This window comes from Aphelocoma coerulescens, chromosome 17, assembly GCF_041296385.1.
Source record: "Aphelocoma coerulescens isolate FSJ_1873_10779 chromosome 17, UR_Acoe_1.0, whole genome shotgun sequence".
Taxonomy (NCBI): Eukaryota; Metazoa; Chordata; class Aves; order Passeriformes; family Corvidae; genus Aphelocoma; species Aphelocoma coerulescens.
Window position 1 is genome coordinate 10,184,664 of NC_091030.1, and position 138,777 is coordinate 10,323,440.

The 138,777-nt window shown below is 47.8% G+C and overlaps 8 protein-coding genes across 25 annotated transcripts in view; 3 read left to right on the plus strand and 5 right to left on the minus strand.

Moving 5' to 3' along the window:
• Positions 1–3,307: 3,307 nt before the first annotated feature.
• On the minus strand, positions 3,308–5,187 carry RPL35 (ribosomal protein L35). Its single transcript, XM_069031728.1, has 4 exons — positions 5,092–5,187; positions 4,592–4,728; positions 4,188–4,269; positions 3,308–3,525 (listed from the first exon to the last, which is right to left on the minus strand). The coding sequence occupies exons 1-4, from the start codon at positions 5,092–5,094 to the stop codon at positions 3,376–3,378; spliced, it is 372 nt and encodes a 123-aa protein (XP_068887829.1). The 5' UTR covers positions 5,095–5,187; the 3' UTR covers positions 3,308–3,375.
• A 154-nt stretch (positions 5,188–5,341) lies between these two features.
• On the plus strand, positions 5,342–61,676 carry GOLGA1 (golgin A1). 11 transcript variants are annotated; one of them, XM_069031722.1, is made up of 23 exons: positions 38,456–44,089; positions 44,826–45,133; positions 46,757–46,847; positions 48,153–48,227; positions 48,716–48,813; positions 49,320–49,352; positions 49,883–50,011; positions 50,280–50,449; positions 50,814–50,925; positions 51,049–51,144; positions 51,364–51,489; positions 52,338–52,433; positions 52,876–52,971; positions 53,224–53,376; positions 53,593–53,688; positions 54,412–54,501; positions 55,307–55,409; positions 55,678–55,835; positions 56,007–56,168; positions 56,655–56,714; positions 57,264–57,428; positions 58,305–58,391; positions 59,233–61,676. In XM_069031722.1, the coding sequence occupies exons 2-23, from the start codon at positions 44,999–45,001 to the stop codon at positions 59,311–59,313; spliced, it is 2,412 nt and encodes an 803-aa protein (XP_068887823.1). In that variant the 5' UTR covers positions 38,456–44,089; positions 44,826–44,998; the 3' UTR covers positions 59,314–61,676. The 11 variants fall into 11 exon arrangements, 5 of the variants coding, with proteins under 5 accessions (XP_068887823.1, XP_068887822.1, XP_068887824.1 ...); XM_069031721.1 differs by lacking the exon at positions 38,456–44,089 and adding an exon at positions 44,346–44,441; XM_069031723.1 differs by lacking the exon at positions 38,456–44,089 and adding an exon at positions 44,346–44,441 and having other exon boundaries at positions 50,292–50,449.
• A 530-nt stretch (positions 61,677–62,206) lies between these two features.
• ARPC5L (actin related protein 2/3 complex subunit 5 like) lies at positions 62,207–65,439 on the minus strand. Its single transcript, XM_069031726.1, is given in 4 exon segments — positions 62,207–62,774; positions 64,499–64,675; positions 64,969–65,228; positions 65,231–65,439. Coding segments are annotated over 4 exon segments (645 nt in total). The 5' UTR covers positions 65,376–65,439; the 3' UTR covers positions 62,207–62,711.
• Positions 65,440–66,028: 589 nt separating this feature from the next.
• On the minus strand, positions 66,029–69,461 carry PPP6C (protein phosphatase 6 catalytic subunit). 2 transcript variants are annotated; one of them, XM_069031933.1, is made up of 7 exons: positions 69,361–69,461; positions 69,115–69,210; positions 68,949–69,014; positions 68,370–68,511; positions 67,880–67,959; positions 67,540–67,749; positions 66,029–66,839 (listed from the first exon to the last, which is right to left on the minus strand). In XM_069031933.1, exons 1-7 carry the CDS (start codon positions 69,433–69,435, stop codon positions 66,591–66,593), a joined length of 918 nt encoding a protein of 305 aa, XP_068888034.1. In that variant the 5' UTR covers positions 69,436–69,461; the 3' UTR covers positions 66,029–66,590. The 2 variants fall into 2 exon arrangements, with proteins under 2 accessions (XP_068888034.1, XP_068888033.1); XM_069031932.1 differs by having other exon boundaries at positions 69,115–69,461.
• Positions 69,462–69,537: 76 nt separating this feature from the next.
• Positions 69,538–71,846, plus strand: RABEPK (Rab9 effector protein with kelch motifs). Its single transcript, XM_069031534.1, has 7 exons — positions 69,538–69,625; positions 69,699–69,835; positions 69,919–70,071; positions 70,181–70,342; positions 70,619–70,768; positions 70,951–71,100; positions 71,293–71,846. The coding sequence occupies exons 1-7, from the start codon at positions 69,567–69,569 to the stop codon at positions 71,577–71,579; spliced, it is 1,098 nt and encodes a 365-aa protein (XP_068887635.1). The 5' UTR covers positions 69,538–69,566; the 3' UTR covers positions 71,580–71,846.
• A 500-nt stretch (positions 71,847–72,346) lies between these two features.
• HSPA5 (heat shock protein family A (Hsp70) member 5) lies at positions 72,347–76,374 on the minus strand. The gene is made up of 9 exons (XM_069031533.1): positions 76,274–76,374; positions 75,928–76,066; positions 75,384–75,615; positions 75,131–75,268; positions 74,749–74,861; positions 74,280–74,670; positions 73,772–74,009; positions 73,403–73,570; positions 72,347–73,221 (listed from the first exon to the last, which is right to left on the minus strand). Exons 2-9 carry the CDS (start codon positions 76,041–76,043, stop codon positions 72,662–72,664), a joined length of 1,956 nt encoding a protein of 651 aa, XP_068887634.1. The 5' UTR covers positions 76,044–76,066; positions 76,274–76,374; the 3' UTR covers positions 72,347–72,661.
• An 877-nt stretch (positions 76,375–77,251) lies between these two features.
• GAPVD1 (GTPase activating protein and VPS9 domains 1) lies at positions 77,252–106,396 on the plus strand. 5 transcript variants are annotated; one of them, XM_069031541.1, is made up of 27 exons: positions 77,252–77,330; positions 83,375–83,589; positions 83,934–84,777; positions 85,957–86,043; positions 87,162–87,296; positions 87,417–87,606; positions 88,504–88,584; positions 89,410–89,570; positions 90,355–90,484; positions 91,232–91,357; positions 92,143–92,316; positions 92,611–92,751; positions 93,359–93,493; positions 94,063–94,182; positions 94,637–94,714; positions 94,840–95,213; positions 95,722–95,809; positions 96,186–96,266; positions 96,922–97,044; positions 97,538–97,667; positions 98,054–98,163; positions 98,785–98,944; positions 99,244–99,431; positions 100,109–100,322; positions 100,870–100,942; positions 101,786–101,983; positions 102,687–106,396. In XM_069031541.1, the coding sequence occupies exons 2-27, from the start codon at positions 83,405–83,407 to the stop codon at positions 102,825–102,827; spliced, it is 4,467 nt and encodes a 1,488-aa protein (XP_068887642.1). In that variant the 5' UTR covers positions 77,252–77,330; positions 83,375–83,404; the 3' UTR covers positions 102,828–106,396. The 5 variants fall into 5 exon arrangements, with proteins under 5 accessions (XP_068887642.1, XP_068887644.1, XP_068887645.1 ...); XM_069031543.1 differs by having other exon boundaries at positions 90,355–90,421; XM_069031542.1 differs by lacking the exon at positions 77,252–77,330 and adding an exon at positions 79,690–79,707.
• A 14,575-nt stretch (positions 106,397–120,971) lies between these two features.
• Positions 120,972–138,777, minus strand: part of MAPKAP1 (MAPK associated protein 1) — an 82,622-nt gene continuing 64,816 nt past the window's right edge. For all 3 annotated transcript variants that reach the window (XM_069031772.1, XM_069031770.1, XM_069031771.1), the window contains 4 exons: positions 137,280–137,420; positions 132,702–132,839; positions 123,343–123,440; positions 120,972–121,571 (listed from right to left, as the gene is read on the minus strand). In XM_069031772.1, the coding sequence (XP_068887873.1) occupies positions 121,446–121,571; positions 123,343–123,440; positions 132,702–132,839; positions 137,280–137,420 (503 nt within the window). In that variant the 3' untranslated portion in view covers positions 120,972–121,445. The remainder of the gene's footprint in view (positions 121,572–123,342; positions 123,441–132,701; positions 132,840–137,279; positions 137,421–138,777) is intronic.

The window sequence follows — 138,777 nt, forward strand, 5'->3', positions numbered from 1 at the left end:
CAAAACGGGCATTCAGGGCTGGGAGCAGGCGGCTGCCCTGAGCAGACCTGGGGTGTCCATGAGGCCGGCGGGACGCGGCATTTCCCTGCCAGGCCTCACAGTGTGGGGCTTGTGGTCACCAGATGCACCCGACACGCTGCTCACACGCAGCCACACAGGGCCAGCTCTTCCCAGCATGCATGTGCTAGGCATGGCATGGCCAAGGGCACTGGGACTGGGGGTCACTCCCAAGCTCCCTGACCCGCAAAGCACTTGGCATGTCCCTCCATGTCCTGCTGCCCACACATCCCACTGCGTGCAGACACCAGGGTCAACCCTGTGGTAGCACTCAGGGCAGCAGCCAAGGACCACCCTGAAGGAGGAAGGTGACAGGAACAATGTCAGGAGTGTTAGGAGACCTGGGGTTTGTGTCCATCGCAGCAAACACCAGCCAAGGGAGGTGGGTCCTAGGCTTTCCTTGGCAATATTTGGTTTTCAGTCAGACTCAATCTTGAGGGTCTTTTCCATCCTAAAAGACTCTGTGATTATACAGCTCACATCTGCCTTGCCCCCTCTGCAGCCCCTCCTCCCCAGCCCCCTCAGGCCCCAGATGCAGAATCGGGTCCAGGAGTGGGTGCTGCCAGCTCCCACAGTCACCCTCCGCTCCAGGCCGGTCCCGCTGTGCTGGGCAGAAACATCTGGTCCCGTTGGATGCCTTCCAGGGCGTGGGGCCAGGGCTCCCTCCGCAGCAGCACCAGCCCAGGCTGTGCCCCGCAGCCCGTCAGCAGCTGCTCCTCTGTCCTCATCCCCGCCCGCGAAATTATTTATTTGTTGAAGAACGTCTTTTCCTGGGAAGTCTCTCCAGTGCTGAGGGACATCTTCATCTACAAGGAGCAAATAAACAGTCTGAGCCTCCGAGGTTCTGCCGCTCTGCAAACACTGGTGCTAAACCCAGGGCCGGTGTTGGCAGCTGCGCGGGGTCAGCGCTGGAGCGCAGCAGGGTCCCAGGCAACTGACCCCACGGCCAGGCAGTGCCGTGCCTGGGGGGGACAGGGACCACACGGCCTGCAGTGGCACAGGGGACATGCTGTGGGGTCCCCACAGAGGCAGCACAACACGGGGATGCTTTGCTGGGGATTACTGCCACCGGCCCTCCCTCCCTCTGGGGACCAGCAAGGCTGGAGAGTGTTCACTCAGCCCCAGCAGCAGCGGCTTCTGCCATGGGCACCCTCTGGGGCTGGCTGATAAAGTGGGAACCAGCACAGACCACTGGAGACCCCAGCCAGAACAGGCTTTGCCTTGCTCTCACAGCAGGAACAAGTGTCTTCACCTGTGCGCTGGAGGAAGCTCATTGCTTCACCTCTGTGTGCTCAATCAGTCTGTTGTTCCTGGTCACTTAAAGGGCTGCTTGTCTGCAGGATGTCTCCTGTAACAGGACAGGGCAGTTCTGATGGAAGGGCCGGACTGGTTGGTTCTGTCTGTTGGTGGGTGGATGGAGTAATTCAGCCCCAGGATTTAGCGCAGTGCCAGAAACACGTTCACCTCCTCAAATGACTGCTGTGGGCTGTGCACAAACCAAAGCCTGAGCTGTTCTCCAGTACTGCCTCCTACTTCAGCATGGGGATGACTCCTGGATGTTCAGTGCCTGCTTAGTCAGGGTTTTTCCCCATTTTTGTGTTTCTCCCACTCTTGTTATTGATTGGCATGCCAGGGATCTGTACTGATCGGATCCTTGAGACAGCAGATCCTCTCTCAGCAGCACAGCTGCTCCTGTGGCTGGGCTGGAAGGTGACACCTGGAGCACGCCCTGACACTGTCACCAGTCTCTGCAGTGCAGAGTTCACGCTGTGTTTGCTTGCCGTGTTGTCAGCAATGCTGGCAGAGCCGTCAGGCTCCCCTCAGCTGCGCTGCTGCAGCAGCACAGGGCACACACCTCTCCAAAGAGAAGCCCAAATGCAGCCAGGCACGATCTGGCAGCAGCCACCTGCCTCAGCCTGCCCCATGCCCAGCGCAGGGGACCAGCCCCTCTCCTGTCTCCTTCAGGCATCAGGCTCCTGGGATGGGAGGGTGCTCCTGCTCCTGGGGCCTGTGTGTGCTGGGCAAGAAGCTCATGCTCCCCCCAGAGAAGCTCTGCCAGCCACGGGAGGACACTCAGGCATGGAAACACAGCCATCTGTAACCCTGCCGGCCTGCCTGGGAATACGAATGTGAGCCAAGGAGCCGGTTCCCACACACAGCCCGCCGGCCCACGGCACGCTCTGGCAGCCTGGCCCAGCGCTGTGCCAGGCAGGGCCCTCTCGCTGCCAGACACGTCCCATCCACCCTGGGCTCCAAACAAAGCCACGGCACAGCCCGGGTGACATCACAGCGCAGCCACCCCTCGCAATGCCACCATGTAGGGGAAATTCCCTGCACCACACGTGATTAGGCCTCTCTGGATAAAACTAGCTTGAGGCTCAAAAATCCTTAATTGAGTGAGCAGAATTAAGATCTTTTTCCTAAACAGAATCTGGATCCAATCTAGGAACTCCCTAATGGATAGGGAATTTGTCATATTCTAATGTATGGGCTGCACTAACACAAACCATGAGTGCTGCGGCCCTCACGCTCCACAGCAGCACTGTGGAACTCTTCCTCAAAAATCAGGACCAAAAAAGGCTTTTGGAATCACAACTCCATCTCCAAGTCCCAAAGAACTCCATGGGAGGCAAAGACAAACCATTTAACCCGTGCTGTGCTTTGCAGGTGGGTGTGGAACTGTGAGGCCACAGATGCCCTGGGAGTTCAGCGGTGCTGCCCTAGGAGCTCAGACCTTTTTCACACCCTGAGCTCCTGTGCCATCATCAGCATCCACACCCACACAGAGAACAAACACCTGGTCTGAAACTGTCCCCCCCTCAGGGGGTTCTTGGAAGCTATGAGCTGCCCAGAGATCTGAACCAAATGCCAACAAAATCCTTCAGTTTCCACGAAGTCCCGTAAAACTCCTCAGCTAATTAATTTATTTGTTAATACTTAAACATCTGGCCCAAGACAAAACTTTAAACTGAAGAGATAAATATCGACTGACTGCCAGTATTTGTGAAGAGCTTCCATTTTACACCAATCTCAGGTTAAATACTTCTTACATATCGGCTGAACCAGCCTCACAGATCTGTACCCATTCACTGCCTGCTCCTCAGAGGAAAATAAAACTGCCAGGTCTGTATTTTTCATTATCAGTCACAGTTTAAACACTTTCTGTGAATTCTCTCATTTCCCTCCATTAAGCTGATGACTCCTTTATGGCCTCTTTACCCACCACTACCAAAGAAACCACCAGTGACACTTCCAAACCAAACTCCATTTAATGAGCCATCCTCAGCCGCCCAGCCCGGAGCTGCAGCTCGCCCAGCGCTATGCCTTGATGGCGAATTTCCGGGCCGGGTACAAACGCTCCTTTCGCTGCTGCTTCTTGGTCTTCAGGTTCTCCTCGTGCTTGTTCAGCCTGCGCCGCATGGCCCGAGTCTTCTTGGGCCGCAGATCCAGGGGTTTGTACTTCTTGCCCTGTTGGCAAAGACACACAGCGGTGGAGTTCAGACCCTGCTCCGAGCTGAGCTCCTGCCACAGCACAAGCATCCCTGTTCAAGCCCCTTTCCCTTGGGACTACCTTTACAGCCTGCAAGTGTAGGAGACTCCTCTCCGCTGGGAAACACGAGTGGAGTGTAACTTTTGCAGCAGCTTTGACTCAGGTTTAAGTAATGCCTAATCTTACAAGCCCCAGTTATCCAACACCTCTTGAAAAGTTTTTTTCCCCCCCCAAATATGACCTAATTCAAACTCCAGGAAGTAATACTCTATAAAAATCACAGAACCTTATTGAATTAAAGAATTTCTTGGTCACATACAAGATGATTAAATTTAAAATAAAAGGGTATCTGCATTTCTGCAAACTGCACCTTCCAGCAAGTTCACCCCAGCCCACAGAAGGGATGCTGCCAGAAGACTCTCTTGCAGAAAGCAGACTCACATCAAGCTTACTGAATTCTTGCAGTAATAATTAGAAAGGAACCATGGCCAGAGAACTTTAAAACTGAACGTAAATGAGTGTTTTTCATTGAGTTTTAAGCTTTTAAGTAGCAATCGACAAATTCAGTTCCTTCCCACAAACTCTGTAATAGTGAACAGCAAGAGCTGCAAGGCCACTTATGGAAGATGTCTGTCCTTACCTTGTAGAACTTCCTCAAGTTCTCCTTCTGGGTCTGGTTGATGACAGTCAACACTCTGGCGATGGATTTGCGCACCACACGGCTGCAGGTGGGAAAGAGAGGGATCTCAGGACACAGCAGGACCAGCTCCATGGATCAAACCCGGGGTACCGTGTGTGCTCCGGACCACCCACACTGTGCCACATTACAGCGAACACCGACAGGGCCTGGCTTATCTCTGCTCCACACCTCTGAGCAGAGGCACAGAGCGACCCCCAGCCCTAACGAGATGTGTTCCCCTTCCACGCGGGTTTTTAAGGTTTTTTTTACAGCACACAACGACCACAACCTGTGAGAGCAGCTCTCAGCCACGGAGCAGCCGGGGACTCCGCGGCCCCTGCCCAGCTCCCCTCGTCCCCACTCACATCTTGGACAGCTTGGAGGCGGCCCCGCCGGTCACTTTGGCCACGCGCAGCTGCGACAGCTCCACCTTCAGATCGTCCAACTGCTTCAGCAGCTCCTCCTTCTTCTTCCCGCGCAGGTCTCGGGCCTTGATCTTGGCCTGCGGGCGGCGGACAGGCCGTCAGCACCCCCGCCCGACCCCTGGGCCCGCATCCCGCCCACCCTCAGCCCCGCAGCGCGAATATGCGGGCTCGGGGCCCGGTGGGATGAGGGCGGATTGCCGGGATTCCCGGCCCCGGTGGGATTGGGGGGCATTCCCGGACTGCCGGTCCCGGTGCCCGTTGGGATGGCGGTGGAACCCCGGGTGGCCGTTCCCGCGGGATGGCGGTGGATCCCCGGCGGCCGTTCCCGCGGGATGGCGGTGGATCCCCGGGTGGCCGTTCCCGCGGGATGGCGGTGGATCCCCGGTGGCCGTTCCCGCGGGATGCCGGTGGATTCCCGACCAGCGGCCCGGCTCTCTCACCATGGCGGGCGGCGCGCGGCGCGGGGCGGAAGGACGGAAGCCGCGCAGAGACAGGGGCGGTGCCGCGGCCGGACCCTACCAACGCGCGCTGAACGGGGGGAGGAGCCTGCGCGCCGCGCGCCCCCCGCGGGCTGCACGGTGGTCCCGGCCGGGGCGCTGACAGGGAAGGCGGGAGGCGCGGGAGGAACGGCCGGCCCCGGGCTCTGGGGCTGCAGCCCCGCGGGAGCCGCTCGCTGCTGCGGCTGCCGCCCCCTCCCTCTCTTGGCCGCCGGAGCCCAGTCAGAGCGCAGCCGGTGTTCCCGCGCTGGCCGAGGTGCGGCACTCTTACACCGGCAGTGATGGGGACGTGATGGCGGGCGGGGCGGGAGCGACCGCCGCGGTGGAACGGAGTAGGGGCAGGGGCAGGGCCTTGCGCGCAGGCGGCCGCGCGGGACGGACGGAAGGACGGACAGACGGGCCGGCCTCGCTCCCCGCGGTGCTGCCGCCGCCGTATCCAAGCAGCCGCCGCGCCTCACCGGCCGCGCGCGGGAGGGCGGAGCCTCTCGATTGACGGCCGGCGCAGCCAATCACAACGCGTTCTCGCCGTTAGCCTGGGCGCTCGGCCAATAGGAGCTCAAGAGGGCGGGGCTGGCCGGCGCGGACCGGCGCGAGGCGGTAGCCGCGCTCCCCGAACCTCGGCGGCGGCGGCGCTGCGGCCGCGCCCGGACCGGGACCGGCGGGTGCGGACGGTGAGCGGGGCCGCCCGGCAGCGCCTGCCCCGCTCCGGCCCGGCCTCCAGGTGCGGGGGGCGGAGCGGCGGCGCGGGCGGGGGCGGGCGGGGCGGCGGCGAGGGCGGGCGGGAGCGGCGGCGGCTGCGGGCGCCTCGGGGCAGGCCCGGCGGCGGCGCGCCCCTCACCGCGGTGTCGCCCCCGCAGAGCTCCGGGCCCGGCAGAAGAACCCCGCCGCGAGTGGGAGCCCAGGTAAGGCGGCAGGTGCGGGTGGGGGCTGTGCGGAACATCCCCCGGCGGCGCGGCGGGTCCGTGCCCGGTGCCGCGGCCAGGGGCGGCGGGGGCGGGAGCTGCCGAGGCCCGGCGGCTGCACGGGGCCGTGCTCGCCGCTGTCTCTGCTGCTAACGGAGAGGAGGAACGCGATGTGACACGTCTAACGCTTAGGCCTGGGTTGGCAGCGTAGCTGAAATAATTGCCCAGACGACCCCCTCTTTATTAACTTCTCCGTTCCTCGCGCTCCCTTCCCGCTTGCGGCGGGCGAGGCTGTGCGTGTTGAGCACGCCGGTGACAGAAAGCGGCATCCGGCATGGGCAAACGAACCCGTCGGGGTGGAATGTTGCAGGATTTTATGGGAGCAGTCTGTGCAGTGCTGGATATCCAAACTGCGGGTTTGATGGAATCATCACGGATTTGTTCTGATTTTCAACTTCTATCGCAGCAGTTCCCTTGTCACCGAATTTTATTTCTTTTGTACAGAGAAGTGGCTTGGACAATAGGTGACATGAGATGCCCTTGGGGACAGTAGCTGGATGGTTGTTGTGTTGTGTCATCCCCTCAAATTTCTTGCCCTATAAAAATGTCCATCACCTGGTAAAACATCCAGGATCAAGACTGCAGGTTTTCAGCTCTAGATCTCATTTCCCACCACAGAATAAGACCTGTTTTCATCAAGGTCTGAGTTGCATGTCTGTCATTTAATAACCAGACTCCAAGGTTCCATGCTTTAGCCGTGTCTGGGCCAAGCACTTCTAGTCCTCCAGCCTGCAAAATGGACCCCTTAATATAAAAAATACCTAGATTTTGCCTGAGCTGTCCAAATGCACCCTGCAATTCAGGGCATCTTGTCCAAGCTAATGCAAAGCAGCTCTGTGGGACCATATGAAGACTAAAATGTGAGTGAGTCTCCCAGCATGCATGTGCTTCCCACTGCTCCCGCGGGCAGCAGGACTGCTGTGGTGGTACCAGTCTTTGCAAATCGTGGAAAATCATCCTGGTATGGGTCTTGCTGTGGGATTTGCTGCCTGGGGTCTCCTCATGCCACCTGAACCTGTGGTGTGGTGGGTGTGCTGTCCCTGGCACAGTGGAGGGAGCACTTTGGTAGCCTGGTGTCCTGCTGGGGATCGTGTGTGTAGGAAAAAGAGGCTTCATTTTCAAATCAGATTAATACAGTCTCTTTTAAGATCTTTGGATAAATTGGACCACGATTTCTGTTAAGTGAAAGAAAGAGTGAGTCGCTTCACTAGGAGCAGAGAGCATTATTCTCCAGTCATTCTGGGCTGCCAAAGCAATACAGACGGTCACAAATGTGATGGCCAGGTCCTTTACTGCAGGAAATAGAAAAACCATTCACAGAAACTATATGGAGAGAGGAAGTGTTTCGTTGTGCTACAAAGGAGAATGTGATCATTGTTTTGTCTTGAAATGTAGCTACAATACAGTATCAAAATTCAATTGGCAATCCATCTCCCTTACAAACATGGGAAGATTTTATCACAACGATGCCTAGCTGGGCTTTGCTCTATGTGTAAGAATGATACTGTGTTCTGTGCTCATTGTGCTCTTTTGAGAAACTCGATCTACAAGTGATAAAGATGCTGAAAGTGCATTCCAGCGGGAGGAGCATGAAGCTCATTGTTAATCATTTCTGTGTCCCTGTTTTATTTTGTGGAGGCAAGTAATAAAAATGGAGTGTAACGATTCAAAACATCGAGAAGCTTCTAACCCTAGTCAGTTCTGCACTGAAATCAGGTGGTGGTGTCCGTGGCCTTGCACAGAGGGCACAGATTTGGGGAGGTGGGGGCCGGGGGCTGCAGCTCTCCCGCGGCTGCTGCTGTCACATGATGCTCTGCACAGTCCCCTGCTCGCACTGCAGCTGCCTCGCTTCCGTGTGCCACTCACATCTCCCCTCTTCTTGCATCACTTTTATTCTGGTTTAGCTCTGTTGGCGTTAAGTGGAGTTGATGATCTGCTGCAGCACAGATGGATAATGGGAATTCATTGGATCATCTGGATGTGTTACTTTGTTGGTTTGTCTCTTATTCTGCTTGGTGTGCTTTGGGTAAGGAAGGAGGATCTCTGGTGTGAAGGTCTGTTCTGAGGTGGTCTAACTGCCTAAAGAGCTGAAATGGAACTGATACTAAACAAAAACCCCCAATGCCCCCACTAGCCCCCTAAAGCACAGTACAGCTATTGGATTCTGGCCATAAAAACCTGGATGTTGATGTCTTTTCACACATAACTTTACACAGCTCTCATTTTTTTCTTAAAAATGATTGCTTTCTTTGGAGCAGTCTTTGTAGAAGGACAACCAGGACTTGTACATGCAGATTTTGTAATAGTTTTGTTTGGTATTCTTGCATAAGAGCATTCTGCAGGTTTGGCTTTTGTGGCTAAGTTGCACTGTTGAAGCACAAAAGCTCTGTTCAAGATGTGTAGTTTTTGAACAGGCTGGAAAACAGAGGTGTGGTATGGAGTATGTGTTGCAGCAGGAGGAGACAGTTCAAAGGAGTGGACCAAGTTGTGTGTGGGAGCTGCACTGAGGGTCAAATGGAGGTCTGGTTCTGTAAAGTATGTAAGGAAGTTGCCAATACAAATATTACCTTGCAGCTTACATGTGCTGAGAGAACGCAGCACAGCCCTGCAGCAGGGATGGAACGGAGTAACCATCAATCTGGTTCCCTGAGGATGTCAGTCAGGAAAAGAAGTGTGCAATGCCAGTGCAGGTTTAGAGGACTTGTTGTTTGAAGTATTTTTAATTATTGCTATTAATATAATGGAACACAGCCTAGTAGCTGAGTTTAAAAAATATAATTAAAGCAGAAGTCAGCAGAGGAATTTCTCTGCTGTGAGGCAGAGGCACAGTTCAGGAGCAGTACCTGCTCAGGAAGGTGAATGCCCAGAGTCATGATCCATGCAATTCCCAAGCTTGCTGGCAGCTCCCACCAAACACCAGTTTGGAGGGAAGAAGTGAACCAAAGGGATCAGAAAGCTTTCCTAAGCTTGTCCTGCATTCCCTTTTGTCAGAGTACAGTTCCAGTTGGAAGGCAGCCATTGGCACCTTGGCCGAGGATGGGAGCAGGCTGCAGAGTGTGACGACAGCTGCCCTCCAGATCGGGCACTGGCCTCAGCTGCCATTTGGGCCAGCCAGTAAATCATTTGGCTTGCTGGAAAGAAGCCTCTCCATCCCATTGCTCTACAATGCAGCTTGATGTTAGCTGTTCCATTTCAAATTAATGAGTGTACATAAAAGAGTTAAATGTCAGTTGTTGTCAGAGGAAAGAAAGAAAAATCGTTCTTGTAACTGGGATGCTTTTCAGGAACTTGGCTGCTGGGAAGGCAAGAGGCATGTGCTTTTCCACCCTGCTTTAGGTGATGGCTTAGTTCAAGGGGGCCCAGATTTGGCTCAGTCAACAGTTGTGTTGGCGTCTTGCCATCAAATGTGCATAAAATGGAGCTGACTGCAATTCCCTCCTCACTCTAACATGGAGGGGCAGCCGGAGGGACCCGAGGCCGCTGTGCCGGTGCCGTAGCTTGGCTTGGCTGTTACCCTGGGATGTGCCATCCCTGCAGCACAAGCTGTTGCATTGTGACTGGGTCGTTGCTTTCGAGTCCCTGGGTTGTATTTTGGTGTCTTGTCATAACTAATGCATTTCAGTCCTTGTTGTGCCTGTGCTCCCGAAATCTCTCTCCTTTCTCACAGTGGCTTACGTGCTTTTCCAGATGCAGTAGGTTCATCTCTCATTTGCAGACTCTTCCTATGATTCTGTGGCTTATGCACATTGCCACAATATCGGGATAAAACACAACTGGCATTTTAGCTGCTCCAAGAACATTGTGTGTAAATAAACCACTAAATAGTTCAGCCTGTGAAATGTAAATACACGCAGCTCACTGCCACAGCTGATGGTGTTTTTCTGTCTCCCTTCTACCCTCCCACCCCTGCCAAGAGTGGGCCAGCCTGATGTTCTTTTTTCTCTTGCTCTTTCATACAAAGCAAATGACTGCTAAGTACCATGTAGGTGGTATGCAAGCACCACAACAGATTCATGATTTGAATTTGGATGAAAAGAAACACTTGTGTCCTCTTCCACATTGCTTCTGCACCATCTTCTGGAGATTCCTGGACTCTGATGACCCAGAAATTCTTCTTTGGTCTGACTTTGAGCTTGAGCCTATTTCTAATAGCAAACTAGTGAAGTCAGTAGAAGAGCAGAGGCCCAACTGTGATGACATTTTTAGCCTGTGCCCTTTGTTCATTCTATACACAAAAGGTCGTGAACTGCAGTGAAAGAGGGATCATGGAGGGCGCAGAACAGACAAAGGTGGAACAAATTGTCAGTGGCAGAAACATAAAGAAGAGAAGCGAAAGTTTTGTGTGCTGAAGGCGATTGAAGGCCACGTGCATCCCATGGTGAGATCATGTCTCTTGTGTTCAAAGTGAGTCCGCCCAGAGGGAATTCAGAGGAGTCTGCTGGTGAGGTGTGGCTTCCATGATCTCAGTGTAGGAGGCAGGAAGGGACTACACGGTTTCCATGGCATGATGTTAATGAGCACCTCCGCATTTTTCTGAGAGAAAAGATGCCAAAGCTGCAGTTCTGGATACAGACAGGTGTGCTTTTAAGCAATAAAAGGATTTTTAAAGACGTCTGAAACATATGAAAAGCTTGATTCTACAGACGAAGCACTTACTTGAAGTTAAAATAACGGGATTGACACTGCATGTTGTATTTTTCAACTCATTTGACTCAGAATGGAGTTGAATTTGTGGTGTTGCCACAGGAAATCATGAGAGTGTTCTGCTGAGATGTCACAGGTAATGCAGAGGTGGCAGCTCCCCTTAGCTCTGAGGTCTTATTGCAAGGCTGTTTGCAGATCTTCTCATCTTCTGATGCGCTGAGGAACGGATTATGCATTCATGTGAGAGTAGTAAACTTTCAGTTTGCAGTACTAAAATCTGTGCAACTTGTATAACAGTTCTTGTGTAACTGTGAGTGCCTGCTCTCTGCCACTTCCACTGGCCACAGCAGTGTGCAGCTGGGAAATGTGCGTGCGTGGGTTTGTCTTGTTTTCTTATTTATCCCCTGCCTCTCCTTTCCCTTTTTTAGGAATGCAATTGCATGTTCAGGCTTCCTCTTTTTTCTTCTTCTCCTAGCAGCTTCTAAATTCCTTGTCTGATGTAACTGTTGTTGCTCTAGGGAGAGAGGTCCTGAAGATTATCTAGTGTGTGATTTTCACAAAATTCAGAGGAAGCTGAAGTAGAGTGATGTTCAGTGCATCTGTTAAAGGGAAGGACAGACAGAAGGAAGTTGTTACGTTGTAGGAAGCATCTGGCCAGCCCCTCCGAATGTGTGGAGCCCTAGGAAGCTTTCCCTGTGCTGTGGAGAGCTGTGTTTATTGGGATGTGAAGGGAAGGATCAATCTGGGCTGATGTGGGACCAGGCTCCCTGTCCCTGTAGGAGTGACTGCTGGCCCTGACTGCTTGTGCACAGGAGTGTGGGTGTGTTCGTGCACAGGCTCACTGGGTTTGTATGTTTTTATTATTTTAAAAAGTGACTTCCCTCTTGCTTAATCTTTAGAGGTAGCAGTATTTTTGCAAGTTAGCTGTACAAATGGTGTACTTCAGTAGGAAAACCAGTTTCTTGGAGAATTCCCAATAGGAAGTAGTTGCTAGAACTAGTTACATTTGCGGGTGATTTTGTCAGCCACACTGTAATTTGTATATGAAATCAGGCTTTCACCCTCGTAATTCATTTCTCCTTAGTGGCCTTTGAAGTAAGCAAACATCCAGGCAGAGAGAACATGATTTGACCAGTGCTATCAGTTAAATAAAACAGCTTGTTTCTGTTTCTTAAGTTAAAGTTGCTTATCACTGTGGTGTTCAGACAAAAGTGTCCCCAAAGCCCAGGCTGTGTCCTTTTCCTTGTGGCAGTCCATGTGCACGTCCATAGGGCACTGAGCAGAGCTGGGATACAAACGCTCCGGTTGCTCTCTGAGCTCGCCCTGGGCATTGCTGTCCCCCAGGACTGAGCCTTGCCAGGAGCTCAGGTGTGGGCTCAGCCTGCTCCCAGATGCCTCCTGCAGCATCCATCGAGCTGCTGGAAAAGGAGCTGGATATATCTGGAAGAGCTGCAGCCACTGCAGTGCAGACGTGCCCTGAGGTGAACAGTGGTTGGGGTGAGGAATGTCTGTGATTGGTTCCAAATTTTACTAAAAGCTTTGGAATAATAAAGAAATCCTTTCCCCCCCGCCTACATTTTATAAAAAAATGGTTTGATGTATAACTGCTCATTGCCATTCCCTCTGAATTCCTGACTCCAGCAGGCTGTGAGGTTTTCAGTGCCTGTCTGGGGGAATTGCTATTTATTTATATCAGTGTTTCTTGGGCAGAACCGAGTGGTGCCTTGGGAACTTCAGGGCAGTGGCTCTTGATGGAGAGTTAGGAATTCTGGCGAGAGGAACGAATTTGGGTTCTACTGCATTTTGTGTTGTCTGAGGCTCTGTCAGGACTAGCACTCTGAGCAGATCACATGGAAACACACAGATGGTTTTCCCAAAACGTGCAGTATAGCGTTGAAAGAAAACATGAGACATGAGTGTGCCAGTCTGCAGAAGAAAAGGAGAGGCAAACGAAGAGCCAAGGTAGGCATCCTGCTTGATGGAGGTAAGATTGGCTGGTTTTTGGTAGCGATTTGAGACATGATGGTTCCAGGCATTGTGTATCAATGATCAGGAGCTTAGTTTTATCTGTGTTGTTAATTTGCAGATAAGGAACAGATACCAGCTGGGCATCTGGCTTTGTGTCACATCCCCTTTTGGCAGTGATGCTGTGGGAGATGTGTCAGGATGGAAAGCGGAAAGAGAGCTGGTCTCTGAGTCAAGGTTTGACAGCTTTAAAATCCTGATAGACTGGAATGTGTTTTCCACCATCGGTTTCTGTAGAAAGCGGTTCTAGGAACATTTTAGTTTGGGGAAAATCCTGTATCAACAAGATGGAAGAACAAAGTGTGTTTGCTTTTGGTTTTTGGTTACCACTTGCGCCTCTAAGTGGGGAGTTGGAAGTGTTTGAAAACCGGTCAAGATTCCATAACTGAGAGGAAGTGGTGGCTTAAAAAAAGGGAGATGGGTTGTACAAGTGCTGTGTCAGGAGGTCAAGGTGCCAGCTGACCAGTTGTCAATGTCCAGCCTACTCTGCTGTGCAGCTCCAGGAAACTGCTCCTGATTCTACCTGTCCTCACTGATACATGAGCTTATAGACCCTTGACATCGTCCTGTCCACTGTGCCCTCCGGTTACACCATTGCTGCCTCTTTGGTGTGTGAGGTTTTATTTGCTTGTGCACGTCGGGCGTGAAGTTAGGGCCCCCCTTCCCCCTTTCAGCAGGCAGCTGAATGGCAGCTTATAGTGATCCTGGCTATGTAGCAAATCTAAGAGGATGTAATGCACTTATTGAACATACCCATGCTGGACTTGCATTGTCAGCTTGATTTCCCTGACCCAGAGCGTTCCCTTGCCACTCACAAAGCCTGCCTTGCTTTGCAGGCCTGAGTTCCAGGGTAGGGCCAGTGGGGAGTGCATACCATTAACTTCAGCACTCTTTTTCCCTTCCAGCTAAGCCTGGTAAACCTTAGCCAAAAGACAGCAAACCACAGGGAAGTGGAGACGTGTGTGATGTAAGTGACATCTGACTTTTAAAATACTGGCCAGCACCATGAAACCTCCATCCCTGTCCCATATCCCTCCTCCTGCTGCCCTTCAGCTCCATCTTTAACTGCCATCCTCTGGGATGTCTGTAAAGCTCTGCTACCCTGGGTGCTGCAATGGAATGAATTTGTAAAATCCATTAATGTATTACACTAAGCAAACCTGGAATTCTGTGTTATGAGAGCGTGTAGGGAAGAAACTGGCACACCAAGTGTGGGGCTTGGCTAGCACGGGTTTTCTGCCTTGTATGGCCTGAGGAGCTGGCAAAATCTTTGAGAGAATAATAAGTTCTGCTGGAAGCCACCATTTTCTGACTTATTCTAACAGTCTTTCAAACCAGTGTTTCAGTGTCTCCTTTTGCAGACTCTGGAGAGCGTTTTTTTAACATGTGTTACTTAAGAAAAATTGTCGTGCAAAACAGCCCAACAGTTTCTTTTGCATGAAAGAAAGCAAAAAGCATGAAACACAGAACAGAAAATTAAGTAGGTGATATTCGTGGCATAGCTGGCTGTCAAAACTGGGGGAACTGTCTGTCTGCAGATGAGCACAGATCCATGTGATAACTTCTAGTATCAAAGGGAAAGAGAGGTCCCTGTTGTGGATGTGCTCCTGGCTGCATTTCATTTATATTGTTAATTTGGAGCTGAGCAGTCCCTTAGGAAAGGGCGATGTCAGGATCTGTATTCCTCCCTTTACTGTGCCCACTTGCTGTTCTAATAATAATTCTCCCTCCTGTCTGTACTGCTGCTGCATTACAACACAGTCCTTAGTGCAGGAGCACCTCCTCCTCTCCCGAGCTGCTCCTGATAGTAGCTCTTCCTTTGTACAGCACCAAATACCATCCCCTCCAGAGCATGATAAGCCAAAACCAGTGCATGAGATAATGTAATTTTATTTTCCTTCTCTGTCACCTGGGAAAGCCAGCTTCACGTATTTTTCCTGCCTTCCAATACCTTTCACACTGGCAGGCTATGGATTTTCTAGTGTATCTTTTATTGATTGCATAAATGGTCTCTTCACAGTGGGTCTGATGAACTTCTTCCACGTGAGAACTATTTGGTTTTAAAAAAATGATGCAAAGCCTAGTTGGTTTTACTTGCCTGTGCCAGGGCTAACACAGGTTATGTTGGCAGCGGTTGGGGTTGTTGGGTAGTATAACTTAAGGATAGTGTAAAATAAAATTCACTGCCATGAAATTAAAAGACTGATATCTAGACTGTATGAAACATACTTTGCAATTTAAGCAAGCTCCTCAGTTTTTTGCAAATGTGTCTGAAGCTGCTCTGGAGTGCCTGGACTACCACGGTGGAGCGCAGAACCCACGGCCTCGCTGCAGGATTTAGGTCACCCTTGCTGCGGAGCACACAGGACCTGGGGTATCGTCCCTCTTCCTGGAATTCCTGAATCACTCCTCCTGGCTACTTCTGACATCTGTCTTTTAGGTCTTGCTGTTCACTTCAATCTCATATGTCGGTGCTTTAAATACTTGGTATTTGTTGTTTGTTCTGTGGTGTGTAAATGTGAATGTTCGGAGGCCTCAGACACAGCCTGGTGCTTCACAATGTTCACGTCCTCATGCCAAAGCTTGTGACATCTGGCATTTGGACTCTGGCACCCATATTGCAGTTCTCTGACAATACAGAAACACTTTTTACCTTTTTCTGGAGCTCTTCAACAAGTGGTTTGTGCAATGCCCCCACAGCCTTGCACTGGTGCTCCGGTGTGCTTTCACGTGGGTGTGTAAAAGCAAATCTATGTGGGCTGCATCTTCTCTAAACTGGGAAATCATGAGACTGCTTGGTTGGCAGGATGGCCCTCTAACTTACCCCAAAAGCTGGGTGGAAGCTGCCAATTTCTCCTGCATTTGTTAGGCATGAAGTATTTGTTCAGGGAAGCATTTCTGAAGCCTCTTTAGTTATTGCGAGGGATTTTTTGGGACAGTTGCTGAAAGATACTTCCGGGTGCTTCCTGATGGCTGGAAAGAGTTAGCTTTGCCATTTCCTGCCTTGGATTGGGACATGTAGGTAATTATTTGTGCAAATAGCATCCAAACAGAGCTGCTGCACAAATGGAAACTTGTTGCTTAACAGAAACACTTCAACCAAAACTGGTAGAGAAGCTGCTGGAAGTAAAAGTTCTGCATTTGCCCAGTTAGAAGTGTGTTTATCTTGCACAAAAATCCTGAGCGTGGCAGAGCTGAAGACCTAGCAGCCATTTCCAGAGGAGATGTTTGGCTGTTGCTGCTGCTGCAAAATCTGTAGCTCATGTTTGTATGTTCAAAAGGATAATTTGATGTCTGTGTATCTTTGGAGTAATATTTTTAAAAGCTACTCTGCCTCTGTAAGCTTCTGTATTGCCTTACTTACTCAATACTACAGTTATCTACGTTATATCTTAGTTTTTTATTCAGGTGATTATTGTACAATATAACATTTTACCCATACGAAGAATAAACATGGATCTGCAGGTATGATTGTGGGCAATGCAAGCCATGGAATTAAACAGTCATGAGGATGCAGAGAGGAGGGATGGTAGGGTACTTTTTAGCATTCTAGCTAAATTTGCCTTGTTTCAGCAGTAGGAACTATTGAGCAACAGCTTTCAGCACCTGCAGAAGAAAATGAAATGTAAAGAGAACTGAGGCTGATCTCTCTAAATACAGCTGCAGGATAAGCACCTCTGCAGAAGGCAAATTTGGAGAGGATTTCTTTGTCCAAGTGTGAAACCCAAGTGCTGTTTGTGCTACAGTTCTTTCATTGGCAGTTTTGTGTTTGTGAAGACAGTCCTCAGAGTTATTTTATTTTGTGACTATTGTACCACTGTTACTTTTAATTTTGCTCTGTTAACTAGTGCATTGTGCAACAGTTAGTCCCATGCCTTGCTTCTCAGCTGGTTTTTTTAATGAGTCTTGAGAAGAGTAACCTGTGGAGAACTGCATGCTCTGTGTTACATCCCCATGGAACTGAACATGCATCTCAGTCTGGATGACTTCATAGCAGCCCTTGATTTTTGAGTAATATGGCTATTTTCTTCTTCATAGGACTGAGCTTGCCCTAAAAGAAATCATGTCATCAGGGGGAGCCGAAGATGATATTCCTCAAGCAGAGAGAAAAACGGTGACAGACTTTTGCTACTTATTGGATAAATCTAAGCAGCTCTTCAATGGCTTAAGGTTAGTGGATTTTTGACAGTATTCCTTCAGAAAAGCCTTGGAATACACACTGCAGTATGCAATGCTGAAGTCAGTGGTACAGTGAACACTTCAAACCCAGTAAGTTTGTTTAGGAGAGAACAGTGCACCTCTGTATGGGTACTTCTGGACCATGTATGTAAGAATGTCTGTAGGAGCAGAGGTTCCAGTTAATAGTAAACTAGAAGTTGGAAATTCCATTAAATTGATGTGATTATTGCTGAAATGGTGTGTTTGAAGGGCACAATTAAGGATTAGGTGTGACTGTGTACAGTCAACAGCATGCAAATCCAAAACACCACAGTCTCTGTGGAAAAAGAAAGGAATGAGAAGGACTGGTCTAGGTGGGAGGGAAGGAGGAGAGGGAATATTTTTGGGGAAGAAATTTAGGAAGCCATAAACAGAAACATCCAAACCATACCCTGTATGTGTCTGGGAAACAAATGCTTAATCTGAACTGTGGAAAAAAGTAAAATTGCATTTATCTACAAAGCAGCTGCAACAACAGCTAGAAGGTCTGGCTGGTTTGTCTGCAGGAGCATCCACGTTTGGACAGTGATATGGATATCCTGTTTATGTCAATATATGCTGAGTTAAACAGCATGTATCCAAAGCTGCTTTATTTCTAAGCTTTGCTGTAGAGTCTCTTAAGTAACAGGGGTTTGAGCTCATATCTGGTTGGCAGTTCAGCCTCTTACTGGTCTCTGAGTAATGCTGTATGTTTGGGCCCTTATAGCTTGCTGTTAGTCAAACACAGATGGTTAGCAAAGATGCTTTTAATTCCTCCGCCCCCCGCTATTGATAATCCTTTCATGTGCTTTAGAAGTTGATTACCAAATCCAAAACAAACAGTTTGTGCTCCAAAATCTGAATGGCAAATGGGCAGTAGAGACAAGGAGTTCTTGGAGATGGCATTTGACCCCCCATGAAAGACAGTCTAAAACAAAAGGACTGAGATCTTGCGACCAGGATTTCCAGGACTGTATATGACACTGCACTGGCTTTTGGACAGATTTTGTTTGAAATTTTGGCCTGAGTCGCTGAAGAGTACGAATGAACACAGTTGATGTGTGGCTGCATGCTGCTCCAGTTCAGATCAGAGAGGTGGCAGAGAACCTCCAGCCATTCTGTCCCTCCTTTGGCCATGGAGGGAGGTAGTGCTTGTATCAGATTTTGAGATGAGGGATGGAGTTTCTCAGTATATGCATGGTACTTTTCCAGAAAGAAACCTTCTTGTCCAGCTAAATGAAAAGAAAATGGAAAATACCTTGGGATGAAGTATGGCAAATAAAAATAGAGAGATGGGCTTAAGCAGCCAGTTCTGCTGTGTGAATATAGGAACATTCCAGAACATTCCAGAACCTGCCTCTGTCCTTATTGTAACCTGGCACAGTTACTTCTTACACTTGACCACCATTTCACCTCTAAGACCTGTGATTTCCATGGGCATAATGACAAGATAAAGCAACATTATAATTCTCAGGTATCTCCTCTGTTAGTGCTTGTTCTCTGGGGAGTTCACCTGGAAATGTCTTGGCAAGCATCCCAATTCTTAGTCCAGTTGCTTGCTTTTCCCTCCAGCATAATAAATGCATTTGATGCATGCCTGACACCTTCTGTTTTGAAGATGATGGTGGCCTTCAGTGCTGTGTTTTATGCCATTCTCTTGCCCTTACCACGTTTCATGGAAAAGAAGTGATGGGGGAGGGAGAGGAGAGCAATGATTTCCTTCCCAAAACCTCCTCTGGGCACTTCAGCTACAGGGAGCTGAGCCTATAGCTGTGTTGGCAGCTGCTTAGCTGTTGCTGCTGCCAAAAATTGCGAGGGCTCAGCCTGCCACGTCTTTGTTTCAGTAGCATTTCCTTCCTCTCTTCCTAATACAGATGCCAAATACAGCATTTGAGGAAAACATATGATGGTCTGCCAAGGTTGCTGCTCGAAAGTGTACTTTGTGCTCGTGCTCCCAGTGATAGCATCTCCTGTGGCCATGCCTGCTAGGATAACACAGAGGGGGTTGTCTTTCTAGTGTCTGTGCCCTGGGCCATAAGTTAGAATAAACTGTTAATGAAGTATGTTCCAATGGCTCTTTTCTCCCCTTTCCCCACTCCCACTTGCTTTTTTTTTTGAAAAAGGCTGAGAAGAGGGAGGGTGAAAGGAAGCAGTTTGTCATGGTGTACTGTCACTGGTACTATTTTCTTTTAAATGTTAAAAAGTGCTTAAGTGGGTTCAGTATCACAAAGAAGCCTGAAACTTCAAGGAATTAAGACTTCCCACAACTGTATTTTAGAGAAGTGATTGTCCCTTTGTACTGGGCACTAGTGAGGCGCCTCATCCTGTTCTGGGCCCCTCATGGCAAGAGAGACACTGAGGGGCTGGAGTGTATCCAGAGATGAGAACAAAGCTGGGGAAAGGTCTCCAACACCAGGAGCAGCAGAGGGAGCTGGGGGGGCTCAGCCTGGACAAGAGGAGGCTCGGGGGGGACCTTCTGGCTGTGCAGCACAGCACTGTTATCCCACTGCTGCTCAGGTTGTGGGAACAGGAGCCTGTAACTGCTACAAGCCCATGAACATAAAAGGAAATGGTCTCTTTTTATCACCTGTCAAAACTGTGAATGTGTTTAAAGCTTTGAATATTAAACTTACAGTTATTGTAGCCTTCCTCTTTGAAGCGTACTGCTGAGTCTCTAGGACTCTCTCAACGTCTTTAATGTCCCTGTGTGACAACTTCCATGTGGCACTGGCCAAGCACACCTCAGCACCTTTAACTGGGTTTCAGCCAGTATTATCTGGCAGCATGGCAGAAATGAAGTCCTGACAGAGAATTGATTATGAGCACGTAAGTAGTGCTGGTCTTTGTGGAGTCAAAGAGTACAGCAAGAGTTGGATAAAGTTCTGGACTGTCTGTGAAATTTATCCACCAGCCGCTCTACTGCAGCAAAAGAACCAGTCTTCTGCACCCAGTGTGAGAAACTCATCGTTCTAGAACATCAGAATTTGTGTCTTCATGTCCTGTTTGGAATGTTTTAAAAGCCAAGAAATTGGAAATGGTTTCCACTTGTTGTTGCAGGCTATTGTGCTGTCCTAAATGAAATCTCCAGTCCCTCCCCTGCATTTGGATTCATTTGGTTGCCCCTTTATCCCTCGTGTAGTGGTGTCCAGTCAGAGCAGGTACCTCCCTGCCACCGGTTCTGGGCTGGGCACACCCCACAGGAAAACCTGCTGCCTTTGTCTCTCCTCACTGCCCTGGTGTCCTTCTGTAGATCTGGAAGTAGCAAAATGTCTTGCTATAACATAGGTCTTTAGTCCTCAATTTGGGTGTAGAATTGCCTCTGGATAATGTATTCCCTGTCTCCTTTGGTGGGAGGAGCTGTGTTAAAAGCCCACTCTGCAGTCAGCCGAGGCTTTGGGATTCTTCTGGGCTGTTTCTCGCCAAATAATGCATATCCCCATGTCCTATTAAAAAAACTGCACTTAATGTCCTCTTTTGGTTGTGCATCCATTTTCTCATGGCAAAATTTCTTGGTACATGGGAGCAACATGCATGATGTTCAGCACAAAGCAGTAAAGGGATGACAGCAAGGGCAGCTCTTGTCTGTGAAAAGCTGTAGTGAAACCTCAGTAATGTATTGTCATAAATGAAGTTTTATTACAGCCATGTCAGAATACTATCAAAAGAACAAGTGCTACTGTCTGTTTCCATGGAGATCTTTCCCGTTCCCTGGGGAGCCGAGGAATCCATGGTATTGTGCAGCTATGCCAGCTGCAATTAGGCGAGCACGCTGCTTGAGGAATATCCGTGTGGACACCCAGCAGCGGCTGCGGACAGCAGCGGCCAAACGCACGGGCACTGTGCTAACAGAGGCTTCCTAAAACGCCACTGATTTTCAGATACCCAGATCTCATGCAGTGCAGTGAGTTGAGCTGGGCTTTATGTTTAGGTTATGTTAGAATGTTTAGGCTTGTGCAGAGGAAGGTGTGGAATGGGGAGGTGACAGGTGAGGTTTAGAGAGCGTATTAATTAGCTCACTGATGAGGGATACATGCATGAGCATGATCAGCCCATAGTTACCTGCTTATTTCTTAGTTTGTGCACATACCTGCTTCTCGGTGTTTGAGAGAAGGGTGTTTTCTTTTTCCTATATGTTAGACCTTTGCTCAAATGTCCTGAGCAACTTGGCCTAGAAAGCCATTTTACTGTGGGTAGGGCTCTTCAAGTCAGCTTGTTAATCCAGTCATTCTATGAGTTAGTGCCAGGGAACTTTGATTTGTATCATTTTTTTTAAATTATCCAGTTTAGTATTGTTTTGTATTTGTATTCACTTATTTTTTAATATAATTAAACATTGAATCTTGTGGATGTGCTAATTAAATTAAAGCTACCTCTTGCTATATTGAAGTCTGTGCTGTATCTTGGGTGTGTGTTTGGACAGTGCCTTAGCTTCTTTTGTTTAGCTAAAATATTTACATCTATTACAACAAGAGAAGGTGGTGAATCGCTCCTTGCAGAAAATGCTTTAAACTTGCATATGTTTGTATCAAGCTGTATTTGAATGAAGATGTTGGTACCCTGAAGCACGTATTTATATTCCTGTTTACCCCTTGCTACACTGACATATGTTGCAAGATTTTGAGCAGCCAATTGCAAGTTTGAAGGGATCTTTTTGTTTTTTAATTTGGTAAAATCCTGCCCAGATTCCTTGGCGTCTTCATGGAATATCTGCACCAAGTACTGGAATGCTTTTCCAGGCTGGTAAGAGCTGTAGCTGGTAAGGGATTCATTTTACTTGTAGTAGCTGAGCTAGGTCCCTTCAAGCTGTGTGGGAAGTACAGTTGGCTGACAAGCAGAGGAATATTAATTTCCTTTCCTACCTCGGGTGCTGTTAAAGCAATTACAGTGAGCAGAAAGAGGCTAGAATGCTGCTCTGAAATGGTGTGTACTGCTCTGCTTCTCTGACTCTTTTCAGAGGACATGGCAAGGTTTCCTAAAGGGGGTGCTTCCCTTGGTCTCTACCCTCCAGGCTTGGCAGTGGAATGTGATGCTCTTCTGTCTGCTGAGGGTGGTACATGAACCAGCACAGTGATTTGAGAGAGCATTCCCTGTGGAAATCAATCTTGAGTCAAATGAAAGAGGATACTGTCTTGGAAAAGCTGTTCTACTTCCACTTGTGTAGCTGTGCACCTTCTTTGAATGAGCCTTGGTGTAGATGTGTAGGGAACATGTGCTCAGTGGGACTCAGGGGTTTTGTCTCCTCTGTTGCATTTGTTTCAAGATTCAGGTCACTCCCCGGAGATGGGAGGAGTGAGGGTTGAGAGCACAAACCTTTAATGCCCAAATCCTTAGGAATACATCATAGTTGTGGGGTGGAAATATACCACAGCATGGAAATCAAGGGGAGATAGGAGAGCAGAACTGAACTGGGTTGACTGACTCACCTTGTAGCACTGGAAACTGACAGGAAAAAACAGAAGTTCTCAGGTTGTGTCACGTCACTAACTGTGAGATAGAGGGTGACAAATGTGGTAATGGTGTAACAGAATCCAGTGAATGTTAACTGTGAGCATCCATATGCTGGCCTGACTTGGTGACACTGGGGCAGCAGTTTTGTTTGTGATGTCACAGGCTCTGTTTCTGAAACAGCCTTATCTGTTTGAAAAAGATTATTTCCTTAATGAGTAACAATAAATATTATCAGTCCAAATTAACTGATTTCCACTGGATTATTCTGCTTGCTCTTGGGTAGGGTTTTTCTTTATTATGATATTTCAAGAGTCCGGTTTGTCTTTCTGTGGATATAACCATAAAATTACTTCTCTTTTAGCAAGATTGTAAGATGTTTTCAAACACCTGTTGCATGTAGGAACATGGTCATTTCCTATTTGCAGAGATCCAATAACAACAGGTTTTGAGAAACTCTGGGAATCATGGTTCTTGTAGTTCTGGGTGCAGGCAGAATTCTAAAGTATGCCAGGTGAATCCTGAACAAAGCTGTTCTGACTTTGACGCAGACATGCTCCTGCCATGTTGGGCTGACTGGATTCTGCTTCCTAATTCTGCTTTTGTCACTGTCTCTTGCAGGGATTTACCTCAGTATGGGCAGAAGCAGTGGCAATCCTATTTTGGGCGAACATTTGATGTTTACACCAAGCTCTGGAAATTCCAACAGCAGCACCGGTAAGGGAATGTTGTAGGCAGATGCGTTGTGTGGGTTTAAGTGCAGCTTTAATCTCTGGTATGCCCAGGGCCCCAGCTAAGATTGAGATTTCACTGTGTTGTTCAAGCATGAAGGGAGGGAACAGCAGCTTCCTGCAGTGCTCACAGTCTATTGAATTAAAATGTTGCGGAGTTTTCAGTGTGACTTTTTTAACAAACCCTTTTGCTTTACCTGAGTGTGAGGTGCTTTAATTTCTTACCAAGGAGGTGATGGATTCTGCAGAGCAGAATCTGGAATGGTGTGAAGTCTCTTGCTGCTGCGTGGGCTCTGATCCTTCACACCTTCCTCTGGCTGCATAGTCTGAGTGTTCTCCTGGGAAGCTGTGACCTTTTGTTGTGTGTATTTTGTGCAACACACTTATGTCTGGTTCTTGCAAGTTTATGCAAGATAAATGGCCCTTGTTGTGGGGTGTGTGTGCTGTTGGCTCTGTGAGGGGCTGCTGCTGGCAATGCTGCACCAGTAATGAAAGCTGAACTTGGCCCTGCAATGGCTCTTTGTCTTGTCTGGTGGGATGTTCTGGGAAATTTGGGAATCCTTTTAATCTTTCTTTTCTCTCTTGCGACATAGACAAATATTGGACAATCGGTATGGGTTGAAGAGGTGGCAAATTGGGGAAATTGCTTCCAAGATTGGGCAGCTCTATTACCATTATTAGTAAGTAAGCACAGAAGAGGATGCAGTGGGCAATGCAGGGTTAGTGGCAGCTGCATGCCGAATGTCTGGATGCTCAGTCAGGAGGAATCAGTGATTGGGCTGAGTCACAATGCCAGTTGCTGAATGAGGGCCCTGGGGACGGCATGGGGTGCTGCAGGGAAAGGCCCCTGTGAGGCTGGTGCCACATTGCTGGTCACAATGGTGCTGCCCAAGGACTTCGCTCCTGCCTCCAAAGTGTCTTCCATGTGTGCTGCATTGGAATGTTGTGTGAAGGTGTGATTTACAAGTTTGAGAGCTTAATGTCCCTTTAGACTGTTCAGTGAACCCATCACCTGTATGTGTGGGTGCAAGATGGGCAGCTTTGATTGTTACCTGAAATGGGATCCAAGCTCTGACATCTGCCTTCCCAGACTGAGTCTGGCTTTCATACGATGGTACTTGAGGAGGGAGTTTTGCCATGGATGCACAGGATGGCTGAGGGGGCAGGAAGGGAGGGTTTGGCATGGCTTTCCCTCTGAGGCAGTGGGCTGATCCCCTTGTTCCCCTGCAGCTTGCGCACCTCTGAAACCAGCTATCTCAATGAGGCTTTCTCCTTCTACTCAGCAATCAGGCAGAGGTCGTACTACTCCCAAGTCAACAAAGAAGACAGGTATGTCTGAATGGAGGCCTTTGTTTTTTCGAGACTAGGAAGGTGTATGGAGGCAGCAAAGAGCTGTAAACTGTAGGAGCATAACTGGGATAAAACCTGTGTTGTTGACAGGAGTTTCTTTTAATCCTTCTGCTATGATTGAAAAATTCAGGATAAATAAGAGGTTAGCTGTATTAGTGGAAGAATATTCTTTTACCTGGTCCTGGATAGAAAGCCATTAGCCCCACAGTTTTGTCAGTTTGAATCCTGTGCAGTATCAGTGCCGGGACTCAGAATGCTGTGAGTGGAAGATGGGTCAGTTGGGCTGAAGCAGAGGAATCTGTTTGATTCTGATCAGGCCTTTCAGGGGAACATCAGCTCATGCTGCAGTACAGCAAGGTTTGAAGAGCCAGCCGTGGTACTTGACTCCCATGCCCCTGACATGTAAGGAGGCTGTGGCTTTCTTAAATTATTTTTTATGTCTCTGTACTCAGTTTTAACTAAACCTCCAAGCAGCCAGGTAGCTATTATCACCACATGAGTTCAGTCAGAACTCTCAATCTGCAGGTGTTCAGTCCTGCTCTGGTCTTAAACTCCTCCTGTTCCTTACCCCTGCTACCTATGTCTGTTCTATTCTAATCTCAAATTTGGCTGTGGTGTTCTTGTTGTGTCTAGGCCCGAATTAGTGGTTAAGAAGCTGCGTTACTATGCAAGGTTTATCGTGGTTTGTCTCCTGCTCAACAAAATGGATGTTGTGAAGGACCTTGTAAAGGTATGTTAAAATCAGGATAAAGGTGCTGAGGGGTAGGAGATTGCTGATCCTTGCTTTTCTAGTCTATCTGACATCCAGCACAGGGAATACCTTCTGTGATTCAGACATTTAATAATAACACTTTGAGACCAAGTGATTTGGTAGCATTGTTTGAACGGCAAGTAAAAATATTCCAATCGCTGCAGCCCAGACAGGGAGGTGCCCTGGAAGTGCAGCAAAGGAACAGCAAGCTGCTCCCCACAGCATATGCTTCCCAGCCCCTCTGACAACCTCGCTTCAAGCAGCTCCCGGGCTTGACAGCTTTGTGTAGGTTGCATTGCTGTCTGTGTCACAGCTTCTTTGAACTGCAGGCTTAGCTTAGCACAGCTAAACCAGCCACACCATCCCCTTTCTCAATGTATTTAAAGTTACTTGCAAGCTGAAATTTGAGTCCTTGGTATCCATAGCTTATGGTAATAACCAGTGACATAGCTGTGAGTGGGATAATTATACTTAACTCCAGATATTCTTTGCATTTGGACCTATGTAAAAGACAATTTGCATTGCCAGAACTCGGTGTAACATTGGCATTCTGTCTGCTGAAAGAGCGCGTTTTGGCTGGCATGTTAGTCAGGAGTGTGCTGCATATGTTCTCAAGGAATTTATTTATTTATTATTCTTAAAGGCCAGCACAGCTAACCAAATGTAAGATTACTGACTGCCTGTTAAAGTCTGGTTTTAGGAGTGACTGTGTCTGTCTCTGAACTGTTTACATCAGGAGCTGTCAGATGAAATTGAAGACTACACTCATCGTTTCAATACTGAAGATCAGGTGGAGTGGAACCTGGTTCTTCAAGAAGTGGCAGCATTTATTGAGGTGAGAATACCATTCCCTGTAGTTGTTTCAGAGTTTTCTGTCTTGTTGATGGAAGTGTTCCTGTATCACCACGTTTGTGAGGGAAGCAGGTGTGCCAGTGCGGGGACAGTATGCCTGTCCCATTAATCACTGACTCATGTTCACAGGACTATTTAAATATTGCCAGAATGGGTGGCAGCATTATCATTCACTCGCCTCCTTTGCTATTCATTTCTACAAAGGGAAGGCAAGCTAAAATGGGCAAACTAGAATTATTATGAAAGTAGGAATATTTAGTTTATTCAGCATGAATTTGTAAGGTTGTTGATGATATTTGACTCCTGAGGTATAGAGAAGCTGAAGCAGAGTCCATGTCATTGGAGGCAGTATGCTTTTCTCTTTGCTGTACCTTCATGTGCTTGTACCATGTATTTCTTGCAGTCCCTAAGTACTTTGCTTTTCCAGGTGGGAAGGCATTGCCCTGTAGCCTGCATACAAATATATTAATACATGTATGGCAAAGTAATTTTAAAAATCTGCCTCAGTTGTGAAATGTTTATTGTAAGTGCTGAGACTGGTGGACTTCTCTCTGACTGCAAATCTGTATGCTTTCCTGAATTCTTGATTTATTCTGGTTGCTTTTTTTAGGCAGACCCTGTCATGGTTTTAAATGATGACAACACCATTGTAATCACCTCTAACAGGCTTTCTGAGACGGGAGCTCCGTTGCTGGAGCAGGGGATGATAGTGGGACAGCTTGCTCTTGCAGATGCGCTCATTATTGGGAACTGCAACAACCAGGTAAAGGAAATTCTGGGCACCTGGGTTTGCATCTTTGGATTCCCCCCCATGACATCCCTTCTGATTATACAACAGAGATTCCAACAAAGGAGAACACTGAAATATTTTTATTGTGATGGTTGCAGTTGCAGCAAGAGGAAGAGGGTTCTCAGAAGTAAGAGCTAAAATGAAAAATGTTAGATATTAGACCTGTGGTACTGACCTCTTATTGCTTATATTCAACATGTCAGTTAAGTAGATACAATTGGTTTTCATATACTGGATTGTTTGTGACAACATTCAAGCATGCGAGGTTTCTAAGATATGTCTAGTAAAAGCTTGACTTAAGCTTTCATATGACTCACTCCAGCTTGTTGCAACTTCAGTGGCAACAGGAAGTCTTTTCAAAAGACATTCTGGGTCCTGTTTTTTAGATGATAATGGTAGTGAAGTTGTACAAATTTCATTACTTCTCTCTGAGCTCTCTTCAGGTAAGCAAGGGAGTTGTATTTAAACTACACTTAGTGTGTCTTTGTCAGATTTTGTCTGAATTCATGGTACGTAGCCCTTTCAGCACCTGATTTGTACACGTGCCAGAGAAGCCTGTAATTTGGATGCAGGGGTCTGCAGTGCAGTGACTTGGCCTGGTAGATCAGTAACAAATAGATTTTGTCCTCGGTGAGCTCTACTAGAAGTCATTCACAGCTCTTTAGAGATTCAAAGATGACACTGACAGATCCCTGAGAGAGAATGGTCTCTCAGGTGTGCAGTGGAGTCTCTTAGCTGGATAATTCCAGAGAAATTCTGTTTAATGTGTATCTGGCGGAATAAACTGTTTGACTCTCTTGCAGGTCAAGTTCAGTGAATTAACAATCGACATGTTCCGAATGCTGCAAGCCCTGGAGAGGGAACCGATGAACCTGGCGTCACAAATGAACAAACCTGGAATGCAGGTGAGTTCCACTTCAGTAACAAACCTGGCAACACATCTTAACTGGCTTTTTGTTTGATTGATTGGTTTTAAGTAGTGTTCAGTATTGTCACTATGCAGAGCAGGTTAGTAAAGGTGGTGTAACTTTTACTAGATACCAGTGAAGAGTAGCTCAAAGCCATGGACTCATCAGATTACTAATTCATCTGAAAGTTAATGTCCCCTTCAGAGAAAGCATAAAGTGTTTTATCTGGAGCCAAAAGAAAATACGAAGATTTAAAATTTATTTGATTGAGATGAAGTGTGAATTTTGTCACTCAGTTCCTGGGTGATACTTTAAAGAGAAAGGAAGATTTAGTTAGCAAGTTTCAGTGAGGGATAATGTAAAGTTCTGGTTTGAATACTGTGCATCTTGCTTTACTGTGTAGTAGGAAATGTAGAATGGGCAGACCCATTTGTGTGGGAAGTGTGCTGGAAATGAACATTCTAATAAACAGAAATTTAGAGGGTTATGAAACTGCTTTGATAATATCTGGTTGTTGGGGTTTTTTGAGTAGTATTTTGTTTCTTTCTTTTAACAGGAGTCAACAGAGAAACCAGCCAGGCGGGAAAACCCCCATAAATACCTACTTTATAAACCAACTTTCAGCCAGCTATATACATTTTTAGCAGCATCATTTAAGGTTTGTGAAATCGGTGAATTTATTTGTAATAAAAAAAAAATCCAGGACTGTATGTGAGACTGAATGAAGTGTGGATCTGCACTGATCTGGAGAATAGAAAAATCCAAAACCAGGGAAGTACATCAGGAAATTGTTGCTCTCGAGCACTGTGTAGCTGCTGAATCTCCAGCCCTCCATCCCATTTGAACTGTAAACAAAGCTTCCTTTGCGAATTGTTTGGGAGTTGGGGTCTGCGTGGATCTTGGCAGCTTTTGGGTTCTGTATCTTGGAAAGCTTCAGATCTGGATAGATGGTAGAAGAGTCTGTGTGTAAGTAGATGCTTTCTCAGTGCTGCTTGGAGCTCTGATATCAGCCTGGAGGTTTGTGTGGAGAAAAGTTACAGACATTTCATCAGGTGACGCTTTTGATCTGTTGGAAGGGTTGTGTGTGGTGGGGCAGGGCAAATCCAGGTACCAAGAGCAGAGTTGAGGGGAACCAGAAGCAGGAGTAGTAGCACAATTATAATGACAATGTATGTATGAAGGTGATGATTCCGTATTAAAATAAACTTTTACCTTTCTTCCCTTGCCACTCGTGCCCTTGTTTGCGTTCCAGGAGCTGCCTGCAAACAGTGTGCTGCTGATTTACCTGTCTGCCACGGGCGTGTTCCCATCAGGTCGTTCGGATAGTGAAGGTACAATAAAGGAATGCTCCCTGTCATGAACAGGGCTTGAATTCTCTTTATGTTCCAGGACAAGTGACCAAGAAAGATGTCACAAAGCTCCTTTTAAAAGACAAGTCAATTCGATTCTCCTGTCTACTTCGTAAGATAGCCTTTATTTTCCACAAACAGTAATTAAATCTTTGTGTTTTAATTAGTGTGCATTAACCTGAGAACTTTTCAAAGGACACACCCAGTTTTTGATGCATCTGGAGTATTAAAAGCCTCCCAATTTTGAAGACCACGTGGCTCAGTTGATGCATCAGCACAAAGTTCATAAAATGGCTCAGTGGCACTCTGTGATTCTTTCCAATCCCCGGCACCAGGAGATCGTGTGGCCAGGAGATGGGTGGTGAAAGGACTCGAGCAGCTGCAGGGACTGGTCTATTTGCACGCTCATTAACCTGACAATTCAAGCCCTTCTCATGATTTTTGACAATTCCCCTCACCTCACCCTCCTGTTCTTTGCAATCTAGCAGAATATTTGGATGCAGCTGCATTGTAAAAGCTGAAAACTTGTTGGCTGAAGTAAACACAGTCCAAAGATCTGTTTATGTAATTCAAGAAAAAAATCAAAATAACTTTTTAACATCCTAAATATTGTAAAAACCTCATCTGTTTGAGACTTGCATTCCTTTATAAGATGCATGCTTTGTCCTCCCCAGTGCATGATTTATAGAGCTCTCAAAATGTTAAAAGAAAAAGAATCCCTGTCAGCTTTGGATGGTGGCAGTGATTTTTTTTAAATGCTTTTAACATTTTACTTCTTGCTGCAGCTTGGTGATAGGTCCTAACTGAAGTGTGTTCTCTAAAGCCTGTGGTATGTCCCCCTCTCTGCATGTGTTGTTTCAGCTTAAGTCCTTGTGGCAGAGGCATCCAGGCTTGGTCACCTGAAGAGCTGCACAGCCAGAGTGCAGCTTTCACTCAATGAATCCATCACAACTGCATTCTTTTAATAAGGTGGTGTGGTCTGCACACAGTTCTGCCTTATTAAAAGGGAGAGCAGCTGCAAGTTGCACTGTGCATCGCCTGCAAGCCGTGTGTTTGGCAGACCACGTGAGGTGTTTGTAACAGTGCTAAATTAATGTTTGTTCTGTTCCTGATTTTGTATCCCCAAAGCTTCCCTTAAATGGAAAGGCGTCTTGTATCCAAACCTGAAAAAATTGCATTTGGTGGCCAAATATGGGTCAGCCAAGTCTGCAAATGTATGACAGAATGAGGAAACCCTAATACTTTATTATTTTACTAACGTTAGTGGCATTTCATACCCATACCAATGGCAGAAATATTTCTTGGTATCTTGTAGGATTTGATATATTTTATAGCTATTGCTTTCAACTTTGCTCTCCATCAGACATTCAGGGGGTAGCTCAGTTTTGCAAATTTAGCAGAATATTCAGCTTATGTGTGGGAGCACATGTCCAGGGCGTATGCATGTGAAAGTTGTGAATTCTGCCTTTGAAATCTTGAAATACAAACCTTTGCTACAGATTTTAAATCTGGTTAAAGCTGTTTTGTCCTTTTGTCATTCTCTCAGTTCTCTCTTCTCCCCTTTGCAGTGTTAGAACTGCAAATGACAGTAGTATTTCTAGTCTTTTTGATTCATTTAGCCTTATTTTTTTACCAAATTCTGAATCTGGAATATGCAAACTCATACCGTAATTTTACAAAGGTATTGATTTTCCTGTGTCAGATGTGTAATGGGTTTTAATCTTTGTTCTCTATAGTGTAACAAGAGCCAGTATTTGGATCTTTTGCATTATGTTTGTGGATAAATACTGAATAATTAAATTAAAAGTTATGAAGTTGCATTCCTTGCTTCTATTTGATAGATACTGAAATTGCTAAAAAAGCATAAAAAGGAATATATAGTTAGTGAGGTCTCCACATTCCTCTCTCCCCTCCTTACAACTGCAGTAGTTCAGGTTCCCTTAGTTTTCTGGGGCTTGTTGTTGCATCCTCCCTTCCATGTAATCATTCAATGTCTAGCAGAGGTGAGTTCCCCCTGCTGATTTTAGCTTCCTTTTTCCACGTGAAGGTCCGTACGATTTTGGGGGTGTGCTGACCAACAGTAACCGGGACATCATCAACGGGGACGCGATCCACAAGCGCAACCAGTCCTACAAGGAGATGCACTGGTGAGTGTCGTGGTGCACACCTGCAAATTCACAGGAGTTTGTCTTTAACAGAGAAAAATGCATCAATGCCTCTGGAATTCAACCTCCTCAGTGCAGGACATCATAATGGAGATTGGCTTGAACACTTAGAAATGAGTGTGCAACTTATGCAACTTTAAATGATTGTTTAAACACTTCAACTTTACTTATGTGACATAAGTTCTTAATTACTGGCAAACTTCAGATCAGTGATGGATGACTTCTCAAGAAGTTAAACGTCTCCTGAACTAAGAAGTCCCACAACCTGTATTTAGACAATAGTTGTGCTGTTGCACTCTGAGAAGGAATCAGGGGACTGGGGCATGGAGAACCTGTCTGCTTTTTACCTGGCTGTGGGCAGCTGTGTGTCTGAGATGCTTGCAGTGTCAGAGCTGTGCAGCAGTTGTGGTGCTCTGAGCTGTGCCTTTCTCTTTGCAGCCTTCACCCTGGAGATCTCTACCCTTTCACCAGAAAGCCCCTGTTCATCATCGTGGACTCTTCCAACAGCGTTGCCTACAAGGTAAGGCCCCTGGAGGCAGCTCCTTGTATGGTAGGATACAGTGCCAACCCCTAGCTAGCTTACTCTTTTAACAGGCTATTTTTTTTAAACAGTTTGTATTCAGTCTTTCTTTTCTTTTGAGGTTGTGCATGCTAGTCAGGATCTGACCCTATGAATAGGAACAAGAAGGAGAAGCACATGAACAGCCGCTCATTGGAAAGTAATAAATCCTCCTGGAGGGAAAAAAGGTTCAAGATTTCCAAGGTCTCTGGTGGGAGGTTTATTTTTGTTTTATACCAAAGACAAATCTCGGTGTGTGTGCATGGGGGAGGGAGATAACTAATGTGCTTTTCTTTCTTCCAGTCATCCAACATTCAGTTGCTTTTAAGCAACAGAAGGGAGTCAAAGCATTGAGCCTGATCTTAAAAAACACGGGGTGTCTGTGTCTGAAAAGTGTCTGAACCAAGGAAGTAACAAGCCTCAAATTAGCATGCAGTGTTACTGTAGAGTGGTGTTTGCTTGAACACTGAGCCTCCTTCCTAGGGTGCTCTGGACTTCCAGTAGAATTGCTCCATGCCAAATCACCTCTGGGAATCTGCAGTTTGGGTAATGCAGAAGCAGGCATTGCACTCGTGGTGGCCAGTTGAATCTGGAGAGCATTACACATTTATTTCATTCATGAATGGGATAATAAGAATGTGCTATATCTGGGGAAAGTGCCACTTCTTCTGTGTTCCTTTTTATAGCTCCATTATGTGCAGTGAGGGAAAGGAACTGTGTTTTGGAGGAGGAACAGGGACGTCTAGTGGCCAGAGGAGCTTGTGCCTTGTTCAGTGTCCACAGGTTGTGCTGTTTGTTTTGAAGGCATGTGTTGGCCAAGGAGAGGCAGTAAATCAGTGGTCAGTGTGATTCAGGATAGTTCTGTATTGAGCCAGGGAACTTCTGCCTGACAGCCAGATAATGATCTGGCCTCTCTGCTGGGTCTTTGGTTTGTTGTAGTGTAATGTATCTCAGAGGGCTTTTTAAACACCACTATATTTAAGTTAATCACGCTGGGTTTCTGAGCAAATCTGTTTTTTCTTGAATTCTCCATTTCAATGGAGGGAAACACAGCTGGAATGATTTACTTGTTTTTCTGAGAAAGTGAGCATTTGGAAGGGATTTATTTCCCTGTGCTCTTTCCTGACATGCATTCCAGTATAACATCAGGGGGATTGGTTTCATTTCAGGGGAAAAAGTATGGCTTGTGTTCGGGTTTTGGTTTGGTTTTGTTTTTTTTACTCCCTTCCTCTCCAATAGAATTGTTAAAAGATGTCAAGTGGATCAGTTCTGTAAGAGAGCAAGGGATAGCAGCTCTGGACAGACTGGGGTTCTGTGCAAAGCTTAGAACAAAGGACCTGTTTGGGGCAATGGATTTCCACATGTAGATTTGTAGGTCTTGTGAGAATAATGTCAAGTGTTTACAGTAGAATTTGCTTTTTGTATTACATTTAAATTTGATAATTTCTTTAGATTTTGTTTGACAGCAAGCAGCTTTGTAACCTCCACTGAGTTTCTTTCCCTTGTTCTGCAGTGAGCTGACAGGGATGTAAAATCCACCAGTCTGTTCAGCACAGCTGGTGCAGAGCATCCAGCTCTGCCTGTGTAGAAGGAGCACAGAAATGTGAGTTTTGGAAGTATTTCAGGACAGGATTATAGAAGTGGCTGCTAGGAGCACTGACCCAGAGCACAACAGTTTGGGCACAATTACAAGGAACCTAAAAAGAAATATGTCCAGCATTTCAGAAGTGACATTCACCTTTGCCATCTCTTGCCACTGAACATAGGCAGATGTGTGAGGGGACTGGTGTAGGTGTCTTGTTTTGTTTTCCACTGAAGGTACGTGGCAGAACTCTCAAGGTCAGTATTTTCCAGCCCTTGTACACTCCTGCCTGTCGCTGTGCTGGGGTCCTTGTCCCCAGAGTGCCCTGACGGGGCTGTGCCGTGACTGTCCCTGGGTGGGCTGGGAGGCGTCTGGAGGCTCAAGTGCTGGCACCAACAAAGAGGTTCTGTGCGACCGTGTGAGGAATTGAAGTCACTGCTGACTTTTTTCCACATGGCTGCTCTGATCTTTCCTGATAGGACAGGAGCTATCCTGACATTTAAATGTCACTGCCAGCAGTACCAACAGGAACAGCAACTGCTCACACATCTTTTTCTGCAGCCCGTTCCTGTTCTCCTGCACGCATCCCTGTCCTCTCCCTCTCTCTGGAGGACTTAAATGGTGATGACTGAAAGTAAGTCCTGCCAGGAAGTGACTTGCCAGTTTGTCAAATCAGCGGCACTTGAACAGCTTCCTCCCCTGTATATTTAGCTGAAAGTGGAAGATAACTGCAAATCGGGCATATCTACTGAAAGCCGTGAATTTTTTTTTTAACACTTCCATTTAAATATAGATGGCTGTGTGTTCTTGAAGGTTACCACTGCATATGTGGATGAAATAATATTTTTAAATCAATATCTTCCTGTAGGTGTGGTTGTCTAGGATCATGGATCATGGTCAAATGCAGAGTCTTAAAATCAAACCAAACCAAAACCTCTAGCCAGTGAGAATGCAAGGCCTTTGTCAGTGATGTGGTATAAATACTTAGCTTAGCAAAGCTTAGATGTGAAGTGATTTCTTTTGGAGATGATGGGCAGTTCTTTCTTGGAAAGAGATGTACATGACATGCATTGTGAAAATCAGGAACACTTCTGTTGGAAAACTTGAACACTCAAGTAAAAAACCAGTCAATTTTGAAACAAAATGGAGTTTATCCTTTTTGGAGTTGTCCACAAGGGTAGGGCATTCCTTATCCAGACCTGCTGTCAACATCTGGACTGCAGGGCAGGTTTTCCTGGCTTAACCTCTGCTGGGACAGAGTCCAGAGTGCTCTCAGATGAGACCCACAAGTGACCCGGGGGTGCTCTTGGCTGTTGGACTGCAGGGTTGCCCTCACTAGTGGCGTGTCTGCTTTGGTCTGTAACTGAGTGACACAGGATGAAATTAATTAAACATGTCAGTCTGCTCGTGGTACTGAACATACGAGTTACTGGAGAAGGTAAAACCTTGCCAGTGTGTGTACGATTCAAACCAGCAGTGTCTGGGGTGACTCCTGGAGTTTGAAATGTTTCTTTCACCAATTCCTGGGCGGGCCTATAGTTTCTGCCTGCAAGGGAATTGTCTTTATTTCCTCCTTAGAGACCAAACCTTAGTATCCAGCATTATCAGTCTTCCCTGGGCTCCTAATGAACTAGAAGGGTTTTTAGCACTACTCAGTGCTCTGTCAGAGATGGGAAATGTTTTATTTTGATGAGACTAGATTTCTGTCTCTAGTATTTAGCAGATTTAGATCAATTAATTCTGTAAAACTAATATAACCGAAATATACTGCCTGGAAGGCAAAGTTCATTTGAATTATGCAGAGGTCAAAAAGGAGTTAATTTTTTTAACTTTCTGAGGATTCTACACAAGGAAATACTTCTGGTGTTGTGTCTTACACTTGTAAACTGCAGTTTTAAGAATCTAATCTGCAGATGTGTGTGTGGGACTCGGGTGCTTTGGAGGCGTGGTTTGAGTCTGAGCTCTGTGAGGATGCAAACACAATCACATTTTCTACAGCTTTGCAAGCCTTCAGTTTTAAGAAAGCTGTTCTGGTGACAAAGCTAATGAGGTTGTGTACATGATTTTTGGCTTTTTTCCCTTTGTGATAATTGTTTACCACGAGGCAGACACACAGTAGGACTGTTATCAGGTAAATATTGGTTATCGGGTAAATGTTGGTGAAACTGGACAATGCTGGTGTTCCAGGTTCTGGACAAATTCTTGTGCAATTGGACACTGGCAATATTTAAGGTGCTGGTGAAAGGGGCATGAAATGAGTGTTGTAAAATGAGGGTTCAGTACAGCACATGTTAAGGTTGTGACATACTTGCTTTAAAGGAAACTTACTTTAAAACGTCTCTGTCTGGGCCCTCCTGTTTCATCAGACATAGCTCCTCCTGCTAGAAAGAAAAGGGAAAATGAATGGTTTTGACTGGGCAGTTCAGTTGGTGTTGAGGAAAGATGCTAAACTCAATTGCTTTCACTTCTACTGCAGAACATGATTTTTTTTTTTTCAAGTGATGTGTTACTACTGAAAGCCATATTTCCATGAAATTAGTGTCTGCCATCAGTAGCAATGAAATGAGAGAATTGTAATTCCTTTAAAATGTAGTTGGTTATATTCCTTCTGTGCTGTGATCTCTGAGTAAGTGAACTTGTCAGGCTCATTGCCAATGCTGAGCTGTGTGAGGGGCATTAGTGTCTTCTGTCATTAATATGATTTGTACCCTTGACTTGCTGGATATTCAAGGCAAGCAAAGTGACCATCAATACTTCAAAATTCTTATCTGTTACAGAATTTCACAAACTTATTTGGACAACCATTGGTGTGCTTGCTTTCTCCAACAGCATATCCAAAAGCATTACAAGGTATGTGCAGTATTGCATTTCCCAACAAGCTGCAGTTGCATCATCTATCTATCCCCAGCAGAACTTAGATTCCTCAGGAAAAGACAGCTTTTCACTGCTGTGTAACCCCTACCCCGAAGTAGTATGATAAAGTTTATTTACTGCGTGTGGTAAATAATTTATTCCAACACTGATGATATTTCTAGAGATGGCTCCAACAAGTGCTAGGAGCAAGGGCTCTCCTACACGGAGCCTGAGGAAGTGGCCAGCCCAGTGTGGGGTGAGGGTGGTTATTACAACTCTGGGCAGCTTTATTGCTCCCAGAAAGGGAGCAGAGTCAGTTAAGGTGTCTTGGTGTTAATGCACGTCTCCAGCAAGCCTTTATTGCCAGTCATTGATCAGGTCTGCACGAGAGAAGGTGTAACTAACACACAGGAGTAGCTCCTCTGTGACGGAATTTAGCAGGTGAGCGACTTCATTCTGTGGCAGGGACACAGTTTCTGTTTCATGTGCCAAATGTATCCCTTTATCTATTGATTTATTTTTCCTTTTAGATCAGTCTCAGCGGGGTAGCCTCTTCACACTCTTTCTGAACAATCCGTTAATGGCATTCCTGTTTGTCTCTGGATTATCAAGCATGCGCCGAGGATTGTGGGAAAAGTGTCAGGATTACCTCAGAAAAATCAACCGGGACATTGCCCAGCTGCTGACCCACTCCCGGTCCATAGGTACGGCCTGGCCAGGCACAGCTGAGCCTTCGGGGAGTTTGGAGCCTTTCTAAACTGAGCTTTCTTTGCCTTCTGTACAGATCAGTCCTTTCTTCAGTTTTTTGGGGATGAATTTCTTCGCTTGCTTCTCACAAGATTTATCTTCTGTTCGGCTACTATGAGGATGCACAAAATCTTCCGGGTATGCAGGGATGTGTGTGCCTTTGTGGGAACTCCAGGCCAGGGCCGTAGAACTGCCCTGGCTCAGGTGGGAGGGTCCAAGGGCTGAGCAGGTCCCAAGGGCTGAGCAGGTCCCTGTGACCTCAGAAAGGTGACTGATGCTCACATGCTGTTCCTGCAGCTTGCACTGAGGCTGTGCCTTTGTGTCTCTCTAAAGGCACAAAGCCTTTGACTTGCAGGAGCCTGAGTCCTGGACATAACGCAGCAGGCACACTCCAGTTCAGTTATGTCACTCTGGACAGGCCTGTCTGCTAGAAAAATTCCTCTTAATAACTTAAGATTATTGTTTCTACGCGAGCAAAAAGGTATAGAACAAGACTATAAGAGGAAGTGGGGAGGAGTGGGTCATTATTTCTGGAATGTGTTCATGTGAATGGGTTTTGAAAGGTCTTTGAAGTGTAAATGAATACACTAAATAGGAAGATGGTATTTTGCCTCCCTGTTGGTTAAAGCTGTGCCAACAGAGAAGTCTGCTTCTGGATCTACACCATTTTATGTGAGTGTTGGCATATAAACTGCCTGCTCCATTTTAAACACTGCAGGGAAAAATGGGAGTGGAGCACTGAAAAGTGCAGTATTCAGCTGTGGAACTGGAGACATCCAGCAGCTCTCCAAGCCTAAGTCAGCTACCTGGGCTGCTCTGATACCAGGGAAAAGAAGTAGGTCTGTGTTAGTGTGGAGAGACTTGCCCCCAGTGTCTTAGATATTTGTTTTAGGATGAGATGAATCTCCCACTGGAGATGCTTACATGTCTGTAATTTCAAGAAATGAACTCCAGCCTAGTAGGTAAGTACAGGTGAATATTTTTTTGTCTTTTTCAGTGGTTTCCTTTTTTTTTCTGCAAAGCCTCAGCGAACATACCAGTAACTATCTCAGATGAACAGGCATTTGTTTTGCCACTGTGACCATCTCTGAGTCAATGGAAAGAGAAAACTGAAAATTGTAGAATATTTTCTCTCTCTCTGCCTTACCGAACAGATTAGGGTGAAATTGGCATTTTGCAGTCTTCTTCCTAGAGGGTGTGAAAGAAATGAGTGTCTGATTCTCTTTGTTTTCACTGTCATCTAGCAGGAGACTCGAAATTATCCTGAATCTTATCCTCAGCTGCCAAGAGATGAAACGGTGGAGAACCCTCACCTCCAAAAGCACATTTTGGAGCTGGCTTCCATACTGGATGTTAGGAATGTTTTCCTGGAAAACACACTCGATGACTATTAAAAGAAACTGTCTTACTGCAAAGGGGATTCCCTGGCCACAGATTTTGAATGGTGCAGTTTTATAATGTGAAAATCATAAAAGGAAGTACTTGATTTTATTTTTAAATTTAGGACCATTATTTTAAAAAGTAATAATAAACAGCTGCTAGTTGAGCTGTTCCATTCTGTATGGGGTCAATTTTATAAACAGAAGTTTTCATGTCTTTTAAATGTTAAAACTAAAGAATCACTAGAGGTTTATTTCTGGTCTTGTGGCTGTCAACCACATTTCCAACAGCTGATCCTAAGCATAGAAGTACTATTGGTTACCTTTAGCCCACATTTGTGGAAATCCTTTATTTTTATACAATTTTAAGAAATTGGAAAGAAAAAAATCAACAGAAAAACCAATATTTTATCCCCAAAGAGTTTGGATTTGAAATGTTAAAGATGGAACCACACAGTGCAAACCAACAATAGCAATAACACAGATTCCTTCATAACAAATATATTTTTTCAGTCTTAGGCAAGTGAGGAGACAAAACTGTGGACAATTAAGTTGCATTTGGAGCAGTGCTTTGAAGTGAATTTGTAAAGATACTTAATGCTCCCTATAAGTTTGACACAGCAGTTTTCTGTATGAATTGTGTACTGCTGGCCAAGGACCTGGCTGGGCAGGTGGTCAATAGGTGAACAAACTGCAAACCCTAAAAGTCAGCCCCCACCTCTCACTGTCATGTGGGGCATCCTGCCATTTGTGCTGCTGCCACAGGAGGAGGGGGCATTCTTCAGTTTGAGGTACTATTTAGAAATTCCAGCATTTCCAGCAGGTGTTACCCCTCCTTTCCGTGTGTGGATGGAATGTGTGGCCCCCACAGCATGACCACTCCCTGATAGGAGCTGAGAGGACATCCTGTACAGTGCTGTACGAGCCCCTCCTGTCACTCGTGTGTCTGACCCCGCTGTGCCACAGCCCTGTGCCCTGGGAGAGGTGCTGATGTTCCCCTTGCAGGTGAAACCAAGTGGGAGCTGCCATAACCCCTGGATGTTTTGCATGTCCCCCCCATGGCTCAGTCCTGCCCTGGAACCAGGAGCACCGAGGGGCTGTAACTGTGTCAGCACCATCAGCTCCCCAGCCCATGAGCTCAGTGTGGGTGTCAGCAGGAGGACAGTGGCCTTTGGGAAGGGGCTGGCTGGAGAAGGCTGTTGTGGCCGCTGGGTAGAGTGCTGGCTGGCTCATTTGGGACTGCACTGCCTGCCCTGCAGAGCTAGAGGAGCTCTGGCAGCTCCTGGCAGTGCAGGGTGAGCAATGATGAGAGAATGGAGATACTTTAAACTATTAAATGAAAAAGTCAATTGTCACTGTTCCATGGGCTGCTAGAAAAGAAGTGAGAGGACAAGTCTGAGCAGTGCTTTTTGTTGAACCCCAGCCATGCCTCTGTGCTTAGGTGGAAACAGTGCAGAACTTGGTGACTGCTCTAGTGTCATGGCAGCCCTGGGTGCAGAGCATCACCCCGGGTTGTGATCTGGTCAGCCAGAACAGCACTGGTGGATCCACTCTGCTGAGGGAGCACAGTGTGGAACAGCAGGAAGGGCGGCAGTGTAGCTGGGGAGTTTGCATGAAGGTTCTTTGTAGCTGGGCTGAAGCTTGCACCATCCATCCTTTATTTCCCAAGTGTACAAAATCCTGTGAATGCTCGTGTTTGTCCTAAGCAGTCTTGAAGCTGGTACATTGAAACCCCCCTCCCCTTGGTGCTGCTCTTTGGACTCTGGCAGGACTTCATTTCCTGGGCTGTGGAGTCTGTTCCAACGAGTGTGTGTTTGTGTGTGTGCATGTGTGTGCTCGGCGTTTGTGTGTGTATGTACAGTACACATACATCTACTGGCTGGTGTAAATTGTAAATATGTATATATGTATAGGTACTTGTATATGTATTAAAAGAATGAACCACTACAATGTCTATATACAAAATTTATATATACACACATACGCCATGTTGGGTGGATTCCACAAGGTGCTGCAGATCATTTGTGGTTGTAGTAAAGGTTATGGCTCTTCTGCCACTGTAATTTGCTGTTTCCAGGGACTTACCCTTGGGCCTTGAAATAATTCATAACTGATTCCAGGTACAGGAGCCCTTAGTTAGCCAAGGGAATGGGTACCCCTGTATGTATTACAGTGATAAGATCCATGTATTTACTGTGAAGCTGATCCCTGCCTTTCTGCCTGGTAGGAGGTCCCTGGTTGCTAAAACGTGGGATTGTATGTGGAGGCTAAAGATGCAGGAAGCTTTTAATGCAGCAGCAAGTGAGAGGCAGGTTATCTGTTGCCCTGCCTGCTGTTCCTCTACCAGCAGTGTTCAGCTTGCATGGAAAAAGGGAATTGAGTTTTCCCCAGCTCACTGCCTTCCAACCAAATGCTTTTGCTTTGCTTTAGCTTTTGCTTTGATGAAGCTATTCTCATTTTGGTTCCATCCCTGTGGAAAAGAAAAGAGTATTGCTGTTTCCAAGCATAGGAGTGATGATGATGATTCCACTCATGTGGGCTGGTGAACCTCTGGGACATTGCTTGTGAACTGACTGGGAAAGCCTTGGTGCTCCTTACCTTTGTTTAGCCAGGCTGAAGTGGGCAGTCCTTGCTTGTGACCTGAGAGGCTTCTACCATTTGCAGCCCTTCAAGGAAGTTCTGTTTGCTTTTTGCCAAGGTAGATCTCGTCAGAGAAGAATGCACTTTTAAAAATACAAAACGCCCTGAAGAAGCTGGAATGTAGGAGGAGAATATAGGCCTTGAAAATTAGTTCAGAAGTTGAACTTAGCAGCAGTGACTGTCCAACTCAAAAATTAATTCTTGAGGTTCCTAATTCTCCTCTTACCTGCTGATCTTTGTTAGAAGGTCCAGTACTGGGACGTTCAAAGATAAAGATTTCACTCCTGTTGTGTTGGGAGGAGTATGGAATTGTACTGTGGAAGCAGAGGGCTCATACCCTCTGTCTGCTCTAGCTATAGCTAGGATGAGTGTCTGGTCTTGGATTTTGAGCCAGCCCCTCCCTTCCCACCCAAAGAACTGCATTCAAGATGAAAATGTTGATGTTTTCCCCTCCAAGTTAAAGCTTGTCTTGTTTGAACTAAGTCATTCTAAACTTGTGCTACTGTGTGCTCTGTGCTATGGTCGTAGGTACCTCTCGGTGTATGCTTGTGTGTACTGAAGAAAATCTGGTTTCTGTATCTCACAGTCCTCAGTGTGGAAGCGAAGCAAAGACTGAACCCCTTTTAAGCGAGAAGAGAACAAATCCTTTTCTTCTCAGGCCTGATGCCTTCCCTCTTGTCTCGCTCTCCCTTTCTCCATGTATCTTTATTGCTTATATTAGCGGAGAAGACTTGCCAGCACCAGGCAATGCCAAATTAAAGGGGTAAATTCTGCATGTAATACATTGAGAGGACAAGGTGAACTGGACCAGCTGTGTCCTTACAGGACTGCTCCTGCCTGGCTCCCTACTCCCTGCATGTGGTGTGCTCAGATGAATCCTGCTCCCACAGTAGGTTTGTGCTCCTGCTCAAACTGGCTTTGGAACATCTCGCCAAAGTTAACTGCTGTTGCCTTTTTTTCCCCTTTGACTTCTCAAAATAACAGTGAGAGGGCAATACAGGGTTATGAGTCTTTAATGCTCTGGTTTTTAATTCCTCTTGGGATGTGATGTGTCATTTTGCTTTGTGCACAAGCTAAATAGAGCACTAACTTCCATGAGCTGTGCAAACAGGACTTGCTCCCTGGAGTGCTTTCTTGAGAAGTTTCAGGATGCTTCTTTGAGTAGTTAATCAAAATAATGTCTGTCAAGTCAGGACTGACTAAACCCCTCAAGACTGTTCCCCCAGGGAGATGTGCAGAGATGTATTTAAAGGATCATAGGAAATAGATGGGGGCAACAGGAAATTTGGCTTCAATTAATCATCTTCAAAAGCTACAATTTGAATAGCTCTGGTCAGGCTTCTCCCCTAAGGATGGGATGGAAGTGCTGTTCCATAGCCCATCCCTGTCATGAGTTAGGAAGCACCTCCCCTGCCTCACTGCCTCCTGTGTCCTGTAACCATGCTGTGCTGCAAGTCTGCTCCTTCCCGAAAGCTAAAAATCTTGGAATCTGTCTGAACAACTGTTTTGTCTTGAGGTTTCTTTTGTAAAAGCTTTACCTGTGTTCAGTTCCTCAGTAACTGTCCGAGTGCAGCTCAGTGGTGCAGCAGTGGCCGAGCCTCACTCAGTCCTGGTGGTGTTGGTGGCTGTGGCTGCTCCTGGGGCCGAGGGAGCTCTGCAGGCAGGAACAGTTGTATGAACAAGGAAAAAAATCTAATACAGGGAGCTGAACACTGCTCTGTGCACCTTGTAAGGTCAGACTGGGCACAGCGGCCAGGGCAAAGCTCTCCAGAGCAGATTATACACTCCTGAAGGGGCTCTCTTACAATTTTAACATGGGACTTTTAGAGCAATTCTGTTCTGTGACCAAATGTATTCAGGTGCTTTGAAGATCTGGGTGTCCACTAATAGAGCAGAGGACACACGCAACTGCTTTAGATTTAGGAGTGACAGTCAGCCACTTTTTGTTTTCCCATCTAAACCATTACTATGCCACGGCTGAGGAGAGTTAGTTCGGGATTTTTGAATCTGACAGATCCTTTTGGGGTTAAGGACTGTCTCTGAATTCTGCCTAGATGCACGAATAGATGTTTTGTTCCAGGTTTCATTCTCATTGGGAGCAGACCCCAGCACAGCTCGCTGGCCTGCAGGAGCCCCAGAGCAGAGCAGATCTCTCCAGCCCCATCCCAGCAGCTGCTCCTTCCAGAATAAACCCTGCTGGGGGGATCTGCCCCCTTGACTTCACAGGTTGCTTTTGGCACGTGTTTATTACCATTCCGCCATTGAACTGGTTAGTTGGGAGCAGGATTCTGCCTCATGCAGGCTGAAAAGCACAAGTTGCTTCTGCCCTGGGCAAGGCCCAGCGAGAAGGACGAGGGGAGTGCAGGTGGGAGTGTTTGGGAGCGTTCTGGGAATGCAGAGGGACCGTGCCTCGGGCAGCCCAGCTGCAGAGGTACAGGGAGCGTTTTGCCTCTCTGAGAATCAAATTATTTATTACCAAAAGTAATTTTATAGTGAATTGGTTTAAAGTTATTTTACAGCTGTGTGCCTGTATATCGTATTTTGGTAAAAACTGATATTTTCCTTAAAATATATAGAGATATATAAATAAACTTTTTTTGGAGCAAATGGACTTTTTTGCAAGGGATCTGTAATCGCCAAAGCAGTGTGATGCCAGAAGCGACTCTGCCGTTGTTCGGGGAGGGAAGAAGCGTGTTTGTGTTACTGCTGGACACTGCGGGGAGAAGCAAAGGCCGCGATGGAGCCGGGCCCTGCCGTTCGTCCCCGCCGGAGCGGACACACCCGCTCCGGGCGGGTACCACAGCCCGAGCGCCAGCCCCGCGTCCCGCTCGTCACCGCCTTTCCAGCCTTTCCAGAGACTTTGGAGCAGATTTCCGTTCGCTTTTGTCCCCGCCCGCCGGGGCCGCTCCCGCCCGGTGTTCTCGGTTGTGCCGTGTCCGAGCCGTTCGCTGTCCCTGTCCCGGCCGCCGCCGTCCCGGCCCCGCCGGCGGACTGTGCTGTCAATAAACTGTGGTAAACGCTCGTAGCGAGGCGCCTGGTCCGCTCCGGGGTGGGACGGCGGGAGGGAGGAGCGGGGCTGAGGGCGGGGCGGGAGGGGCGGGGCGGCAGAGGAGCGGGACTGAGGAAGGAGCTGGGCCGGGGGAAGCGGGAGGGGCGGGGGAGGAGCTGAGCCGGAGGGAGGAGCGGGGCTGAGGGCGGAGCTGGGTCGGAGGGAGGAGGGCCAGGAGCGGGACCGGCGCAGGAGCGGGGCCGGGGGAGGAGCGGGGCCGGCGCCGCTTCCGCCCCGCGCGGCGCTTCCGGGTCGGCGGTGCCCGGGGAAGCGGCGGCGGCCGCGGGACCGGCGAGGCCCGGCCGGGCATGGGCGGTGAGGAGCGAGGGGCCGGAGGACCGGGAGATCAGGGGGCGGCTGGGCCGGGACCGCGGGGGAGCGGCGGTGACGGGCCTTCGATGCCTCGGGGCGGAGCAGCCGCCGCGGGCCGGGCCGGGCCGAGCCGGGCCGAGCCGGGCCGGGCCGGGCCTCCCTCGCGTGTGGGTGAGGGCCGGGCTGAGGGGACCCGCCCGCTCTCCCGGCCCGGGCCCCGCCGCCGTTTGGGGCCGTTGGTTTGGGACTTTAACGGATTCTGCTCCGGGAGACCCGATTTTTTAACGTGTTGTAACAGATGCGGTGTTAAAAGGATATCTGTTACCTCTAAATGGTTCATGGGGGTGGGATTTTTTAGTGTGGAACCCATTTCTGTTTGATTTGCAGGTACTGCCAGGCCTTGAGGGCTTTAATGGCACTAGAAATGCAGTAAACCAGTGGATGAGGCTCAGAATTCAATCTCAGCATTTGGAAGCTTTAGACAGAGTGTCAGCGTATTAAACGTTGGAGGTCGTGGCTTTCCAAAGGATCTGGATATTTCAGGGCTGTAGAGCAGTAAAATGTTTGCCAAATTGAAGAAGAAGATCGCGGAGGAGGCAGCGGTTGCTCCCAGGCCCGGAGGAGCCGCCCGCATCCCCAGGTCTGTCAGTAAGGAATCGATCACGTCTGTGGGAGCAGACTCCGGAGACGACTTTGTGAGTTACACCTTGTTTTGAAATCTGATTTCTTTGACAGCATTTTTATTATGGTTTTGCAGACAACCATTTTAAGTGTAGTGTGCAATTTGAATACGTGCTGTGGTGTCTTTGTAAGTGTATCTCTTAGCATAAAGGTATAATTAGCTTGAGTAAACTTAAATATTGAAAACATTTGTTAGACATAGAAGTTGCCAGGAGGCTTCCATTCCTGTGTAAACATGACTTACAAAGCTGTTTCAATACAAAACATTGATAAATAGATATAAAATAGTGAATAAAGCTGTTGTTACATGTGAGATACCTCTTAGTAAAATTAATTACAGAAGCACAGAATCCTAGAGTGGTTTGGGTTGGAGGTGACCTTAAAGCTCGTCCACCCCCTGCCATGGGCAGGGACACCTTCCACTAGACCAGGTTGCTCCAAGTCCTGTCCCACCTGGCCTGGAACACGTCCAGGAATGGGACAGCCACACCTTCTGTCTTTAGAAAAGCCAGCTAGATGCTGGCCAGTTTTCATTTTACCTTTTGGCTTCCTGGTACTCTTCCTGCCAAAAACATCTGTACAGTGTTATTGCACTCAAAACTACTGTAGTTCCTCTCTTTCATTATAAAACATTGTTTAAACAAGTGGTAAAATTCCAGGAGTGTATGGGTTAAATGAAGCCCTGGAATGCTCTGGCACCTCTGCCCTGGATGGCTGGCTGTCACATTTTTGAAAGCCTGGATTAAGGCAGTGTCACCCCACTGCTGGAGCCAGCAGGACTCAGTGCAGAGCCAGCAGCGAGTCACTGTTTGCTGTCTGCAGAGTAAAGAAGTTATTTACACAGTTGAGTTTTAAATAATTTTTTTTCTGAAGCTCAGCTGAAATTGCAGTTCTGTTAAGCAGAAAGCTGGAGCTCCTAATGTTTAAATACATTTTATAGTGGAAATATATTAGTCTTGTGTTTTTCTGAGGGTTTTTTTTAGCACTTAGGAAATTCTCATGTAGGAGTTCTGTTTACCATCTTGCAAGTTTGGAGAACAGAAAACAAATAATGGTGGTGACTGAAGTTTTGAGTGGTTTTCAGAAAACCTCCAAGAATTAGTTGTTTTATCAATATTCATTTAACTGCTCTTGCTATTGATTTTTGTGGAGCAAAAACCACCAGAGGACTCATAAGTCAGTTATACAGCAGATTTTGCACGGACAGATTGCTGCATCAGGGCTTCAGCGAGCTTATCCCACCTGAAAAGCATTACTGCTTCTTTTTTAATTACTTTGATTTTCACGACTTTGGCTTTGACCTTTCCTGGTGCCTGCGCTGTAGAGCCCGATTTCCTCCCCCTCAGTCATTCCATTCCCCCATCTCCTCAGTGACAGTTTGGACAAACAGTTCCCAGCACCAGCTCCTTCCCAAGCGTTGTGCTCTGGGGAGCAGGCAGCCTGACACTATTAAGCCCTTGCTGGTTTTCTCCTTCAGCACTTTTTACACTTTCTGCTGTGCTAGTATGATTTTCCCCTTTATGTGAAAAACAAGAGCTATTCCTAGGCAGGAGAGTGGTTATTATCCCAGACTTAATGTATGGTGGGATTGCTTTTTCTAAATTTTGTAAGTTACAGAGTGTTGCTTTTCTCCCAAGGCTTCTGATGGAAGCAGCTCCAGAGAGGATCTTTCATCCCAGTTGTTCAGAAGAAATGAACAAATAAGAAAACTGGAGATGAAGCTGTCTGGTATGTGCCCTGATACATATAAAACTTGTTACTTTAGGAAATGTTTTCCTTTGAATTTACATTGTCTAATTTGTTAAAAATACATGGCGTTAGGGTCTTTTGAAAACTGATTTGTAGCAAGCCTGTTGATTGACAACAAGGCAGGGAGCATCCAGTATCATTATTTTTTTGTAAAGGCAACTGGCTCTTTGCTAATTTCAACAGTACGTTTATGCGATTCCTTGGAACAGCTGGGATCGCTTTCTGTCCCACGTTTCAAACAGCGTCTGTCCCCACTTGTGTGGAATGTTTGTTCCTCATAGGGTCTGAGTGTTCTGATATTGACAGTAACACAGTGCCATCCTCAAAGAACTGAGCTTGAAAATGAGGAAAAAGCAAAGAATTCAACATAAAACAGTCCTGAGGCTTTTTTCTTTCTAATTCCTTGTTCTGTAAAGTTGTAGTGAAGGCTGTCACCGCTCTCCATCCCTGTTGTAGGGAGGGGACCAGAGACTGGGCTGAACTGTGTAACACTGCTGCTTCCCAAAGCTCATGGGAGCCCTTGGAAAATAAGGAAAAATTACAGCCAGATCAGGATTATTTTAATTTATTCTGGAGACTTATCAGGCTTCTGTTCAGTTCAAGAAAATATAGGGTTCAAAAATAATTTCACATCGAATTTGAAAGGCCCAAGTGCTCATCTGCTTGCACATGGTAAACTTAAAAGTGCTGGCTGGGGCTTAACACAAGAGAGGGAGGCTCTTGAGTGTCAGGAGTCTCATGCAGGCAACCACCCAGTGAGTAAATCCTCTTTTCCATCATACAGGAACTTCTTCAGGGTGTGTGTATACTTGTTTTAGTTTTTATTCCCTGCCTCCTGTGTCAGTTCTGCTGAGTGAGGATGGGGGCAGTGCTGTAGGACTGGAACAACGAGTAAATGGATGCAATGGCCATGAATAAACCCTTCCTTGCACCCTCCAGTGCCAGAACCTTTCCTGAACAGAGTTAAATATATCACTGTTCTGGGATGAAGTAAAAAGGGAGGGACAGTTGTTCATTCTCTGGTTCTGCCCTTGTCTGTGTGACTGACACCCCTGGGACAGGCCCTTCTGTTTGTGCCAACCCTGTGGACAGTACAGAACTATTTGCTTGTTCATTGTTGTGGTCACCCAAGTTTTCCTCAGCAGGAATGATTTTCTGATTGAGAAAATCATTGTCATTTGCCACTCATCCTTTTTTCTTTCTTTTTTTTTTTTTTTTTCCGTGAAAATGTCCTTCCCCAATGTCTGTCCATTCCTGGTCTGTTCTTCTCCCTCCTCACACAAGATTATGCTGATCAGATCCGAAATCTGCAGAAGATAAAAGAGAAGCTTGAAAATGCATTAGAAAAGCATCAGGATTGTACGTATTCTTCTTTTTTTCCTTTTTGTTTAGTTAAGTTGAAAATTGCTGTGGTTGGAAGGAAAGGGGTTTGGTGTACAGGTGTGCCAATGATTTCCTTTCAAACTGTGCACCTCTGTACTGTGAAGAATTAGAACACGAGTTGTTACCTCATTTACAGCATAAAAAGCAGCAGCAGTGTGTTTAACAAAATTGTTATTATACTCCTCCTGCCAAATTTGGGGCTAACATGCAGGAAAGGCCTTTTAGAAACCCCCAGCTTTGTTCTGATCCAGCAAGGAGCAGTATTCCTGTCTGCTGTTAGCTTTGGCTCCTGGCCAGCATGCAAGCAGCGTGAGGGAATGAGCAGCACAGCGTTAGTGCTGCAGTCAAGATGGGGCTAATTACTTGCAGAAGAAGCTCTTTAAAGTTATAAATAACTTACAGAAAAGTGAGAAGCAATTTTAAAAGATGATTTTTTAATATAGCTGGTGGTTCTCTGTTGATAGCCTCCATGAGGAAGTTTCAGGAGCAGAATGAAGCTCACCAGGCCAGTCGAGCCAAGATGGCTGAAGGAATGGCTTTGGCCTTGGTAAAAAAGGACAAGGTAACAGAGCTTGAGCAGGACTTTTGACTCCCATGACCCTGATGATTTAAGCAGGTGTTGCTATTAATTAAAATAATTGTTCAGCACTGTGTGAGCATGCCAGCACCAAGGGAAGGGAGGGAGTGCTGAGCTCAGTGCCAGGAATGGTGCAGGACTTGTCACTGCCTGGACTGTTCTGACTGGTTTTTACAAGAGTCCACAAAAATTCCTAATGAAAGGTTAAGCTTGTGTTTTGATAAGATTCAATGGCACTAGACCTGTTGTCACATTTTTTTTACTTGCATAAAGCTTATGTATTCAGGTAGCATGAATGATTCCTCAGCTTTTATCTATTCAAGCACTGGCTGTTACTCTACTGCTGCTGATTATTTTTTTAATCATTACCAAAGCTGAGTATCTGCTAACAATAAAAATGCTTTTTATTTCTTTTAACCATAATTGTTGTCCTTGAAAATCTTCAAATGGATTTTTATATCTTTTTTCTCCTTTCTTTCTTTCTTGTTCAGGAGTGGATGGAAAAACTTGGTCAAGTTGAAAAGGTAATTAACCTTGGATGGTTTTCTCAGGGGGTGTACTGTGTCTCTGTGTGTGTTTTGCAAACACCATCCTGCACACTTCCAGCTCTATCAGAACTTGACTCTGTTTGGCCTTTTTTATTATTTGGTCCTTGTTCAGTGGGAGAGGCAAATCATTTGCTTTTGTTACCGGCTCAAATGCTTGGGGAGGCCTTTCCAGAATTATTTTTCAGTGGGGAAGTAAAGAATGATGGGTTGTGATGGGCAAGTTGTCCTTCTGTAAGGTGGAACATCGTCCATATTTAAGAGTTCAGTTCAGATGGTCACTGGTGGCATTGCAATGAATTCAGATTTCTTTTTATATTTTTTTGAAGTTTGGTAATTTGCCCTGTGATATGAACCTGAAAGGATTTCTAGTTCTGTATGGAGCACCATCAGGAGCTGTATGGCTGCAAAACAAGATTTCTTTCCCAGAGAGTTCACCTAAACTCCCATTGACTTGACATGAGCATACAGATATTCTTTGATTTCTTTCACTTTTGTTCATTTATCAGGAAAAAAAAATGCTTCAAACACAGTTACAAGAAATGAGGGAGCAGAGTTTGAACCTTTTCCAAAAACGAGATGAAATTGATGAACTGGAGGGCTTTCAGCAGCAGGAAATTGCCAAAGTTAAACACATGGTAAGAATATTTTAAACTTTTCAGTTCCTAAAATTTTTACTAGGATATCAAGTTAGTGGTAGCCCTGCATTCATTTTTTTAGCCTTTATGCTTGTACACAGATTTGGTTAGTGTCAAGATCCTAACAGTGGGTACTGAATACAATATTACATAGTTTATTATCTCACTTATTCAGCCCACAACTTAGTAAAACAGGCAAGCTTCAATGAAAAGGTTAATCAGTATTACTGGTCATCTGTAATGCCATAGATAATCTTCTAATATTCAGCTTTTGAAAAAGGAAGAATCTCTGAGCAGAACAGAGCAGGAGCTCGAGGCGCGCGCTCAAGAACTGACCCAGGCTAAAGCAGAGCTGCAGGAGGCGAGGAGCGAGTCCTCGAGCCTGAGGAAGGATCTCCAGGACTTGCAGCAGCAGTTCTCGGAGCTGGAGGCTCGGAGGTATGGAGCTGTGGATGTGTTTCCCCTGTGGTTTTACTTCATGCTCAGGTCTGTCTCATTGGAAGAGTTTATATATGTAGTGAATTGACTGAATTTTTGCCTCTGCTATGGTCATGGGGATGTAAATGCCAAGCCAATGGTAGTAATACTTTTTTTGTAAATTACTTCCTTTTTTCGTAGTTTGAATGCTTAACTATCACTTTTTTTTGGAAAATGTATAATCAAGCAGTGATTGGTGGTGGCTGGTTTTAGGACAAGAAAATTTTGTTGATGCTTAGTCCATTTTCATAAGCAGCAGAATTATCTGCTAAAGATTATTTTTCTGGAACAGTATGTCACTTGTTTTTATTCTCTTTCTGTGAAGAGATGAACTAATGACAGCTGAGACAAATGCAGAAAATAAGATCACTGCTCTGGAGCTAAGAGAACAGGAGCTACAAACTGTCATTCAGCAGCTTTCTGTAGACTTGCAAAATGTAAGTTTGAGCCAAGTGAGATTTGATTCAAAGAGCTCCATGTTTGCAGAAGTTAGATTAGATATCAGTTATGTGGTGTTGGAAATTTAAGTTTCAAAGTAAGTAATTTCTCAAAATGTTTAGGCTCGAGTGGCTGGTTCTGGTTGTGAGAAGAGACTGGAAGTGTTGCAAGTGGAGCATGAATCTCTGAAGGTGGAATATGAGCAACAGAAGCAAAAGGTGAAGCGCTTTCGCATGTGTGTGCTGTAGGTGGTGTAAAGGTGCACATCTGGGTCATGTACACCTTTCTGTAGTTGGAAGTTTGGCATCTGGAAAGTGTCCTAGGATCATATTTCAAATAGGACTTTCCTTTCTAATGGCATTTCCAAAAGTCAAACAACAACAGATTAGCTGAAAGCTTCATTACAAAAAAGATTCTGTGATTTCTCATTCTCACAGATGACTTTTGAATTTGCTGAGAGAGATAAACTGACTGAACAGCTGCAGGAAAAGGTGTCTTCCCTGGAAAAAAAGCTAGAAAGAAATCTCTCAGGAGATGAACATATGCAGGAGCTGCTCAAAGAGGTAATTACACAGTTACAGGCCGTTTAGAAGTACAGTATTAGTGAGTTGTTTCTTTTGGGGTATTTTAGGTCATACATTACTTCTCACCCATGGAAAGAATAGCTGCTGATGTCATACAGGCACATTTGTCCTGTCAGTGTGTTTTGGCACACTGTCTGTGCTGGGCAGAACATGTGGCTGGCTACGCTGAGCCTGCTTGTGTGGATCCTGCACAGGTGTCTTGTGTTGGCCTTTCTGCATTGTCCATTTGGGCATTGCATCTGACTGCTTAGAAGGAAAAGAGCAGCTTTCCAACATCCCCACAAGAGGTGGAACAATTAGGGTTTTTTTTTTTATTAATCCTTACAAGAACAGGAAATGCTTTTCCTTGTTCTTTGGCAAGGCAGTGGGGCAGGGAGGGGAGCTGTTTGCACATAGGTGTGCAAACAGAATGTTGTATGCTGAAAACCTCAGCCTCAGAAGTGCTAAACAACAGCTGAAAACAGAAACTTAGCTGTGGTTTATCCCCTTTCTCTCATTGCTTCTTGATCTCTTTCTCAAGCACTGATGTTCCAGCTCAGAATCAGCCTGGAGCAATGTCTTCCCAGCTGGGTCTTGGGGAGACAAGGGAATGTTGCTCTTCCCTGGTCAGGGTGCCTACAGTCGCATCACCTCAGTATTTCTGTGATGAAAGGACTTGGCTTAGTAAGCTCAAGCCAGTTTAAAGTCCATCTAGAGATACTGAAACATTCTGTCCCATTTTAGTTTGACCTTATTAATGAAGTAAAAAGGAAAATTTTAACTACATCCCCCCAACTTATGTCTTTGTCCATCCTTCCTCCTGTTCTTCGCCTCAATGTAATCTTCAGAAAGCTGCTCTTGAGCAGAGGCTGGAGGAGAGCAGGCAGCAGGTACTGACAGACAGGACACAGCACAGCGGGGCTGTGAACCGGTTGGAAACACAGGTGAGTAGTTTTAAATTCCACTACAGATTCCCACTGTTTTCATCCTCTATGTCCTATTCCTCCTCCCCTCACTGCACTACCAGCCAAAGGTAAGACTGCACATTTAGTCACATTTGGTCTTGAAAGGAGAATAATTGATCCGTGTCTCTGGGCATCTCCCCACTTTTGTGGGTGGAGGAGGGCCTAGAGGTCAAGGTAGAGGTTTTGTGCAGATCCTGCCTGTACTAAGAAACAAATAACTCAAGTGCAAGCATTGCTGGGGTAGTGCTGTGGTGAAGAGTTTCTAAAACCAGCATGTGTCAAATAGACAGCCTCTCTCATCTCTGTGATTGCAGGGATTTAACATTTACCTTCTTCTCCTGGGCCACTCTGTATTATGCACATATTTTTTAGTAACATAGATGCCAGTGGATAAGGAGTTCAATTCATGGTGTTATTTTAGAATAAAGAACTGGAACAGAAACTACAGATTGCAACAGAAACATTGAAAAAGAGCAAAGAAGCAGCTGCTGAGCAGGATCTGAAGATCCAGAAGCTGGTGAGTATCCTGCATGTTTCACTGACCATTAGCAGATCAGTCTTCAGCATCCCCAGAGACAATCAGTTCTCTATTTTGTTACTCAAGTGTTTTCTTGCTGTTTGTCTCCTGAACTCCTGTCTGTGAGTACATGACACTGCTGCCAAAGGAATAATGTTCCTCAGTTTGAGGGTGTCTCATGGAATGGTGTCTGATCTTGTCAGAATGTCAAAATACCATTTTATTAATGTGGTTTTCTTTATGTCTCTTAAGCAAACTGCTCTAGAGGATGAAAGAAATCACCTGCAGCAACAGATTTTAAGTGAGAAACATCAGTATGATCAGAAAGTTACTGGGCTGGAGTCTCAGATTGCTGCTCTTGAAAAAGCTTGGGAATCGGATAAAACAACAACTCAGCACAGGATTGTAAGTACAGAAACTGTCTGGTGGGTTATGAGAGTCTTCACAACGTGATTTTAACACAGCTTATGGAGCTTGCTTGTTCTTATTCAGCGCTCCTGGCATTATAATAGAAGATGTCATGCTTTGAGGAACTAAATATGAGCAAAGTCTTAGATGTGTTTGTTTAAACAAAGCAATAGAATAATTGTACTGCATATTTAAACACTCTTTATTTTACAGAGCCAATTGGAAAAAGAAAATGAAAACCTCAAGGGAAGCAAAGAAGAGTATGAGAGTTCTTTAAAACAACAGGAGTCTGAACTGAACAGGCTAAAGGTAAGGGCTGAACTGGGTGCTGGTCCTGGCTTGGGACAGAGCTGAGGCTGGGAACAGTAAACAGCACAGTGGGTTACTTTCAGTGCTTGGAGGCCTGTTACATTGAGGTTGCAGGTACTTGGAGCTGTAAATCATCTCTGGTACTCAGCAGTAATGTGTTTGAGAAGCATTACAAAGGGTTGATCCTTTTCTGAACCAGAATGCTTGGGTCTGCCTAAATCAGGCAGAAATAATACATTCCCATATTGTCAGGCATGTGAAGAGCTTGGAAATCCTGTTAGCAGTGGTGAATACAGAATGGTTCAACATCAAATTCCACTCACAGTGTTCAAACCAAAATGTTAAAAACTTAAATTAGTCGGGTGTTTACAGTTTATCCAATTTTGACTGTAATTTTAGATGGTTGAAATTTTTTTCTGTAGCTACTCCTGGATGCCCAATTGGAATAAAGATCTGTTGTAACAAGGAGCTACTTCTTTGTAATAGAGACTTCAAGCTGAAAGATTTTGCAAGCATTGGGTTTGTTTGGGTTCTTACATCAGTTCTGTGTTGCTCTTGCATATATGCAGAGAGCAGCAGTCAGTAAAACAAACTTAACTCATTTGGAAATTGTGGTGTGTCAGAACACTGATAAATGTAGTCCTGATAGATTTGGGGTTAAAGATGAGAGACTGACTTGATTCAGTTGTCTCACATAACCTCTCAATTACTTCTGGTTTGCAGAATGAGATGAGCAGCAGAGAAACTGTCAGTGTGGAAATTGCCAAAGCCCTGGAAGAAGCACGGAAACAGAGAGAGGAATTGCAACAGCAGGTTGGTTAATAATGACTGTTCTAAAATGTATCTGAGACATCCTGACCTTTCAAAGAGCAGACTAGGTTTGGATTTATTTATCCCAACATTCAAGACAATTGATCAGAGTCCTATCCACAGCATGTGAGACAGCAGTGGTTGCCTCAGTAAACTTGAGACTCTTTCAGAGCCCTGTAATCTGTGAGGTGTTACTGTCCCAGTGTGCCGGCCATCAGGAGCCTCTGACATCTGGCAGCTTCTTTTAAAGAAACCTGTTGGTTCTGGGTTGTTCCTTTCAGTGCCTGTGTCACATCTGGATTCATCTGGAGCACAGCAGTTGTAAAATTGTACATTTCCTCATAGGGAGGAGCTTGTATCCAGTACCAAATGTCAGTTCTAGGTAGTCTTGTTTTGCTCTTCCTGTATAAAAAATGGTGGATAATGTGAGCTTGTGTTTGCTTAAAGTAGGAACTGTCAACTGAGCAAGTTTGACTGGAGTTAGTCCCATCTTTTGGGTTCTTTATTCTTCTGGGACTGCTGTAGATCTGTGCTTGCTGGTCCAGCTCTGTGTAGAAGGGGTTTAAGGCCATCTCCTGTTTTGCTCAGGGGCTTTTGCAGGTGCCACATGCTGCCTGTGACAATCTGATGGTGGCACAGAAGCCAAGTGGAGTTTAGCTCTTCCAGCATTAGCTTCAGTGCTTGTTACTGAGGGCAGCATTGTGGAGGTGATGCCTGCTGAGCCTTTGAAGGATGTTGGAATCTTTCAACACCCTCGTCCTGTTTTATATCTTTAATGACTTCTGTTCATTGTTTGTCTGCTTTGAAGGTTTCACATCTGAATGGCCTAATAAAGGAGAAAGACCAGCTGATAGATGAAAAATGTGGTCTGCTGCTAAAACAGAAAGAAGAACTGAACCAACTCAGTCAAGGTTAGACCAAATGAGTCTACTGTATCCCAGACAGCTTTAAGTACAGTCTCGAGTTCTGGCCTTGCCTGGTAGATTGTAATTTTTCTAGGTTTCTCTTCCATATTTAATCTCTTAGAATTTTCAAAATGGTTTCTTGTTCACTACCAATTGGACAGTCTCTCTTGTGTCTGTCTCTCCCCTGGCTTTCTGTCTTCATGACAGACAAAATGGATTAGAAACTCCCATCTGATGTGGAACACTGATACTAAGCAGGTCTCTCCTTTCCCAGACCATGAAGCTGCCTTGCTGCAGGTGCATCAGTTACAGTTGGACATAGAAGCAAGTCAGAGCCAAGCAGTGGAGAAAGAGGAAACGGCAAGAAAGGAAATTGATGAACTGAAGCTGCAGGTACAGGAGTGCCTGTTGGCCAGAGAGCATGAGAAAACTGTGAGTGTTGTTGCAAATCCATTCTGTCAGACTTCCCAGAAAAAGAGGGAGGTGTGCAGGAGACCCCCAGTGCTGTCCTGCCTGGACAACCAAAAAGAAGTCTGGCTTTCCCCCTGGGGAGTGTTCTTGGGCTGAAAATGTCATGATATCTCTTCACTTCACTGTTTATAGGTTTTAGAACTGGAGGAGTCAACGAGAGCCTTGAACGATGAGCATTTCCCTTCTCCAGAAAACTCTGTGGTGGAACAGAACGGAGAGGTGGCAGCTGCAGATGTCATTCAACTTCAGAAGGATAACAGAGAGCTGGAACAGCAAATTGCTGAGAAAAACAAGGTGAACAGAAACACCTGGTAGTCTTTCCCCTCTTAATTAGGAAGCCAAATAACTGGTGCTGCCCCTGCTGCAGCCTTAAAAGGACAGGCCTGTCCAATTTGAATCCAGTATGCTGTGAATAAATGCTTTTCACTGGATCGTACAAGGATCTACCAACAATGAATAAAAGCTGCAGCAAGAGCTGCATGAATCCTGATGTATTTTGGCAGAAAGATGCACCAAATGATACTATTTACAGCTTTCCTGCAGAGCCCTTTTGTGCAAATTCAGTTCAGTTCCACGGTGCTGTCACTTGAAAGCCCAAGTGTCCTGTCACATGCCTGCTGCTGTGTGCAGCTGGCAAGGCAAGGCTTTCAGGTTACTTCTTCACAGCTGTCAATGTTGGTTAATTATTTCATTCAGTACTTGTTTATCATGGGTTTTTCCATATATCTGGGGGTCCTGACAATGGATACTGTGTTAAACTCTCCTTATGTGTGCTTACAGATGATAAAGCAGCTTCAGCAAAGAATGACAGAACTCAAGAAAACTCTCCAGAAAGAGCTGGTAAGGGTTGTGTGTTTTCAGTCTCTTCAGATGGCACTTGCTGGCAGGTACTTGCACTGTCATTCCAAAAGCTTGACTGCTAACTCCCCTTTCATCCCTCTGCAATGGTTTATCTTGCCAAGAAAAAAAATCTATTAAAAAAAAAAACAAAACAGCAGAGGTTTTGAAATTGTTATTTTTGCTCTGATGTTGAAAATTTTTCTGAAGAAAGCCCACATTTGAAAGGCTCAGGGCAGGTTAGTGATAGGAGAAAATTACCAAGGGATAGCTTCCACCATGGAGCCAGTTCCATGCTGGTTTGGGAAATGTACACAGAACACTGACATCAACCAGCTCCTGTCCTGCAGTGCAGGGAGAGCTGGAGACACTTTTCTGCTGTGACCCCATGAAGGATGAGAAGCTGTTCATGTCCAATTTGTACCCAGTTGTGAATACAACCCTCGTTAGATATCCTGAACCCAGATCCCTCCCAGTGTCAAGCTGACAGAATCTGCAATGTACTTCTCTTTTTCCTCTGTGGGTTTGTTTTTTTGGTTTTTTTTTTTGTAGAAAATAAGGCCTGACAGTGAGGTACCTGAGTTACGTGCAAATTCTGAAGTGCCTAATGCTTCTGTGACTGTCACCAACAACTCTGATTTGAATGACTCGAGGGAGATAAACTTTGAGTACCTTAAACATGTTGTACTGAAGTTCATGTCCTGCAGGGAATCTGAGGTAAAGGTGTCACCTTCTCTTTCTACATCTGTCTTTCTCTAGAAATTTCCACCTGTCACCTGCTAAGGACACTTTATGCCAATTCCATAATTTTACAATTAAAAAGTGTACAGTAGGGGACAATGAAACAAAATAGCTAACAGCAACATGTTTGGAAGTATGGACTACTATGAACTACATGAAAGGGAAATTTAAGTTTTTAGGAGGTAGTTACATCTGGGTGTTGAAGATCTGCATCTACAAGAGATTCCCTCTGCACTGCTCTGAAGAGCATATGGAGTATGTAATTAGAATGGCTGTACATTTAAGAAAGAGAAAAAACCAAGAAAAAGACATAAATCACTTGCTGTTGGTCTGTAAGAGGTAATTCCTTGTGCATTTGGAACTCCTTCCTGTTCTCTTGTGTTAAAAAGTCATGCCAACAAAACACTTAATTGCAAGTCAGTGGGTAAGGTCAAAAAATAACTACAATTCCACAGTGTCCCGAGTGCTGACTGTCACTCGCTGCCCTGTGTGCCCCAGTCTGTGAGAGCACTGTGGACTTAGTGTGCCTCCGTGTGTATTTGAAATGACAAGAATCTCTCTTGCCTCCTGCTGGTTTGAGCCACTTTTCAAAGCAGCAGCCAGGCTGCTTCTCTACTCTGACTAACCAGGCTCCCACTTGTCTTCTTTCTCCAAAACAATTTTTAAAGAACAGAAAGCTAGGAAACACAGAAGTAAGATACAGGCCATCCTAGTCCATTGAAACTGGGAATAATGGGAGGCTGCTGGGCTGCTGAAGTCTGTGACAGACCTGCAGGACTCTGTGCCGCACTGTAGTCCTGAGTGTAGAGCCCAAGAGCATCATAAGCAACACAACTCTCTGGTTTCTTTCAGGCATTCCATCTCATTAAAGCTGTGTCTGTGTTACTGAATTTTTCACAAGAGGAAGAAAACATGCTCAAAGAAACTTTGGAGTACAAGGTAAGGGCTCTGTGCAATATGTAGTCTCTAATGGGACTCCCAGGAGACAGTGAAAATTCCTAGATGCTGGGAGATTAGGAAAAGTGTCTTTTTCCCAAATGTTAGCTACAATAATAAATGTCATTTATTATTAAAATGTTAGCTGATCACATGCATAGGTGCCAGGAATTGTACATTTCAGTGAGGGAAATAGCAGCTTTATGGTACTCAGAGGAGTTAGCACACAGCTTTCTCAGTGGACTTGATCTGTGAGGAGAAGCTGGAAGTTCCTTGCCCAGCAGAGTCAGTGTTTAACAGCAGGAGTCTAATTCTGGGTTTGTCCTTTTGACATTGGGCTCAGACACCAAGATCTGTGTCTCCTTTCCATGGGCTAAAATGAGATCTGCATGGCCCCAGCTGTGTGGTGGTTAGGGAATGTTCAACAGTGAGTGCTGCCTCAGCTCCAGATCCTGCATCATCCCTGCCCACCCAGGGAGTTGGGATGTTCAGTCTGCAGATGAAGAGATTTCCTCACCATCTGGTTCAGGGAACACTCTAATGCTACATTGACTAAAGGCACCGTGTTTGAATGACTGTAGAGTTCTAATTTGAAATTATTTTAAAGGACTATATGTAAGTATAATCTTCAGTAATTTTCACCTGTGGGAAGTGGGTGCTGTTCCTTCCAGATTTGATTGTGTGAAGCTGCCTCCACTTCTTCAGTCTGGAGTCTGCAGCATTCTGATTTATAAATAGGTCTTTCCATCAAATGATGAGAACATGGCTGTGTTCCGTATTATTTCTTTTTCACATCTTAGAAGTGTGAACCTTGTGTGATGTGTGTTGTGCTGTTGTGTCCTAGATGTCCTGGTTTGGGTCAAAGCCATCTCCCAAAGGCAGCATCCGGCCGTCTATCTCGAGCCCAAGGACTCTGTGGCCTTAAGGGACCCTGAAGGTGGCAGGCAGTATCCAGGCACTTCTTTCTGTGAAAAGAATGCTGAACACACTGCTCCAGGTGTGTCTTAATCACTGTCATTGCAGTATTTTGTACAAGAACTTCTGGCTCTGTTTACAAAACTAATACTGTGCAAGGAGACATTTTCACTACAGACTGCAACAGCTCTGGGCTGGATTCAGGGACCACCTCGGTGTCTGTGATGGGAGCAGCTCCTTGTGTTCATCACTCCTGGGTTCTTGGCACCAGAGGGTTCTGAGGACCTTGCTGACAGCAGTGCTGCCAGTTCATTCTCTTGGGATGGTGATTCTCGCTGCTGTTCCAGGGTGCTGGAGTCCAGTGACTCTGGGCACAGAAAAGCTGTTTGGCTGTGGGAAGCCAGCAATGAAAAATGTGTTGGCAGAACTGTGTTGAGAGTGGGATGGTTTGCAAAGCCTTTCACAGGACAGGAGCAGGAGCTTTAACCAAAAAAGAACTCTGCCTTGCCTTCTAATACTGACATAACTAATGGTTGGCATTTTTTTCATATCACTGTGTAATTTAAGGTGCATTTATCCTGGCCTGCAGTCCTCAAGGCTGCATGTTGATGATTATTTAATTTGAGAGCACAACTTTAGAGTTGTCTGATTTTACTTTTCTTAAAGAAAAATAATATTTAAAATGGTCTTAATTATAGTACCTAATCCTCAGTCGCCTTTACAACTAATCTATTAGCCTGTTCCATGGGTTGTTAGCAGTGGGAAAAGGGGTAGGAAACCATTTTAAATTTTTAAAGCTGAGTTTCAGGTATTGTAAATCCACACTAAAAAATATCTTCTATTTAAAAAAAAATAAAAATCTAGTGACAAAGGGTGAAGAATGCTGGTACTAAACACTTTGGTTTATTTTTTTTCTTCCAAGTCTGCTAGCAACAAATCCTCGTAATCAGGATCTGCCCCTTTGGTTGTGGTTTTCTGTACTTCCAATACTGATGCTTAAAAACTGTTAGGAATATGTTAACTGTGTCCTGACTATTACGGTAAAAGAAATGCTGCTCCTGAGGGGTTTGAGGGCAAAATTCAACTCTTAGTGAACAAGTCATGGTTCCAGGAGCTTGTTTTCCTAATACAATAAGGAAAGGGGACCAAGGTGGCACTTCCCTCCCTGGAAGCACAATTTTGCGCACAGTTACTACCACCACTGCAAAATCTGGATCCAAATGGGAAGCAGCACTAAGTCTGACTTCTTAAAAATGAGACCTATTCCCAAAAATTTATACATGTATGGAATTCAGTGAACAGGCTGCAGTTCTGGGAATTCTCTTAAAAGTTCATACTTTGGTCAAATGTATTCAGGATAATTCAGACTTTGTCCAGTGGAGATCCAGTCACTGTTGAGGTGTTTATCTTGGTTGACAGGCCTCTGACTGACCTTGGAGTGGCTGGAGGTGCAGCAGGGGAGCTGCTCCTGCTTCCATGCACACCTGTGCTGGGCCCAAGGTGAAACCTCCCTCAGGTGAGGTCAGTCAACAGGAGGTGAATGTGCTGATCCAGAGAATCCAGACCCTGCTGCTCTCCCAGACAGCCCCACCCCAGACACAGGTACTCCCAGGAGCTGTTACTGGGCACAGGTGATACTCCTCAGCCTAGAGCCAGGCTGGATTTGTCAGAAGTTAAGAAAACCAACAGAATTTTTTTGGTACACTAAAGCTTGTCCAGACAGTCCTTAGTAATTGGATTCATGGCACTTCCAGACAGGATAGAGCATGGAAGGGTTCAGCTCTGCTCTACTGTGAAAATAGACAATCAAAAAGTACATTTATTTCAATTGTTTCTCTACTGAGATAACAGCGGGGTGGAATAACCCTGTTGGTTCTGGGAAGATTTTATTCTCTGAGATCTTTTCCTTTCTAATGTCCCTTTGCCCTGCCCTGTTTCCCTGGGAGCAGGGGTCAGGACTCCCTCACCCCCACTGATCCCTGCTCAATGACTATTGGGTTTTTGCTGATCCTGGCTTCAAACGTTACTGCTGAACAGTAAGGACAGCAGGACAGGCAGCCTGGAACAGAATGACAAAGTAAAATCTTATGTTATATATTCACTAACAACTTTAGTTTCAGATCCCAAAGCTCATACAGGATCAACTTACCATAAACTAGTTCTTAAGTGTTGAATTTTCGTTAGATATCAGAGCAAGACTGGTGTGTATACATGTATTAAAAAGCTAATGCACTTTCCCTTGTCTCAGAACAGTGGTTATACATAATCCTTTCTATCACCATTGGATTTCTTTCCTTCTATGCTGTAAATATGGATTGTATGATGAAACACTATGAAATTTGTGGTGCAATACATTTTGGATCAAACCCCTTATCTTGATTTCTTTCTTTTTATAGTTCTGGTTATCGCCCCTGGGATGCTATAGTTATTTAAAACTGACCTTTAAAGCATGACCCAAACCCCACCTTTGCCCAGGGTGAGGATGGGTGTGCCAGCTGTGCCACCACGGTATCTCACAGGGAGTTGTGCCACAATGAGGTGGCACTGCTGCTTCCAAATTCTTCTCCCACCAGGAACAGCTGCTGTTGCACTTTGAGCAGCTGATGGAAGCCAGGACGGGGTGGAGCTGGGCCTCCCCAAGCAGCTGCTCCTTGGTGCCAAAGGGCAGGGAGCCCTGCCTGAGCCAGAGGGACGTGTGGAGCTGCCACTGACCTGGGGACAGCCATGGATCCAGGAGTCATGTCCTGCCTGGGCAAAGCACAGGACACAGCTGGATTTAAGGACAAATTCTCTAAGTAGCTGGAGTTAGGAGCAGTCATACAAAGGTGGACACTGGGTTCAACTGGGTTAGTGCTGGCCTGCTTTGGAATAAGTGTCAGACTTACAATTTAGCTGAAAATAAATTTAACTCATGTGATCCAGGAACTTTATTGATGCAGCAGGCACTTCACTTTACATTAACCCAACCCCAGAGTCCAACAGTCCTTCGAGCACACGTTCAAAGCCGCTGTTCTAACAGCCCTTCTCCCACCATCAGGCTGCAGGATCTCGGCCCAGACACAGCTACCTTGGGACTAAGCAGGACACACGGGAGCTTGTATCACCACACCTGGCTAAAGCAGCATCTGAAATACCTGTTCACTTACAGTAATAGGAAGCAGGAGTGTGCCTTCTGTGTCTGTTAAAGAAGGGAGCAGGAGAATGTCTTGGCTCCTGTATGTGATAGTCGGAATATGCAGGAATACCTTTACTCTTCCCCCGCCTTTAAGGTTAAAAGCATTCCAAGAGGAGGTTACTGTAGGATTTCAGTAGATTGCAATCTCTAATAGAGATGGACCAGTGTAATTTCAGCTCATTCCTTCTTCTGAGTCCAAAGCTGACCGTCACCTCTGTCCAAGTTAACAGTCTTTACACAGTCTTTCTTGCTGTAAGAACTCTTACTATGGAGCCCAGGCCTCCTACTGCCAGTGCCTGTGGGAAAGGAGAGAGGTTACAAAGTCACCAGGTCCCACACAGAACACTGAAGAGTTTAGCCACAGAAGGGACTATGGCTCTTTTCCAAAATTAGAAACTGTCATTCTCCAAATCTAACCATCTTTTGGATCTCGAGGACTCCAGTGTTGCATGTCATTGACAGAGCAGAATGTCTCACCTCCCGTCTCCCTGAGCAGAAGAGGAGGAGAAGGGAGGAAGGGCTTGCTTCAGTTTCATTTGTGTCCCTCAATGTAAACAGTGTTTCCTTCTGAAGTCTAGAAGATGGAGGTGATTATGAGAAAATAAATATTTAAGCTGACTGCTGAAAATGGGGCATTTACTTTGCAGCTACAATTCCAATACAGCTCAGGGGTATCAGAGCAGTGCGAGACACGGCACTGGGGAACACGACTGGACGAATGCAAAGCACTTACTTGGAGCAGGACCTGCAGGTGCTTCAGGCAGGCAAAGTTCCTGAGCTACCAGACCTGCCACAGGCATTTTCAGAGGACAGACTGGTACTACCACTAAGCTGACTCTGCTCTGAGCAAGCCACATGTCCTACCAGTACTGCCACAGAACACTAGGCTTTAAACCCTGCCCAGCCTACTCAGACCTGCCTTGTTCCTTTCACAACAGAGAGGATGAGATGCCTTGCCTGTCCCTACACGCTCTGAGTACCAGTCAGGGTGGTGGTGTGTCACCTCCCACGCTGGGAGCACCCACCCACACTTACCTGAAAGCACCTCAGTGGAAACAACAGGGGGAAAAAAAAACGAAACAACAGGGGGAAAAAAAACCAAACCAACAAGAAGCCAAGCAGAAACATGTTCTTTGCTGTCCTGAGGAAATTCCCTCCTCCCTTGACAAGCCTTGGTGACAGCAGCCAATAGCTGGAGTCACACTACACCAGCTCTGGCTTTACATACCACAGGAAAAAGCTCTGCACCTTGGAAAAACGACACCAGCATTCGCAGCAGCTGCGCTGCACAGGGAGCTGCAGCATTCCCAGGGATCAGTTTTCCTAGGAGCACTGACAGCCTGGGCTTCAGCTAAAACCCCTGCAGTGGGGGAAGACTTTACTTGGATTCCTGCCGGGGGGCAGTGGCACCCAGCAGCTGCTTCAGGGATGTGCCTCAACCCATCACAGGGAAGAAAGTTCCACGGTCAGCTGCTGAACACATCCCACATTCCCTGTTTCACAACAGACATTCCACAGAAACACAAGAGGACTACACTGGTCCCCAGTGGAATCTTTAGAGACCTCAAAGTCCTCTCCTGGGCAAACCAAACAGGTTTGCTAAACCTGTGACTCAGCTGATGAAAACTGCCAGACCTGAGCCAGCCTGAGCCCCATCGGCCAAACACTCGGCCACAGAGGAAGCTGCAGCTGCCCCATCCATCCACCCAGTCACATCTCCACTCCCACCCCTTCTCCTCAGTGGAGCCCCTGCATGCGTTGGGCGCCAAGGGCAGCATGAGGCTTCCTCCAGCAGGGAGAACTCCCTGCCACGAGTCTCCTCTCCCCATGGCAGAGTGTAAGGTTTGAAATACAGGCAAAGGCTTTGTGAATCCAGGCTCAGAGACCAAAGATAAAAGGAAACACTGAGCTGCTCAGAGATGAGGCACTGCCATCATCTGCTTCTCTTCAGAGGCTCTCCTGAAACCACTGACCAGGACCCTGTGAGGATGGCTGAGCCAAGAGTGCCCTGAACACGTACCTTTTCGTGCCACTGAAGTAATATTGCACTGCTGTTTTCTGTTGGCTTTTCAAATCCTTTATAAATGTACTTCATTAACAAGTCAACACCGTTTCTGTCTAAGGAATTCACCGCTTGTTCTATTTCACTGCTTTTAAAAGACGTGAGGACTTTAAGCATCATTCCCTGGGCCTGCTCCTGGGAAGACAAGGAAAAGAGGGAAATGTGAGAACTAGAAAAGGTGGAAACGACCCCAAGATTCGTATTTGGCAAGAGGTGGCCACATTCCAGGCTGGGTTATTTCTGTAAGCGAGGTGAGCAGTTCTGGGGTTAAAAGAGGAAGGGGTGAACACTGTTAAGGGGAACGGGGATCACCCATGCCAGCACAAGCTCATTAACCACAACGGTGCTGCTCAGATCTCTGGGGTGCCACTGTCACTTCACAGCGCCCCAACACCGCCCCCCGCCCTGCCCGGCCCCCACCCCGCTACCTTCATCGCCTGGTTCCTGGTGTTGCCCGGGGAGCTGCGGATGGCGGTGTGGAAGGCCCTGAGCGCCTCGCCTGTGCGGCCGCGGGTCAAGGACTCAAACCGCGACCTGGGCAGCGCGACGGCCCCGCGGCCGCTGCCGGGGCGAGGGACGCGTGTGGAACCGCAGCGCGGGTCACGGGCGGCCGCGGGAGCGACGCGCTCCGGGCCCGTGCGGGCGACTGCGGCCGGTCCCCGGGACTCCCCCGGCCCCCCCGGCCCAAAGGATATTGCCTGAGCAGCGCTTCCACCTCGGGGCTGGCATCGGGCTCGGCCGCCGCCGCCTCCTCGGGCTCTTCCACGAAGCGGTTCTCGTCGTACTGGTCGATGTCGAAGCGGCGGAAGCGGGACGAGAGCGTGCTCCGCGCCATCCCCGCCGGCACCGCCCCGGCCCGGCCCCGGCCCGGCCCCGCGCCAGCAGGAAACGGCGCCCGCCCCGGCGGAACCGGAACCAGCGCGGCCGCCGCGCCCCGCCCCGCCCCGCCCCGCCCCGCCCCGCCCCGCGCGGGGGGAGCCGCACGGACACACGGACACACGGACACACACACGGACACACGGACACACACACAGACACGGACACACACACACACACGGACACACGGACACACACACACACACACGGACACACGGACACACACGGACACGGACACACACACGGACACACGGACACAGACACACGGACACGGACACACGGACACACGGACACACACACGGACACACACACACACGCGGACACACGGACACGGACACACGGACACACGGACACGGACACACACACAGACACGGACACACGGACACGGACACACACACACACACGGACACACACACGGACACACGGACACACACACATGGACACACGGACACACGGACACACACACGGACACACACACACATGGACACACACAGACACATGGACACACGGACACATGGATGCATGGACACATGGACACACACACACACGGACACACACAGACACACAGACGGACACAGACACGGAGTCAGTAAAAACACAACGGAGCCTGGAAAAAATCCGAACAATGACTTTAATGTACAAATCCCGTCGCTGCAGCAGGTTTGCGGGTTTAATCGGGATCCCGAGGAAAACGGAACAAACCGGGAATGGAGAACAGCCCTTCGACCGCTTTATTGGGATCCACGTAACACTCGGAAAAGGCCGGCTCGGTACTGCACCGTGAACGCAGCACGGGCAGCCCCGGCCCTGCCGCACACTGGGCACTGACTTTGCTGCTGAAATTTCTTAAAACTTACCAAAAACAAAAAGCTGAACAAGAGACGGGCCCGAGTGGCTCCCGGAGCGTGGTGGTTAAAGGAATGGGTTCATCTAACCCAGGACTAGGCGAGGACTACATGCAGTAGTACAAATCTCAAGGACATATTACAAATACTCTGAAATTAATCTAGGGGAGGGGGGAAAAAAACTTGCTACAGACACCATAATACACAATAAATTTAGATAATTTAAAAATAAAAAAGGCAAGAGGCAGCATTTCAGCAGCAAAGTGCTCAATAAAAAGTATATTGTAAAGGGGCAGGACAGGGAGAGGTGACAGCAGGCGGGCAAGGGCTCAGAGGAAGTAGGGCGTGGTTGTCCTGGGAGGAATGACACGCTCTGAGTCTGGAACTGCGCGGAATAACTTTGGTTCTCTTGTATTTACATCTTTAAAGACCATGATGGATGCGATGTTCCCGCAGCGGTAGCAGTAGTTGGGAGCTGACCATACCGTTACCAACTTCTCATCAAACATGAATTTGTATCCTTCGTGGACGAGCTGGTGTGCTCTGCAGATCAGCTTCAGGTTGTTGATGTGAACAAACTGCAAGGGAAGGGGGAAGGTCAGTGTGGCCTGAGCGGCTGCTGCCCACACAGCGTCCTGCTCCCGGCCACGGCCCTGCACAGACGGAGGGAGAACAGAACAGGGGGATTTGGAGACCCGAGCAGTGAGAAACCCCTGTGAAATACAGGTGCCAAAACCCGAGCACTGAGGAACACCATGAAAGCCAGGCAGCAGCGCTGTGCTGTCCCCAGGCTCAACCCCTCCTGAATATGCTGTGCAAGGGCCACGCAACAACGCAGGCTGAGCACAGCCGTTGTGACGTGGCCAGATCAGAGCCAGGCAAGGCCAGTGTGTGGAGCCCTGAGGAGTCTGCTCAGTGCAGACACAACAAAATTAACACAACAATTGCTTAAAAAATGGTATTTTTCTCCTAAATCCTTAGGAAAGCATTCCACACAGCCCAGGGACACTAGTGAGTCTCACCACATTACACTCTTTAGAAGCAAGATGGGTATCAGTACATGTGGCAGTTATATTTGTGCTTTTAGGTTCAAGTGGCTCATTTTTTCTAGCTGACATGAGCAAAGCTTCCCCACCACCACGAGTTACTAGCAGAGGCGTGACAGGAGAGCTCATTGTCTTGCAGTGCCCATGGTCCATTCAAACACCACACTGAGGTGAGCCCCTTAGCTCCCCCATCCCCACACTTGGGCTGTGTGGCCCTGAGCAGCAGTGTTACCTCGTTGGTGACCTTGGCCCCAAAGAGCCAGCCCGCCCCGCGTGGGCTGATGGCCCACGTGTCCACGTCCTCCGGGTCTGACCACACCAGATCGCAGAAGGCGCCTTTGTGAGGGATTTCCTGGTTACGCTCAATGGTCCGGATCTGGTCAAGGGTCTTGATGTCTGGGGAGAGGCCTCCGTGCACACACAGAATCTGCTCGTCTATTAACTGCAGGGAAATGACACGTGTACAGAACACTCAGCATTCACCCAGCCCAGACGCTGCCAGGGGAACCTTCACAGGTCACCACCTCTACAATCCCATTTAGACGTGTTGTTAACGTGGTGTTTGCACTTACAGCTGCTATTGTGAGCATGTCGAAGACTTTGGTACAGTATCTCCAGGCGTTCGCATTCCCGTATTTGGTTTGGCACTCATCTGTTGGAGAGAATGGTTTTATTCCTCATGGATTGCTGGACAACAGGCAACACAGGCAGCACAAACACTGAGAGCAGAACCTGCACACTGCAGTGTGTCACACGAGCCCTGTCAGGAGCCCTGAGCAGGAAGGACTGAGCACCTCATGCACCTCTGCTCTCCCTCTGCGGGGCCTGTGCAGCTGAATGTAGCACCACGACACAAGCAGAAACCCCACGTGCCAGAGGAAAAGAGCAGCAAGATCTGCCTTAAACACCTTCCATGTCACAAACACAACAACCATGTTAACAAATAACAACATTTGAGCCCATGTCCCACCCAGCCCCTGGAGAGCCCCGGGTCCTGTGGCATCGCCAGCGGGTTGCCCAAGGGACAGATGCTGCCCTCACGTATCCCAAGGCAGGACTCACCGTAGAACCCGTACACCTGGGTGATCTGCCTGCTCTCGTGGTTGCCTCGCAGCAGCGTGATACGGTCAGGCCACTTGGCTTTTAGTGCAAGGAGGTACGTGAACGTCTCGAGGCTGTAATACCCTCGGTCTACAAAGTCCCCCTGAAGTCAGAGACAGTCGTACATGGAGCAAGAGTCACACGAGAAAGTGCACAGTGACACATCCACTCTGAACTCCTCACTGTCACAACCAACGGACAACCAACGGACAACCAACTGTCACAACCACTGTCACAACCAACTGTCGCAACCCAGTGCTGGAGAGCAGCCGGGATCTGCTGGGCTCCAGGGGAGCTCTGGGCACTCCCCTCACCGCTGCCCTGACGTGACCCCGCGGCCGCGGGACTCCCGGGCACAGCAGGGCGCTCTGCTCTGCCTCACCCCGCGGGGCCCCCGCTGCTCCCGGCAGCACAACCGGCGGGCAGGAGCCAACAGCGGCCCCGGCGCGGGCCGGGGCCTGGGACACGGGAGCCCCCCGGGATTTCCCCTTCAAGCCGCTGTCAAAGCCAGCGGGGCCGGGCCGCACCCGGCGCACGTACCATGAAGATGTAGTTGGTGTCGGGGACCTGCCCGCCGGTCCGGAACAGCTCGCACAGGTCATAGAACTGCGGAGGGATGGAGGCGTGAGCGGGCACCGGGCATCGGCACCGACTCCGGCCCGGGGCTGCACCGGGAGCGGCCCGGCCCGGCCCGGCCCGGCCTTACCTGTCCGTGGATGTCCCCGCAGACGGTGACGGGCGTGGAGACGGGCTGGACGTTGGACTCCTCCAGCAGCAGGTCACAGACATAGTCACAGAGGCGCTGCGGGAGGGAGCGGGGCAGGGTCGGGGTCGGCGCCGGGACCGCCGGGACCACCGGCAGCGCCCGCCCCGGCCCGCCCAGCAGCGCCCGCCCCGGCCCGCCCGCCCCGGCCCGCCCCGGCCGGTCCCGGCCCCGCCGCCGCGGCCGCACCTTGAGGTCGTTCTCGGGCAGGTACTTGCAGAGCCGCGCGATCTCCACGTACTTGTCGAGGTCCAGCGGCGCCATCTTGCACGGGCTCGGGCAGAAGCGGGCCCCCCCCGCCACTTCCGGGCGGCGGAGCGCGCCGCCGGCGCGGGCGGAAGCGCGCGGCACTTCCGGCGGCACTTCCGGCCGGGGCGGCCCCGGTGAGCGCCGCCATGGCCCCGCGGGCGCTGCCGCTGCTGCGGCCGGGACAGCGGCCGCGCTCGGGACAGTGGTGAGTGGGGCGGGGGGACCGGCGGGACCCCGGGCCGCCCCAGCCCGCGCTGAGCGCCGCCCTCGCCCCGCAGGTACCGGCTGAGCCCGCGCGGGGAGCGGCCCGGCGGCCGCGTGGGACTCGGCTGCCTCCTCCTGCCCGGCCGCGTCCTGCTGCTGGCTGGTGCCGACCCCGCCGGGGCCTTCGCGGACGCGCATTTCGTGGAGCTGGGTGAGGGCCGGGCCGTGGCGGGCCTGGAACCGGGACCGCGACCGGGACCGGTCCCGGGTCCGAGCGCCTGTCCCTGCCCGCAGCCCCGCTCCGCTGGGTCCCCGCCGGCTGGCGCGGACTGAGGCCGCGCTACGAACACGCCACGTTCCTGCCCGCCACCGGCCCCCCGCGCCTCTGGGTCTTCGGCGGCGCCCACCCCGCGGGGAACCGCAGCTGCGTTCAGGTGCTGGACCCCGGTGAGTGCCCCAGATCCGTGCCCGGAGCGGGACCGGGGTTCCGGGCTGCGGGACAGGCGCGGCTTCTGTTCCCATGTTGGTTGTTTGGTTAATCAAATGTCTTAACTAGAAACAGGAACGTGGGAGAGCCCTGCAGTGAGGGGGGTGCAGCCGCGACCCCGGACGTTCCACACGTCCTCGGCGGCCATCGGGGCCCGTCTGTTCGTGTTCGGGGGTGGAGACAAGGGAGCAGAGCCGGTGAAAGACCAGCGGCTTCACGTGTTCGACACAGGTACCCCAGCGCCTGCGAGGGCATTCGTCTCCCGGGCGGTGGGAGGGAGCTTTGCCCTTCGGGTTTAGTCAGAGGGGTGGAAGGGCTGAGCTTTGTTTGGAGATGAGTCCAGCTGGATGGGTCGCTGTCCTTCTCTTGACAGGCCTTTGTGTTCACGTAGTCACTGGGGATTCAGACCCCGTGGCTTGGATAGGAAGCCTTGGCAGGGCTCCGGGGTTTCTGGTCTGTAGAACTTCCAGAGTTTTGTTCCTCATGCACATGTATTCCCGTTTTTAGCCACCCTGACCTGGTCCCAGCCGGACACTCATGGTGATCCCCCTTCTCCTCGGCACGGACACACCGTGGTTGCAGTTGGGACCAAGCTCTTCATCCATGGAGGTTTAGCTGGAGATGTTTTTTACAATGATCTGTTCTGTATCGACATAAGTAAGTGTGGATGGAGGTACTGAAGGGCAGTACCTGTGTGCCATGTGCTTTGATGTGGGGGGACCTTTTTTCCATAATACTAGTTCTTAAGTGCTTAAAATACTACCCTCTTTGTTTAAATCAACAAAACATGTGGGGTTTGTATAATGCATAACCATGGACATGTTCTTTTCTTGCAACAGATGATATGAGATGGGTGAAGATCCCGGCCACTGGGGATGTCCCTGGAGGACGGGCATCCCACTCCTCAGCAGTGTTTCAGGACCACTTGTACATTTTTGGCGGAATAGGTCCAGATGGGACACTGGATACTGCGTACAAGTATCACACAGGTAGGGAGGCTGCTCTCAGCGGTGCCACGGTAGATGCCAGGCAGCTGGGGAACACATTACCTGCTCAAGTCCTGGGCCTCTTCCCCCTGGAGTTACACCACTGCAGGACTGAATGCTCAGAACTGTTTTAATTAATGGTGTCACTGTCTGGGGTGTGGCATTTAAAGCTGTGACTGTATCTTTGCACTGCAGGAAGGCAGCAGTGGACGCTGCTGCAGTTTGAAACCCCGCTACCCAGCGGGAGGCTGGACCACGCCATGTGTGTCATTCCCTGGCGGGCTGGGGCACACAGGGACACAGGAGACACCCCAGCTGGGAGAGAGCCACCTCTGTCAGCAGGTGACAGAGCTGGGCCCCTCCAGCAGGGCCTGGGTGAGGACTGCACTGAAGACACCTTTGTACATCTCCTGTTTGTGTTTGGGGGGATGGACACAGAGGGGCAGATACACAGGGACTGCCTGGTCACCCTCATCGAGTAGTGTCCCCACAGCACCAGCCTCATCCTGTGGGGTTAAGTCTGTCCCTTAAACAATCCTTACCCTTGGACGGCTGGCACGGTGCTGACACCCCTGGGGAACAGGGGCTCTGCCTGAACACGGTCCTGCTGCAGCCCCAGCCCAGGGAGCACGGCAAGAGACGAGGTGGTCTAAGGCACTGCTGGAGCTGGCACCACACAAGGTCAGTCTGGATTTAACTAATCCCATGGATTGGATAAGGATCAGTTAAATAAAGAGACCAAATTTCAACTAGGCTTCTTTTTTTATAAGAACCTTTATTAGGTGTAAACTACTTTTCAGTTTTTAGAAAACTGGTCTGTTTCATATGAGACTTTATTAAAGCTCTGAAGTTTTAATACTGCAGAAAAATGTAATTAAGCCAAGCTCCTCCCTTAGGTACTGGGCACCATCACTACTGCAGGCACTGAATGGGTTCTGATGGATAGCCTTCCTGTCCCAGCTCACTGAAAGCTGCCCCTTCAGCAGTTATTCAGGCTTGATCCCCCCTTCCTCATCAGGATCTGTTGTAGAACTGCAGGGATGTCCAAGTCCCCCTGGCTCCCGTCAGAAACTGAGTCTCAGCTCACCCCAAGGCAACAGATGCCCAACTCCTGCTGTCAAACCTCCCACTCTTCCATAAACCCATGAAAGGTAATTTTGAGGGGGTGAGCTGCACTCCATCCTTCTTTAGGGTTAATCCAGATCCTGGTTGGAGCTGGGTAATGGAAATTACAAAACTAAAACAAAAGTCCAGTGTAAATAACAAATTTATTGTGGTCACTCCAGGTAGAAAAGCTCTACACCAAGTTCATATGACCAAGCTGTTAAATAGAATGTTCCACTGCCAATACTTCTAAACCCACATTTACACTCCCACCCCACTCCCCTCCCCAGACATCAAGCAACTGCTAACGAAAAGCAGGATACAGCCACGTCGGGCTAGCGGTTCCAGCTCCACTCACGAGTGAAGATTCAAAGTTACATTCCAAATTAAGAGTTCAATATTTTAAACAAGTGTTCCTGAGTCCAATATATACACACACCACATTCAGAGACGCCGGTATTTACAACTCATCCTTCTCTGCTGCCTCCTCCTCGCCGGGCGGGGGGCCGGCGCTGCCGTACAGCTTGCTAACGATGGGCTGAACCACCTCCTCCAGCTCCTTCTTTTGTGCTTTGAAATCTTCTATGTCCCCATCCTGATGGCTTTCCAGCCACTCGATCTTTTCCTCCACTGCTTTCTCTATTGTTTCCTTGTCCTCAGAGGACAGCTTCCCACCCAGCTTCTCCTTGTCCCCAATCTGATTCTTCAGGGAATAGGCGTAGCTCTCCAGCTCATTCCGGGCATCGATGCGTTCCTTAAGCTTCTTGTCCTCCTCAGCAAACTTCTCAGCATCATTCACCATCCTCTCGATCTCCTCTGGCGTCAGCCGGTTCTGATCATTTGTGATTGTGATCTTGTTCTTGTTCCCGGTGCCCTTGTCCTCGGCCGTGACACGGAGGATCCCGTTCACATCTATTTCAAAGGTGACCTCAATCTGGGGGACACCACGGGGGGCAGGAGGGATTCCCGTGAGATCAAAGGTTCCCAGCAGATGGTTGTCCTTGGTGAGGGGACGTTCACCTGCAAGAAACAATGAGACAGGGTTACTTTCTTTCCTAGCTGTGCTTGTACTTTGTGAAACCATGAGTGACACAGTTCCACCTACAAAGTACCTACAAGCCTTTGTGACAAACGGGAACAAGAATGAAAACCCTACAGACAGTCTCCAGCTGTCACAGGGACCACCACAGGTGACACCCACCTTCATAGACCTTGATGGTCACTGTTGGCTGGTTGTCAGAAGCTGTGGAGAAGATCTGAGACTTCTTTGTGGGAACAACAGTGTTTCTTGGGATCAGCTTGGTCATGACACCTCCGACAGTTTCAATGCCAAGAGTCAGGGGGCAGACATCGAGCAACACCAAGTCACCTGGAACAGATCAAAGGCACGACTGTGACACAACTTCCCAACACAAAACACATCCCCCAACACTGCAGACAAGATCCCAAGGCCTCAGGGGCACAGAATTCCAAGGACTGGAAAAGATCCAAGTTCTTCTGCATTTTCTTGTCAATGCCCAACATCCACTGTTCAGTCAACTCTCTTAGGTGGCAGTGAAGGTGTCCTTACCTGTATCCTGATCCCCAGAGAGCACCCCGGCCTGGACAGCTGCGCCATAGGCCACAGCCTCATCTGGGTTAATGCCACGAGAAGGCTCCTTCCCATTGAAGAACTCTTTAACGAGCTGCTGGATTTTGGGGATGCGAGTCGATCCACCAACCAGGACAATCTCATCAATATCAGACTTCTTCAGGTCGGAATCTTCCAGGACTTTCTGAACAGGCTTCATGGTGGAACGGAACAGGTCCTGGAAAGACAAAAACCCAAGGACTGTGGGACTATTCCCAGCATGCCCCACTGTGCAGCCCTGGGGGTACAAAGTACAACACTATGGAGCAGAGATGCCAAACTGTCCGACGCGCAGCCTCAGCAAGGCCCAGCTCCCTGGCAGGCAACAGCTGCCTGCTTACACAGAGTTATTTATACTCCAAAGTGCAATGTCACAGCATGAGATGCTGCACATTCCCAAGTCCCAAGTCAGAGCTGAGGCTATGTAACTTTACCTTTCTAAACTTACCATGTTCAGCTCCTCAAACTTGGCTCGAGTGAGTGTCTCCGAAAAATCTTCTCCTTCAAAGAAGGACTCTATTTCGATCCTGGCCTGGTGCTGAGATGACAACGCTCGCTTGGCCTTCTCCACCTCCCGCCTCAGCTTCTGCACAGCTCTGTTATCCTTCCTAACATCTTTGCCAGTTTTCTTCTTGTAGAGCTTGATGAAGTGCTCCATAACCCGCTGGTCAAAGTCTTCTCCACCCAGGTGAGTGTCACCATTAGTAGCCACAACTTCAAAGACTCCATTGTCAATCGTAAGGAGAGAGACATCAAAAGTTCCACCACCCAGATCGAATACAAGGATGTTCTTCTCTCCCTCTCTCTTGTCCAGTCCATAAGCAATGGCAGCCGCTGTTCTGTACAGGGAACAGCCTGTCAGAGCGGGGGGTGCCACCCCACAGCTCCCCTCGGGCAGGACAGGGTGAGGTACTCACGGCTCATTGATGATCCGCATCACGTTGAGCCCCGCGATGGTCCCGGCGTCCTTGGTTGCCTGGCGCTGGGCATCATTGAAGTAGGCTGGCACCGTGACAACAGCGTGGGTCACCTGAGCAGGGGGAGGCACAGGTTTGTTACAGAAATGAGAGAAAAACAGTTTAAGTAGTACCAACCACTCTGAGCAGTGCTGGAAACAATTAGCCCATCTTTAGAAATGAAGACCCAGCACCAGCTAAGCCCATTTAACAGGGCTGCCAGAGGGGCCTGCAGCACTAACTGCGGTTCAGGAGGGCAAGGTTAGTCCTGACTCAGCCTACCCTTCTCCCATTTCCTAAAGCTGCTAATCCCAGTTGTTACCAGTGTTTCCCATCCACTTACCTTCTTCCCCAAGTAAGCCTCTGCTGTTTCCTTCATCTTCGTCAGGACCATTGCAGAAATTTCTTCAGGAGCAAATGTTTTTGTCTGTCCACCTCCAACATCGACCTGAATGTGGGGCTTGGCTTTCTTCTCAACCACCTGAGGAGAACAAGGGATACTGTCCCATTTAACTATTCTATGAGCAGATACCTCTTCTGACCACAGCTGTAGTTCCTCCGGTCCAGCCTCCCCCACCTCTGCACTCAGGGCCCACCTTGAAGGGCAGGTACTTGATGTCTTGCTGCACGGAGGGGTCATTCCAGGTGCGGCCAATGAGCCGCTTGGCATCAAACACTGTGTTCTCCGGGTTAGATGTGAGCTGGTTCTTGGCAGCATCCCCGATCAGGCGCTCCCCCTCGGGGGTGAACGCCACATAGGACGGTGTGATGCGGTTCCCCTGGTCATTGGCGATGATTTCCACGCGCCCATTCTTGAAGACGCCCACGCTGGGGTTGGGGGGGGAGCAGAACGGTCAGGCGGCGCGGTGGCCCGCACATCCCCCCACCTCCCCTTCTGCTCCTCCCTGCGCCCTCCCGGGCCCCGCAGCCACTTCCGCGCACCTCCCGTGGGCCCGCAGGCCTTGCCTCCCCAGAAGGGGCCCAGCGCTACCCATGCAAGCGGTCACCACCTTTCTTTCTGCTGTAGGCCCAGCATTACCAAGGGCCCGCAGGACCTGCGCCCCCCCCCCCTCCCCCCGCTCCAAGGCCCAAGCACAGCCCGTCAGCCCGGCCGTCCCCCCGTGCCCGGTCCCCACGCACCAGGAGTAGGTGGTACCCAGGTCGATGCCCACCACCGTGCCCACGTCCTCCTTCTTCTCCTCATCGTCCGCCCAAACGGCGCCCAGCGCCAGCAGCGTCAGCAGCAGAAGCCTCATGCCGGCCGCTCACCTGCGCCCACCTGCCGAGAGGCCGCCGGTTACACAACGGAGGCGCCACGTGCGTAGCCGCTCCCCCACCCCTCCCCACGCCGCAACCGCCCTTACCGTGCCCAGCGCCGCCGTGCACAGTCACCCACCGACCCCACCCGCTCCTTCCGTGCCCTCAAGCACCATCCCCACCCCCACCGGCCCAGCCCCGTGCAGCCCTCCCCGCGCGCGGCCCTCACCGTGCAGAAGCGCCGCGCCCCGATCACCGCTGAGCCGCCAGGCCGCGCCGCCCGCCCTTTTATACCTTCCGTTACCCCTTCGTGGAGCCTCCCCATTGGCTATCGCTCCCTCGCTGGAGCCTTCCCATTGGCCGGCTGCTACCAAGCTGGCCTCCCGCGATTGGCGAGCGCCGTGCGACAGCTCCGCCGTGCCCGGCGCGCCCCCCTCTCGCTGCCTCATTGGTTCCACCCGCCGGCCGCGGCCACAGAGAAGTGTGAGCCAAGCGGAGCGTCCCCATTGGCCGGGCGGGACCACGGCCGCGGGGGGGAGGGGGGGCTTCTGGAAGTTTCCATGGTTACCGGTGGGGGGGGGGGGAGATAACCCGCCGGTGTCGGGGGGCGCCGCTGCCTCCCGGGGGCACCGGGGTACGGGCGGTACCGGGGAGCACCGGGACACTGCCGGGAGGGCGGTGCGGGGAGGTTGGAGCCGGGCCGGCATCATGGCCGGGCCGTGCGGGGTCTCGGTACAGCCCCGTCCCTCACCCGTCGGGGATGAGGTGACACGTGTGTGCCCAGCGCCCCGAGGCGACACCGGGACCCGTCCCCGGACAGCCGCTGCCCGTCCGCCGGTGCCAGCATGTCGCAAGGCCCCGCCACGTCGCTACAGCAAGCCCCGCACGCACAAGTCGGGGCCAGGCGGAGCGGGGGCTGACGGCGGGGCGAAGCTCCGAGAGCGGCCCCGGCTCCGCCCGGCCCCCGGCTCTGTCCCCGCTCCGCCTCGCCCCGGCCCCGCTCCCGGTGCCGGCCCCGGGACTACAAGTCCCAGGAGCGCCGTCGCCGCCTGCGCAGTGCCGCGCCCGCCCGGGCCGCAGCGGGAGCCGCCGGGGCGCTGGCCGGGCAGGGACACGCTCGTATCCCGCGACAGCGCTCGGCTTCCTCCCCCCGAGGAGGAGGAGGAGGAGGAGGGAGCGGTGGGAGGAGGAGGAGGAGGAAGGCCCGGGGCCTGACAAAACGCTTTGGTTTTTCCAGGGAAGAGAGAGGGAAGGCGGGCAGCCCAGGAGAGACGGAGCCGAGGAGGGTATGTCGGGTGGGTTTATCGCGATAGAGCGCCCGGGAGGCGGGGGGAGCGGTGTGGGGGCGGCGGGAGAAGTTGTTGGTGCGGTTTGCTCGGGGGTTTGTCTGTGCCCTTCTGCCCCTGGCCAGCCGTGCCTGCCCGGCGGGGTCCGGGCACCGGCGGTCCCTTTGCGGAGGTATTTGGAGAATTGGAGCCCTTGGCAGCGGGGCCCGCGCGGCTCCGGGAGCCGCTCGCTGCCGTGTCTCCTTCATGGCTTTTGTGTTGTGCAGGTTTAAAACTTGAAACTTGACGAGTGTGGTGACTTCCCTTTTTGGTTACTCACAGACCCCTAACGCTGGAGAACTCGGTCCGGGGACTATCGGGCTTTTTTTCTTGCAAAGTCATGATACCGCGCTCCTGAGAGCTGTTGGGATGGAGCTCTCGGAGCGAGCATGTGACACTACACTTACTGATAGGTAAAGTGCTATTTTGGTGGACGATGCAGTTGACTCACAAGTAGAAGATGCAATTTGAAGAGGATGGAGGGGAAATGGCACGGGCAGCATGTGAAATCTGAAATACTCTGTAAAAGTGGCAGGATGGTGGCTTCAGGAAATAGACTTTTTAACTGCTGGTGCCGAGTAGGGTTCCAAAATATTTAAGATGCTCCACACGCGGGTTTTGACGTGAGATTTGTCAGGTCCTGGAGAATATACTCTCCTCAGTAGCAGCTGTCCTTCCTGGTGGATGGGAAGGGAGCTGCTCTCAGGAGAGCAGGCTGGGAACAGGTTGGTTTTGCCAGTTTGAACGGCTTCAAGTTCTGCAGTTGTTATGACTAAAAGTTTATTAGTGTGACCCTTACCTAAAGAGAGCTCCACTTTCTAGCATCACAAGCAACTGGAATAGATTTTAGCCTGGTTGTGTGCTTTTGTTGGTTTTATGCAACATGGTAATGCCTAATAGATAATTTAGTAGCCAGCTGATCCTGTGCTTTACTGGTAAATTCTGTTATGGGGTACGAGAAACAAGGGGCTCCTTGCACATGGATGGACAGTGTGTCCAGGGCTAGCTGAGAGCAGCCTCTGGGCAGAAACAAATGTGAGGGATGAGTTTCTTATTAATGTCAATTAGACAGTGGAGCTGCATTTTGTGTGTCGCACATGTTTGAGCTGGTGGGTGCTGCGACGTGAGGGTTCAGCAGTGAGCCCTAGGTCATGGTGAACCATCCTACTGAAAAAAGGGCCCTTTTAGCTCAGCTGTGGGAGACAGACAGTTAGCTTGTATAGAGAAATAAGGCTTGTGAGGTGCTACTATAAATACTAATGAGGAAAGAGGTACTTTATCGGGGCCTGAATTAGCTTGGAAGCTATTCAGGCTTGCTTAGGAGTTATTTTTCAGCAGGACAGAGTGATTTTGCCTTGCCCTGCCCTGCCGACTTTAGATCTGCCCAAACTTGTTCTGGAAGTTGAGTCTTGTGTAGCGAGACTCAGGAGGAGCAACTAATCCTGAGCAGGAAACACAGGAGGAGGAAGGAGGATCTGGTGTACCAGCAGTATTGACCACTTTACTTAATCTCTTTTCTGTCAACTGAATCACAGAAATACTTAGCAGAAATGTGACCCGTTCCTGTATATCACAGGACAAACACATGGTGAGGTGGAGTTCAGCACCTGAAGATTCAATGTTGTGTTTTCCAGGACTTTTAAGAGTAGGAAGCAGTCTGTGTCCTGTGTTCATCAAAGGATAGACTGCCTCAGGTTCTGAGCAAATGTGTGCTGCCAGCAGGGCAAGGCATCTCGGATGCTGTCAGGTCATGCAGTCTTTGTTGTTGATATGTGGAGCATCATGAAGGGAAATTCTTTGAGTTGTTGTGCTAAGCTACTCTTACTGTGTTGCAGTTACTCTTAGGTTCCTGAGTAGTCCTGAAATAACTGGCAGAAAATGGAAATGTTTTCATATCAACATGAAATTCCAGGACTGAAAAGTAATCTGCACATAGCACAATCTTAAATATCTGTTGTTCCTTCAGCCACAGCAGGCTGTTGGATATCTAAATAGCATAAACTGCCTCCTTTATACAGCTGTGTACAGATATCTGCTCTTCTAAGTGTGGTTCGTGGTAGTCATAAACGAGGTTGCTGGATAATTACAGGCGCCTTTATGTTTATGAGCAGCTGATAAGGTAATCTGACAAACAAGGTTCTGGAATCAGCAGAGACTCTGCTCCAGAGCTGTTCTGTGGCATGTCACCAAACACTGGCTGTGGCCAAGTGCTCCTGAAGCTTTGGCCCCGAGTGCTGGTCCAGAGTGAACGTGGTGAAGCCTGGTCAGAGGATGCAGCCGCTGTCTTTTTGTACTGTTGTGAAGGGAAGGGGTTTTGGGGAGGAGCAGTGTGTGTCAGGTAGGTGTGTTACTGGTACAGTAGTTTCTTCTTTCAGAACAAGCTGTGTTGGTAATACCAGTGTCTGAGGAGAGGAATAGCACATGCATCTTGCTCAACTGGGTTTTTTGGGTTTTCTTCCCTGAGCCTTGCTGAAATACCTTGTGTGTTAAACTGCTGCTTTACATCTCTGGTATTCTCAGGTGTCTGCCAGAGACCTCAGGTGAAGACAAAATTGTTTGTGCTCTTGCTTGCTGTGCATGTGTGGCTTCAGAATAATTAATTTCAAAACTCGTGGAAGGCAGTGATGAGGTGTTCCTCTCCACAGAGCTGCATCTCAGCAACAATCCTGGCAGTCAAGCCACTTTAACTTTTATGGAGGTTACCAAGCTGGGGAAGCTGCTGATCCCATTTTCCTGTACACAGGGTGAAAGCTGCTGTCATGCAGTTGTCTTCCTGTGGATTGACAGGAAAATCCTGTGGATTTTCACAGTTCTTGTCGAAACAGTGGTACACAGTAACCTGCTGTGGCTCAGTTCTGAACCAATTCTCCTTTACTTTTGTTATTTCTAGCGTTCTGCAGCAGAGGCAGATAAGACACACACGTGGGTAGTGGCCAACTGATGGGATGTTATCAGGTAGTCACAGGACCAGTATATTTAGCATCACAGATGCAGCTAAGGGTGCTCTTTGGAGCCTTGTTTTGGGCCTGGAGCTCACAGAGGCAATTAGTTTAAAAGGAAAAATCAGAATGCACAGCAATTGGCAACTTCCCACAGCTTCTCGGGGCCTCAGTGTCCGTGGAAGGGCTGAGATGCTCTTCATGAGGAGGTGCTGAAGTTGTTCCTGTGTTGGGTGGTCACTTCACTTTCCGAGTAGGGGTGAGGTTTATGCTTGTCAGGTTTTTTTTCAGGTAGCAAATGGCACTGTGCAGGAGTCTGACCTCTTTTTGCTGGTCAGGTGGATTAATGCATTTGTAACAGGACTTTGAAATGTGTGGGAGTCTTATTTGCTTCCTGAGTATTAACTAATTTTGTATATTTCTTTTTTTTTCATTGTCCATAGTTCCAGAAAAGGTTACCAGCAATGTAACTGCTGTTTTGATGATCATACCTTACCTCAAAAGGTCTCTTGTTTCCAGAGCACCTTTGTCTCTTTTGCTGATGGGGCTTTTGGAGCTCACTCCGACCTGTGGGCAGAGGAGGAAGGAGCATCTTCCTCAGAGGCTTCTCAGGGAGCTTTGCCCATCCCTGATGCTGAAAACATCTTCTCTAATAAAAAACCAGAAAATGACCCTGAGTGAAGCTGTGAGGGAAATCACTTGTAAGTGTAGGAGACACCTCGGGAGCTGTTTAATTGGCTTGTCTGCTCTTAAATGGGTTTGTAACCAGTGACACAAAAACAGAGACTTGTTTTGAAATTTGGCGAAGCAAAGGTATAGGAATGTAGGCAGAGGCAACAGGCTGTTCGTAGGGGTACTCCATGTGGGTCCCCCCTTCCTTCCCAAACTTGCTTAGAAGCACTTGTCCAGGAAAGTGGAGACTGTATTGACACCTGAAAGTGGAAAATGCCAACTAAAACTGTTCAGGTTTGATCAAGTATGAGCAGCTCTTGAGCACAGCCCTACAGTGGGAAGCTCTGAAAAGCCAGAAGGTAGCTCTGCAGGTCTTGTTTGTGTGTGTTTGTATGGATTCAACTTTTTTTTCCTGGCTGATGGCAGTAGCTCACAGCCTGAAAACTGGTTACTACTGTGTTTGCAGGCAGTAGCAAGTTTACTGCTGTTTTTTTTTTTTTTTTTGCAAGCTCTTAAATTCTGAGACTAAAAATAAATTTGTTGCAAGAAGTTGTTATTTGTTTCACAAAGAACTTTGGCAGTAACAGTGATGTTTCTTCTTCTAATCATTTCTCTGAGACTGTCCTAGTTAAAAACATCTGAATTAGCACATCCTTCAAGTTCCTGTCGTAATCTCATTTTTGGATGCATCAGCTGTAACCTCTGGTTAGGGTTGCTGAATTTGGTTTTGGATCTTTTTGAGTTTAGGGGTTTTTTTTAAAGATCTTTATACCCAGTTGTCTGTGTTTACTAGGAATGGCCTTTAAACCATCAGGTGTAATAAAATTGCATTTTTTTAAATGCATAAAGACTTGTGACAGCTTCTCTGTTCGTGTCTGCCTGGCTCCTGGTTGTGAGGTCAAAACTATAGATGAAAGGACTTATTTACACCAGGAGCAGTGATGGTTGTCATTGCACCTGGTTGTCAGGCTGCAAAAACCCAACAAATGGGAAACCTGTGCCTAATTAGGGAGCTAATCTGTATTCTTCAATGAGAATCACCTCCTGCTCTGCTGAACAGTGAAACACAGATCTTTAAAACACTAGCAGGGAAGAGCACTGGGCCAGCACATGGCACTCTAGCACATTATTTGTAGTTTCTCAAGCATGATCTAAATGGGGCTGTGAAGCAAGGCTTGTCCAGAGTCACTGCAGGTTGTGGGAAGTTTTTATTTTGACTGTAGCATGGCTTTGAAGGGTTCCTCACTAGAGCCCTCTGACGTATCTCCATTCCTGATACACATGACAGGTATATTATGATCTGTTACAGATCACATCTGCATCAAACCCTTGTCCTTCCCAAATTAGCTGGTGTGGCTGTTAGTTCTGGTGGGGAAGACATAAAGCAGTTAACCATCAGTTCTGTGACCTGCATGCTTGTACCCCTTCCTTTGTCAGTATTAATGCAGCTGATGCTTTTTTTCTCTCCAAAAGAGTTAATTTTTAGATGGGTTTGCTCCTGGAATGTGTCTTGTCTGGTGCAGTACTCTGCTGAGATGTTTTCTAGTTGTGAAGTTAGAGCTGATGTTACGTTCATACAGAACAGTAGTTTGTGTAGATTTTAGCCCCTGATGTGCTATGAAAGCCTATGGTTGTTTCAGTTTTTCTCTCTATAAAACGACATTTTTGGATCACAGCCTAAAGAAATATTCTTCTGAATTGAAATATTTAAGGAATTTTTTCTGAATGAATTCTACTGTTGAGCAAAGTCTCCAGATTTATTTCCAACTTCTGCCTTGTCTGGGTATTGATACTCCTTGGTTTGTGGTTTGGTGGGTTTTTTCCTTAATTAGTAATATTGTTATTATTTATTTTTTTTTAGCAGAACAGAGCAGCATTGGGAGCTTGGTGCTTCTGGTGCATAGGTGAGAGAGGTAACAGGCCAGAGATTCCGACACCCAGGTCCGGGGGTAGTGCTGGGTTATCTGGGTGGGCTTTAGGACGAAGGAGTAAGTGCCTGTTCCCCAGACAGCGAGTGGGAACGGGGCTGGTCTTCCTCTCCCTGAACTTGTGTCACCTGAGCTGTAGCAAGGGCCACATGCCCTGGGTAAAGGCCAGGTTCCCACCTCGTGTAGCTGAGGTGTGGTCAGGGGTTGTGCAGTGCTGTGCTCCTGTTCCTGCTCACCAGGGCGAGCTGAAAATAGCATTTGCTTCTCTGCCAGTGTCCCTGATGTGTGACAGAACAATGGAACTGGCGCTTGGGAAACCTTGCATCGTTGAGTGGAGGATTTGAGGGGAGGGGCACAGCAGCATTCGCCGCCTGGTGTGAGCCTGTGCCCCGCTGGTCACCTCGCGGGGCTGGCAGGACTTGTCCCCTCTCTGCTGGCACTGACCCTGTCCCCTCTGTGTGCTCAGGGGTGCTGTGCTGCCCGCTTGCTGCCCACCATGGTGAAGCTGGACATCCACACGCTGGCCCATCACCTGAAGCAGGAGCGGCTGTACGTGACCTCGGAGAAGCAGCTGATCCAGCGGCTCAACGCCGACGTGCTGAAGACGGCGGAGCGGCTCTACCGCACGGCCTGGATCTCCAAACAGCAGCGCATCAACCTCGACAGGCTCATCATAACCAGGTACTGCGGGAGCGAGCGCCGCGCCTCGCTTGGTGATGGATGATCCTCAGAACCTGGAGGCCTTTGCTGTGCTAATCATAAAAATTGTGAGGTTGTAAAGCAAACCTCAGCTAGGGAATCTTACACGCCTGGCCATTTGGGCAACTTTTTTTAAATACTTGTGCGTGTTTTGCTTCTGTTCATGAGAACAAACTCTCCTGAATTAGCTATTACAAAGTATTTGCAATCTGGAAAGACTTTTTTACCTCTGTGGCAGCCTGGTTAATAGATTGACCACGTGGCATCTCTTAGCAAGTTTGTTTACTTAAGAGTTACTTAAACTGTTTCAATGTTTTTCTTTAAAGTGCTGAAGCTTCTCCTGCTGAATGTTGCCAGCACGCAAAAATCTTGGAGGACACACAGTTTGTGGATGGATACAAGCAGTTGGGATTTCAGGAGACTGCTTATGGAGAATTCCTAAACAGACTGAGAGAGAACCCCAGGCTTATTGCATCCTGCCTGGTTGCTGGAGAGAAGCTCAACCAGGACAACACCCAGAGTGTCATTCACACAGTCTTTACCTCCATTTATGGCAACTGCATCATGCAGGAGGATGAGAGTTACCTCCTGCAGGTCCTCCGTTACCTGATTGAGTTTGAGCTCAAGGAAAGCGACAACCCCAGGCGGCTGCTGAGACGAGGCACCTGTGCCTTCAGCATCTTGTTCAAGCTTTTCTCTGAAGGACTCTTTTCTGCAAAACTTTTTCTTACTGCAACCTTACATGAGCCAATCATGCAGCTTCTGGTTGAAGATGAAGACCACCTGGAAACCGATGCAAACAAGTTAATTGAGAGATTCTCCCCAGTACAGCAGGAAAAGTTATTTGGAGAGAAAGGCACAGAAAAGTTCAAGCAGAGAGTCCAGGAGATGGTTGACTCCAACGAGGCCAAGCTGGTGACCTTGGTTAACAAATTCATTGGCTATCTCAAACAAAACACTTACTGTTTTCCTCACAGCTTGAGGTGGATTGTATCACAGATGTACAAAACGCTGTCGTGTGTGGACAGGCTGGAGGTTGGGGAGGTCAGAGCCATGTGCACAGATCTCCTTCTGGCCTGTTTCATCTGCCCTGCCATCGTCAACCCGGAGCAGTACGGGATCATTTCTGATGCTCCTATAAATGAGGTGGCAAGATTTAATCTGATGCAGGTATGATTCATAGTAAGGCAGTCTTAAAAATATACAAATGGCCTTTTTCTTCCCACTATAACTGATGTTACTACAGTAAAAGTGAAGGTACTCTCTCTCCGACTTATAAAATGAATGCTAATGAAATATTTGTGTTAATTGTTGCTGAAAAGGCAGGCTCCAAAGTTTATCTGTTTGCTTAAAATACTGACTTGAAAAAACTGACAGCATGTATTCCTGTATCCCTTAGAAGAGTTGCAAATATGCTTTATGAAAGCTGTTATAAGGGATGGAAGCTAAGGCATAAAAGTGACTATAAGATGAATTCTGGAATGTATGTAAATGGATGTTGTTCTGTTCTTGCTAATGTTACACATTGTAACAGGTATTGCAAAAACCAATGAAATACTTTGCTGAAACCCCCTTGTTGTCTGGCAGTAATGCCCAATGCTCTACTTGGAGCGTTCCCCAGCCTTTGTGACCAGCTTTTGTAGTTATGCAAATACTTGGACAGTTTAATGGTATTACATACAGGAGTCATCTGAAGGTGTTGAGCAACACTTGTCTGACTGAGGATGTTCCTCCACATGAGGAACAAAACCTGCCTTTTACTGTTGTGTATAAAGTGGGCAGGGAGTGATTCTCACAGTGCAATCATGCTGGTGAGTTTTGCTCAGTGTTTTTCTAGAATCCAGCAGCAATCCTCTCCTGTGTCACTGCTCACGTGCTGTAGCAGAGCAGTTGGCGACTCTTTAAATTGAGGGTTGTTTTGCAGTTGGAGATGAATAAGGAATATGTGCTCTGAAATAAGGCTTAGCCTTCTTGCTGTTTTTCCTTAGTAAAATATATGCAGCCCTTGAAAATCTCTAGGTTTAGATGACCTAGATTCAACTCTCAATTCTGACGTGTTGTAAAAACAAAACATGCTTTGTTCCTGGGAGGGGGAAGTATGGATGCTCACAGCCTACTGTGTGTGCACATTTTCTTGTTAAAGGCAATGACTGCTTCTTTTTTAAGCTTCTTGCATTTTTTCTGCCCTGAAAGCGAGCACAAGTCTCTGTCCACTCAATCAGAAGTATTCCTTGGAGTATTAAATGAAAAAGGATTTAGAATGGAGGAGGTTTTTTTGAATATTTTTTGTAATCAGGTCCATCATGTTGGTTTGAAAGGCTTATTCTTTGTACTTCTTTTCATTTTCAGGTTGGGAGACTTCTGCAGCAGCTGGCAATGACAGGCTCTGAGGAGGGAGATCCACGTACGAAGAGCAACCTGGCTAAATTCGACAAAGTAAGAATCCAGACTGAAAGTATCATCATCCTTCTGCAGCCTCCTTTTTCAGACATTGCAAAGGATTTACTAAGTGTTTAATTTCCAAGTTACATGTAATGCGAAGCAGATTAAATCCTGCACAAAGCTGGGGAAAAAAAATCTTGAGTACTAGGATCAAGGGTTGGGAATTCTTGCTTCTGCTCTGACCTAATACTTCTTAAAAGAAAATATTTTAAAAAATCAAAGGAAATGACATTTTCAACTGAGCACTGTAAGTGTTCAAGGCCAGGTTGGATGGGGCTTGGAATAACCTGATCTAGTGGAAGGTGTCCCTGTCCACGACAGGGGGTTGGCACTGGATGGCATTTAAGGTTCTTCCAACCCAAACCAGTCTGTGATTCTGTGATTCCATGAAATACTGAATTACTGTCTCTGGTTTTTCAACTGAACCTAACAAAACCCTTTGATCTGAAGACAGCTTAAGTATAATGTCTGTTTTAACACCTAGTAATTTGTTAGTGCGAGTAACTTCTCTTACTTTTTTGCATAGTTTTGCTTTTTTTATTTAACTTTTCGTCTGTCAGTATTAATCATCCATAGCCATAGAGCAGTTGTCTTTGTCGGAGCAACAATGAAGCTGATGATCTTTGATATATTGTCAAGTGTCTAAAAACCTGTTGGTGTCCTTGGTAACCTTGTATCCTTCCAGGTGTTGGTAATTCTAGTTGGTACACAGTCACCACACAAAGCTACACATTTATTGTACAAGTAACATTTTCACTCAGATTAGAAAGTGCTCTTCTTGTTGCTTCCTTGTTTCACTTTTAGTCCGTGCTCAGCAGATTCTTCGCGAAGGGGCAGTTTACTTGCCTTTATTTTTTATTTAAAATGGTAAGAGCACACTTAAGTAAGTAACACTTTGGAATGCAGGAAAGGAACAAAGGAAATGATAAAAGTAATTGCACACTTTCCTTGCTTGCTCTTCAGTGACCTTAAAATATCTGCCATTTTATCCTAAGATTTTAGAAGTAGGAAGCAAAACTTAGATTATTCTGTGAACTACTTGACTCCTGCCATAGATTTCCTTCCAAGCTCTAGGGAATGGTCTCTCATTCACACTCTCTGCTGTCTCTCAGAGCTGTGTTGCTGCTTTCCTGGACGTGGTGATCGACGGGCGCGCAGTGGAGACCCCCCCGATGTCGGCCGTGAACCTGCTGGAGGGGCTGAGCCGCACCGTGGTGTACATGACCTACAGCCAGCTCACTGCCCTGGTAATGCCTCCTGCTCCTGCAAAGAGCCAGCGTCAGCTCGTACCCGTATGGTCCCACCTTGGCAAAAGCAGGCTGGTCATTTGCACTGCAGTTCTTACCAAAACTGTTGTCAATGTTTAGGTTGGCTTCATGCGGAACGTCATGTCAAGCGATCAGCTTAAGGAAGATCGGATGGCTTTGGAAAACTTGCTGGCAAATTTACCCCAGAACAAGCCAGGGAAAAGCAGCAGCCTTGAAATGACTCCGTATAACACCCCCCAGCTTTCTCCTGCAACTACTCCAGCTAACAAAAAAAATCGACTGCCCATAGGTAAGGAGAGCGAGCGCAGTTCCCGCATGATTTCTGACACCTTGGGCATTTCTGTGCCATTTTCAGTCATCTCTTGGGGTTACTCTTTACACCTTCACTTCCTACTTTTTCTGTGTAGATGGTGAAGAATTTTCTTTAGCATAGAAGGTAACTTCCTTACTGTCTGATGCAAGTGTGGTGGATGACCTTCATCACTCCAGCTCGAACTGGAGAAAATTGCTGGAGTGGTTGGTAGTCATAATGGTGGTGGTTGGCAGTGATAATAAATGGAAGGTTTGAAGATGGGAAGCAGATCTAGGGGGAAAATTGCTTAGGAAAGTAGTAAGATGGAAGCAGAGGCATTTAAATAGTGGGATAGAATAAGTTTAATATTTTTATTAGAGAACAAATGGACAGGAGGGTAAACAAGCAGGAGCAGGACTTTTAGAGTACGTGCTGAGAAAAGCTTTTTCCTTTCTCCGTTCCTTGCCTGCTCTAATTCCAACTGTCAGTATTCTGGAATGCAATTTTAGGTTGGTTGGGTTTTGTTTTTCAAACAGGATTTCTGGATCTTGAACTTTTCCATATTAATAATACTTTCTTTTAAAATAGGAAGTGTGGTATGCTTCTTCAGTGTATATTTATGTGAATATGACCACATGGGATATTTTTGTTTCAGAGATTTGGTGTCAGTGTGTAAAAGGACGAAAATATACAGAGGTCAATAAGTGGCAAAAAACCCCCACAAAACCACCCCCAAAACAAACCTGTCCCATGTTGGTTTAACTCTGCTTTTGAATGGTTCTGGTATTACACCTCTAAAGTAGTGGAACTTTACAGCATTTATTTTCTGGTATAAGATATCTTTTGCTCAAAGTTTTTGTTTCTTTTGTTCATTTTAATGCTTTCGAACTCCAGGACAGCAGTTGGCAGCGATCACTGCCTGGGATACGTCTGCTACCAATCTCTCAGCTCACATAACTCTAGTAACCCCTTTTGGTGGGTAGTCCCCTCTTTCCATTCTTCTGTGAAACTTTGGCTCGTGTCACATAACTCAAGCATGTCTTTGGGTTACCCTGGCAATCAGTCCCCTTTGCAGATTTCTTGGGTGTATGAACTCATTTGGTGTACATGTGGATTTAAAAACCCCTCGTGTGCCTTTGTGTGACAATCAGAATTTGGCTGCGACTTCTGCACACTTGCCTTGTTTTCCCTGGGTCAAATAAAGAAATAATTGGTGTCATGGTGCCATTCTTAGAAACCTTAATTTCATGTGGATGTTTTTCCTTCTGTGGAGCCAAACATAGGAATTTGAGGCCAGTTGAAAAGAGGATTTAAGAGTGGCAAAGTAATCAGAGTAAACCACTGATGTTGTATTGTGTGTCTGGGTTTGAGACACCTGTTAGAATAAGATTTCCTACTTTTTAGGAGAAAAAAACTTTTTAAACAAATTAATTCGAGTTTTAAACCACAGAAACCCAGACCTTTTTTAGTAACAAACTTAATTTTCTCATATAATGTATAAAAAGTCTTTTTGTAATTGGAATAGGCTGAATTGCTGTAGGCAAACAAGTCACAGTATACCTTGTTTTTCTGCTTCTCAACTTTTCTGTTGAATTTTTCCTTCTTCACAGGGCAGTACTCAAGTTTAAACACCAGTTCCATCTCTCAAAAGTTTAATAAGATTTTGATTTAGAAAATTTATTTAGTATGTGTTGCTAATTAAAACACTACAGTTCTGTATTTCCATTGCATTGTCTTTTTTTCCTCCTTAAACAAGGAGGAAGAGCTTTCTAATGTCCATGTTTCAAAATATTTTCTTAGCCACTCGAAGCAGAAGTAGATCAAACATGCTAATGGACCAGCATGGAGACCATGAAGGATCCTCCCAGGAGACTATTCCAGAAGTTCAGCCAGAAGAAGTGCTGGTGATTTCTTTGGGGACAGGTCCACAGATTACTCCAGGAATGATGTCAGAAAACGAGGTATCCAGAAACGATGACATCTCAGATGTTTTGAACCGTGCAGCCTCTGTCTTCTCTCAGAGCAGAGCAGTGAGGTTGAAAAGCTAAGTTTGGTAGTAAATCTAGATGGGAATTAAAATCCTTACTCCGTGTTACTGAACTTGGGGGTTGTAGCTTTCAAATTTGCCTTTGTTAGGTGGGGTTTTTCCCTCACTTAAGAAGCTTAAGAGTGAACTTGGGCTATTGTTTCTGAGCCTGAAGAAACTGCTGTGTGTCTCTGCACACCCTGTCCTTTGGATCCAGGGACACAGGTGAATGACAGAACTGGAGCACTGATCTTGATGCTTTTGGCAGCTTATGAAAGGCACAGGCCCAGGTTCTCGTGAGGGCAGAGCTGAGCTCACAGTGCCATCAGTGCCTGCAGACTGTTCCTAGGGCAGGGCTGGTGTTCCAGCCTTTTCTTTCTCCAGCCATAGCACAGCTGCCTCTTCCAGATTTGCTCCCTGCCTGGTGCTTGGTGTTATCTCCTTTGGCGGCCTCGTGCAGATCCTTTCCATATTGCACTGCTCTGTGGGGTGATGAGGGAGCTGTGGCTCTGTTGTTATCAGGACATGCCTGATGTCCACGGGGTGGTTCCTTGCATTCTCCCCAGGCTCTGACTTGGGAGGTTGCTGTCTTTTTTCAAACAGAATTTGATTGTTCCATTAACAATTCAAAAACATGTCTCCAGTGTTTTATTTGCTATTTAATTATCTGAAAAATAGATTATTTTAATGAAGTCTTGTTTCTTTCTCCCACTCTCCAGGTGTTAAATATGCAGCTTGCAGATGGCGGGCAGGGAGATGTCCCCATCGACGAGAACAAACTCCATGGTAAACCTGATAAAACCTTGCGCTTTTCCCTCTGCAGTGATAATCTGGAAGGAATATCTGAAGGTGAAGGGCTGCTTAAGTCTTGAAGAAGTTTTGTTGCTCTTTGTTTTTTTCATCCCTTAACTCTAAAAGGAAGGTGTGTTAAATACAGCATCTTGTCTTTGCTGTTTTGAAGGCTGTGCTATTTCACTCTGAGAGCCTGTCTTCTCTCTTAGCTGTTCAGAGAATAAAGCCTGGAGCTAAATTTTGACCTACAAAGGCAGAACTGAGTCTGAGAACTAGGAAGAGAAAAACTAAGTGTGTTTAGAAAGAGAAAATAGAGGGTTTGTTGTTTTTTTTTTTTGAAACTTAAGTGCAGTACTAGTTATTAAGATAATCTAACAGCTCTAAACTTGGATTTCTCAGACTTATTTTTCATCATGTTTTAATGAGCTGTTACATATCTCAGAATAGTTTCTGCACAACTCCTTTATATGAACCTCTGACATAACAAAACACAGGTGTCTGTGGGATGGAAGAGTTTGCATCTTCTGCATTATTTTGTATAACTTCCACAACTTTGTTTTTGCTCTCTGTCTCCTCAAAATAAGAAAACAAATTCGTGTGCAAGTAAATAAACTAAAGGCAAAGACTTCATTGGCTTTTTAGTTACAGCTAAGTACAGTAGTGGTGAGAGTCAGTATTTTGTGTTGGAACTGCCACTTCATTTCTTGTAATTTTTCTCATGAGCTTTTGTGTCCTGCATTGTTAATGCTGTATATTTAGGAACTGTTATTCAAATTAGTTTTAAGGTAAAATCTGTTTTCCCAGGCCCTTCCAATCGCTCCAACTCTGTGTCATCTCTGGATCTGGAAGGGGAGTCGGTGTCGGAGCTCGGCGCGGGCCCCTCCGGGAGCAACGGCGTTGAGGCTCTGCAGCTGCTGGAGCACGAGCAAGGCAGGTGCCAGTTCTCTCTCTCTACAGCCTGAGGTGCTGTAGATGCTAAAGCCAAAGTATTGTGGAAAGAGGTTGCAAAATCGACAAATTCAGGGAAGAAAAAAGTAGAAATTTTCCTTGTGCAATCTCTCTTGTATTTATTTGTGGGTTTGGTTTAGGGTTTTCTTTCTCCCAAGAAATATTGTTTTTAGTCTGTTGTTAGGAAAAGGAAATCGCCTGGAATTTTGAGGCTTAATTCCTTTATAGGAAACTGCTTTTAAAGTTTTGCTTGATATCAAGCTTTTCCCTTCAGGAACAGGGTGATCTGGATTGAAGTAGTCTGGAAGCATCTGGACAATTTTCTGTTTAATATCCATTTGTCAAACACTGAACAGATTGCCCAGAGGTTGTGGTGTCTCCAGCCTGGAGATACTCAAAATATGACTCAACATGATCCTGAGCAATCTGCTGTCCCTGACCAGGGCAGGGGGTTTGGGCTGGAATGGTCTCTGGAGGCCTCAGCTTTTCTGTAATCAGTTGTTCCTCTGCAGGAATTGTATCAGTGTCTTTGCAGCACTACATTTCATTTATTTTTTCAGTCAATTTAGTTGATAGGTCACCGTGTAAACTTCCAGATTTTTCTTCTTATGTCGCAAATGTGTTCTTCCTTTAAACCACTGCCTTACCTGACAGAATAAGGGGGTTATTTGCTTGGAATTTTTTTCCTAATGTAGTCTTACAGGTTTTCAATCCAAAGCAATTGGAGAAACCTTTCAGAAAATTGAGAACTGTTTATTTTTCCACAGCCACAACTCAGGATAATCTGGATGACAAGCTCCGTAAGTTTGAAATCCGTGACATGATGGGTTTGACCGATGACAGAGACATATCGGAAACTGTGAGCGAAACCTGGAGTACAGATGTCTTGGGAAGCGACTTCGACCCCAACATCGACGAGGACCGGCTGCAGGAGATCGCAGGTAACTGCTGTGCTCTGGGTAGGTCCTGTGCTGCTCTGGAGCCGAGGCTGCAGAGCCCTCCTCCTCCTCCTCCTCCCTTCCTCAACAGGGGCATTTCCATGGATTCAACTGGAGATTTGCTGTAGGAGGACTTTTGTGTGCATGACCTGGACTGTTCTTAGTTACTCGTTTCTTTTCAACATTGTGTTTCCTGATTGCTCTATTAAGGACACTTAAGATGTGTTCTTACTTTTCTCTCTAGAGCTGACTCCCCAGGCCCAGCTCTAGCCATACGCTCCGGCTTTACTTTTGCAGGTGCAGCTGCAGAGAACATGCTAGGCAGCTTGCTGTGTTTGCCAGGTTCAGGATCCGTGTTGCTTGATCCCTGCACAGGTTCAACCATATCAGAAACCACAAGTGAGGCGTGGAGTGTGGAAGTATTACCAAGTGATTCAGGTCAGAATCGGGCAGTTTTTGCTTATTTCTTTAGCATGACTCTAAGACTCTTCCAGAGGCATAGAATGCAAAACAACGGCCTCTTCCTCTTTCTTCAAGAAATTACTGTCCTAGGATTAAGTTAGTTTTTGTGAATACTTCCAGAATTAAAAGGACAAAATGTTCCTAGGCAGAAAGAAGATGGAAAGCATTGGGAGAGACTTCTGTTACTTAAGAAATTCTTAAGCTCTGAAGGGGAAGAGAAGGGTTTGCAAAGCAAACTTGTGCTTTCTTTCCTTCCCTGTGGTGTTGAGTAGAAGCTATCCAGGACCACGGTTTCCTTTGGTTAGTGGAGATGTGACTGTATCTTGTTGTCTAAGAAATACAACACTTAAAACAGTAAACACTCCTTAGCATGCCTGTGCAGACAGAGCATTGCTGTCTGTGCAGAGTCCTGCCTTCGGTACTAAAGGATATAAGAAAACTCTTGCTGAAGTGGTTGAGTTACCTTAAAACTTGATACACTAAATCAACACCCCCCGCTTCCTTCTGCTTGTGAATGTTTAGGGAGCACGGCATTGAGTAATGATACTTTCTCTCTCCACTCTCCGTTGTCTCCCTTTTGTAGAGGCTCCAGACTTAAAACAAGAGGAAAGACTCCAAGAACTGGAGAGCTGCTCTGGGCTGGGTAGCACGTCTGATGACACAGATGTGAGGGAGGTCAGCTCTCGGCCCAGCACTCCCGGCCTGAGTGTTGTATCAGGTGTGTGGAACTGTCTCTGAAAACGCTGCTCTATCACAGCACGGTCAGCACTCACTTTGCTGCACGTGCTTTATTTATACATCACTTCACTCATAAAATAACATCCTGCACTCATTCTGGAATTTTCAAAGCAGTGATTCTTGTTCACCTCACAGAAGAAATTTAAAAGGCAGCAGAGAGGTGAATGCCCTGTGTTGCAATAGCAGTGGTTAGCAGAGGAGTGTTGCTTTGGAAGAAACTCCAAACTTTCTTGCATTTAGTTTAATTATCACAACTTGTTTTATTTAAGTCATAGCTCTAGTTCTTAATGTTCTGCAAAGTATACAAGAGTGGAGTGTCTTTCTAATGCCCCTTGTCAGAGTGTATTCATGGCTATGGTAACACTTTTGAAGATGTAGAGCAGAAATAAACTGTTATTTCAGCAGTATAGAAATTCTTGGTGTCTGTAGGTGCTACTGTGAGTTAGAACTTAATTATTCACTGTCCACCAAACATTTTAACAGCCTCAGGATTTTTGCTTCTTTGCTCTCTGAAAGACTATTACAGATGCTTCTTTTGTTATGTGTAAGGTATTAGTGCAACATCTGAAGATATTCCTAACAAGATTGAGGATCTCAGGTCTGAATGTAGCTCTGACTTTGGGGGAAAAGATTCTGTAACAAGTCCCGACATGGATGAAACAGCCCATGGTAAGTTAGTTATCTGGAATCTCTGATAAACACAAGTGACATTTATGGAATCCTGAAATTTTACAATTTCTCCCAATTTCAAAGTGCTGGTGACTAAGCTTAATATTTTCCTTATTTGCCAGTACTGTGTTTGTTTGGCAAAGAGACTCCAGTCTGCTGCTTTGCCGTACTAGAGCTTGAGTACTAGATCTAAGCTTCCTAATTCAGTTTGATTACATTGACTATCCTCTTGCATTTTGGAACTGGGCTGCTCCTCAAGAATTCCCCACTTTTTGTGATGTAATTCTTTGATCATTTCAACGTACTACAGAGATCTTTCCGTACAGGAATATCTTTACAAATACTTTGCGGTATAAGTTTTGTAAACTTTTGTTGCTGAGGCCTGTTTTTCCAGCGTCTCTCATGTTGGAGGCAGTTTTGGCATGGCGCTAACTTTGTTCTCTCTGTATTTCAGGAGCCAGTCAGCTGACATCTCCCCCTTCTCAGACAGATTCTTTGCTTGCATTGTTTGACCCTCTGTCCTCAAATGAGGGTGAGTTATAAAGATTAAACTTTGTTTTAAAAATAGGCATTTTCAAGGCTTCTATGTTAGTACCAGGTAATTTAGAATAATATTAAAAGAAATGTGTGTGACTTCTTTTCTGCTTGTGACCACAGGTGTGTCAGCTGTAGTAAGGCCTAAAGTGCACTATGCAAGACCCTCTCATCCACCTCCAGATCCACCCATCTTGGAAGGAGCCGTGGGAGGTAACGAGGCCCGATTGCCAAACTTTGGGTCTCATGCTTTAATTCCAACTGACCTGGAAGCCTTCAAGCAGAGACATTCGTACCCGGAGAGGCTGGTCCGCAGCAGGAGTTCAGACATCGTGTCCTCAGTCCGGAGGCCTATGAGTGATCCTGGGTGGAACAGACGTGCTGGGAATGAGGAGAGGGAGCTGCCCATGGCCTCCAGCAGTGCCGGGGCAGCGGTGCTGGCAGCCGCCTCTCAGTCCTCATCGTCATCTCCCAGCAAGGACTCCTCCAGGGGAGAGGTGAGCCTTCTATTTATCATTGTAATTTTATCTCTCGTGCCCACTTTAACTATACTTGTAATGCCAGAAGGCTGGAATTAAATGTCTTTAGCCAAGGAATTACAACACATGTTTGTTACCCTTTAAACATTGGCCAGTAATGTTTTATAAGATAAAACAGATGTTCAGAGTGGCTTAAGTGGATCTGGCTTCTCTTGAATTTACTGGATGAGGTTTACTGGATTTGGTGGTACTTCAGAAACAGATTCATTGTACTGTTAAGCTGCAGCAGCCTGAGAATTAATTTTCTTTAAAAAAGTAATAAGTGAAATCTAAGATTCTTTATGACCATGGGCTTGCTTTTGCAGGATACCCTCTTTAGAAGAGATATTTCTGACTTAATCTGCTCTCTCTGCTCTGCTGTAGTTCTGTTTTTACAGTCAGTGTAGCAAAAGCTGATGTGAAGGAGAAATTTTCTCTTTACACTTGATTTGGTAAATGCTCAGATGTAGACTCTGCCCTTCCGCAGATTGAGGAACGGAAAGACAGTGATGATGAGAAGTCTGACAGGAACAAGCCCTGGTGGAGAAAACGTTTTGTGTCTGCCATGCCCAAAGGTAGGATCATGTCTGTCTGGGTTTGGTACTTCAGTCAGAGTTCACACTGCCTTTATTATATCTTTAGTCACTTTTATGGTTAAAGTATAAATAAATATGTAAATAGAAATGGGAAGCTACCTGACTCCCATGGCTAGTACTTCCCTAGAGTGTGCTGTACCTCAAAGGCAAAACTGTTCTGCCTGACCTCATATCTGTTAAAGGTGGAGCTGGCTATAGGTGATGACAGTACAGTTCTGCTCTACCCCATGGATAAGCTTATGCTTTTATGGAAGTAGATTTGATGAAAATTTTATGCATTAACCACTTCCTTAAAGTTTCTGCTATTTGGCCATTATCTCAGAGTAGTCTTTGACGAGGTTCCTTGCATTTTCAGCTCCGATTCCATTTAGGAAGAAAGAAAAACAAGAAAAAGACAAAGATGACATGGTGCCTGACAGATACGCAACACTTCAAGGTATGTGAGTAACATCATCCTAGTAATTTTCTCTCAGAACATGCCTCCTGGAGTTCCAGAGTGCCCACCAAGTAGCTATTGACAGACAGGTATGTACTGTTGTAGTTCATGTTCAGAACTGGCATTTTGAATAAGAAAATAGATAGGATTTCCTGACTTGAAGGCTGTTTTTAAGTTGTCACTTGTCTGTCTGTGCATGTAGTGGAATCTCAGCTCAAGTCCTCACTTCCCCCCCCCTCATTATAGAGCTCCTGTCCTTGTCACAGCTGAGCTGTAAGGATAGCTGTACACATAGTCCTGTAATAGTTACTTCAGTGTTAAATTAAACATGGTTTGAACCTGGGTGTTTTGTTTTCTGTTTGCCTGATCCTTTCTAGAAGTCTTCAAATATCCAAGAGCCATTTGTGTAGGCAGTATAAATGTGCTGAGGATCTGCTCAGGATCTGACTTCATTTGTTCACTTTGATTGTACTGTTTGTCTTCTGGTTTGCTTCAGACTTTATTAATACATTTGAATTTGGGCTACGTGGGACACAAGCAGCTTTCTTTGATCTGGCTAAAAACAGAGCGCAAATGTGTAGGCTTAAGTTTTTGTATTTGCTTTCAGTTGGCCCAACACCAGGGTAACTCCTGCTGATTTTTATGGTCCTTTCAGATGATCCCAGCCCAAGGCTCAGTGCACAGGCACAAGCTGCTGAGGACATTCTGGACAAATACAGGAATGCAATCAAGAGAACAAGTCCTAGTGAAGGAGCCATAGTGAACTATGACAGTGCAGGTGAGAACCTGGCTTTTGTAATCACCACCAACATAGTTTCTCCTCCTTAAAGATAAAAACACTTCAGTATTCTAGACCAATGTTGGTATTAGCAGCTGAACAGTGTGACCTCTGAACAAGGAATGTTTTTGTCAAATAATCTGTGGGACAGTCCCTCAAAGGCTGGGAAATAAATTGGTATTCCCAAGGACAGCTCTTTCATATTGCCATTGAGGGGGCTGGTTGTTGATAGCACATCTCTTCCTACCAGTTTTTTGATTTGTTTTGTTTTAAATGGCACTGAAGAAGTGTATTGCCCTCCAAAGTTTTTGGAGTTTCTTTTTAGGAGTTTCTAGGTTGTATGTTTTAATACTCTTTTTTCATATATCCAGAACAAGCTGGTTTATTTGCTGTCTCCATTCTCTCCCTGACCTTAGAATAATGAGCAGAAAATTAGTCTGGTTCCTTCTTTTGACTCCTCTCTTCAGGTGTAATGTGTTTTTCATTTCCATAGAGGCAATTGGGGATGGTGAGAGCATGCATGACTCCCCACGGGATGAGGCTTTGCAGAACATGTCTGCAGATGACCTCCCAGACTCTGCAAGTCAAGTAGCACAGCCACAAAGTTCTGCTTTCTCCTATAGGTAAATATATTTGCAGATTTTGTCTTACCCACAAAGTAGAATTAAGAACTGAAGCTGTGTGATTGGTTCCCACAAGAATCTTAATATAGATTCATTGTAAACTTTTATGTGCTTTTAGTTTTAAGCATCTCAAACTGTCATATTTCCATTGATGAAGGAGGGATTTTATAACCTGAGAGGACAAAGCAGTTCAGTGTTTAGGAAAATCCCTTTGAAAATGGTGCTGGATCAAAAGAACTGATATTCTAAAGTCTTGACAATGTTGTATATTAAAATGATGTTAAATAACTTCTAGGCAGTATTAAATAAAAAAGAGAGTAAAGACTTCTTATTGAAGAAGCAGACCTCTCATCAACTGTGTTAAGAAAATATTCTTCCTCTTTAAGGGATGCAAAGAAGAAATTGAGGTTGGCTCTTTGTTCAGCAGATTCTGTTGCCCTCCCGATGCTGACACATTCAACAAGGAATGGTCTCCCAGACCACACAGACCCTGAAGGTAAAGGTTCTTTGCACTGTGTGTGTCTCTCCTTGTCCCCATGCAATGGCACTTGTACTGCGCCATTTATGGTCCCTTCTCTGCCACAGATATTGGGGGCACAGGCTGCCTTTTGCCCCCAGAATGTTTTCATTCTTACTCCACAGACAAACCTGCCATCTCAACCTGGTCTAAGATTTTTTTTGTAATGAAATATCACAGATACAGTGCGGGTAGAGCCTGAAGCTATAGAATAGACTCTCAAAATACATGTGCTTTTGGGAGTTGTGCTACTTGAATGATTTACTGGGTCTTTATGTTGACTTAGTATAAATGTGTTGTGTTGTGTCCCTTCATTCACTCTAGGTTTATTTGCAGACAGGTGAATGTGTCACCTTATCTGGTCCTCTTCACATTTCAGAATGGTTCTAAATGCTAGATACAATAGTGATGTGGAAGCTTATCCTCTGATACCTGGAAAATTCAAAAAAGGCTTATTAAATTGTTCTGAAATAACATTTATTGCCTAATGTACAGAAGTTTTATTTTAAACCATCAATGTGTTTCCCATATTCAAAAATACTTTATTTTCATCGTGCCTACGTTTCTTTTCCTTAATATTTTTCCTTTGTTCTTTATTAGATAATGAAATTGTGTGCTTCTTGAAAGTTCAGCTAGCTGAAGCCATCAACCTGCAGGACAAGAACCTGATGGCGCAGCTGCAGGAGACGATGCGCTGCGTGAGCCGCTTCGACAACAGGACCTGCCGGAAGCTGCTGGCGTCCATTGCAGAGGACTACAGGTAGTTTGTCCAGTGTCTCATTAACAATGGGTTCCCAAATTCATATATTTATTCTCTAGCAGATTGGGAAGATCCCTTTTGTTTTAAATTGTACTTAGTCAAACCAGGTTATTGCATCTCTGCTTCCCCACAAAACAATGCAATTGTCTCACCCATGTGAGGCAAACTTCCGAATTCAGGCATTGTTTTGTTTCAAAAGCAACAAGTTGAAGAATCCTTTGCACTACGACTCAGCAGTCTGTAAAGCTATTAGCCTCTGTCGTTATTAACAACCTGATGTAGAGCCCTCTTTGCTTTAGGAAAAGAGCTCCATATATTGCTTATTTAACTCGCTGTCGCCAAGGCCTGCAGACGACCCAGGCGCACCTGGAGAGGCTGTTACAGAGAGTCCTGCGAGATAAAGAAGTGGCCAACAGATACTTCACTACAGTGTGTGTGAGGTTACTGCTGGAGAGCAAGGAAAAGAAAATAAGGGAGTTCATTCAAGGTAAGATTAATGCAGACCGAAGTGTTTATATTCCTTTACTCCATATTTAGGTGCTGACTTGGGTTAATGTTTTAAAATATGTCTTTTGATCTGAGTAGTAGATTCCTAAAATGATTTTAATATTAGATGGTGAATTAATGGCTAAAGAGACAGATTACTGTGACTTTACAGTATGTTGTGGCAGCTAAGCCATGGCAATTGTCTGCATTTTTCTTGGGCTGAGAGAATGAAGGTAATTTGACCTGACTTGGCCAAAGAAATTCTGCTAAATCACATTATCTGCCCCATGGCAGAAGCATGAATACTATTAATGATTTTTTATATCTACTGATACATGATAAACTAAGTTGCAGCATTCAGTTCTTAGTCTAGAACCTACGGTTGCACCTTAGAAGATATGGGGGATAGTAATAGTGTGAATCAAGTGACTCAAAGATTCAAAAATATCACAGCATAAGAGATAGTGGCACCAAGAAACTCAAAAACAGACACTTATACCAAACTGGTTCTGTGTTCTCTATGCACATACCTGACTAAATGAAGTACCTAAGGAATTTGGAGTCAATTCTTGCTCCTGGAGCATATAGTGCTGCATATTAAATGTGCCTGAAAAACCTATCAGAAATAATATTTTTTTTACTTAAGTGAATGTTTTCTCTCTTCCTCCTTTTTATCAGATTTCCAGAAACTCACAGCAGCAGATGATAAAACAGCCCAAGTAGAGGACTTTCTCCAGTTCCTGTACGGGGCTATGGCTCAGGATGCCATATGGCAGAATGCCAGTGAGGAGCAGCTCCAGGATGCACAATTAGCCATAGAGCGCAGTGTGATGAATCGCATTTTCAAACTCGCCTTCTACCCTAATCAGGATGGAGATATTTTGCGTGACCAGTAAGTTAATGGAATTTGAAGGATTTGTTTTCTCTTTTGCAGTTGGTGCAGTGGAAGCTGTGCAGCCCTCCTGTGACAGGCTTGTCTGAGTCAGCCACACAAACTCATGTTTTTGTTCAGAACATTTTGTAAAAGAACAAGGAAGGGCTTTAGCATAATGTGCAAATGTGTTTGCAACAAACTGCTAGAGCAGAATAAAGTTGTAAGATTTGGGATGCAGACTGTCAGGTCTGCAAGTGTGTGCGCTGAGAGAATGATCAAAACCTGTTTCAGGACTGGATGTCATCCATTTTCTGGTTTGACTCAGTATTTTCCATGGATTTGGGGTTTCTATGGTTTAGAACAGATGCTGTTGGGATGCTCTAGAGGATGTGTGGTTGTTCTTGGCTGTACAGAACAATCCTCTGCATCTTCACTGACCTGGTGTCCATCAGCTGTAGGGCCACATTCCTGAAGATCTTTCTGGTCCTATCAAACATAAAACAGGTGGGAATCCCCAGCTGGCTGGCTGCTGCTTACTTTTCTCTCTTATTTTTTGTGTTTTCAGGGTCCTTCACGAGCACATACAGAGGTTATCCAAAGTAGTGACTGCAAACCACAAGGCACTTCAGATACCTGAGGTAACAACTCCTTTCCTTTGCTTCTGTATGTGTGTTGGGGTTTGGACTGGTACTGTGATGGGGAGAGGATTGTTCTGTTTGACACTTAGAAGGGTTGCTTTGCTGTCTGTGACAGCTGAAGTATCCTGCAGGAAAAATACACTGTACCCATGTGTCTTCCATTTACCCAGCACTTTCATTTTTCTCCTGGCTATTAGGGTAGCTAAAAGCAGGTTGGTGGGCTCAGGGGGTCTGTCAGGGGCTGCATGTCTGCAGCTGCCTAGTTCTCAGTTCACACGTGAAGTGTGAGTGTTCACAAAGCTGCTGGTGAGGAAGAGAGCACTTATGGCTCTGCCTTCATCTGGAACAGGGTTCTGAGCAAGTCATGAAGAAGAACAGGGTAATTTTGTGAGTTGTCCACAGAGTACTGGCTCCTTACAGTGTTTTTACAACCCATGAGGAAGCCACCTTCCCTGTGAGTGTAATGTAGCCATCTCCAAATCACAGACTCAGAGTGGGTTGGGTGGGAAAGGCCCCTAAAGCTCACCTCGTCCCACCCCCTGCCATGGGCAGAGACACCTTCCACAGACCAGGGTGCTCAGGGCTCCATCCATCCTGGTCTTGGACACTTCCAGAGGTGGGGCAGCCACAGCTTCTCTGGGCACCCTGTGCCAGGGCCTTGCCCCTCTCACAGGGAAGAATTTCTTCCATATATATAACTTAATTCTCCCTTCTTTCAGTTTGAATTTATCTTGCCTTAAAGCTTCCCATTTCTCCAGAGCCTGTGAGCCTCTGGTACTGCAACTCCTCTGTGGTGCACAGCAGTAGCTTGACCAAATGAGGACTGGGTTGGTTTCTCCCCAGGTGTATCTCCGGGAGGCACCATGGCCATCGGCGCAGTCCGAGATCCGCACAATAAGCGCCTACAAAACCCCCCGGGACAAGGTGCAGTGCATCCTGAGGATGTGCTCCACCATCATGAACCTGCTCAGTCTGGCCAACGAGGATTCGGTACCTGGGGCAGATGATTTTGTTCCTGTTCTGGTCTTTGTCCTCATAAAGGTGAGTTCTTTTGCAGAGATCACAAACCCCAGTTAATTCTTGTAATAAACAAACAAATTTAGGAGGAGAAATGATGCCTGTGGGTCATGGGAAGCTGTCCAGGCCCAAACCCAGGTCTGATTCAGCAGGATTTGAATGGGAATGTCAGAAATGTGGTCACAGTTACGGTTTTTGAATCCAAGCAAACTTTACATTTGGAACCAAGGAAACTGGGGTGCAGATGTTGTGTGTGGAGTAGAGTTTGTTTGAGGCATGTCCACCAACATCTGTCATCTGTGCCTGCTTCATGCTGTCCTCTCAGGACCAAGATCCACACCAGGACTGACTTGGGTTGTGTTGCTGGTCTTTTTTGGCATGAGTGGAGAATGGTCTGACGTGTAAGATGCTAAAACAACAGGTTTTACGTGTGTTGAGGTCCTGATGACCTTCACAGTTTCTGCCAGTGTTCCCCTTCTTTCTCTTTGCCTGCTAGTCATTTTTCCTTGTTGGAAAAGTGTTCCTTTCATCAAACCTGATGCCTCCTGAGTGTGTGAAATGGGGCTGGTGAGGATAAACAGTCCCTACCCTGCAGGTAGGTTACATACTCTGTAGGATGAGGATCACTGCACAAAGGGAATTGTGTTTCTGTTCTGTATCTTGCGGCATTTGTTGATGTTGAGCTTTGCAAACAAGCTGTGAGTATCTCTCTCTTGTCCACCCCCAGGCAAACCCCCCTTGCCTGCTGTCCACTGTGCAGTACATCAGCAGTTTCTATGCCAACTGCTTGTCCGGAGAGGAGTCGTACTGGTGGATGCAGTTCACGGCAGCCGTGGAATTCATCAAAACTATCGATGACCGCAAGTAGCTTGCACAGCACAGGCACGGGCAGACTGTGAGCAGGGGAGGAGTTTCTAAGAATGTACAACAGCTGCAAAAGCTGAAGAAAAGACTTTCCTTGTAAAATACTGTACAGAATTGAGGCATTTTAAAACACACCTTTACTAATCTAATTAATTTAACAGGTTTTCCTCTTCTCTTTGGGTTGCGTTTTTCTCCCCTCTAGATACTGGCACTGCAAAAGGGACCACAGTTTTCAGGTATTTTGGAATCTCAAAACATTCAGAAAATTCTTCATGCTTTCTCCACCACCCCTCTTCCTGAATTCTTATTCACATGAATAATTCACTTCATTTAATTTCTAACAGAAAACTGAAAAAAGAGGAATCAGGGCAGCCACGTAATAAACTTTCTAGTTGAATACACCTTTTATTAAGAAAACACCAGCCACACTGAAAGTTACCGGTTATATTTCACCTAAGTTTAAAATCTGAGAGGACAGTGTAAATATTATATAATTATATTTAATGCATTGCAAGTATCTTTGGACTTACTATCCTTTGAATAAACAAGCAAAAGCCTCTCTGACCTCTAACAGGTTGTGATGTACCATGTTTTGGTGACAAAAGGACTTCTTTAAAAGGCTAAGATTTAAAAAGGGCAAACTGAACTATTTATTAAGATGTAATTAAGATTACTGAAATTTCTAAAACTGGAATTTATAATAGGGCTTATTAGCTAGCTGAACACTTCTTGGCTAGGGCATTAGGGTGTTACAGAGGTTTGGATATATAGAGGAGAGGGACTGTAAGTTACAATAGAGAAGTCTAATATAAAAAAGGAGAAATAAAATACCTTACTGTAATATTTTTTCTGAGCTATTGTGTATACTGTACAAACCCCAAACAGAGATCCTTAACAGAACCTTGGGCTGTAATATATATTTTGATTAGTGACATTAAATACATATGCCAGGGGGTTCAGTGAATGTTTTTACTAAATGTTCTTTGTGTTGTCTGCTATGCAGCAGTGCAAGTTTTACTGTTCATAAAAAATATTTTAAAATAATATAACACTGTTCTTTATGAAACATATCATGACATCAGTTCAGGGTGTTTTATAGATTTCTCACCCCGCCTTCCCCTTAAACTGACAGTTACCAATTTAAAGAGGTTTTTATGCACAACACCACATGGGTTTTTCATGAGTGAAGTGGTCTGGGGCATGGCCAGTGGGTGTTGGCTGTATATAAGCACTTGCTGCTCTTTTTCAGCTTGAATACAGTGAAAAAGGACAGTGAGCATTGAACTTTTTCATGTCAGTATTATTTCTTGCTCTTTCCAGAGTGTTCATTGCACTTCTGACAGAGGGATGTGGTAAGACTTGGTGTCTGTGAGTGGTAAAGAAAATCTTTCTCACATTCTTTTCAAAGCACGATTGGTTCATTTTGTGTGTGTGCATTTTGATGATTAAAACCTGTAAACAACTAGTACTTGGGAAAATCATGTGGTTAATTGGAATTAGAACAATTTGTGTAAAACATTGAGTGCTTGATTTGGCTGTGCTACTTGTCAAGGCATAATAAGGAAACTTCCTTTTTAGGGCTCTCAGATACAACTCAGTCTAACAGTTTTGCCAAACTAATCACAGGTGAGAAGGTGGGATGGTAACCTTTTCCTTTTATTTATAGTCTTTCTCCTCTGTTAGAGACTCAGTTTCGTGGAGGAGCAATACTCAGTTGAAACAGAATTCTTCTGATCTGCCTTACTTGGTGACTCAGTCTGTGTAGCATTGCAATATTCTGGTTATTTAGCCTTGATGGGTTTTTGGTGCTGAACAGATAACTCAATATTGCAAGCACAGCCCTGACCAATAACACTCAGCAGCAAAGCACAAACATGCCCTTGAAGATATGGCCAGATCATATCAAAAAGCAATATAAATTCATCTCTATTGAAGTGTCCTGTAATACGTAATTATTACTTGAATATCCGAGATGTTAAGACTGATGTTTGAAAGTTCTGCAGTTTGGGTATTGGTTGAGGAGAGTATTTGTGGGATCCCTGAAGAAGACACAAGGACATAGGAGGTGTTGATCACCCTCTGTGTTGCCTCTCTGCTGGCCTGGCTCACAGGGTTTGGTCAGCACCATTGGGGCTTTCAGGTTCACTCTCCTTTATGGAAGGGGCAAGAACCATTTCCTTCACAGCTTTTATCACTTGGTTTCTCTGCATAGAAAAGTACTTAAAAGAACTGGAGTCTTTATTTTAATGTTACTTAGTTATTTTAAAATCAGTAGGTGTTTCAGTGAGCCCCAGGTGAGCTGAGAGTTTTTGTAGCAAGATGGTCCTTTGCTTCTTTTTTCCAGCCTACTCTGAAGGTCCTTTATATAGTCTTGATAGGTGTAGTTAGAGAATTAGGCTTTCCAAAGAATTAAAAACCTGCCTGTAATGTCCTTTTACTGTTTTCCCTGGTGTCCCGTAATGTTTTGTTTTAAAATGCTAAATTCCGTGTCTAGGAAGTGATGTTGTTAGGTTTGATGTGCAATAGTGAAGGTGAAAAGACACTGCATAAAGGACCAAAAGCACCAGAACTGCTGCCAAAAGGTGCCAGCCATGGGCCTGTTGCTGTAATCTCGGTGCTTTCTGTGAATTAAACTACTTCAGCCACTGGAGGAGGAATGGAACATTTTGGGCAAAGTGGAGCAGGAAAGATCCTTGGTAACAGGTCACAGTCAGGGACTTCAGGCTCGGTCGTTGTCTCAGCACCGATTGTTGGCACGTTCCGAGGAGCTGCCACTTAAGCAATGGCATATCTGTGCCTGGGAATGTTACAGAGGTGCTGGTTTCCTTTTTGGGTAGATGAGGGAAAGGAAAGGGCTGGGTTTTTCATCTCTAGGAGATTCCTTTGTGCCCCTAAGTGAGATTTCTCTTTAAAAGTTTTTTAAATCCTCTTTAAGGAGAATCAGAATGTGTCTGGCCTATCAAGGATTTGAGTTTAAAAGTTTTTGTTTTGAAGACCTTTTACTACCAAATGCTGAATGTAACTGCCATAAACTTCAGGAAAAAAAGCCACGAACATGATGCTGTTTCCTGTGGGTGAATCTGGTGAGCACAGTGTTGGTTCGTATTGCTTGAAAATGTTCTTGTTCTGTTAAGCCAAATTGTCACAGAATTGGAGAACTCACTGCCGTGGGAATGGGGTGGGGGAAGGGGGTAGGAGAGGGGGCAGAGCTGCTGGCAGCAGAACTGTGTGTTGGCACGAGTGAGTCACAGTGTGCCTGGAGAGCTGGAGCAGCAGGAAAGCAGTGGGAACAGAGCGGGAGGGATGCTCGTGTCTGGATACAGCTGGGGAAGTGGTTGAGCCTGTACTACTTGAGAATTAACCTCTGCTGAGTTAGTAGTGTGTGTTCTGTACCTTTTAATTGTGCTTTACCTCTATTGAAAAGCTTTGTACTGCCTCTCCTCTTTGGTAAAGCCTTTATAAATCTAAATTAACGAGCTTGCACAATCTTGTATACAGGAACCCCATCTTGTCTCTTAACGTGATTATTAATGTATTATTCTGTAAAAACTGATTAAAAGGAGAGCAGTTTAACCGCCTGGCTTTGATGTTTCTGCCTTGTTCCAGTGCCATCAGCAGTTGTGCTGGGGATAGCAGTGCAAGTGTGAGCAGCTTCCCACTAACTCAGTGTGGTTTTGTGCTGGGCATTGCTGCTCTGCTCCGTCCTCACACCTCACAGGGAAGGGACGTTGGCAAAAAAGAACCAAAATCCAGTAAAGGGGAGAGGAAGCTCTGCTACATTGACACAGAGCTCTTCAGTTATTATTTTAAATCTTCAGCTTGGCTGTTCTAGCAGCTTGAGAGGAGAGAAATAGCTCTGCCTGCAGCAGGAGTGTGCCTGTCCCTCTGCCGGCTGCTGTTTGATGCCTTGTTGGGAATGGTCAAGTCCAAAAGTATTACGTTTGGCATTTTATTTCTTAGGAAATGTTCATTTCTTCTGATGAGACAGGAGGATTTCTTCAGCTGTCGTGCACCCACCTGGTCTCGCTGCTGAACGGGGCGGGCGGGGCCGGGGCGGGTGCGTGGTGGTGACGGTGCTGCCATGAGCTTGGTCCCCGCAGTGTTATTGACCTTGATTCTCTCTCATTTGCATCCAGCATTTTTCATCCTCTGGAATATGGTGTTTGGGGACCTTTCCATCATTAAGTGGATTTACAGCAATTTCCTTATGTGTTTTCTCCAAGGGATTCTGTTATGAGAGGCACATTAAATCTCCATTAATACCTCATTATCCGACTGATAAGATTACCATGATAATGAGGCAGAAATTCTAATTGTTTCACTTCTTATTGTGCCTTTCATTAAATCATATACCTGGAAGCTGCTGTCAGAGTGGGGATCTCCAGCCTGCAGAGCTTGGGCGGTGACCTGGTCCTGTGCATCCTGGTCCTGTCCCACGGTACGTGAGGGATCCTGGGGTGTCCTGGCCTTTTCTCCTGGGCTCCTGTGCCTCCTGCCACAGCCTCTCCTCCATGGCTACCCTACCAGAAGGGCTTCCACTGGCTCCAGGGCCCTTGGCAGCCTGCACTGGGAGCATGGATGTGGAGAAACTGTTCCACGTGGCCCCATGCCCGCGCCGTGGTTGTACAGAGCCGCCTGCTCCTGAGGGTGGTTAAGCACAGGGGTGTGCAGCCTCTGTCGGAGCTGTTACAGCCCATCAGGTCAATGATCCATGAACTAAAAAGTCTCTAAGCAAGAGCAATTATTGTCTATCATGTGTCAAAGGCGCCCGTATTGACCCCGATAGATGGAGCCATTATGGCCTGTTGAGGCAACGATCCATGAACGGGGTTCATGGCAGCAGAGGTCTGGACACGCCACACCCGCGCCGTCCTGCCCGGCACCGCGAGGCTGAGGGATGCACAAGGTGAGGAGGCAGGGACGGACTCAGGGAAGGCAGCAGTGTGGATGCTGCCAGCTGCCCTGTCCTGCCGTGGGCAGCCTGGAGCCAGACTGAGGTGGGGAATGGCTCTGCTGGGCCCCAGGGCTCGCCACGGGATGTCCCCCAGCTCCTGCTCCCCTGGTGCCTGCACAGGGATTCCCTGTGACCAGCACGACCTGAGCTCTGGCTGCGGGAGGGGAGACACCTCTGTGGGGCCCTGTTGGTCAGACGCTGCTGGTGCGAGCCCCTGCCTGGTCCTGACGGGCAGCCCACGGCCGTGCTCACCAGGAAACAGCGCAGAGCCCTGCTTGGCACTGGATCCAGCTCTGCGTCCGCCAGGCCATCCCTGCTCTCGGTCTGGCTCTCAGGCTCAGCTAATGAGGCACGGAGCCCGTGGTGGATTGCACCTCTTGCCCCGCGGGGCCGGGAGTCCCCCGCACTGCCCAGGCCCGCTGTGAGCCCCGGCGTTGGCTGTGGAGCCGCTGGCAGCGCCCGGGGCTGGGGGCCAGGCAGGGCCGTGCTGCTGTGACGGGAGAAGGAGCCGGGCCCTGGGTCCTGGCCCCGCCCGGGCTCCTGGCGTCCGGATCTGCCGAAGAACAGAACGTTATCCTGCACAAGGGGTCTCAGGCTCCTCCTGCGCAGAGATGTCTCCATAGTAACTGGCACATTTGGAGGGCAGGAGGCACAGAGGACGGGAGACAAAGCCTGTGCGGGAGCGGCGGGCAGGGACCCTCGGGCCCGCGGTGCTGCTCGGCCGGGGCGAAGGCGCTGTCACCCCGAGCCCCGCTGGCATCGGCTCAGCACCGGCCCCGCTGCTCCGTGAGGAGGCAGGTGTGGCACTGCCGTGGCAGCGCCCCGGTGCTGGTGGCAGTGCCCCTGTCCCTGTGGCAGGGGTGGCTTTTGGCACCAGCCTGCAGAGCCAGAGCCGCGGCCGTGGGCCCGGGCGGGGCGGCTGCGGGTCCGGCTGCGCTGCGGCACCTGGGCCGGGCAGGTGCGGGTGGGCGGCGGGGCCCTGCGGGGAGCGGGCACTGCCCACCCTGCCCACTGCTGCCAGCCCCGCCGGCAGAACCGCACTGAGCCACGGCGCCAGCAGAGTCGTTGGGCTGGGGTTAATCAACATTCATTCATGTTTCCAAGTGTAAATTGAGCATTTGTTTAATTATGTGTAAGCAGCAATACATTCTGGCCATTATCTAAATCACTATTTTATTTCCTGGATGTGGTTTCATAATGCCGGGTTTGTGCTCCAGCCTCTGCATCATTAACAGAGAAGAGTTAATGAATATAAAAGCGTAAAGGCTAATTACACTTTAATTTACAATCATGGTCTCATTTTGGGACCACATGAAATCTGTTTTGAAAACAATTAAAACAAAAAAAAAAAGCCCAGTGAAGGTCTGGTGAGTGGAAGGGTTTTGGCACAAAGCGAGCAGTGCCGGTGGTCACCAGGCCCATGGAGCTGTGGCTGCTCGGCACTAGTGGGGCTGGGGCTCCCCACCACGGGTCCCTCACTCTCCCCTTGGCCCTGCAGGGTGACGCAGGGGACACTGCAGCTGTGGGGACAGTGCTGAGAGATGTAAATTGGAGCCCGAGCAGGAGCACAGTTCACTGGAAGGAGACAAAGATTTATTGGGCTGCAGATGTTGAAAGCAAAATTCAGCGAGAGTGCTGACTCCAGCACTTTGCAGTATTTACCATTCCTGGGGATCCAGTTCTGTGCCTCCCTGCAGGTACCGGTGCCTGGTCCCTGGGGGGACAGTGGCTGAAGATGAAGCTCATGGCAGGAGCGGTGAAGGTGAGCGGGACCAGGCTCTCTCTCTGCCGCACTGTCTGTGGGAGGATCCCGCTGGGCAGCGGAGATTTTGTAACCTCAGGTACTGGGTGTCAGGGCAGCTCCCTGCAGGCTGTGCCAGGCAGAGCCCCTGGGTCTGCTGCCATCATCCATGGCAGAGGCCACAGATGTCCCAGAGCCTCTGAGCATGGTCACAGCTGATGCCATGCCTAGGCCCGGGTCAGGAACCATCCCCACTGGCATGGGATCGCCTTTCTGGATCTGGCTGCAGGTCACAGGTGGGATTCTGGGGCTGAGCTGTAGGCTGGGAGGAGAGCAGGGTCCAGGGGAGCAGAACTGGAGCCTGTGCTCCCATACTTTGCAATGGGTGAATACCTGTTTGTATTTCCTTTATTCTGATTCCCTCAACAATGGGATAAAAGCTGTGTGCTGAGACCAGGAGGGAGCAGTGGCCTCGGAGCCAGAGGCTCATTCTCTTTGCTGGGCTGGCTGCCTGCAGCCAGCAGAGGATATAAATCTCCCTGAGAAAACCACTTTGCTCACACAATTCCAATCCAACAGGGCATCGTGGCATCACTCACTTCTTGTTTTATTTAGCTGATAATCTTTTATTGGGCCAGTTGAGTCCTGTAGAAGCAGGATGCCTTTACTGGCTGCCACAGGCGCTCAGAGCTGGGAGCTCATGGACCCAGGCACTGGGATGGCAGCGATGCCCATCCCTGCCAGGGCTCAGCTCGGACAGTGCTGTGGCTGTGCTGGGATGTGTCTCCCAGGCCTGTCCCCTGAGCTGATGCCCTGCAGAAGCACTGAAGCCCCCGTGGATTTGCTCACCCTGCCTATGGTGGAGGACAGGAGGTGTCCTACTGCCAGGTGTTTCTGGAGGTGGCTCAGGGACATCTGCTCAGGGGGATTTACCGAACTCAGCACTCATGGAGCCAGGGCTCTGTGGGCACCTCTCCTGCTGGTGGATGTGCTGAGCAGGGACAGGGGAGGCCCCCTCACCAGCAGGCACCGTGACAGGCCCTTGCTGGGAGGTGGGTGCCAGATCTCTGCCATCCCCCTGGTCCCTGTGAGCTCCACATGCCTGGTGGTGGGAGCCCATCCCCAGTCTACTGCAGGCACCTGGAAACGCCTCCCCTTCCTGTCCCTCGCCAGGGCCGATGCAGGAGCTGTGGCACAGCTGAAACCTCGTGCATCCCTCAGACAGGTTTGTCATCCAGCTTGTCACTGCGCGGCAGGGCCATGTCACTAATGAACACATCCAGGGGCTGAGTGCCTGCGGTCGCTAATTGAAAGTGCACACAATTGGGAATTCATGTGGGTTAGGCACAGTCCTTGCACTAACAGGGGTTTGACTTTCAAAAATCCATGGCTACCGAGGGCAGCAAATGAGGAATGGCTGCAGTGCCCTGTCCGTGCTGGGAGCAGCCAGTGGCATCACACGGGTCAGACCTTCATCACCTCCACCACCCTGAGAAATGAGATATCCAACCTGCAGCTGAGGGGGGTGCCAGGGCTGCTGAGGGCTCCGGGTATCTGGGGAGGTGTTGGTTCCAATGTGTTGTGTCTCATGAGGGCTGAAGGCTCACTCAGGACCTTTTGCAGTGGCACTGGTGGTTGCAGGGGTCAGCTGCCCTTGGCTCCCCTTGGCAGCTGCGTGAGGAGGGCTGCGTGCATGTGCAGGGCATCATCAGCTCCCCAGAGCTCCCCCTTGTCAGTGTTCCCACCTTCCCACTAATCCTTGTCATCCCAAATCTTATCAGCACTGATTTGATATTTACTTCCAAATCGTGGATGAACATGTTGAACATCATCATCCGATCATGATTCCCCATTGACAACCACTTTTTGAGACCTGTCAGTCAGCCAATTCTTAATCCTTCTAATGTGAGCTCTATTGATATTATATACAGCTAATTTTTTAATCAAAACGTCATGTGCTATTAAATCAAATGCCGAACAGAAGCCAAAGCACACCACTGCTCCTCAGCTACTTCTATTAGGTAAACTTCTAAATTCAAGGAATGAAACCAAATTTTTTGACAAGCCTGATTTCCCATCCAGCCACGCTCCTGGCTCTGGTTACAGCCCCGCTCACTACCACCTGCAGCTGTTCCAGCTCCTCAGCTTTTCCCCGGGATGGACACGACTGGACGGGTGAGTGTGGCCGGAGGGGTGTGTCCTGCAAGGTTGGCACGGGGCTGGTCGCGCTGGGGGAGGTCTGGGTGCCAGGGCAGAGCTGCTGCCGGGACGGAGGAGCCAACTCCAGGCCACTTCACAGTTAAAGTCTTGGTGGAAAAGTGGGAATTTTCCTCCTGTGCTGGATGCAGCCTCTGACCTGAAAATGCTGGCCCAGCCTCCCCGGATGCGGAGCAGGAGCAGGCGTGCAAATGCGATATGACAGCGCAAGACACACCAATATGGTTACCAGCTGTCCGGCCGCCACTGGGCCGTACTGGGTGGGAAGGCGATGCCCCAGTCACAGATGCATTTCGGGGGGAGGAGGGAGGGCTTGGGCAGGGCCAGGCTTGGGCACGTACGTGCGGGCAGGCACATGCTGCCCGGTGCCAGGTCGCTGGGACGGCACCAGCACTCATCAGACTGGGACCAACCCGCAGGTCCCACTGGTGTCACCCTGGATGGTGCTTGGGTGCAGTTTGGGTGCCTTTGCCACCGTGGCCAAGCTTTGGGGACCCCTGGCTAGAGCCAGGCTGCTAGCAAGCCCCCTGCCCGGAGACCCCCTCCAGCTGCCCCACGTGGGCTCCTGCACTGGTCCATCCAGCGCAAGGCACCTTCCCCAGCTCTGTCCCCGCCAGCTCAACCAACCCTTTGTAAATCTAAATTAATAAGGTTGCACAGCTACAGACACAGGAGCACGGGCTGTGTCTTGTCTTTGTCGATCAATGCTTTCTATCATCCCATAAAGCTGATTAAAAAGCAGAGCAGCTCATCTCACCAGGTTCCGCATCCCAACATTATAAATTTGATATTCCGGTTAATGATTGTCAGCACTGGTGGAGGACACGGAAGCTGGCCAGTATTTGTAGTTTATAATTAATATTGGAGCATTGGAGTTCATATATAATATTGGAGCATTGCTGCAGAGGATACCAAGGAGGAATTTGGGATGGTTAGGAATGTATTATCCCTAAAATGCCAAAGAGCAAGAGAAGGGCAGTCTGTGTGTCCAGCATTGCCCGTGCCAGAGGGACACAGAGTTACCAGTGTCACCTGTCACAGTCACCAGCTCTGTGCCTGTGTCCCCAGTGTTGCTGGAAGGGTCAGCTGAGGGGGTCAGCACATCCCAGCCCTTCCCTGTTATCCGCAGGGAGGCTGCAATGAACAGATGTCTCTGCCCCAGCTTTGGACACAGGGATGTTGGTCCCTCAGGCTAGACGGTGACCTGGTTGCCGATGCCAGCTGCTTGGAGAGCCCATGGATGGATGATGCTGTGCATCCCAGTCTGGCAGCCCTGCCGGGGGTCGCAGCCCCTCGGTGGCTGCGGGCAGGGCTGTGGTGGCTGGTCCTTGGCAGTCGTGTGGCACAGGGCAGAAAGTGCCACCAGTGGGTCCCACAGTCACTGCCTGGGCCAGCACAGGGAGGTTTGGGACTTTCTCCAGAAATAAGAAACTTGACCCCAAAGGAGTGTCCTGAGCTGTTTCTCCGGGATAAAACCCCGTAACTTGATCCGGTCCCGAATGTCATGTCCTGGATCGGTGAGGTGCACGGGGGGTTTGAGGGGATCACTGGCCCTCCAGACAGGAGCAGGGATAGGGGCAGGGATGGAGACAGGGATAGGGACAGGGAAATGAAGAGGGACAGGGAAAAGCACAGAGACCGGGTAGGGACAGGGAAAAGGACAGGAACAAGGGCAGGGAAAGGGACAGGGAGCGGGCAGGGACGGGCGCTGGCGGTGGTCGCGCAGCCTGTGCCGCGCCGAGGGCTGCGATCGGCGGCCTCAAGGTGGCACCGTAAGAGTGGAAACAGCGCGGCAGAACAAAGGCACAGCTCGGAGCCCCCGGCCCAGCTCAGAGCCCCCAGCACGGCCGAGAGCCCCCGGCCCAGCTCAGAGCCCCCATCCCAGCTCAGAGCCCCCATCCCAGCTCAGAGCCCCCGGCCCAGCTCAGAGCCCCCATCCCAGCTCAGAGCCCCCATCCCAGCTCAGAGCCCCTGGCCCAGCTCAGAGCCCCCAGCACGGCCGAGAGCCCCCGGCCCAGCTCAGAGCCCCCAGCACAGCTCAGAGCCCCCGGCCCAGCTCAGAGCCCCCAGCCCAGCTCAGAGACCCTAGCCCAGCTCAGAGCCCCCGGCCCAGCTCAGAGCCCCCAGCCCAGCTCAGAGACCCCAGCCCAGCTCAGAGCCCCCAGCCCAGCTCAGAGACCCCAGCCCAGCTCAGAGCCCCCGGCCCAGCTCAGAGCCCCCAGCCCAGCTCAGAGCCCCCAGCCCAGCTCAAAGCCCCCAGCCCAGCTCAGAGCCCCCAGCACAGCTCAGAGCCCCCAGCACGGCCGAGAGCCCCCAGCCCAGCTCAGAGACCCCAGCCCAGCTCAAAGCCCCCAGCCCAGCTCAGAGCCCCCAGCACAGCTCAGAGCCCCCAGCACGGCCGAGAGCCCCCAGCCCAGCTCAGAGACCCCAGCCCAGCTCAGAGCCCCCAGCCCAGCTCAAAGCCCCCAGCCCAGCTGAGAGCCCCCAGCACGGCCGAGAGCCCCCAGCCCAGCTCAGAGCCCCCAGCCCAGCTCAGAGCCCCCAGCACAGCTCAGAGCCCCCAGCACGGCCGAGAGCCCCCAGCCCAGCTCAAAGCCTCCAGCCCAACTCAGAGCCCCCGTCCAAGCTCAGAGCCCGAAGTCCCTGGACAGAACAGGAGGGTCACGATGCCACCGGCAAAAATCCCAGCACTGGTGAGAAAAGAGGGTCATGAGGGTGGCAGAGCTGGGGACCTTGGGGCACCCACAGCCCCGGCCAGCGCGGGGCAACAGGACCCCCACGAGCAGCCGGCGTGAGGCTCCGCATGGGCCGGGGCCGTGTCAGTCACAGCTCAGAGGCGACCGGGCTGATGGTGTGTGTCAAACACCCCGCGGCTCCAGGGATTTTGGGGTGAGTGTCATGTTCCTGTGTTTCTCCAGGCGTGGGAAGGTGGATACCGTGTGTGTGGTGTGGGGCTGGTGCCCGCTGGAGGCAATGGCACGGACACAGCCGGCCCTTTGGTGCCAGGTGTGATGCTGGGGGCCCCAGCTCCCTCTCCCTTATTCAGGCACAGGGATGCTGATCCTGAAACGCAGCCCAAACCCACTGGTGGGTGTGGGGTGTCCTCCTGCCCGGCTTCCCCCGGCCACCTGCCCCTGCCTGGGCCGTGAGCCCCCGCTGGCTGCCGGGGCACGGGAGGTGCCCTCCTGCTAATTGGAGTGTGCTGAGGAGGAACCCGCTCAGCTCTGCCTGCCTTGACATTAAGACCTAAACTTGCTGTAAAACCAAATGGATATGCACACCCACATCCACGAGGCTTTTAGTTCAGCAACAAGTGAATCCATCAAAGCCCAGCACCTAATTTAATAGCAATAATGAAAGGTGTGCGTCACTATTAATTTAAGCACTCCAACATTAGCCTTGCACTTAGAAACCAGCAAGGCAAAGCTATTTACAAATGAATGTACCAGGGCAATAAATTGAAAGGACTGGTCTGACCTGCGATGGCAGCTTTCTTCATTTATACATAGACATATTTCTATAGATGCATTTATTCCTATCTCTTTAGCGAACTCTCCCTAATTAAGTTGAAGTGGCAGTGGAAGTGTGGCAGTAAGTGTGGAAAGAAGCTGCTGAAAATGTATTTAATTCATTATAAATAATCTTTGATACTGTGAGGTTGCATAAAGGTTTTCAGTATCAGAGCAGGACACCGAGGAAGGCCAAGGAGATCATCTGCACACAGTGGGAGTGTCTGCATCCCGTGGTTTGACGTCCTCATGCCGGGGAAGGGGGAGCACGACTGGTGGGAGCCTCGGTTGGCACCGGGGGCCTGTGGAGCCCCGGCTCCGGGAGCACCGCGGCACGAGCGGAGTAAGGCCCGTGAACACGGGGCTCTGGCTCCGAGCGGCTGCGCGTGCCCCCGGGATGGGAATGCATGGGAGGAGGAAGGTGTATGTCACCCGCATTTAATGTGCTCGGAGTCACATTATTGTACCCTTGCAGAATACATTATCTGTCACGCTGCCTTTACAGGCTGTCACCTCGCAGAGAGGCTGCGGAGTTCCTGGAAACCATTATCAGCCTCTAATGATATTATCAAAATTGGAGCACTCGTGGCATGGTGGGGGCCGAGGATTCATCGCCTCTGCCACCACTCTCTGTGTCCTGAGAGGCCATGGGAGCAGCGGGACAGGGCTGAGGCTGCACAGATCCTCCTCTGGAGCACAAGTCCTGTGGGTGATGTCCTGAGGGGTGCAGAGGACCCCTGCATGGCCCCAGGAGCCACTGTGAGGACAGGGGTTGGCACCTTGGGTGGGGGCACCTGCACCTGCCCCTGCCCCATAAGATCTGTGGAGGAGCCCAGCCCATGGAGTGGGACAGTGCACACCACATCCCACTCCAGGGTGCCCTTCCCATGACGCCGGTGACCCCGAGGGCTGCTCTGCCCTCTCCCTTTCTGGTGGCACTACAGAAAAACAGTCGTCTTTTTTGGAGTGTAATCTTCTGCCTGCGACAAGGAGGCACGCAAACTGATAAATTGCAGATTAAACGAGTGCCACACTCCACTCCAGCCCTGGCTGTTAATTCCCCTGTTGTGCAATTCCCGGCTCTCAGGGCCTGTCAATTCCAGCTAATCGCAGGAGGCACTAAAACACTCTGCCCTGACAGCCCCGGATCGAGGCACCCCTGACTCCCGGCTCAGGTGGATTGCACGCATCACTTATGCACAAATCAGCAATATGCCAGCAGGGAGGAATTATGTCCGATGACAGCCCAGACATGAGGTACATATTGCAGAGCCGGCGAGCCCCAGCCGCCGTGACAGATTGTGGCGCGGGGCTGCGCTGGTGCGGGAGCAGATCCCGGCTGCACCGGCCCCGAGCACACCCGGAGCCACCGGCACCGCGCCTGTGCCGCGACAGGATGGGGCAGCACTCCCAGCCCGGCCCCATCCCTGCCCCTGTCCCCATCCCTGTCCCTTTTCTTGTCCCCATCCCTGTCAGTGCCACGACCCGGGCTGCCCAAAGGGGCTGGTGCTGGCATCAAGGGAAAGGAGGAGGGCACGGGGCTGGGGATGGCACCGTGGGCACAGGGGCTGTCCCACCCAGGACGAGGGGTGCCAAAACATCCTGCTGTGCCCAGCTGGGGTGGGGACCAGCCCTGCTCAGCCCCGCTCAGCCCAGCCCGGCTCTGCTGTAACATTTAACTTGTCGTAGTCTGTGATCCTGAAAAGCTGAAATTAATGACAGCCTTGCAGTTGCTCATTAATAATTGCTTCATTACTGTACGCAGTTGCAGCCTCCTGACAATAATGGGGTTTGCTGGTGTATTTCTAATTATCTGGCATTTCAGCTCCCTAATAGAGTCCCGGCGCTCCCTGACGAGACCTTGCTCTCCAGCAGGAGCACAGCCCAGCCCGCTCAGCCCCGACGCCGCCGGCAGCCCACGTGCTCCTTCATCTACAGCTCCTGGGAAGAGGCTGAACAGCCCTGGTGAGGCCTCATGCAGGACCTGGGGGCACCAAGACTCACCATGCTTGGGCTGAACTCTCCCATATCCCCATCGCACGCCTGGGGCTTGTGCCAAGGTCAGTTTGGGAGCAACGACATCGGGAGAGGTGTTGGGAGCTCCAGAGCACTAAGCAGGTACGTGCCTGTGGCTGGCAGTGCTCAGTATGGCCACACCACAGCCATCCCCATGGCTACACCATGGCTATCCCCACAGCCAGGCCACACCACGGCCATCGCCATGGCCAGGCCACACCATGGCTGTCCCCATGGTCACACTGTGGCCATCCCCATGGCTGCACCACAGCCATCCCCATGGCCGCACCACGGCCATCCCCATGGACACACCATGGCCGTCCCCATGGACACACCACGGCTGTCCCCATGGACACACCACGGCCGTCCCCATGGCCACACCACGGCCATCCCCATGGCCACACCATGGCCGTCCCCATGGCCACACCACGGCCATCCCCATGGCCACACCATGGCCGTCCCCATGGCCACACTGTGGTCATCCCCATGGCCACACCACAGCCATGCCCGTGGCCACGGCAGCCCCAGCAGCCCTGGCGCTGCTGCTTGGGTGTGTTCCAGCCCAGGTGAGCAGAGCCAAGAGGAGGTGCCAGAAGCCTCTGTGGGTGCCCAGGGCAGGGCTGGCTCAGCCAGGGCCGCGGTGGCTGTGCGTTCCATCTCCTTGCAGAAATCCACCCGGCAGTGGCAGCGGTGGCAGCGGTGGCGGGGGAATCGCGGCAGTGTCCCCATGCTCACAGCACGGAAATGACCACTTGTGCCCCATTCCAGCCCCCGCCACCGCTGCCAGCCCATTACGGCGCAGGCGGCCCCCGCGCTCCCACCTGGGGAGGGGGCTCATTTGTAGTTAAAAATCTATTGTGACTTGTCAGAAAAATGAATAAATGAGCACATTATTTTTTCATTTTGGAGCTCAGCATCTGTTTGTCTAATCAAGAAAGAGAACTGGGAAAGTCAACCAGGGCTGACGCACACATTTTATTTAACTTTTCCTCTGTCAAAGGAGTTTAAATGTGTAATGAACAGGCCATGGTGATTTGAAATATAATCCCATTACTCTGATGAGATTACCCAGGCTGTGAGAGTTCACAAATCATGCTTAGGGTTTTTAGAGTGAACAACACCCTGTTGAGATTTTTTTTCTCTTTTTGCATTTAAGCAGAGGTGTGTGGGGAGAATAAAACATGACAGTGCTTAACCCTTCAGACAGTGGAGCAGCAGCATGGGGCTGTGCCTGGGGCTAGCCCTCCCTGTGCCCCAGCTTTTGGTGACGCTGAGATCTCCCACGGTCACAGCAGCGATGCCAGGGAGCAGCACCTGGCCAGGGCACGCTCCTGCTGGCCCAGCTGGCCGTGTGCCCACTGTGCCCGCACATCCCTGCCCTCGTCGCCGTCCTTGTCCCAGTGCTGCACAGGGTGGCTGCGCTGGGATGTGATTTAAGGGGCATTAATTTCAGCTGCAGCAGCAGCACCCAGCCCCACCCGCCACCACAGCAGCGCATTTCCGTGAATTCATGGCCCCATTACAAACATGTCTCCATAAATAACTCCCCCCATTAATCTCAGGGCTGCACCCATGGCTGTGAGATGGGTTTCGCCTGCTTGTCCCAGTGCCAGGTCTCAGCCCTGCCTGAGGGGCAGCTGCAAAACCCCTGGGATGCACCAGGCTCCCGCCAACCCAAACACAAAGGTGCCTCTGGCTGGAATTGGTCCTCTGGGAGTTCATGGCAAACCCCTGCAGAGCACAGGGAGAGCATCAAGCGCTCTGGCCTTGGGTGCCAGCATGTGCCAGGGTGCCCTGGGTGTCCCCTGCTCAAAGGTCACTTTGGTGTTCTCCAATGCTCTGATAAAACCAAGGAGGTGGAGGGAAACTGTCCCTGCAGACAAGACTCCTCCAACAGCAGGAGTCAGAGAAAATTCAGGGAATCTCTGCTGCCTCCAGCAGCTGCCTGTGTGCGGCAGGCCGGAGCCATCCTCGGCGTGAGCCGCGGCCGCGCTGCTCTGCCCGGTAGCAGGGATGGAGGAACAGCTTGCCTTGCTGACCCAGTTGAATGCCCATCTGACTCAATTACATCTACAGCTACCGGGGAAAGACCAGCCCGTGATGGCTCCATGCTCAGCTGTGCACACATTGCAGCCATGAGCTCTGATTTAACTCCTTCAGAAACACTGAGGAGCACAAATGTGTGTTTGGGGAAGGGCTGCTCAGCTCCTGGAGCGCTGGATCTTTCCAGGATTTAAGGAAGGTTTCCTGCATGCCATGTATCAAACTGAATCAGATCTTTGGAAGCAAATTTGCTTTTAAACTGTCAATGGCCCTTTCAGAGCAAATAAACTCACTTTGGGCTCCAAAGCTCCCCACTCCTCACCCAGCCCTTGGAGCAGCCTTCATCTGTCCATCCATCCATCTCTGCCTGGCTCCCAGGGACACCCAAACCAGGAACAGGCAGTGGAAGGTGACTGATGAGAGGGTGTGAACATAGCTGGTCTGGGCAAGGGACTGTGCCACAAATGTCACTACACACAGCAGAGATATTATTATCTGAGTTTTTTAGGTTCTGCTGAGAGCAAACCTGCACATGCTGAATCCCCACTGATGATAAATACACGTGAGGGGGTGGCAACAGCACTATGGCCATGGAAACAGGAGATTGCTGCAGTTTCTGGTACCAAATAGGCAATTTTTCAGTTCAGTCAAAAAGAATTGAAACTGGGTGGCCAAAGAACATTCACAGAACAACTTTAATGTTAAATAGTTCACAGAGTCGGTTAAAAGAGTCATTTACATCGAAGGGGCTTTTCCCATTGTATCTGTGCTGCATTTGCACATAGAAAATATTAAAAAATTAATAGAATACTATAAAATAGAGTTTCTCTTGTTTTGCAGATATCATGGAAGACTGTACAGGGAGGCCTGGCCTCGGTGGTGCAGGGCTGAGCCCCTGAAACCCAGAACATAAACACAACAGGTGAGACACAGACCCTCCCTCTGCCCCAGGGGCTGCTCCCGCACGCTGTGTTAAGGCTCAGGAAGTTTTCTCTGTACAAAAGCAAAGTGGGAGGCTGGCAGAGGGTGGGCAGTGCCAGAGGGAGCTGCCCCCAGCCCTGTGGGGAACCGGAGCAGTTCTACAAAAGCGAGGTGTATGTGCAGAGCTCCAGTGACCTGGAGATGGACGAAAGACACCTCTGGTGAACTCAACCAAAAATGTGGATCTGGGTCCCAGCAATCCATTCCTGCGTTCCCTGATGTGTTAGGGATGGACAAGGCCAAGATAGTTACAAATCCCAGTACAAAGTAGTTCTTAATTTTTATTTTTAAAGAATAATATTGAGAGAAGGTGAAGGCATTTCTCAGTCCCTGGGTGCAAGGTGCCTTGGTGGACACACCAGCCCCGGGGTGGCAGCAGCTGAGGGTCCCGGGCAGGAGGATGCTCCTCTCCACCACCAAGACATGGATTTCCAACCACTGTGCTGCCTTCAGCAAGGAACTTCCAATAAAGCATTTGCAAAGCTGAAAAGCACAGTTAAATAAAAATATTTTTGAACAAAACAAACACAACAGACTCGACTGTCTCAGTGCTCCCTCGCTAAGCGCTCCCCTGCCATGGCTGCTGTTCCTGGCTCGTGGATGCCTCCTGCACTTCAGCAACAGAAGTGAAACCATCTGGGACTGCAGCCTCCCCCCAAAAGAACTGTGCATCATATGGACCTTGAAAAAGATTACATCTGTTTATTAATAGTAAAAATGGATACATTTGTCCTACATTTTGTTTTTAGAAATTTGATCATGTCACAAGCAATACCTGCGTGTACGTGGGTGGATTACAGATGTATATAATTTATTTTAACCAGGCTGTGAAATAATATGTAATCACATCTCTTCTTGTGATTGTACATAATACAGTAATTAAATGATGCCAGTCTACGTCATTCTCTTATTTCTAATCAAAGGAACCTGAAGCGTAACAGTCTTCTTTCCGGCTGATATGGCTCTTTATTTCTGTCACGGGGGAGACTTCCCATCACCAACGAGGGATAATCTTCCAGCCGTGAGAGACGGGATAATTCAGATTCCTTCCTGGCCGTTCCTGCCCCGGGCAGCAGGAGCTCCACAGTCCTGGCTCCCGCCTGGCCGGGCGGGGAGCGGCTCCTCCGAACGCGGCACACAGGCTCTCCTCGAGGCTCGGCCTCACTGCTGTCCCGACTTCTTCTCCTTCTGGAAGCTAAAGCTTGTTCTCCTGCTCAGTTTTCTTTGTTTCTGAGCAAAATAATCTGCTCTGGCTGTGCTTGCTCGCGACTCTAGAATATAATTAACCTGTAAGACACGAGATGGTGTTTAATGTTACCGGAGGCTGGGTGGGATCGCCCGGGGTGGGCAGGGACCCCACTCCACCCACTGAACTGGTCCCAGCAACCGCCAGCATGATGATGGCAGAGAGGGCCCAGAGCGCCAGGAGAGCCCTGGCCCGTCCTCCTGTGCCCCTCATCCTGCCTGGTCACCCAAACCTCTGGGGAAAGCAGCGAGCTGTGCAGACCCCCCCAGTGCTGGGATAATCCAGTAATGAATGCCAATAAAGGACCTTATCAGCCTCAGTAAAAAGAATTCTTCCATTATGATGTTTGCATACTCAGCTAATCTCAGAGTTTCCCTGTGTTTTGGCACATTTTACTTGATGAAAGCATTTTTAAATGATATTTAACAAGCCTGCTACTCCCTAAATTTATTATCTCCAATGCTTTGTGATAATCTCAGAGATAATTTTAATGGAAGGTTAATGCAAGAATCAAAAAGATAAAAATGCCCTTTGGTCTGCCATTAGCTGGTTAATATGCTGTGGCTTAAAACTTGCACAATTTTATGCACTGTAGAGTGTTTCACTTTCATTGCATATTACAGCTTTAGGCATAAAAATATAGGGAATTTTCATGGTCAATAAAGTCTCAGTCCTTCTCACTTGATCATCTAAAAAGCCTAATCTGAAAAGTCTGATTTTTCTGTGCTCCCTAATGCTGATGGAATTGAAAACAAACCAGTGACTTGTGCATGAAACCAGAGAATGTTCTATATAAACAAACCGCAACTTAGGAAAAAAGTACTGCTCGATATTATTTCTCTCTTGAATATTCATGTTATTGATAGTAAACTTTTTTTTAGCCTTTGTTTATGATCAGTCTCAGATGTGTGGAGTCACCACCCCTCGAAGTGTTCAAAACGTGAGGAGATGTGGCACGGGCGTACTTGGACAAAGGTTGGACTTGATGGTCTTGGAGGTCTTTTCCAGCCTTGATGATTCTATGATTCCATGATTGTAAGTGTTTGGGATTGCAGTAGCTGATCTAAGATAAAGTGGGAACAGAAGAATTGGCCTAACAGCTCACAATAGAAACCCCCTCAAACATCCTGACCTTCTGTGTAATGAATAAAAGTTATTTTATCGCACGTCAGTTGTTTAACAATCCTCTAAACTCCGCACAGCCAATAAAAGCAAACATAACAGATGGTTTGCCAAAATTACTGCTTTTGAATTTCGACTTGCTGCAAAAGATGAACTTGTGGAAAATTCCATTTAATCTTTCAAGAGTGTGACAACAATTTGTTTCCCAAAGCAAGGGAGTATGTGTCTATACAGAGCCCCAAGGAAAGCAAACAGTCCTGAGAGAGGATCAGGGCAGAAAAGCCCCTGTGTGCTGTGTAGGGACACCTGAGGGTGGGGGCAGAGGTGTGAGGGGCAGCAGCACCCAACCCCTGCACAGCACAGGGCTGCTGACCACGTGTCCGGAGGTGGAAACTACCTGGACACAATAAAATCTAGTAGTTTCCTATAAAATTTCACAGAAAATGGTGTCCCTGTTAACTAGAAACAAGAACAAAAGGAAATGCTACACACAGACAGACAGCGGCTGTGCGGCTGTTTGAAGGATGAATAAAACAACACACATGGAGCAGCCATCCCGGCAGGTTAAACACACCCCAGCGGTCCCCAGGCACTGCACCCTCGTGTGTTTCCAGAGCCTCCTGAATATTCACATGTCTAACAAGTGGTAAAGCACCAGGATTTTGGGTCACGTTAAAATTTAATACTCACCTTCAGTACAATCTCATTGACAGTAGCAGCATCTGATTCAAAGTAAAGGTGTTTGTAGTCATGATTGCTTAGATATGTAAGTTTAAATATTGCATGACCTGCAAAGATAAGAAAAAAACTGCTTAGAATATTCCTGTAAAGTTTGAGCAGAGCTTGTGTGCCTGACAGAAGAAAACCACAGATGGTGATCTCAGCGTACCATCAGCACGACAGAAGGAAGCAATGAAATGCTGACAGGCTTCTCATGTCATTTCAATTTAAGGCAAGTGGTGGCTTACAGGAGCAGCTGAACTCCAGTCAATAAAGTTCCTTTTCCCATCACATCCCCACTGCAGGAAACGCAAAAATCCATCAAATGGCTGGTTAGCTCTGCTCGGCCCACGACGGCGCTGCAGCTCAGCCACCGCATCGGGGAACCGCTCACGGGGCGATCCCCGCGCGCGGAGGAGAAGTGTTGTATTGAAAAGAAAAGGGCAATTAATCCCAGAATCACCACTCCAAACCCTCATCCCAAAACACCACGTGAGCCCATCCGGCTGCTGATGGCGAAGGGGAACGTCACCGACTGCACGGCACCGAGGGTCGTGGCTGCGCCGCCGCCAAACATGCCTGGGGCTGGGATCGCCCTTCCCACCCGTGGAACAATTGAGTTGAGCTCTAACTGTAACCTGCTGGCACCTCCCTGGTGCTCGGGCCTCTGTCCCAAATGGAGGTTCTCCATGCTGGCCCTGTGGACACACGGAGCTGGAGCAGCTGCTCCGTGGCTGCCCTGGGACAACAGCCCCAGACTCCGACACGCGGTGCCGGGAGGGACGACTCAGACACAAAGGTCTAATGTGGAACACGTAGGAAGGCAAAATATCCTTCACTTGTATGGATGCTGATTGCTTCAAAATTAAAATTAAATGTATTCTACACATAATACTTTTCCAACGGTTTTCTAATTTATTCAGTTCAACAGTCAAAGTTAGCAATCTATAAAGCAACAGCCACATTACTGTAAATCCAGGTCTTTCCTGCTGGAGAGCTAATTGGAAATCTTATTTACATTATCTAATTCTCCAGATTTCCAAAAAGTGACTGATATATGCTCAGATTGGTGGCCAGGAAATTTGAGATGCAAGTATTTTATTGTGGCATGTTAATTAAACACCATTATGATGCACTAATCTGGAATATAAATTCTATATTGAAAAATTGGCTAATAATAATAATAAAAACCCAACCCTTTAAATCATTTGACAAATGATGCCTCAGTGGTACTAAAAATGCGGAATTCCAAGCTGGGAGCTCATCAGCATGTTAATGCATGCAGCTCTGCCTGGAACACAGCATCTTAATGATTCCAAAAGTGCCAGTGCACCACTCTGGTGGGGATGGGACACAGCACCGTGCTCCACCAGCTCCCACTATTTTCCTTGGACATTGAACATTCCAGACTGGTTATCAGAAATGAAACTGGCACAAAACAGGGTCAGAAGGACCCCAGCGAGCTGCTGTATTTCGGGTCTTGGAAGGTCATTCTGTAATTCTTGCTGTGGATCAAGACAAAACCTCTTCAGGTGTTCCCTGCTGCCCTGGGAGCCCAGCCCGGCCTCGTGCTGCCGTGACACCACGTGTCCCTCGGGCACTGTCCTGCCCAGGGCAGCGTTCCCGCTCCCAGGGGCACAGAGGCTGCTCCAGTCCTGCCTGCCTGGCAGGGCACTGGCCAAGCGTGGCCCAGGCTCCTGCAGGGGCTCCCGGGAGCCACCGGGGACACGGCGCCGATGCCGAACCCGCGGCTGTGCAGGACCAGCCATGCAGAACACGCAGCCCCATCCTGCTGGGACTGGTGATTCAGTGGAAAGAAGCCAAGAAGACTTTTCCTTAGAAAGCCCCATTACAGCATCATGTTTATGGGCTCCAAGTCCACAACACACTACTTACAGCATGAAATATGAGTGCACTGAAATCCTAACTGGCACTTTGCTCTGCTACTCTTCTAGCCAGATGGAATTTATGAATTGTGAGATTGATTTCCATTTCCAAGAGTGCTTAAATATGTGATGTACCTCTTTCCAATAGAGCACCACCCCTGACAATTCTGAGATCAATAGGAGCTTCCATGGTTTGATGTTTCCGTATGAGAGGATCTGGTAACAAACAGCAGCAGCTCGAGTGGCTCCTACTGCACGTGACAGGAGATTTAAACCAAATGCAGATGCTGCACAAGCAGCTGTTACCATCACTCCACACCAACAGTAGCTAGGTGTTTGCAGGGAACCTCAGTGCCCTGCAATCAGGATTAATCAGCTGCACAACAACAGAAAATCCATGTTATTCCCGACTATGTTTGTCCATTAAAACAGCTATGGAAAGCAAATGGAATGACAGGAACTCATCTGTTACCAACAGCTTTTGTCACAGGGTACGTGCAGCCCATGGCAAGCTCAGCACAGCCGAGGGGTCTCGTGCTGATGCCCCTGGTGCCCCTCGCCAGCCCCACCATGGCAGCCCCGCTGCAGCAGCAGGAGAGCAACATCTCCCCACTGGTGCCCTTTGGCCTCGGCTCGGAACGCTGATAAATCTTCTCCAGCCCCAACACTAATGGGTTCCTGTGTGGTTACTCCTGGAGAGGAGCCTACAGCCGCTGCCGACGGAAGGGCAGGATGCTAATTCACTGGGAATTCACCAAGGAGAGCTCATTTACTCCTTCAGCACCATGTCTTACATTCAGCTGCTCACCCCATCTCCTGATTTTTAGCACCACTGCACTGCCAATGAGGCGAGGGAAGAGGCCCTGCAGTGCCACAGCTCCTGGGTCTCCTCACCCTTCTGAGGGCTGCTGAAACTCCTGGTGCAACCTCCACCCTGCACCTCAGCCCACAACTTCTCCATGTCCCCATGTTTACACATAACAGTGAGAAATCCTATGGAATTACAGTTCCAGAATTACTGACCATAATGTGCTTATATAGGTAACAGTCAATCTTGTGCTAATTCCTGCAATCTTGGGAAAACATCCAAACCCTTGGTGGGCCCCACACTGCACCTGACACAGGTAAAAAAATAATCACTATAATCTGAGTAATAAGCTCTTTTTATCAAAGTCTAAAAGCCACATTTTTTGCCTGGAAAACAAGGATATGAATTTGCACAAGAAAAGATAATTTTTTTACCGAATCTGCCAAGACTAGAAAGTTTTTCTTCTTTCCCTCCCACTTCCCAATTCAGCCCTTACCCAAATCCTCTGTCTGCCAACCCTGCTCTTTAAAGAGAATGCAGGGAATTAAGTCACTAATTAGACAGAGGATTAAAAGAATATTCATGAATTGGACAAAGCAGAAAACAAACAAACACTGGGAAATGCAAATTTATGTTAATTTTTCAATATACCTTGATGATTGCTTTGTCATTACAGGGCCATAAGGCAGAAGTCAACAATTAAGAGTTATTAGTGGAATAAATAGCTGGAGAAGGACTCTCTGAAGAACAAAGCACTTATGGACATTGTTTGACATCACTGCTTCTCACTGCTTCAGAAGCTGTGACCTCAACAGGCTCAAACCCTGAAATCTCTTCTCATGGGCCCACAAAGGATGAAAAAGGATTGGAAACACACCAGTAAAAGGTAAGGAAGGAGGATAATAAAATACACACCAGCAATACCTTTGTACAAAGACACATTTCCTTCAAACCCTGCACAAGATGGGGGAGCCTCTGCTCTCCGACCACCGCTGCATTTCACCCAAAAGCACTGGGGAGGGGCTCAGCTGTCTGAAATCTACTTGTGATACCTCAGAAACGATGCTGTGACCCTGGAGAAGGGCCTGAAGGGCCTATAAAGCTGCAAGAGTTGCATTACCACCAAAACCACCCAACACCCTTCCTGACACCCTCCGGTAACGAAGAAACTTCGCAGGGGATGTCACAAGTTGCACCATGGCCGCGGTTGGATTGCCCAGATACGGCACCGGGCTTGGCTAGGGACAGACAGAATGGGGATGTGGACCTGCGTGTGCAGCTGGGTTTTATGTGAGTGATATTTATCCCAGAGGTGCATAGTTTAGAGGCAGTGAGGGAAGTCAGTTCTGGATGAAATCCTTACCCCACTGATAGCAGTGGAGTCACTGATGGGTTCGGGCTGCCCACCACGAACCCAGGGTGGATCTCCTCAAACCAGGGCAGTACTTAGGTGGGAACAAACGATAAGACTGTTATGGAAAAAAAAAACCAGCTGTGGTCCGGCTGGCTTGCCCTGTTCTCTCAGGCAGCAGCATACTCCACCATCTCTTTTCCTCCAAACCTTTATGTTCCACTGTAGGCTTGCTACTCAGCATTGCTATTAGAGGGTGCCATGTGTCCTGAAAGCAGAGCTGCAATTAAAGTGCAGCACACACCCACTTTTGTGTCAAATTGTGGTAACTATTCACACATCTGTATTTTTTCCCCCCCAAAGCCTTTTGTTTCTTCTTCAAATTATTATCAAAGGCAGAATACTAATGAAGATTTTTGCAAAAATGCTGAAAATTGAGGTGCAACTCGGGGTTGCCCAAAACCTCTTCACCAGCAACCTTGTTTGGGAAAAAGATAAATAAATCAAAATGCAGCATTTCCACATGGCAATCAGCTCCTCCACTGCGTCTGCACCTCATCAATCACGCATTGTCTGCCGGAGAGGCGAGCCTTGTAAATGTCACATCCACTCAGGCCCGAGGAGAGGCGAATCAAAATGCAGCGAGGAGTTTTAATTGGATAGTGTAATTAAACTAAAAAACCCCAGCAGAATAGCTTTGACAGGATAGATGAAGACCCCTTTTAATAGGGCTACAAAACAGATTTGTTAAAAGGATGAGGCAATGCGCGCTCCTGATTGCGCTCAGGAGAACTTTTATGGAGAGGCTGTTCAAGGGGGACGCAGTTAATCAGTGCAGCCCCGGCTGCGGCAGGAGCCGCTCCAGCGACGCCGTCCCCGACCCGCTCCTGTCCCTCCATAGACCCCTCCCTGCCAGGCCCTTCTCTGGTGGGACACATCCTGCTGAGTGCTGCCCCAGCCTGGCACAGCCCGAGCCCACCGGCGCGCACGGAGCCGTCGGCACAGCCACGGCCATCTGCGCCCGCTGCCGTCCCCCAGGCACCCCCTGCCTGCACTGCGTGGCCACGGGCGGCCTCATCCCTTCTGTTCCACGCTTGGACATTCCTTCCACTCCAACCTGAAGTTTGGGAACGTTTTCTCTGCTTGAACCTTTTTTTTACCTTTTGATCAGAACCTGTGATTAGTCTCCTATTGAGTAGGAATTTTACTGTGTTACTTCACGCTCCGCTGTGGGAGCAGCAATATCAGGAACCAGCACGTGGTATTTTGTGCACCATTTGCAGAGCACACACTGCCTCTGCTCTGGCCCCACTGCAGGCTCTGAGCGAACTGCAATGGCTCTATTTAAACTCCCAGAGCAGCAGGAACCCAACACCTTCCCAACATTTTCTGGGTATTTTCAGCCCTTCCACAACCCAACAACAAATTCATTAAATTAGTATTACCCAATGTGCATAATCGGGAGGAACTGGACACTGAATTAAAACATCAAATACCTTTAGCTTTAAATGAAAACTACATAAAGGGGGTTCAGGCATCACTCTGGCTATCACTTACAGCCAGGGTGAATACTGCTGGAAAAGCTATTTTCGTGCAGATGTGGAATTCAATGGGAAAGACTGACTCGTGTAGCAACATCAATCAAAACGTCGGCTCGGCTGGCAGCTCTCGACAGTAAGGCAGGTTCAAAGGTCACGGGATAAAGAAAAAGCCAAGCTCTGGTTCAGCTCTAATATCTCCTCGCTGGAAGTCTTACCGAGGTACCTGCCCCCCTTCTGTACTTGCAGCTTTCATTAATCTTCTTGCCATCTTTTTTAACTAGTCATGCAGAACCGCTCGATAGCGAGACATATAATGGGGAGGCCCTGTGCCTATTACCAGGTTAACACTCTGTTAAGCCCCAGTGCAACAATGGAATCAGAATTTAAAGGAAATCTTCAGCTGCAGGGTGCAAAGCGGGCAATTAAATTACAAACTGAAGTTACCCATGTACTCTGTGACCTACGGAACACCTTTGTTTAGACTTACCTTCATATTGAGGGTATTTTGACATAGCAACTGAGATGTCTCTGCTTTATGGAAACAAAAAACAGGCAGATAAGGGATCACAGAGAATGCTGCTTCAGTGTTTCAAGTAAATTATCAAATAAATCCAATTTCTGCAGCTCGTGTAAAGCACAGATGCCCGGGAGAATCTCAGGGCAGGTGCCCGGCCCATCAGGCGTGGTGGTCCTGTGGGGCTGCCCCGGGCTCAGCCAGTGCCCAGCAGCCCTGGGCATCCACCACGGCCACTCGGGCCACAGAGCACTGCACATGGGCAGCGGGCAGTGACACTGAAGTTTTTCCCCTGTCCAAGTAATGTAAGAGACATTACCAGAATCAGATTTCCTTTAAATTACACTATTGCAAAGGGATATAATTGTATTAAACATATTATGTTGCTTCCTTAAGACTTTATATTATGTACACTTAATTGAGATACAAAGCTCTTTTCAGCTATAAAAATGACAACTACTTTATTAAGGCTTAAATCTTATTTCTCCATGATAGGATGCTTCCTTTCAAGACTCAAAACATTCAGAATCTCTCCTGATAATCAGGCTGAACCTGATTTAAAGAAGATGTTCGTGCCCGGTGTTGTCAGTTTCTAATGTCATCGGAGCAAGCCAGCAGGGCCATTACCTCTTCCCTCAGTCTAAATCCAGGGAGTCTGATTTAATTTACAAATAAAACTTCAAATTCTGACCCAGGGCTACTACAAGGGCAAACAAAAATCATCAGCCGTCCCTGCCTACAATCCCCCCACTAATGGCAAATGAGATGCCAGAGCTTTCTGTTTTCATTTTCTGTCCTCACTGCAGGCAGCTCCGAGTTCTGTGAACTCACAGCACAGGAAAACTCAGCCTGTCCAGAACAGCTCCGAGCTGTCCATCAATATTCCCACCACGTCAGCTCTGAAGCTGTTGAGTCCTTTCACACACACAAGTGCCACTAAAGCTTCGTTGCACGACCCAGTTCAGAGAGACCTAAGGAACACGTGCACAAGACTCCACTGCACCCTTACACTGCTCCCAGCACACAACCTCTATCCCCAATGCCCCCAGCCCTTACTAAAAAGTAGGGTCACATTTGGAGGCTGGTGCAAACCCTTCACCTCTTCAGAACTACAAGAGCCCAGCCCAGCAAAGCGGAGCTCAGCTGGGTTCCAACCCCACTGCGGTGCCTGGGGAGGGAAGGCAGCCCCAAACCCAGAGCCCGGCGCAACGGGACAAGCACAGCACTTCTGAAAGAGCAGATGGAGCATGTTTGTGTTACAAGAGATAAAAACATGAAAACAAAATATATTGCAGAACTCAAAGACCTTATCTGTACTCAGCCTTTCTTTGCAATAATTCATTCAAGAAAGATCCAGGAATAATTTTTGATGTAAACTCTGCTACAAACATACATCACCGTGCTGATAAAAATCACAGACAAAACTTGTGAAATACAGTGAGTTTCATTCCTTTATGCTGCTAAAATAACTTTTTTCCATTTAAAATTCAAGAGATACTGATCTGCTGTTCAGTTCCCCAAAATGCATCATTCTGAGATGTCACACTAAAAGTCTTTTCTGCTGGCCTAAAATAATGACTTTTGGAACATCTTTAGTGAGTTGGGAAAAGGTCAGCAGTTTCAGGAGGAAGTATTTTCTCCTTCTGGAACTGTGCTGAACCATTATTTAGTAGGAGAAGTTTAAGATGTTCACATGACAACGAGCAAATAAACCCCTCAGTGCTGTAATGGTTGCCTTGGTCGCAACCTGTCAGTGTCCTCTCCAAAGCCACCATGACTCTTCACTCAGTGGTCCCCATGTGCAGGTACTGCCCTCCTGCACCTGGGCTCTCTCTGGGAGTTGAAATTCCTGGGTTGGCAGGATTTGGGTACAAACACAATTTCCCACAGCAGCAGGTGCTGCCTCTGGGGCTGGAGAGCCCCATCCTGGCAGGATGGGGTCTGAGGTGCCCAGGGATTGTGCCCCGGTGTGTTGACAGCAGTGAAAACCTCAGATTTCAATCCGACTCTTCAAATACAGCCTCATTTTGTGGGCACCATTTTATCCACTCAAATGTTTGCATTTGCAGTGAAATGTGGCCACAGTGCAGAGGTGTGACAGGGTTTACCAGCACAAACTGCCCCTGGCACTGTACACGAAATCCTCACGAGTTTCAGACTACCAGGTCACTGGGGAAGCTTCTCCTTGGGGTCGTGCCTACCCAAGGACCATGAAATCTTGATGGAGAGACAGAAGACAATGACTAGACGAAGAACATGGAGTAGGAAGGGGTAATGAAGGGGAGAAAGATATAGTTCAATAATTGCTGATAAAATCTGTGGCAGCCATAAATTTACTCTTCCAAGAGAATTCAACAGATCATTACCTCTGTAAATATGTATCACATAATTCTCCCTCTCTGTCACCTTGCAGATAAGTACTTAATACCAGCATCTCACTACCCTGCAGAGGCACAAGTGCAGTAAAATCCATCTGAGCTTTTGAACTGCAGTCACTTTTTGATAGTAGACAGTTCCATTTTGGCCCCACCGGGAGCCATTGCCCAATTTCCCCAGGGCCCATCCTGCGCTTTTTAAAACAAATTTTCCAGATAGAAACTCTCATTACTCTACTGACACAACAAGCAGAAGCTCTTGCTTTTTATTGCACTCTACAGAGCCAGCTCTGACCTCTGGGTGATGACTGAGCTGGGATGTCCAGCCTGTCCCCAAACCTGGCTGTCACCGCCGTTCTGGCCCGGCCACCACTATGGAACAGAATGCCCAGAGTGGCACCTTCCATCCCAGTGACCCTTCAGCCATGGCTGAGGCAAATTCAGACTGAGCTGACACTTACTGTATGTCTGAGATCCTCAGTTGCACCAAAGACATTTAAAACAAGTCTGAAAGCTAAAAAGTTGAAAAAATTGCAATTATGTTGAATCATGGATTTGCTGGCTCTGCTGCAGGGCTGGAGACAGCTGGGCAGAGCCAGTGTTCCCTTGGTGTGACAGTGGGCAAGAAACACTGAGTGATGCCATTAGCTGAGAGCAGCATCAAAGGACACTCGTAAAACGTGTGTCTGTTTATGCTGTGTTCTCTATAACAGAATTGAGTCAGATTAAAAACATCCTGTAATGAATAAAATACACCTATAGAAAGAAAAGGACATGGTAGCAATAATTCTTTGGACATCAAGCACATCCAGGGAGGCAGAGAAGAGAGAACATAAATAAAAAGGACTACTCACTTGGGCTTTTTTCTTCTGCAAGGTCACAGGCACAGAGGAGTTCAGAATCGATTGAAATGGGTTTCTGCTTAATCCAAAACTTAGTGCTGGCCTTCTGATTAGTAACAGGGTCTATCTCTACCTTGTCTCCAGAAATACCTGAGATGAGAAAGAATAGAGAGCCACAACAGTGATCTGTTTAACCGATTTCATATCAGCCGTTTGACACACTTTATAAATCTTAAATGGGCTGAAGGTATATTGCCCTTCTGGGCTTTCTGAAAGCATGGCAGCTTTTGAAACCAGAAGCAAATGGTTATCAAACTGCATTGATAATCTGCATTTTATTCTCCCACATAAGCATACCAAAAGAAAGAAATATCACAGAAAAAATTCTTCTAAATGCATACAGAGCTCTTCTGGAAGCAGCAGCTACACGAGCTGCGAGATTTATAGGAGATAGTGCTGGTTCTGCAGTCACCACTGCTCTGTGTAATAGACACTATCACCACCAGCCCCACTCCATCTGCTGTACAGCACACATAGGATCATAGAATAACAGAACCAGAGGCTCAGAATATGCTGAGTTGGAAGGGACCCATCAGGATCATTGAGTCCAACTCCTGGCCCGGCACAGGACATCCCAAGAATCCCCCCCTGTGCCTGAGAGCCTCTTGAACTCAGGCAGGCTTGATGCTATGCTCACTTCCCAGGAGAGCCTGTTCCAGAGCCCAACCCCGCTCTGGGTGAAAACCCTCTTCCTGATATCCAACCTAAATGTCCCCTGACTCAGCTTCAGTCGCTTCCTTGGGTCCTACCACTGGTCACAAGAGCAGAGATTGGTACCTGCCCCTCTGCTTCCCCTCGTGAGGATGCTGAAGTTCACAATGAGGTCTGACCCCAGTCTTCTCTTCTCCAAACAAAGTGCCCTCATCTGCTCCTCATAAGACTTCCCCTCCAGACCCTTCCCCATCCTCGTGGCCTCCTTTTGATGCTCTCTAATGGCTTAATGTCTTTTTTATGTTGTGGTGCCCAAAACTGCACACAGTACTCAAGGTGAGGCCACACCAGTGGCAGAGGGCAAGGAGCATCCTGCTGGAACGAGTTCAGCAGCTGTTGACACAGCTGAACAAACTTCCCGGGCAGTTTTTAACATCTAGGCGTGCAGAGCCTTAAAAACAGTGATGTGTCTTCAGCCATGAGTTACAGGGTGAAGCTCATGAGATATCGACAAAGTGAATTTGCAAACCACATCCATTTGTGTTCTGAGCAACTCCAAAGCCAAGGAGGCAGGAGCCTAGGGGGGTCTGCCTGCAGCCCCTGCCCCAAGCCCAGGTCAGCCTTGCCCACCCCGTGGGTTATGGGAACACCCCGTTAACCCAACAATGCGCTCTGCCATTACACACACGTCACATCAGAGAGATCACACTGCAATTAAGCATTGTATCAAGATACCAATTAACATCCAGGCTGCTGGGACTCACTAATTTGAGTAGGATGAGGCTGTATCTGGAGCCCATTTTGGGTGGTGATTTAATTTTGGACAGATTATGTAAAATCGGTGTTGGTATTTCACTGTAATGGTTCTTTATTCCAAATGGTATTTGCTGTAGTTTAAGGAAAATATGGAAGCTGACGATACAAAGCCTTATTTTCTCACTAAAAAAAAGTCAAAGGAAGTTCTAAAAATAAAAGTGCAAATTCTTTGTGTGTAAGGGCTGTTCCCCATCCCTTCCTCTAAGAGCATCACCCCTAAAAATATCCTCAAAAAAATTTCAGTATTTGGTCCTGCAACTTCAGAATTCACAGTCAGTCAATACTGTTAATGCACCTTGTTAATTTGATAGGATTTGTCAGGTAACTCCACTGGAAAATTATATAAAACTGTTCCAGATGAACAGATGATAGTGACATGAATTAAAGTGATAGAACAATAGTGGAATATAAACCAGAAATGACACCCAAAGTGGCTGTTGATTTATTGCCATCCTGAGTTTGGTTCTGGGCTTCCATGTATATTAGTGCTACAAATCTGGGTCCATTTAGCAGCGAGATGCTCATACATACATCACCAGCTCCTGCTCCAAGCCAAGGTCACTCCCCATTGCATCAATCTTCTCAGCAGAGGCTACTTCACCATTTTGTAACCATCTCAGATGGAACAGACTTCCTCCTCTTTCATCTTTTTTTTATCATGTAAAATACACTTTAACTTCTATTATTTTTATCTGCAAATTGTTGCTGTATACTTCATCCATTATTTCTGTATCTCGACATCGCTGGCTCAAGCTAACCCACATCCAGAGAGCACATTGACAAAGAATGTTGTCTTTTTTGTGTTATTGTTCTCACAATCTGGATGTGTTGAAACCTAAAATCAAAACAGTATTGTGTCTGTGGCTTCTGCAGGCTCTGTCTCGCAGCACAAATCACTCATACTCAAATCCTAAGTAAAAATGATGCTTCTACTATTTTTTAAATTCATTCATTTTGTCAAAAGAAATGCCAGTCCAGTAACACTGTTCTGTTCTTGCTCCCTTTGTTGGGGTCTGCAATTGCCCCCCCTTCTGAAACACTTGCCAGCAGTTGTTTTTCCAGACAATATGCTCCTGTTAGTTCTGCTAATGTAATACACAAGTAAATGTGTCTTATTCCTCTACAACATGATAGAGCCTTTGTAAAACTGCTGAGAGTGCTGCTGTGTGTGCATTACCCTGCGATATGGGCTGAAACACAAACCCCAGACCTTAAACTGCCACCTTAAATGCAATAACCCCATCACTCAGAGGGCTGGGCATTCCTCCCATGGCCATCCACATATCACCTTTTACTACAGAGCTATGCACAATGCACAGAAAATCAAATTTACTCCCGTATTTTTCATAAACCTTGTCTCAAATTCAATGATCAGGCCTCAAAGCAGCTAAAACATTTCAAAAAGTGCAATCTGCTCCTGCACAGCCACCGACACCATTGATGTGCCAACAAGGAGCAAAGCAATGGCACGGGATTCTTGGGGTCCTCGAGAAACACTTGCTTGCTGTGGCTGCTACATAGAACTGATGGCACAAAAAGGCTGCACAGAAAAGTCTTTGCAACTGGCCATCATCAAACTGCTGGAGAACAGCTCCCAGACCAGTTACTATGACTGAAGACAGAAAACCAGCCCGTTTTTTCCATTTCAGGGAGGAAGAAGCAGTCTGTCATTCACAGGTAACATGTAACACTCATAGCCCAAACCCAAACAGCCCCTCAGCCCTTATTTTGCCAGTGCTGCTCTTTTGATATCTTTAAAAAATTCAGAACAAAACCCAGTAACTTTGACTGTATCAGAAGATTTTGATTTTCTACAATTGCTCATGGTTTGAACACCCTGCTGGGGTTTTCTTTGATTTAAAAAAAAAAAATTAGATTATAAAACCCCATTGTCAGTGCACTGCCATCAAAATCACACAAGTTCACAGATTGTTATAAAAGGGAAATTTTATGGTCCTTACAGCACTGGGTAGGGTCAGCTCCTCCACTGCTGCACAAGTTAAGCCATTTGTTTCATTTAACAGCTCTTCTCCCTTAACCATTTATCTTTAGTGATCTGTCATGACCTTTTCAAGCTCTCATTTCTGACACTTCCCAGATACAGTGAGTCAAACTTCACTGGAAGCAAACTATCACACCCCGAGAGTTTGCTCAAACGCAGCGAACATGCCCAGCACTGCCCTGCTCCTGCACCAGCAGATAAATCCTGCCTTAACTAGACAGCTCAAAATAAACCAAAAAAGCCTCTTCTGTGAGAATTTTACAGACATGTATTCTTATATGTGCTTCAGGATGGAAGAATGAAGAGACTGTAGTGACAATAATACAGGAGTTGGTACAGTTTAACAATTCTACTGAATTCTACAGAATAAATGTATTTTGCAAACATTATGGCACTTAATATCTTACTGCTGAATCATTTCTTTATGGAAGTATTTGCAGGAATGTCACAGGTCACCTACCAATGCATCATTAATCAAATTTTCACAATTTAAACACAAAGATAAAAAGCCATTCAATCATTTTAAAACAGTAATGGGGCTTTTATAATTCAGGATTCTGTCAGCCCTTGGCCTTCGGGTTTTCAAAAGCATTCAGCGAGCCAATAAGGACAATATAAAACCTTTAGAGAATGCTCGTTTATTTTGTTCCACCTCAAATTTCCACTAGGTCGTTAAAAATCTTTCAGTCTCAGAAAAGGAAAAACCCAGCAATTCCCAATTTTGCAAAGCCTCATTTAAAAATAACAAAACAGTTGGCAAGAAGCTTTCCATTAGGAAGCCTAGACTGAAAAAAAGAGACGAGGTCATTAAATAATGGCCTTCGTTCAGAGGCAACATGTGCAACTGATTGGGGATAATAAAAATACTGAAGTATTTTCAACGGAAAGCAATACTTTTAACTGCTGAAATGCCAGTAACACTTTCAAATGCTCCACAAGAAAATGGACCAAGGTGAAAATGATTGCTTCAGAATGGCCTGAGATGGCCAGGCAGCTGTTAGAGACAGCCAAAGGTCTGAGCTGCTCCTTTCTGCTCTGTGCCACGGCACGGATTGATTTACCTAACTGCACGTCCGTGGTGAACCGCAGCCGGTGGATCATGCTGACTTTGAAGGACTTGTAATGGTGGCTGCTGAGCATGTCCTGGACTGTGGCAATATCGATCTGGGGATCCTCCTCTGAGACCTCTTCTCCTCTTGAACCTGCAAAACAAGGCCAGAGTCCTGAAGGAGAGGTTTGGCACAGGGCACACACTCAGCCGGCGCGGCAGTACCGCCATGGGGAGCTGGCTGAGGGAACACTAAATGCTCAGGGAGTGTCTCTGGGAGGAGGAAATTCCATCCTCCATCCCAGGCCAGTCACTAAGGCACTGAGACCACGATGTCAGACCTTTATGGCCACAGGAAGAGCAGCACACCATCCCAGTGGCCGGTTCCTGGGCGGCACGAGGGAGCCCTGGACCGCAGGTATCCCAGGGGCCCTGTGGGAGGACCCTGCCGGGCACCCACCGCCTGTCACCCAGGAAGGAGCCCAGGGAGGGGGCCAGAGTTGCCCAGAAGTCCACCCAGAGGTGGGCCCAGAGGTGTCTGTCCCCAGAGGTGCCACCCTCGATGCCAGCACCAGCAGAGATCTCCTGTGTGCCGGCAGCACCCTGGGCACATTGATGTGAAGCTGCACTTTATTTACTGATTAGTATTCTCATTACCACTGCAGGTACTGCCTTTATAAAAGGCAACAACTCATTAAGCCAAAATGCCAATTACTGAAAAAATATAACATACTTTAAAGATTTTTTACATTTTATGACATTGGATTAACACCAATTTCAACATTACTATAATGTGATATATAATTGCACAGAGTAATTTCGATGCCAGCTGCTAATAAAGCACCTCAGCTCGAAATGATCATTCAGATGCTGTAGATAAAGTGGCATAAATATGTTTGAAAACTGATTTAGCTTCTTACAGGAGATCCTGAGGAATGACACATTTTGTTTAATATCTTGGCTAATGTAGTCCTAAAAGCTGAACCAACTGCCAGTTCAGAGAACTAAATTTGCTGCAGGAGATTAATGAAAACTTTATATTTTGCTGAAATTTTAATAATGGGAAGATGAGATGATGGAGTTTTAGTACAGATCTTAAAGCTCCAGCAAAGCAGTTACCAACTTGTTAGATCTTTCAGTATTAATTTTGCTTGAGACTTGTACTGTTGGAGTGGCCTCAACACTACACCACCGTGAGCATCTGCTGTTAAATGAGTCCAAAACCACATGGAGAGCATAAAGCAGGAGATTCCCATGTCACAGGCTTTCACCACAGCTTTCCCAATGCTGCCCTCCCCACGCACCACGGACTTTCCTTTGGGGAAGGGGGACACCAAAGGGTTAAGCTACAAATGGGGCTGTGCCATTTGACTTGAAAGGATTCCAAAAATCAAATTAAACAGTCTCCATGTGAATTTATGCAGAGCCATCTTAACACTGCAAACCACTCCATGCTCCAGAATGACAAGATAAATTGTAATGGCTCCTTCCGAGACATTACAATGCATTTT

Bases quoted from the DNA above. Each gene is read 5' to 3' on its own strand.
- RABEPK (XM_069031534.1), top strand. From the start codon at position 69,567: ATGGCCCCGCGGGCGCTGCCGCTGCTGCGGCCGGGACAGCGGCCGCGC. The intron at 69,626-69,698 runs GTGAGTGGGGCG...CTCGCCCCGCAG, and splicing joins CGGCCGCGCTCGGGACAGTG to GTACCGGCTGAGCCCGCGCG. The intron at 71,101-71,292 runs GTAGGGAGGCTG...TTTGCACTGCAG, and splicing joins TGCGTACAAGTATCACACAG to GAAGGCAGCAGTGGACGCTG.
- PPP6C (XM_069031932.1), bottom strand. From the start codon at position 69,435: ATGGCGCCGCTGGACCTCGACAAGTACGTGGAGATCGCGCGGCTCTGC. The intron at 69,015-69,114 runs GTAAGGCCGGGC...ATCCCTCCGCAG, and splicing joins GCGGGGACATCCACGGACAG to TTCTATGACCTGTGCGAGCT. The intron at 68,512-68,948 runs GTACGTGCGCCG...CTCTGACTTCAG, and splicing joins ACACCAACTACATCTTCATG to GGGGACTTTGTAGACCGAGG.
- GOLGA1 (XM_069031722.1), top strand. From the start codon at position 44,999: ATGTTTGCCAAATTGAAGAAGAAGATCGCGGAGGAGGCAGCGGTTGCT. The intron at 48,814-49,319 runs GTAACAGAGCTT...TTTCTTGTTCAG, and splicing joins CCTTGGTAAAAAAGGACAAG to GAGTGGATGGAAAAACTTGG. The intron at 52,434-52,875 runs GTGAGTAGTTTT...GTGTTATTTTAG, and splicing joins TGAACCGGTTGGAAACACAG to AATAAAGAACTGGAACAGAA.
- RPL35 (XM_069031728.1), bottom strand. The intron at 4,270-4,591 runs GTGAGTGGGGAC...TCCCACCTGCAG, and splicing joins GCCTCCAAGCTGTCCAAGAT to CCGTGTGGTGCGCAAATCCA. The intron at 3,526-4,187 runs GTAAGGACAGAC...CTTTGCCAACAG, and splicing joins ACTTGAGGAAGTTCTACAAG to GGCAAGAAGTACAAACCCCT.
- GAPVD1 (XM_069031541.1), top strand. From the start codon at position 83,405: ATGGTGAAGCTGGACATCCACACGCTGGCCCATCACCTGAAGCAGGAG. The intron at 90,485-91,231 runs GTGAAGGGCTGC...CTGTTTTCCCAG, and splicing joins TCTGGAAGGAATATCTGAAG to GCCCTTCCAATCGCTCCAAC. The intron at 98,164-98,784 runs GTAAAGGTTCTT...GTTCTTTATTAG, and splicing joins AGACCACACAGACCCTGAAG to ATAATGAAATTGTGTGCTTC.
- HSPA5 (XM_069031533.1), bottom strand. From the start codon at position 76,043: ATGAGGCTTCTGCTGCTGACGCTGCTGGCGCTGGGCGCCGTTTGGGCG. The intron at 75,269-75,383 runs GTGGGCCCTGAG...TGTTCTCCTCAG, and splicing joins TCAAGTACCTGCCCTTCAAG to GTGGTTGAGAAGAAAGCCAA. The intron at 73,571-73,771 runs GTAAGGACACCT...GATCTGTTCCAG, and splicing joins CTCTGGGGATCAGGATACAG to GTGACTTGGTGTTGCTCGAT.